The sequence below is a fragment of the Aquarana catesbeiana genome, linkage group LG01 (genome assembly GCF_042186555.1).
Source record: "Aquarana catesbeiana isolate 2022-GZ linkage group LG01, ASM4218655v1, whole genome shotgun sequence".
Lineage (NCBI taxonomy): Eukaryota > Metazoa > Chordata > Amphibia > Anura > Ranidae > Aquarana > Aquarana catesbeiana.
The window spans coordinates 69,735,053-69,879,231 of NC_133324.1; the positions used below are offsets into that span (position 1 = coordinate 69,735,053).

Below are 144,179 nucleotides of genomic sequence, written 5' to 3' on the forward strand. Positions count from 1 at the left end.
CATGCTCTAGTATATTGCAAACGCTGAAGCCCAGTCTTTTCAGTGGATCACTTGATGGAGAAATCTTTGGTTTTCTTTATCGTACATCATGGGACATAGAGCCTTAAGTAATTACTTAATGGTTTATAGGCCACCTTCAGGTGATGGACACTGGTATACCCAATCCAGGAAGTTCACTCCCTATATAACCCCTCCTCCTTCCAGGAGCACATCAGTTTTTTCGTCAGTGTCTAAGGTGTTGGTCACAAGTGAAGATGTGCTCTGAGAAGCTCCAGGAGGGATCCATGCTGGATTTAAATAGCCTCCATAGACCAGATCCATCCAAAGTGCCACTGAGGCCTAAGTGGATAGTACCTGGGGCCTCGTATCTGAAGCACGAGGTTTTGCCTGTAACGCCTCTCTTTTTAGGGCTGGACCCCGGGACCCATGGCTTAGGTCTTGCTACATTACCTAAAGCTTTCCTGGTGGGGTGCTTTTACAGGTCCAATGGAATTAAACCCCGATATCAGGTACCCGGTCCTTGAAGGTTTGCTAAACGCAGCCCGTTGTGATGGGTGAAGGTTGGATTGTCTGTTAATTCAGCAAATCCTGTGGCAGGGATAAGGTAAGGGAATAAACTGTATGCACATACCTTAGTCTGTTGTCTTCACTGTAATGCTCAGTCAGTCTCTGTGTGGCCGCTGCAGCGTGTATTACCCCCCCACCCCCCGCCGCAGGGGGTGCGGAGGTCCCGCTGTTTCTGATACTGCTACTATTGTACTGTTTTTACTGCTGTTTTGTTTGTCTGCTGCTAAACAGGTCTCTGCCTCCCTTCCCCCCTCCCCTCCTGTTGGGTCTGTAGACTCGAAAGCGCCCCGCACAAGCGTGGGAACGTTTAAAATGAAAAAAGGGACAGAATTTTTCAGAGGGGACGGGGCCTAAGCGCAGTGCCGTGAAAGTCCACAAGGACGCACGGCAGGCAAAAACAAATAAAAACACAGCTGAGACAGTCTCTCCTCAGCTGGCGAGGAGGAAACGAGCAGTCTGCACACAGGGACACAGGAGCTGTGGGACACGTGAGGGTTACAAACTGGCATTCCTGATACCAAATATGGCTTTATCCTAAACACTTTGACTATTGGCATCAGTGCCATATATTTTTGCCTGTTCAGCATTCCACACTTCATTTGCTGGTCACTCAATTAAACTCTTTCACTGGTTGAAGGTGTCTCATTTCCCTTCCCCCTTTGAGGTCCAAGTGCGCGACTCCTTGCAAGCCTCATTGGAGCCGGTGCCCGCCTGGAGGAGGTGGAGAGGACACACGGGGGTTTTAGGATCAATTATGGCAAGCCAGGGTGAGCCATTGGAACAAATTGATGGTGCAACTGCTTCTCACATCTCAGCCCCTGTATACGTCACTGAAGATGTCCTTTCCTCCATCCTGCAGAGTCTGGAAGGAAGATTAGCGGCTTTAATCGCATCCTCCATTCAAATGGATAGAAAGCGTGGTAGATCCCCCTCCCCCACTTCAGACCCCTTGCAAGGGGACCAATGGACACAGGATGAGGTGTTACCCTCAAGCGATCAAGAGGAAAAACAAACCGATGATGATTCCTCTGCGGAGGAAACAATGGTAGCCTTTTTCAGCCTTTCAATCTGAGAAATTGCTGATACAATCTCCTACAGAGATGGTTCATTCTACTTTCATGCTACCTCTAACGGAGTCTCCTGAAAGCTTGGTTTCTTCCGTGGGTTCCTTAAAACCTTCTCAGCCTTTGCATGCATTTCCTGCACATGCATTACTAGAACAGCTTGTTTTTGCTGAATGGGATCACCCAGATAAGCATTTTCTCCCTCCTAAAAGATTTTCAATTCTCTATCCCCTGGAGGAGAAATTCTCCAGAAAATGGAAAGTACCAGCAGTTGACGCTGCAATTTCCAGTGTGAATAAAGGCCTTACTTGTCCTGAAGACAATGCACAAATGCTTAAGGATCCAACAGATAAAAAAGTTATAATTCCTGTTAAAATCTACTTTTTCCTTGGCAGGTGCCGTTACTCAACCTACAGTCACTGCAATAGGCATCTGTCAATCCTTAAAGGACCAATTTAGACAGGCCCTTGAAGAGGTTCCTGCACAACAAGCCCGGGAATTGGCTGAACTACCAAAGGCATTATGCTTTGCCATAGGTGCCATTAAAGATTCTATTCACCAGGCGTCCCGCCTTACGCTTATGCTTGTGCAAATGCGTAGAATCTTGTGGTTAAAAAATTGGTCATGCAAAGCACCATGTAAAAACTTCCTTACTGGGTTCCCTTTTCATGGGGAGCGGCTATTTGGAGAGGACTTGGACAAATATAACCAGTGGGAAAAGTACTCTTTTGCCAGTCAAAAGAAAGTATAAACGCCCTTCATTTAAACAGGCTCTTTCCCCTGCGCCACATTAGAAGATTTTCCACTTATACTGGATTCCATATCATATTGCACTATGGGACTTTATCACTTATGTTGTTCATACTCATGTCATAGTGGATAATATTCATGAGTCATTGACTTTACTCACTTATATTTACTTTTGGCTTTGTTCTTTTTATGTCACAGTGGACACCACCCACTGGTCACGGAATTTTATTTATATGTACACATTTTGGTTTTGTTTTGTCTTAGCGCTACATTTTTTACCCTAGTTCATTTAGAATATTGGTCACATTTGTGTGTAGCAGCTTTGCGTTTTCTACACTGGGTTAGCGCAGTGTTACCACTGTTTCCATTTGGCATTCTAGATCTAAAAAATCTAAATCCTTTCCTGAAGATCAGCTCCTTTCGCATGGAGACGACCAGGTCAGTAGTTTCTATCCTTCGAGGAGGAGAACTTCTGGCATCTATCGACATCAGGGATGCATATCTGCATGTTCTATATTTCCCGCTCACCAAAAGTTTCTGCAGTTCGACTTAGAACAGCAGCATTTCCAGTTTGTAGCCCTGCCCTTCGGGCTAGCCACAGCACCCCGGGTGTTCACAAAAGTGCTGGCCCCACCTCTAGCCAGGTTAAGGGCACAGGGCATGACGGTCGTAGCGTACCTAGACTATCTATTGCTAATAGACCAGTAGGTTGCTCGTTTGGAGAAAAGCATACACACTACAACCAGTTATCTGGTTGTATTCTCAACCTAGAGAAATCTTCCTTAATACCGCTAAAAAGGCTGGAGTACTTGGGTCTGATCATAGATACAGCCCAGGAAAAGGTGTTCTTGCCTCAGCCAAAGATCAACTCCATAAAATAGCTGGTGCGGTGATCAGGTCAAAAGGCGATCCCTCCATTCGCCTCTGCATGAGGTTACTAGGAACCATGGTGGCTTCATTCAAAGCAGTTCCCTATGCCCAGTTCCATTCAAGACTGTTGCAAAACAGTATCTTGTCCACTTGGAACAAAACAATTCAAGCTTTAGACTTGTCAATGTGGCTGTCCTCAAGAGTGTTCCAAAGTCTCACTTAGTGGTTACTCACCCAGAATCTGCTGAAAGGAAAATCCTTCAGACCAGTCATCTGGAAAGTGGTAATGACAGATACCAGCCTCTCAGGCTGGGGAGCAGTACTAGAAAAGACAGCTGTCCAGGGACAGTGGTCAGGAACCAAAAGAACCTTGCCCATCAATATCCTAGAGATTCGGGCAGTGCGTCTGGCTCTAAAGGCCTGGACTTTCAGGTTACAGGATTGTCCTGTCAGGATCCAATCCGACAATGCCACAGCTGTGGCCTATATCAATCACCAAGGGGGCACCAAGAGTCTCTCAGCGCAGAGATAGGTGAACCATATTCTAACTTGGGCAGAAAGGAATGTTCCGTGCCTATCGGCAGTCTTCATTCCGGGAGTAGAGAATTGGCAGGCGGACTACTTAGGTCGCCAGGAGTTATTCCCAGGGGAATGGTCTCTTCACCCCGACATATTTCGGGCTGTTTGCCAAAGATGGGGGACTCTAGACGTAGATCTTCTAGCGTCCAGGTTCAACATGAAGTTAGTCAACTTTGTGGCCAGAACAATGGATCCACTCGCATACGGAACTGATGCGTTGGTGACCCCGTGGGATCAGTTCTCACTGATTTATGCATTCCCCCCTATTCAGTTGCTGCCTCGACTTCTTTGCAGGATCAAGCTAGAAAGAAAGCCGGTAATTCTGGTGGCACCAGCATGGCCCAGAAGGTCAAGGTATGCAGAAATTGTAAAGATGGCAGTGGAGGGCTCATGGTCCCTCCCACTATGGCCAGATATACTCTCACAGGGACCGAGATTCCATCCTTCCTTACGGAAAATTTAACGGCTTGGCTATTGAAACCCACATTCTGAAGAAACGTGGGCTTTCCGGGTCAGTTATCTCTACTTTAATTAATGCAAGGAAGCCAGCTTCCAGAACTACTGTATATATTATAGAGTCTGGAATGTTTCCTGGTGTGAATCCAAGGGTTGGCTCCCTCAGAGATATATCATAGGCAGAATTCTTGCCTTTCTACAATTAGGGGTAGAAATGAAATTGGCCTTGAGTACTATTAAAGGCCAAGTCTCAGCTTTATCGGTATTATTTCAGACCACTTGCTACACATTCTTTAGTCCAGGGTTTTATGCAAGGGGTGATGCGGCTTAATCCGCCCGTCAAACCTCCCTTGAACCCTTGGGACTTGAACTTAGTTTTGTCTGTGTTACAAAAACAGCCATTTGAACCGATACAACATATTCCCTTAGTCCTTCTGACAATAAAGTTGGTATTTTTGGTTGCAATATCCTCAGCAAGGAGGGTTTGGGAATTGGCTGCTCTTTCTTGTAAAGAGCCATATTTGATTTTTCATTAAGACAGAGTGGTGTTGCGCCCTCGTCCAGGTTTTTTACCAAAAGTGGTCTCAGGTTTCCACCTGAACCAAGATATTGTCCTGCCATCGAAGGTCCTAAGAAAGGACAGGCAGTGTCGAAATCCACTGTCGCTAAGTGAATTCGGCAAATTATAATTCAAACTTATAATTAAAGGGTAAGATTCCCCCTTTTCAAGTTAAGGCGCACTCTACCAGGGCGGTTAGTGCTTCTTGGGCAGTGCATCATCAGGCCTCCATGGCTCAGATCTGTAAGGCCGCAACTTGGTCTTCAGTGCATACAGTCACAATATTTTATCAGGTGGATGTAAGGAGGTATGAGGATATCGCATTCGGGCGCAGTGTGTTGCAGGCAGCAGTATAGGTCGTCAAGTCTGGGGGTACCCTCCGGGTTGTGTTTCCTCCCCTCAAGTAGCATTGCTATGGGACGTCCCATTAAGTAATTATATAAGGCTCTGTGTCCCATGATGTACGAAAATCCTTTTCTTGGAGTACATCATGGTACACAGAGGTCCCTCCCCTCTTTTTTGGGATTTAAGTATGTTGCTTTGCTACAAAAACTGATGTGCTCCTGGAAGGAGGAGGGGTTATATAGGGAGTGAACTTCCTGAATTGGGTATACCAGTGTCCATCACCTGAATGTGGCCTATAACCCATTAAGCAATTATTTAAGGCTCTGTGTCCCATGATGTACTTCAAGAAAAGCATTTTACAGGTAATCTGTTATAAAAATTGTATATTGCTGCTCCTACAAAAGAATGGACGTGAATTCAGGCCCACAAAGAAAGGATGATTCTGCATTCTTATTAGCGTCTCCAAATCTTTAATTTATTTGTCTGCTTGGTGTGCATTGGCAATGAGGTCTTCTATTATGAGGAATTGATCTCAACTTGCCCCCTCTAGACTCAATGGTGCTGATCAGGGAGCAATTCTGCACCAATTTGACTTGGAAGAGATGTTTACAGTCCTTGGCTTGAGTTGTAGGGCTCGTCTTACCATAGCCGAGTATAACATGGCTCTAGAGGAACAGCATATTGCATCTATAGTAGTCTCACCGACTGAGTCTCTGGTCACCTTAATTTTACGCAGCGACCAAAGAACTGCCAAGACTTTGTTACCAGCCAAAAGTCTGACTAGGTTTAATGTCTGATAATTCCCAAGATAGAGGAGGGGTAGATCACTCCATAGGCAGCAGGAAGTCTGAAGGTCTGAAGGGTGTCCCAAAATGTGGTGCCATGATGGAGTAAGCAATTGTGAAATCTTTAAAGACCATAATCCTGGAACCCCCAAGTCAGAGAGAAAATCTGTAAGCCGCACATCAGTAAGCAGACCCGTGTGAAAGAATGGAACCCCAAAGCTCCTGCTCCCCTCAAATAGGTGCCTTAGGCTAACTGTAGAGAGGGAGCTCTTTAAAAGGAAGGGCTGAATCTGTGCCGGTGGAGGATAAAAGAAACATTTTCTTAGAAACAGCATTACTGGCTGACCAGTGAGTTAAATGAGAATACTATAGAAGGACACATATATGAAAGTCAGCAAGGCTGCACACCCCAAAAAACAAAAAAACAAAAAATAGAGCAATTTCCCCACTGGGTTTTTTTAGCAGTAAATTAATTGTAGGATTGGATTTTTAATAAAGTATTTTATGTATCAAAAAATAAAATTCTAATTCACAATGAGTTTAAAATATGAGCTCTGGTTTATGACATGTATACAACATAATCCATCATTCCTAGCAATAAATTACACCGTGGAGGCAGTTGTTTACAATACATTACAACATTGCTGTCCACATGTATACCCCGATGTGTTTCGACAGCTATAGTCGTGGTCTTCTTCAGGGGGATTTTTGTTCATTCAGAAGATGGAGGAGAAGTTACATATCCCATAACCCGAGTAATTTTATTAATAACCAGGGGCTGAGATGTGAGAAGCAGTTGCACCATCAATTTGTTCCAATGGCTCACCCTGGCTTGCCATAATTGATCCCAAAACCCCCGTGTGTCCTCCCCGCCTCCTCCAGGCAGGCACCGGCTCCAATGAGGCTTGCAAGGAGTCACGCACTTGGACCTCAAAGGGGAGAAGGGAAACGAGGCACCTTTAGCCAGTGAAAGAGCTTCATTGAGTGACCAGCAAATGAAGTGTGGAATGCTGAACAAGCAAAAATATATGACACTGATGCCGATAGTCAAAGTGTTTAGGATAAAGCCATATTTGCTAAACTACTTGCTAATGTCCACCTTACCACCTGCCCTCTGGATCCCGTTCCATCACAAATGCTACGTTCACCCTCTGGCCCTATGCTACACTCTCTAACCCACATCTTCAATCTCTCCCTCTCTTCTGGCATCTTCCCCAACTCTCTAAAACATGCACTTGTCAGACCCATACTTAAAAAGCCCTCACTGGACCCATCCAACCTTAACAACCTACGCCCATCCCCTTGCTCCCCTTCTTATCCAAACTCCTCGAACGTCTGGTCTACAACCGACTGAGCATCCACCTCGCTAATAATACCCTTCTTGATCCTCTTCAGTGTGGATTTCGTCCTCAACACTCCACAGAAACTGCTCTCCTAAAACTAACAAACGATCTACTAACGGCCAAAACCAATCGACACTGTACTCTGTACACCTGTACCTGTACTCCTGGACCTCTCTGCTGCCTTTGATATGGTTGACCACTCCCTCCTCCTCAAAAAACTACACGCCTTTGGTCTCCGTGACTGTACACTTCGCTGGTTCTCTTCCTACTTATCAAACCACACCTTTAGTGTTTTTTACAACTCTACTTCCTCCTCTCCTCTTCCTTTCTCTGTTGGGGTCCCCCAGGGTTCTGTTCTTGGACCTCTCCTATTTTCAATCTACACCGCCTCCCTGGGTCAACTGATAGCCTCCCATGGCTTCCAATACCACCTCTACGCTGATGACACCCAAATCTATTTCTCTACCCCCTCAGCTCACTCCCTCTGTCTCCTCACGTATCACTAATTTACTATCAGATATATCAGTCTGGATGTCACACCACTTCCTCAAACTCAATCTATCCAAAACCGAACTTATAATTTTTCCTCCCCCATATGCCCCTTCCCCTGATCTCTCTGTCAAAATCGATGGCACAACTATAAGCCCATCCCCACATGCCAAGGTTCTAGGTGTAGTCCTAGACTCTGAACTCTCCTTCAAGCAACTCATCCAATCACCGTCCAAATCCTGCTGCCTCAACCTCCGCAACATCTCCAAAATACGCCCCTTTCTAACCAATGACACAACAAAGCTCTTAATTCACTCGCTGGTCATCTCTTGCCTCGACTACTGCAACTCCCTTCTCATTGGCTTACCTCTACATAGTCTATCACCTCTTCAATCCATCATGAATGCCGTTGCCAGACTCATCCACCTTACCAATAACTCTGTGTCTGCCACTCCTCTCTGTCAATCCCTCCACTGGCTTCCGCTCGGCCAAATAATTAAATTAAAAATTCTAACAACTACGTACAAAGCCATCCACAATTTCACCCCCAGCTACATCACTAGCTTAGTCTCTAAATACCAACCTACTCATTCTCTTCGTTCCTCTCAAGACCTCCTGCTCTCTAGCTCCCTCGTCACCTCCTCCCATGCTCGCCTCCAGGACTTTTCCAAAGCCTCTCCAATCCTATGGAATGCCCTACCCCAATCTATCCACTTATCTACTACTCTCTTAGCTTTTAGACGATCCCTGAAAACCCTTCTTTTCAGAGAAGCCCATCTTACCCACACTTAACAACTGTATTTTATTTTTTTCCATCAGCTCAAGCCCCCACAGTTATTACCTTTTGTTTCCACCTGACCCTCCCTTCTAGATTGTAAGCTCTAACGAGCAGGGCCCTCTGATCCCTCCTGTATTGATTTGTATTGTAAGTGTACTGTCTGCCCTCATGTTGTAAAGCGCTGCGCAAACTGTTGGTGCTATATAAATCCTGTATAATAATAATAATTTGATGCTCTGATTCTCTTTAGGTCTGCATATGAACAGCTCACCCAGGATCACCTCCAATGGCTTTATCCTAAACACTTCAGCATTCCACAATTGATTTGCTAGTCACTCAATCGAGTTCTTTCACTGGTTAAAGGTGCCCCGTTTCCCTTTTCCCTTCTCCCCTTCGAGGTCCAAGTGTGTGACTCCTTGCAAGCCTCATTGGAGCCATTGCCCACGAGGAGGACACACAGGGGTTTTGGGATCACTTAATTTAACCCTTTTAAAAAAAAAAAAATACTCTGGTTATGGGATGTTCCTTCTCTTCCATCTTCTGAATGAACAAAAATCACCCTGACGAAGACCACAGTTGAAACGCATTGGGGTATACATGTGGACAGCAATGTTGTAATGTATTATAAACAACTGCCTCCACTGTGTAATTTATTGCTAGGAATGATGGATTATGTTTTATACATGTCATAAACCAAAGCTCATATTTTAAACTCATTGTGAATTAGAATTTTATTTTTTTGATAAATAAACAACTTTAAAAATCTAATCCTCTACATCTAATTTGCTGCAAAAAAAAACCTGTGGGGAAATTGCTCCTTTTAATAAGAATACTGCCTTCAAATGGGTATTGCATTGCTAATATAGCCAGGCCTCTTTCACATGAGCCACGGTTTTACGTTCCCCTGACTGCCCACCTAAAAGCTACCATGCAACTGTAGAGGGCTGTACAAGTTTGTTGATTTGACAGGTGGTGAAGCCTATTAAACTTGTTAATTAAAGTCAATGGGGTTGTACTGTAACTATGAGCCAAATGCCTGTCATATGTACCAATAGAAACTGGTTTTCTGAAAAAAAAAAAGTAAAAAAAAAACGCATTCAGAAGGCAGCAGTGCCTCCTGAACACCTGATGGTAGCTGCTTAGCTGCCTTCTGAAAAGCTGATTCACCACGGAGCATTTAAAAAAAAAAGAAAAAGAAAACTACCCATGTGTTAACCTAGCCTTACGGTTTTATCCAATTTGCTGCTACAAGCGAAAAATTCCTTCCAGATCCCCTAAGGTAATTAGATACTATCTGGAGCAACAACCTTCAGTTTTATGAATTATAAATATCAATAACCAGTTACATTCTGTGCATTTTGAAACCTGTATGGACCTTTTATGTATTTAATCAAGGTGGACCATATTCCCCCCCAATTGCCTCTTCTCCCAAGACCGGTTTTTGCTGAACAATTACCAGTTTTACTATCAGAAGCAAAAATTTAAAATTTTGCTCACTATGTTGCTTAGTGTAAATTTGCTTTAAAACAAATTAAGTGTATTTAGGGTAGTTTGGCTTATTTAAAGTACACCTCCCAACATTTTGAGATGGGAATGAGGGACACCTACTAGCAAACGTAGGTAGGCATAGGCAGGGCTTTTTTTCAGGGGGAACTTGGTGGAACTCAGTTGCACCACCTCTGGCTCAGACCCTTTGGTGCCTGCTCACCACAATGACTTGTAAACCTAGAAGTCTGGTTTCTGTGTTTACAAGTGACAGCTCTGCACTCCGTATGTAATGCAATCCTGGTATTTATTGCCTCTTTAAGACCCTCCTACTGTTTTCGTGAAATTTGACTGAACACACCCACTATTTGATGTGATTTTGAGGGTGTGTATAGGAAGAAAGGGTTTTGTGGGGCCGTGGTTAAGTTCCGGCACCTATTGTTTGAGAAAAAAAAGCCCTGGGTATAGGACATGCCCCCTGTAATACCCCCTTAAAGGAGAATTAACCCCCCCCAAAAAAAAGGTTAATTAAATCCACAAGGGCTTTTTTTTACCACTACTTTTCCTTTATATTGCCTTTTAAAATTTACAAATGCAGCAATTTAGAATTTGGATGAAAGGTTTAGCACTGGAAAACACTTTTTGATAGATAAAAAGTGCATTTTATAGACAACTATATAGATCAGACCAAAATGAGGGACAAATGAGGAGGAATGAAGGACAGAGGGACATTGCCCCAAATCAGGGACATTCCCACGAAATCAGGGACAGTTGGGAGCTATGTTACTAAACCCACAACCAGTGGCGGCCGGTGCTCAATATTTTGGGTGGGGTGGCAAACAAACGCCAACTCCCCCCCCCCCCCCCACGGGAGACAGACCGGAATGCGGCAATCAGAGGCCTTACCTTAGGAGGCAAGGGGAAGGAAGAGGTGGGCCGTTGCTTCTCCTCCCGGCCAAACAGGAAATGTGTCCTGACTGAGACAAGATTGGCCAGGGAGTCTTAAGACTCCCTGGCCAATCGGGTCTCAGGAACCTCTTCCTGATTGGCTGGAAGGAGAATCAGAAAGAAATTAGAGAAAATTAATTCGCTATTGTCACACAACTGGGTGGGCTCAGGGAGCAGTGTTCTGAGCCCTGAGCCCACCCTTTTTTGAAGTTAATTAGAGCCTCAGGCTCTAATCAATCGTGAGCTTCTAAAAAAAGATTAAAAAACCCCATTGGAATCCATGCGTCCAGAGCCCTGCATGTAGATTAGGGGCCGGGCACATGGATTTAGGGGGGCGGTGCCCCTGTGTCCCATATGGATGGGCCGCCACTGCCCTCAACAGTGAAATCACTGTGTATATGCAGTAAAGCATGCTGGTTATACTCACTGTGAAACCTAAGGGGTTAATCCTCTGCATTGTGTAAAAAGGCTGTCTAATCCTGTCTTCTCTGATCCTCCCCTTCTTCCACTTTCCCCAATCCATCTCCTGTATCATAGTACAGAGCATTGGGGCAAGCTGCACATGCTCAGTTTGGTGTGTATTGCTAGAGAGTTTTTTTTTTTTTTTTTGGGAGGTTGTTAGGGCTGGGCAGGGCTGTAAGGGACATTCTTCCCACTGACCACCAATGTAAGAAACATTCTTCTCACTGATCACCAATGTAAGGGATATTCTTCTCACTGATCACCAATGTAAGGGACATTCTTCTCACTGATCACCAATGTAAGAAACATTCTTCCCACTGATCACCAATGTAAGGGACATTCTTCTCACTGATCACCAATGTAAGAAACATTCTTCTCACTGACCACCAATGTAAGAAACATTCTTCTCACTGATCACCAATGTAAGGAACATTCTTCTCACTGATCACCAATGTAAGGGACATTCTTCTCACTGATCACCAATGTAAGGGACATTCTTCCCACTGATCACCAATGTAAGGGACATTCTTCTCACTGATCACCAATGTAAGGGACATTCTTCCCACTGATCACCAATGTAAGGGACATTCTTCTCACTGATCACCAATGTAAGGGACATTCTTCCCACTGATCACCAATGTAAGGGACATTCTTCCCACTGATCACCAATGTAAGGGACATTCTTCCCACTGATCACCAATGTAAGGGACATTCTTCTCACTGATCACCAATGTAAGGGACATTCTTCCCACTGATCACCAATGTAAGGGACATTCTTCTCACTGATCACCAATGTAAGGGACATTCTTCCCACTGATCACCAATGTAAGGGACATTCTTCTCACTGATCACCTATGTAAGGGACATTCTTCCCACTGATCACCAATGTAAGGGACATTCTTCTCACTGATCACCAATGTAAGGGACATTCTTCTCACTGATCACCTATGTAAAAAACATTCTTCCCACTGATCACCAATGTAAGGGACATTCTTCTCACTGATCACCTATGTAAAAAACATTCTTCCCACTGATCACCAATGTAAGGGACATTCTTCTCACTGATCACCAATGTAAGAAACATTCTTCTCACTGATCACCAATGTAAGAAACATTCTTCCCACTGATCACCAACGTAAGGGACATTCTTTCTGCTGATCACCAATATAAGGAACATTCTTCCCACTGATCGTTCTTTCCGCTGAAGTGTACAGATATCAGTGTTGTATATAAAGAATAGCTCTCAGTATACAGATATCAGTGTTAGGAAAAGCACTCAGTATATAAATGTCAGCGTAACACTTAGGGAATATCACTAAGTGCTAATCCCTATATATAACTGACATCGATATACTGAGTGCTTTTCCGTAACACTGATATCTGTATACTGAGTGCTATTCCTTATATACAACACTGATATCTGTATACTGAGTGCTATTCCTTATATACAACACTGATATCTGTATACTGAGTGCTATTCCTTATATACACAACACTGATATCTGTATACTGGGTGCTATTCCTTATACACAACACTGATATCTGTATACTGAGTGCTATTCCTTATATACAACACTGATATCTGTATACTGAGTGCTATTCCTTATATACAACACTGATATCTGTACACTCAGTGGCACTCAGTGTACAGATATCAGTGTACTAGGGAATAGCACCTTGTAGATGGGCACTGGGCAAGAAGGAACACTCAGTCAGCCTGGCTGGTGATCATAGACATGCAGTGATTACACACTGACCTTCTGCTACACACAAGGCAGGTCAGGTGACTGTGTCCGACATGATGACTCCACTCTGTCTTCACTCTGCAGCCTCCAGCTCTCTCACTGGCTTTCCCCCGCGGCAGGGATGTATCCTGTGGCCCCGCCCCTCTGCTGAATTTCCCAGGAGGATAGGTAGCCGGAGCACCTGTCACTGCTATCATCCACATGGTCCATGATTGCTCTGTAATCCTGGCCAGCACCCAAGTCCTCTCATATAGCCTCATCAACTGCAAGCAGGAATGACATAGCTCACTGCCTCCACAGTGTATACATTTCCCCTATCCTGCATGATAAGCTGTGGGCACTTCCAGAGGCAGACTGAGCTGTTCTTGGGCCCCCCCCCCGACCCCGGGCCCTCAGTCAGGGCCCAAGTGGTCCGTCTAAGGACTAAGATGAGTTATTATGCCTGGGTGGGTATTTTATTCACAATGACAAACTCAAATACAAAAATAAATTAATAAATACAGTGGGGCAAAAAAGTATTTAGTCAGCCACCAATTGTGCAAGTTCTCCCACTAAAAACGATGAGAGGCGGGGGCGTGGCCTGCTGCAGCATGGAGTAGGACGTGTTGGACCAGAGCTCCGTCCAGTACTCTTTAATTCATGCCCATCCTGCTTCCCAGCATCATCATCCAGCAGACCGAGGTACCTCCTGAGCCCCCTATAAACATACTGACCGGTTCCTGCAGGGGTTTTTGATCGGACGGCGTCCGAACCGGCACGGAGCTCCTCCGCGGCGGCAGCCGCAACTACAGGCCGCGGCTTCGGGCCTACTGGAATCCGGAGGCCATCCTGCCCTCCTAGGCCTCCCGGGCATCTGGCTCTCATCCCGCTCACGGACCCTACCCTGAGGGCTTCCAGAGGAGTCTCAGGCGGAGCGGTACAGGACCGCACGGCGGTAGCCCCAAAATTTAGGCCGCGGCTTCGGCCTAGTCCGGAGCTCCGGCGGCCATCTTGCTCCTCCAGGCCTCTCCGAGGGTGCTGCGATCTGGCCCCTGGGACAACTAGCTTCCCTGCTACCAGCTGACCCCCCTGCATGGGACCCTGAGAGAAGACTGAATCACATAGTGCCCCCCCACACAGCGACAGTCTCAAATCCGAACCGGGGACCTGGCCTAGTCCCGGCGGCCATCTTGGTGCTCTCAGCCTTCCCACCAGTATAGTATCCTTACTTCCTGAGCTCTGCACCCTGCACTATCCGACCTGAAAGTGAACACAAACGATACCGGAGCTTCTCGGGACCGGTATGACCGGAGGGAGACACTCCCAGGCATCTCGCAAGCCCCGGAGTACTCCGAAGAAGCAGGCCTCCGTGGTGCGCTTGTCTCCCGCCGCGGCGGCTAGCATGGCGTCTCAGGCAGAGGAAGGAGAGGCAGCTCTACGGGAACATACTAACTTTGAAGCCCTCATGCAGGCTATTACTACCTGCCAAACTACCCTGACGGGGAAAATAGAGTGCATGCAGCTAGACATCAGCCTCATTCGTAGAGACATGGACTGTTTCCGCTCCAGGCTCACTGAAGTTGAAAGAAGAGTGGGGGAGGCAGAAGATATACTACAAGACCAGGGAGTCTCACTCCGCACGCTGCAGACCAAAATAAAAGTCCTGGAGGCCCGTGCGGAGGACGCAGAGAACAGAAATCGAAGGAACAACCTCCGGATAGTGGGACTGCCAGAGGGCGCAGAAGGTAAAGATCCTACGACGTTTACTGAGCGCTTGCTGTGCACCCTTCTTCCAGATGCCAAGTTCTCTGATGTCTTTGTGGTGGAGAGGGCACATAGAATGCCTGCTACCCGGGGGCCCCCGGGAGCTCCTCCACGCACATTTATTCTAAAACTCCTCAATTTTCGGGATCGGGATCTGGTTTTGCGGGAGGCGAGAAAGATCGAGGTGCTTCGCCATGAGGGAGCGAGGCTCATGATCTTCCCAGATTTCTCCATCGATACACAAAAGGCAAGAAGATCGTTTGATCAGATCAAATTGGATCTCCGCAATCGCAAGATCAAATATAGTATGCTATTTCCCGCCCGTCTGAGAGTGCAGGATGGAGAGTCAGCGCGGTTTTTTACATCTCCAGAAGAAGCATCCAGGTGGCTTGAAACAGTACCACGAGGCTGATCCGATCGTTCTTACTAAATCCCCTTATAACATGTGTTTTACTGCAACAAAGATCACCTTCATCTGCTGACTACACTACAAGCCCGAACCCTTTACCTCGACTTGTCCAACTAGATCAGAATAAGTCACTTCTATATTCTTCTTAAGATCCAGTTCTGTGAGTATATATGCCCACTAGTTATAGAACATTTACGCAAAAAGAGATGAAGAATTGTTTGTGATCGTGTTTAAATATATGGTAAGGGGATCGGAATCCTCAGTTTGCAACGTGTTTCAGTTTAAGAATAGTACCCCCGGACTTTTGGGAGACAGTTTAATATGCTGGGATCGTTTATCCGGGAATTCTGGGTCTTGTTGGCTGCTCTTTATGAACACAGACTAAGTCGCTCCGATGGCTCACTGTTCACGAGCCCCATGGGCAGTTGCCACAATTAGTTTTGGGGAACGAGCATCCCGAAGTTTGGGGGGTGGTGCGGGGAGGGGGGAGGGTGGGAAAGGTTGGTGCTGGGGTTCTCACCCCAGATCAGTTTTACGTTATGTTATTTTACTTTTACTTATTATACATTTGGCATTTATCTGCTCCAGATTGTACAATCAGTGCTCTACTCAAGGCAAGACATGCAGTATCAATCTGCTAATACTAGAGAGGGAGGGTTATTCGGGTTCACTGTATTATCAAAAATGTGCATCTCACTAAGAGTATTATATTATCATGTGAGCTCTGTATGGAGCGTATGCTGTACCAATCCTGTGGCACATGTATCAGGGCACCAGAATGAATCTCCTTAATGTTATATCCTGGAATGTACGGGGCCTAAATTCCAAGATAAAACGCTCCTTGGTTTTTACTTACGTAAAAAAATACAACCCCCATATCTGCATTTTGCAGGAGACCCACTTAACGGGGAGCAGGACGCTGGCTCTGAAAAAGCCCTGGGTGGGTTCATATTATCACTCTACATACTCTACCTATTCTAGAGGAGTCAGCGTTCTGGTCCATAAATCACTGCCCTTTACACTGCTTGATCTCCACCTAGATCCCGAGGGGAGGTATGTGGTCGTACATGCCATGTGCGACAGGATTGAGATGGTAATAGTGGGTTTATATATTCCACCCCCAGCCTCCATGGCGATTTTACATAAACTGACCCCTATATTGGCTCAATACCCGGCTGCAGCCATTCTTCTGGCTGGAGACTTTAATATGCCACAGGACCCCAGTATGGATAGGCTGGGTGACGATGGAGCTTCTGACTCCCCACTGAAGAGATGGGCGGAGGGATATGGCCTTAGTGATGTGTGGAGATGGCGTCACCCCAGGGATAGGCAATATACTTGTCACTCTGCCACGTATGCCTCCTTCTCAAGAATCGATCTGTTCTATGCCGGGGGACCCATTCTCTCCCGTGTCCAGGAGGTTAAGATTCTGCCGTGTGGCATTTCTGACCACGCTCCCCTCCTATTGCAACTAAACACGGACTCGCCAACGGGCTCCGGCCTATGGCGGGTCTCGGGTTTTTGGATAACGGATGAGGGTGTTGCCCCTGAGATAGAGGGAGAGATGAATACATTTTGGCTACAAAATAAAGCAACGGCCTCCCCTGCAATGGTGTGGGATGCCTTTAAGGCATATACACGAGGTCAGTACCGCATGGTTATAAATAAAGTTAGGAAACTTAATAGGCTCGCACTGGAGGAGGCTGAGGGACGGGCTCAGAGCTTGGAATCCAGCTATGTGACCACCAAAGACACGGGAACCTATACCACGCTTCAAGCTCTCCACCGTGAGATTGCGTTGTTGCGAGCAACTGCGACCCGCAAGCTACTGCTCTCACAGTCCCAGAGAATATTCGAACAAGGTGAGAGATCGGGGAGGCTGCTGGCGTGGCTGGCCAAGGAGCGCTCCACCATAGCACACATTGCCAACATTAAAGATGACATGGGGAACCTTTTGGCGGATCCCGCTAAGATCAATGCCAGATTCGCACAATTTTATGAAGACTTATATACATCCAAAACTGACTACACCCTAGATACCTTGCAACACTTCCTAGGTTAAATAGAGTTCCCAGTCCTCTCGGAGGAAAATAAAACTAAATTAGATGCACCCATTACCCTCAAAGAAGTACAGACGGCAATCTCTTCACTGCAATCTGCAAAGTCCCCAGGCCCAGACGGTTTACCGGCCGAGTTTTATAAAACGAATAGTGAGTCATTGGCCCCTCAGTTTCACGAACTTCTTCTGTCTATGCTGGAGGGTCAAAACCTTCCTCCATCAATGTCAGAGGCGGTGATTGTTGTAATACCTAAGCCCCGCAAGGACCCCGAGCTATGTGAGTCATACCGGCCCATTTCGCTATTAAACATCGACGCTAAGATCATCACAAAAATTCTAGCGAATCGGCTTAATACTGTTATCCTTTCTCTTGTTCATGGAGACCAGACGGGTTTCATGCCAGGTAAGGGAACCGACATCAATTTGCGACGATTGTATACAAATATATCCCATGCCCTTGCCAGAGGAACCCCCGGAGTAGTGGCCTCCCTAGACGCCGAAAAGGCGTTTGACTCGGTCGAATGGGAATATCTTTGGCATGTCTTGGAAAAATTTAATATTGGGCCTAGGTTTATCTCTTGGATAAAACGGATGTATGCTAACCCCACTGCCAGAGTCAGAACCAATGGGTCCCTCTCACCCCCCCTTCAAATTACAAAGGGGTACTAGACAGGGATGTCCGTTATCCCCGGGTTTGTTTGCCCTAGCTATTGAACCTCTTGCTATCCTTATTAGGTCCTCCGTGGCTGCAGGTGGGATGGAGGTGGGCCCTCTACGGGAACAGATCTCCCTCTACGCGGATGACGCTCTTCTTCATCTCCCAGATGCTTCCCACTCCCTCGAGGAGACCCTAAGGATCATAGACTTATTTGGTTCCTTCTCAGGTATACGCATAAACTGGAACAAATCCATGCTTTTCCCGATCTCCCAACCGCCCCTACTCCCTCCCCACCATATACCCCTGCAAACGGTCACTAAGTTTCGGTATCTGGGCATTGAAATACAAAGGGATCTCTCTTGTTACCTGACTGATAATGTATACCCCATTCTACAGCAACTAATAAAATGCTGCTTAACATGGAAGTCTCTTCCCCTGACACCGGTGGGTAGGATAAACCTCCTCAAAATGATATTCCTCCCCAAATTCCTGTATGTATTTAGAAACACTCCAGTACCTATCCCTGAATCATTTTTTAAGCAACTAGATCGGGTGATTACTAACTTTATTTGGGCGGGACGGACCCCCAGGGTTGCCAAAACGAGCCTGCAGCTTCCCCTATCGGCGGGTGGGCTGGCATTGCCGTGCTTCAGGAAATATTATTGGGCGGCGGTGCTGGTGACGGTGCGCTGGTGGTTTGTTCAGTCTCGACATAACCCAGCGGTCAATTTAGAAGCAGCCATACTGGGGTCATATTCAGCATTAAGCAACCTGGTATTCAGGGGTCCAAAAGCACAAGGTAGTATGACCATCCCCATGCGCACGACCGCCAAAATTTGGGAACAGCTGACAGCTAAGCTCAACCCACCACAAACTTATTCACCCTATACACCACTCTGGGGTAACCCTAAACTACCACATCTGTTAATGATCCCAGACCCAGTAGTCTGGGCTAAATATGAAATTAAAATCTTACAGCATATAATGCCAGAGGGTAAACTTCTTACATTTGACGAACTACGTAATACCTTCCAACTCCCTATTAAAATGTTTTTCCGCTATTTGCAACTGAGACACGCAATTCAGGCTCAATTTCCTTCAGAAATTCAACTACAATCACATATGGTGGAGCGCTTCCTTATTTCCAAGCATGTGGACCGTGTCCTCCCCTCTTTGTATCTCCGGGTGTCCCTGGGAACTGATAACCAGGGGACTAGGCTATTTAACAAATGGAAGCTGGTTGTGCCCTCCCTGACGGATGACGATTGGGAAGAGGGAGTCCAACAATATATTCCTTTGATGATATCCGCCAGGGACAGGTACATCCAGCTAAAATTCCTTCACCAGGCATACTACACACCTCAACGGCTTGCTAAAATATATCCCTTTCACTCTGATAGGTGCCCAAAATGCAATACGGACATAGGTACTTTCTTACATGTGGTGTGGTCGTGCCCCCTTCTTCAACAGTACTGGAGGGAGGTGGTGCAGTACATCAACTTAATTGGGAACCTGACACTTACACTGGATCCCCGGGTCCTTCTCCTGGGGATCTGTGATACCCTCATCGCAAACACCCATAAGAGGCTATTCGTTTTCTATGCTCTATTCTATGCAAGGAAAACCATCCTATTTAAATGGAAACAGACAGACCCCCCAACAGTGGGACAGTGGAAAACACTCATTGATAAGACCCTCCCCCTATATAAGCTCACATTTATGAGCCGGAAGTGTCCCAAAAAGTTTGAAAAAATTTGGGGTCCATGGGTTTCTAAGTAAATGGCCACTGATGCAGATCCCCCCAGGAGAACTCGCTGAACTTATATACCACTAGACCGATTAAGAAATATTTAGAATACACTTAAAATTACCACTAAAATATACCTCCCCCCCCCCCCCTTTTTTTTTTTTTTTTTTTTTTTGTTGTTTTGAGGAGGAGGTATTGCTCCTAAAAAACAACCTTGCAGTGATATGAATACTTACAACTAAGATCTGAACTGATGTGCCTTGCTTTTTGATATAATACTTGAGATTATTTAACCTAGATTGTCACCTTCCTTCTGGAAATGTTTTTTCTTTGCCTCTCTTATGTAATCCTCTCTTATTGTGCCCTTTTATATTTCTATGTATAGGTATATGTACATTTATATATATATATATTTGTGAATGTACGTCTTTTTTATCTTTGTATTGAAACTTTTCTCCTTTGGAGATGAATAAAAACGTAACTTAAAAAAAAAAAAAAACGATGAGAGGCCTGTAATAGTCATCATAGGTATACCTCAACTATGAGAGACAAAATGTGGAAACAAATCCAGACAATCACATTGTCTGGTTTTTGAAAGAATTTATTCGCAAATTATGGTGGAAAATAAGTATTTGGTCAATATCAAAAGTTCATCTCAATACATTGTTATATATCCTTTGTTGGCAATGACAGACGTCAAACATTTTCTGTAAGTCTTCACAAGGTTGTCACACACTGTTGCTGGTATATTGGCCCATTCCTCCATGCAGATCTCCTCTAGAGCAGTGATGTTTTGGGGCTGTCGCTGGGCAACATGGACTTTCAACTCCCTCCGAAAGGTTTTCTATGGGATCGAGATCTGGAGACTGGCTAGGCCACTCCAGGACCTTGAAATGCTTCTTACGAAGCCACTCCTTCGTAGCCCGGGCGGTGTCTTTGGGATCATTGTCATGCTGAAAGACCCAGCCACGTTTCATCTTCAATGCCCTTGCTGATGGGAGGAGGTTTGCACTCAAAATCTCACGATACATGGCCCCATTCATTCTTTCATGTACATGGATCAGTCGTCCTGTTCCCTTTGCAGAGAAACAGCCCCAAAGCATGATGTTGCCACCCCATGCTTCACAGTAGATATGGTTTTCTTTGGTTGCAACTCAGCATTCTCTCTCCTCCAAACACGACGAGTTGTGTTTCTACCAAACAGTTCTACTTTGGTTTCATCTGACCATATGACATTCTCCCAATCCTCTTCTGGATCATCCAAATGCTCTCTAGCAAACCTCAGACGGGCCCGGACATGTACTGGCTTAAGCAGGGGGACACGTCTGGCACTGCAGGATCTGAGTCCCTGGCGGCGTAGTGTGTTACTGATGGTAGTCTTTGTTACGTTGGTCCCAGCTCTCTGCAGGTCATTCACTAGGTCCTCCCGGGTGGTTCTGGGATTTTTGCTCACCGTTCTTGTGATCATTTTGACCCCACGGGGTGAGATCTTGCGTGGAGCCCCAGATCGAGGGAGATTATCAGTGGTCTTGTATGTCTTCCATTTTCTAATTATTGCTCCCACAGTTGATTTCTTCACACCAAGCTGCTTGCCTATTGCAGATTCAGTCTTCCCAGCCTGGTGCAGGTCTACAATTTTGTTTCTGGTGTCCTTCGACAGCTCTTTGGTCTTCACCATAGTGGAGTTTGGAGTGTGACTGTTTGAGGTTGTGGACAGGTGTCTTTTATACTGATAACAAGTTCAAACAGGTGCCATTAATACAGGTAATGAGGGGAGGACAGAGGGGCCTCTTAAAGAAGAAGATACAGGTCTGTGAGAGCCAGAAATCTTGCATGTTTGTAAGTGATCAAATACTTATTTTCCACCATAATTTGCAAATAAATTCTTTCAAAAATCAGACAATGTGATTGTCTGGATTTGTTTCCACATTTTGTCTCTCATAGTTGAGGTATACCTATGATGACAATTACAGGCCTCTCTCATCTTTTTAAGTGGGAGAACTTGCACAATTGGTGGCTGACTAAATACTTTTTTGCCCCACTGTAAATAAAAAAGACAATACATAAAAAAAATCTAAAATAATAAAATAAATAAAATAATAAAAAATAAAAGACAAAGGGAACAAATAGCACATTTCATTTTACGCTGAAGTGTTGAGGAAATGAAAACTCTCAATTTCGCTCATCCTTACTCACAATATATATATAAAATAAATTACATTAACAGCAAGTACAGACGAGCTGACGGTATCCAAGTTCATTGCGGATTTCACCCCTGACTGTAATTCCCGTAAAGAGAGGAAGAAAGTTTGACACACAATTACAAAATTTCTGAAAAGAACACGGAGCAAGCGCAACGCCTGAAAGACGTCCTTAATAGATGCCATTCACTGACCTTCTTTCCCGCAGGTGCTAATTAAATGGATACTTAATATGTTCGGTTTTCTCAGAGTTTCACATCTTGTTCAGTCTGTCAAACTAATTTCTCCCCGTGAGCTTCCAGTTCTGCAAACATCAGCCCCGAGTAGGACAAAAAAATTAAATCTATTCCTAATCGCTGTTTTTATTTTATTAGCTAAGATGCAAGGGATCGGTGGCAGCTGGTGGTAATTTTTTTTTGGGGGGGGGGTGTTGCAAACCGTGCACCCACAGCTACCCCCCCTCAGTTGGTCGGGTAACCCGCACAACCCCCAATCCCCCCCCCCCCCGGTTCGGTTGGTTCATCAGGAGCACCAGCACCTACCCCATCTATGGCGGCCAGTGCTTCACCTGGGCGAAGGCTTCCACTGCTCTCCTCCTTGGCATCACGGGCAACAGGCGGCAGCTTCCCCTGCTCTCCTCCACAGGCATCACTGTGTCTCCTCCCTCCTCCTCCTAGGCCAATTGGAACACTTCTCCTTTCGGCCAATCAGGAAACGGGTCTCAGAACCACTTCCTGATTGGCCGGCTGGAGAATTAGTGTAACAATAGCGAATGTTTATTGTCACACAACTGGGTGGGATCAGGGGGCAGTGTTCTGCACCCCAAGCCCACCCTTTTTTTGAAGCCTATTAGAGCCTTTGGCTCTAATCAAAAACCCTGATTGGAATGGGGAGGTGGTGCCCCTAATGGAAGGGCCGCCACTGCAAGGGATTATGGTAAGTAGTCACTGGGTTGCCCATAACAGCCAATCAGCTTCCAGCTGTCATGCAAGGGCAATTTATCATAAATTATAAGATATGGTTGTTCGCCACAGGCAGTTGTTATTGTGCAAGGGCATCGTAAATATCGTAAATACTGTAGATGTTAGGACCCATTCACATCTGGCGATCTGGGATCCCGGGCAGAATCATTCCGATTCCAAATCGCACTGCAATAGTGGCAAAACGCTCTCCGGAGTTATTTTTGGGTTTGCGGGCTCCGGCGCTGTAATTGACGGAAGCCCCGATGACATCACTCCCGTGCATGTTCGCGGGAGCCACCGATCACGGCAGAGTAGCTGAAGAAGCGACACGAGCGAGCCGTTTCTTCAGTGCGCATGTGCCAATGTCATTGGCACATGGGGATACAGTGAATATCTCCTAAATGATGCAAGTTTAGGAGATATTCATGGTACCTACAGATAAGCCTTTTTATAGGATCACCTGTAGTGAAAAGTGGTGTATAAGGGTTTACAACCACTTTAATGGCCTCCCAGTCTTAGTCTGTAGGGTTCAATATTGAGTTGGCGCACCCTTTGCAGCTATAACAGCTTCAACTATTCTAGGAAGGCTGTCCACAAGGTTTAGGAGTGTGTCTATGGGAATGTTTGACCATTCTTCCAAAAGCGCATTCTTGAGGTCAGGCACTGATGTGGACGAGAGAGCCTGGCTCACAGTCTCTGCTCTAATTCATCCCAAAGGTGTTCTATCAGGGTTGAAGTCAGGACTGGTGGAGGCCAGTCAAGTTCCTCCACCCCAAACTCGCTCATCCACACTATATTGCCAAAAGTATTGGGCCACTCCTCCAAATCATTTGGTGGAGGGGGGACCAGGCCTTCTCGGCCAACATCAGTGCCTCACCTCACAAGTGCGCTTCTGGAAGAATGGTCAAACATTCCCATAGACACACTCCTAAACCTTGTGGACAGCCTTCCCAAAAGGTGTTTTAGCTGCAAAGGGTGGGCCAACTCAATATTGAACCCTACAGACTAAGACTGGGATATATACAGTATCTCACAAAAGTGAGTACACCCCTCACATTTTTGTAAATATTTTATTATATCTTTTCATGTGACAACACTGAAGAAATGACACTTTGCTACAATGTAAAGTAGTCAGTGTAAAGCTTGTATAACAGTGTACATTTGCTGTCCCCTCAAAATAACATAACACACAGCCATTAGTGTCTAAACCGATGGCAAAAAAGGTGAGTACTCCCCTAAGTGAAAATGTCCAAATTGGGCCCGCCCAAAGTGTCAATATTTTGTGTGGCCACCATCATTTTCCAGCACTGCCTTTACCCTCTTGAGCATGGAGTTCACCAGAGCTTCACAGGTTGCCACTGGAGTCCTCTTCCACTCCTCCATGACGACATCACAGAGCTGGTGGATGTTAGAGACCTTGCGCTCCTCCACCTTCCGTTTGAGGATGCCCCACAGATGCTCAATAGGTTTTAGGTCTGGAGACATGCTTGGCCAGTCCATCACCTTTACTCTCAGCTTCTTTAGCAAGGCAGTGGTCGTCTTGGAGGTGTGTTTGGGGTTATGTTGGAATACTGCCCTGCGGCCCAGTCTCCGAAGGGAGGGGATCATGCTCTGCTTCAGTATGTCACAGTACATGTTGGCATTCATGATTCCCTCAATGAACTGTAGCTCCCCAGTGCCAGCAGCACTCATTCAGCCCCAGACCATGACACTCCCACCACCATACTTGACTGTAGGCAAGACACACTTGTCTTTGTACTCCTCACCTGGTTTCCGCCACACATGCTTGACACCATCTGAACCAAATAGGTTTTTCTTGGTGTCATCAGACCACAGGACATAGTTCCAGTAATCCATGTCCTTAGTCTGCTTGTCTTCAGCGAACTGTTTGCGGGCTTTCTTGTGCATCATCTTTAGAAGAGGCTTCCTTCTGGGACAACAGCTATGCAGCCTAATTTGATGCAGTTTGCGGTGTATGGTCTGAGCACTGACAGGCTAACCCCCCCACCCCTTCAACCTATTCAGCAATGCTGACAGCAATCATACATCTATTTCCCAAAGACAACATCTGGATATAACGCTAAGCACGTGCACTCAACTTCTTTGGACGACCATGGCGAGGCCTGTTCTGAGTGAAACGTGACCTGTTAAACTGCTGTATGATCTTGGCCACCGTGCTGCAGCTCAGTTTCAGGGTCTTAGCAATCGTCTTATAGCCTAGGCCATCTTTATGTAGAGCAACAATTCTTTTTTTGAAATCCTCAGAGAGTTCTTTGTCATGAGGTGCCATGTTGAACTTCCAGTGACCAGTATGAGAGAGTGAGAGTGATAACACCAAATTTAACACACCTGCTCCTCATTCACACCTGAGACCTTGTAACACTAACGAGTCAAATGACACCAGGGAGGGAAAATGCCTAATTGCCCCAATTTGGACATTTTCACTTAGGGGTGTACTCACTTTTGTTGCCAGCAGTTTAGACATTAATGGCTGTGTGTTGAGTTATTTTGAGGGGACAGTAAATTTACACTGTTATACAAGCTGTACACTCACTACTTTACATTGTAGCAAAGTATAATTTCTTCAGTGTTGTCACATGAAAAGATATAAAAAAATATTTACAAAAATTGAGGGGTGTACTCACTTTTGTGAGATATTGTGTATATTTCTCATATATTTTATTTACAATATACAATATCAATCCCTAAAAAAAACTTAGAAATTAGACTTAAAAAGTTTTACATTTTTCAGTAGATTACATAATCCATATTCTTAGTTTTCCTCAACACATTTCATGAGCAATGCTCGCTTCTTCAGGAGGTTTCTGTTGAAGAATATCAATGATTAACCAGGTTCAGTCAATTTAAAACAGCAGATGCCACATTGTGCGCAAGGATTCAACTGGTCCCAATAGCCAAAGCAAAAGGGGGGAAAAAAAAAAGGATAGAACAAGAGAAGGACAGGCACAGGGGAAAACTCACAAAGATTATATGCTGAGCATGCAATACATTTGTAGCATTTACCGACAGAGTTGGGATTGTTTATCAAACTTGCCACCTTTTAAAGTGGACCTTTCCCACCCAAGACACAAAACGTATGGTGCCTGCAGCTTTTCATGTACATGCATAAACATTTAAAAAAAAAAGTCACTTTTTTGAATCAAAATTTTGCTTTGTGGCCCCAAGATCTGTACTTATGCCGCCAGGTAAAGCTGTTAGATCTCTCTGATGCATTGTTTTAATCCCATAAGTGCACTTTAAATTTTAACAGTGGCTAAACTTTATGCTGGTAAAATGTGCAGGCCGAATGTATGGTTATAAAGAATGGATTCATTAAGTTCTTCGGATTTAAATTCCTTACATGTCCTTTTTAATCAAAGCCTAAAAACTTTTGGTTGCTAAAAGCCTGTAGTAATCCAATCAAATTAGTCGGTGAAAGACTGTTTTAATGAATATATTATGGCAGACTAATTACACATTAATAAAAGACAATCTGGCGGAGAGTCACAGTGGTAGTTTTCATCTGATTCGCTGGCGTGCATCCTATCTCATTTTCAAAATGTTTACATGGAATTTCAGTTCAATTATGCTCAGCGAGTAATGAATCAAAGCTGTTAGCGATATACAACTTGTGCTAGTGACTTTTATCAAAGGGCTTTTCACGTGCATACATAACAGTGTCTGAGACCCCTTTCACACTGAAGGCACTTTTCAGGCGTTTTAGCGCAAAAAATAGAGCCTGTAAACTGTCTCACCTGTCTTCCCAGTGTGAAAGCAGTGCGCTTGTGGGACAGAAAAAAAAGTCCTGCAAGCAACGCCTTCGGGGCAGTGGGGGAGCGGTGTATACACCGCTCCTCCACCACCCTTGCCATTGGAATCAATGGGCAGCGCTGCTGAAGCGCCTGCAAAGCGCCCCGCAAAGCGCTTCCGCAGCGGTGCTTTTCACCCCTTGTGTTCACGCCTTTGTTATGCCCTGCTCCTTGATCTTGGACCCTGACCCCACCCAGTGTGCAGCTGTGGGCAGTCACATGATTTATTGACCTATAAATCATCACTTCCTCTTCCTGTATTTGCCCTAGTCTAGATGCTTGTTCCTGACTCTGCTTGTTCCTGACTCTGCTTCTTGGATTACCCCTTGGATTTACACTGATCTTGTTGCCAACCCTGCCTGTTTCCGACGCCGCCTTCTGGTTGACCCCTGCCTTGGATCGTTTAGGGTTGTCCTTTCTCCCACCTGGTTCTTGTCTTTGGCCTTCACTATTATTACTAGTTATTTGCTGGTGGTTCCTAGTTAGGCTGTTTGCACCATCTATTGTGGTCCCCTATAGGGATGGGTGCATGGTTCAGCCCGAGCATAAGTTCAGGCCGAACTTTAGTTGTTCGGACTTTCGACGAACGATTATTATGCGGTGTTGACGGCAAATTCGAAAGCCGCGGAACCCCGTTAAAGTCTATGGAACACGAACATGAAAAAACAAAAATGCTAATTTTAAAGGCTTATATGCAAGTTAGTGTTTGGGGTCCTGCCCCAGGGGACATGTATCAATGCAAAAAAAAGTTTTAAAAACTGTTGTTTTTTTCGGGAGCAGTGATTTTTAATAATGCTTAAAGTGAAACAATAAAAATTAAATTTTCCTTTAAATATCTTGCCTGGGGGTGTCTATAGTATGCCTGTAAAGTGGCACAGTTTTTCCATGTTTAGAACAGTACCACAGCAAAATTACATTTCTACAGGAAAAAAAGTCATTTAAAACTGATTGCATCTTAAAGTACCGTCCAAGGGTCGGGAACATGGATGCTCATGTCCTATCGAGGAGACCCTATGACACAGGTGCTTCCTCTGAAGAGTGAACTCAACTTACACCAGAAGGGATACAAGCCTTGTGTCAAGGAGTGGAACATCAGACCAGTGGAACAACTGGGGCTGAAGTCATCGGAGTCTCAGTGGCAGGTGTTCCCAAATACTACTGTGATCTGTCCCAGGTCAGGGAAGAAGGCCTACCTAAGCCATGAGACAGAAACTTAAAGGACCAGATGGAGGATTCACTCTGTAGTGTAGCACTGAAGGCCCTGGAAGGTCAATGTTCAGAACTACTGCTGACAGACTCTCCATAAGAAGCACGTCTGGTACACAAAGAATGGGGTCGGTTGCAGCTACGCAACAGGTTTGTCTACCGAAGGGGTCCCTCAGATGATCCTGAAGCTAAGTGGCATCTATTCTCACAGAGGAAGCATAGAGAGACTGTGCTGGCTGCCTTGCATGACAATCATGGCCACTTAGGGCCTGAGAGGACATTCAAACTGGTGCGAGACCGGTTCTATTGGCCCTCTATGTGGGCTGAAGTTGAGGGATATTGTCACTCCTGCATACGGTGTATACAGAGAACGACTTTACTAAACAGAGCTGCCCCAATGGGCCATTTTCAAAGTCAAGGACCACTGGAATTGGTGAGATGACAGAAGCGGGTCCTAGGAAGACAGACTGTGTCGCTCCTCCCTCCGTTCAAGCTGTCAGTGGCGGGAACAATGGCTCTCTGTGTTCTTTCCACCCCATCCTTCTCACTGTCAGCAGCGGGGAGTTGAACAGCGGGGACAGGAGTGGCTGTGCCAGAGACAGGGCAGCTGTTGGCTTTCTCTCTCTTCTCCACTGGAAGCACGGGGGGAAGAGAGAGAGGGAGAGTGGCACTGTGAAGAGAGGAGGAGAGCTAATGGCTGTCACTGTCACCTTCCCTCCCCCCACCGCCTTCTGTCACAGCATGTAATGAGACAGAGCAGTGCTTGCAGGGATTGCCACCCGCTCTGATTTCTCCTGCCTCTCCATTGGCTGCAACGAGGGACCAATCAGCAGCCAAAAGGGGAGCATCATGGGACATTAAGTCCCAGAGACAATGCAGCCCATAGGATTTAATGGGGCATAAACTACAGTCCCCAGCATGCCCGTAAATAGGGCGAAGGATATCTTGGAGCCCAGGATAAAGGCTGAGGTGGAGTGAGGAGAGTGTGACAGGGGACGGAGGAGAAGAGGTGGCTGAGAAAAAGAAGAAGATACCAAGTCTCAAAAAGTCCTTTGCTGGGCCACAGTGTACACCCAACAGTCCCCAGCATGCCCGTAAATAGGGGGAGGGATAGCCTGGAGCCTGGGGAAAAAGGCTGAGGTGGAGTGAGAAGAGTGTGACAAGAGAGATTGAGGGGACAGGGGATAGAGGAGAATCGTTGGCTGAGAAAAAGTGAAATACCAAGCCTCAAAGTCCTTCGCTGGGCCACAGTGTACACCCAACAGAGGGGACAGAGGACAGGAGTGGTGAGGTGACAGGATCGTGTGGTGGAACTCCACCTAAGAGAGTGAGCCACCCTTTTGTCCAAGACTACTGGGCGAGTGCTTCCAGGAGAATGAGGGGAGCCAGAAAAAAAGTGTCACCCATCTGGTCCGCCACGTTCAGCCCAGGGACCCTGCTCGGTAATGCAGCGCCACCCAGCCTGGCCCAGCGGAGACGTCTCACACCACCTCAGGGATTGCAATACCCATCCAGGTGTCCAATCAGCCTCTGTCTGGTCACCTTGTCAGTTTAGCTACCAGCCATCCTGATCAGCCAACAGGAGGTGATCCGGTGCCTTACTACATTGCTAGGAGCCTGAACCAGCATTTGCAATGTCTGTGTCATCGCACAGAGGATTGGTGAGCAGGTGAAAACCCAAACATCCTTCTTAACACAGTACAGACACTGCATGCAGACACCTATTCCCCTTTCTAGTGTCCGTGGATGCTTGTTTGGAGCTGCCACCTTCAGCCAGTCTGTTCTTACAAACCACTACCTAACGGAATATCCTAGACGATTACGGTCTCAATTTTGCTTGATTAAACCTACTCTCTTTACAAAGGGCCCCAACGTTTTCTAGCAGAAGACACTAGTACTCTTCAACCCAGAACCTGTAACGTTATGGAACTGTGCTCACTGTACCTGTTCAACCGATTTCTTTTTTGTATTGTTCACCTCTCACTGGTGATTGTGGCCCAGAAGGAGCTGAAAAGTTGACAAATCTCTCCTCCCTCTCAGCACCCCTGTTGTGAGCACATAGATTACGGTTTCTTTTTATACTTACAGTTGCCAAATATAGAATTTTGTCATTACTATTGTATTGATATTCTGCAGTAAGGTCTAACAGTGCTGCAAGTTTCCCCGTGTTCGAAACCATGATAATATATTTAACCACTTGCCACCCAGGCCAATTCTGACATTTCTCTCCTACATGTAAAAATCATAATTTTTTTGCTAGAAAATTACATAGAACCCCCAAACATTTTATATGTTTTTTTTTTTTTTTTTTTTTAGCAAAACCCTAGAGAATAGAATGGCGTTGTTGCAACTTCTTATCTCGCACAGTATTTGTGCAGCAATTTTTCGAACCTTTTTTTTGGGAAAAGAAAAACAGTTTTGTGCTTTTTTAAAAAAAAAACAAAACGGTAAAGTTAGCACCAATTTTTTTGCATAATGTGAAAGATGAAGTTACGCCGAGTAAATAGATACCTAACATGTCACGCTTCAAAATTGCACACGCTCGTGGAATGGCGCCAAACTTTGGTACTTAAAAATTCCCATAGGCAGCGCTTTAATTTTTTTTACTGGTTACATGTTTAGAGTTACAGAGGAGGTCTAGGGCTAGAATTATTGCTCTCGTTCGAACGTTTGCGACGATACCTCACGTGTGGTTTGAACACCGTTTTTATATGTGGGCGGGACCTACGTATGCGTTCGCTTCTACATGCGAGCACACGGTGACAGGGGCGCTTTAAATATAATTTTTTTTTTTAGTTTGACACGTTTAAAAAGAAAAAAATAATATTTTTTTGATCACTTTTATTCCTATTACAAGGAATGTAAACATCCTTTGTAATAGGAATATGGCATGATCGGTCCTCTTTACAGTGACATATGGGGTCAATGAGACCCCACATCTCACCTCCTAGGCTGGGAAGCCTGAAATAAAAAAAAAAACAAACCAAAAAAAAAAAAACCCAAAACAATCTCGGCTTCCCAGCCGAGGCGGTGCCATTTGAATGCAGAGGCCGGGCGTGACATCATAAAAACGTACCCGGCCTCCGAGCGATCATAGAGACTCTGGTGACCATCTGGTCCACCAGAAATCTCTATGGTAAACATCCGGGGCCGGCGGATCCTGTCTCCGACTCACCGATGGAAGCGGTGAGTCGGTAGTAGCACTGGAGGGTGACGGGGGGGGGGGGGGGGGGGGGGAGTCCCCTCTCCATGCCCGTAAGAACAATCAAGCGGTGGAACAGATGCTATGATCATTCTTATGGTGTAGGGAATCGCTGGCTGAAAAGCCAATATCTGAATGATGCCTGTAGCTGCACCCATCACTCAGATATACCTGCACAAAGTCAAGGACGTCATATGACGTACGGCGGGCGGGAAGTGGTTAACTTGTTTATTACTACCAGGTGTATCTGTTTTTTTGGTAACAATCCACAGCCAAGATAACGGCTCCTTAAACATGTTTGTAGTCATTTTATTTAACCAGGTGTGCCGGGGGGGCTGAGGTCATTCTTGAAGTTGAGGAGAAGATCAGAGAACCCAAAACAACCAAGCGGCTCCTTGGGGGGTGGCGCTACACCTGTATTATGCAACTTCTTGTTAGATGCTGGCTATGTTTGTTCTCCATAGTCCCACTATAGTAGGAATATAGACATCCTCTCTTGCTCGCTCCTGAGATGGACTATGACCTATAAGATTTTTACTGTGCAGTGCACATGACCACAACTGATAGAAGTCAGGTGGAAAAGGAGAGGCTCAGGAGCTCATGGAGGCTATAAGGAGGCAGAAAAACACAATAATAAACAATTTCACGAAAAACAGAGTATAGGGCCCTTAACCGCTTCAATACCGGGCACGTTTATCCTATTCCTGCCCAGGCTAATTTTCAGCTTTCAGTGCTGTCACACTTTAAATGACAATTGCGCCAGCATGCAACGTTGTGCCCAAATTACATTTTTATATTTTTTTTTTTTCTCACAACTAGAGCTTTCTTTTGGTGGTATTTATTCACCGCTGGGTTTTTAAATTTTTTGCTAACAAAAAAAGACTGAAATTTTGAAAAAATAAAAGTTTCTTAGTTTCTGTCAGTAAATTTTGTAAATAAGTAATTTTTCTCCCTCACTGATGAGGCGGCACTAATATGCCACACTGATGGGCACTGAAAGGTGGCACTGATGGGCAATGATAGGCGGCGCGGATGGGCACTGCTGGGTGGCACTGATGATCAGTGCCCTGATTATCTGTACAGCCTCCCCTGCGAGGAGATCCTCGCCTCACACTGTCAGTGTGAGATGAGTAGAGCTGATAAACAGCACTTTCATATTTACATGTGATCGGCTGTGATTGGACACAGCCGATCACATGGATAAAGAGCCACGTCATCGGCTCTTTACCGAGATCGGGGTCCCTAGGACACAGCGCAACCACGATCGCCGCGCTGCGCACCCCCCCTCCCCCCGCAGGCGCGCAAGAGCGTTGACACAGGGTAGACATCATATGATGTCACCCCGGGACGAGAGAGAAACCCGCCCTCCATAGTTTTACTATACGGCTGTGGGAGGTAGTTGAGTAGTGGATGTGAATGGATGTTTGGAGAATAAGGATATTGTTTAGTGTCATTTGATATCCTTTGCATCCCAGGTTCAAACATTTATATTAAGTTACACCCTTTCCTGGCACTAAGCCCTTCCCCTGCCATTTAATTGTCAGAGTCTCTACTGCCCAGTGAGGTACAGATACTTGACAGGCATGTAGGCAGGTGCAGTTTATTTTCTCCACTGCAGGTGGTGCTCAATCGCAGTGGCTCTGCAGCTGGAGAGGAAATCAGTAGAAACCTGGTTGCTCTATGGTTTCCTAGGTCAATGGGGAAGCGATGCTATTGGATGCTGTTGCCCCAGGTGACTCTGGCAGCCATCTTGAGTCAGGCAGAGCCTTTTTAAGGACTTGCCTCCCGGGTTTGACGTGCTTTATGCGAGTGGGTAGTGCAGGGAAAGGTACCCAGTTTGTTAGGGACAGTACTAGCACTAGGGAAAGGTTCCTGACCAGGAGGCAAAGCAGAGGGTCACATGTCTTCTGGAAATCTTCCTGATTGCGCATCAGAAGGCCAAGCCGCATTCTGCTCCTCTTTAAAGACGCAATCATTCCGGCTGTAACCCGTTCTGTTCATAACCATAAGTGCACCTGGTTGGGCAGTCTTCCCACTGGGATTGTTGTGAACGGTTGCTGCATTGTTACAATACAAGTTTATTATTGCACCTGACTGTGATTTTTTGCAGCTGCACCCCACCTACAGGTGAATGGAAAGAGACAAGGTTCTGTGTCCAGATGCGTGGGGGTTAAGAATATGAAGTAAATGTAAAGCCAAATAGAGTATGGAAACCTCTGTCAGTATTTTTTTAATTTATTGTGCCATCTGTTCCCAGTTCCTGGCCTGTAGACACAAATAGAAGCAAAAGGCAAAATGAAATTTCTCCAAATACGGTAAATCTTTACTTACAATTGTCACCAGAACAAATATCCACTGGAACATTTCCACTCCAGCTCTTCAGTCTCCACCCAAAAAATAAAAGGTCCCTTACCTGTCCAGGGATCCCGCGCTTTCCTCACCTGGGTCCCCGATAAATAGTGTAAATAGTCCCACAGCCTTCTGGGACCTGTGATGGGTCCCAAGAGGCTGTGGGCGGGAAGGGGCGAAATTCCAAACGGAACACCTAAGTGAAAGCAGAACTTCTCCTTTTGGGTGAAGCTCCGCTTTAAGTCCGGGCGATAATGGTCACCACGGACATATGTAGAGGATGGATCAGGCAGCAGTATACATCTCAGAGGGTATTAATCCCCCACCTACCAAATAAAATGCAAGGTCCGCCTAAATTGCCCAGGGCCCCCTCCCCCTTTAGAAATTACCTACTGATATTAGGTTTAAATTGTTACTTGTGGAAAAAAGTTTTATACATAACACCCCCTCCCGCATCTTCTGCATCACTGGACATGACATCCTTGTCCTTCCAAGAAGATTCTTGGAAATGCAAATTTAGGCAATGCAAGAGCATCTCCTTGTGAGATTTAAGTTGCCCTCTATTTCCCAGGATCTAGCTAGAGGGACTCTGCCATCATCTTTGCCTAGATGCTGCAGGAGGAAAAAGAGGGTTAGGCAAGCATAAACCCTTTTTTCTTTACAGGTACATTTTACACTTAACCAGTGATTTGTAAGGGGGAGGGGGGCTTGACAGTGACGTTTTACTGCAAGGTCCACTTTAATGGCCAATTCACACATATGCACTGTGGTAACGCACGTGCGGGCAGGAGCAGTCTGCATTCCCCACCATAGGTGGCGCTCAACCGTAACGGCAATGTTAAAGAAGAAAGAAGTTATGCACTGTGGTAACGCATGTGCGGGCAGGAGAAGTGAGTTAAAAGGAACTTGATTCCTCTATGATTTTCTTGTTTACAGGGAGACAGTTGTCCGATTGGGCGCTGGCACTCCACGTGATTTTGGCAGCCATCTTGGTTCAGGCAGAGTCTATTTAAGACTCTGGCTCCAGGGTTTTGTGCACTTTATGCAAGTGGCTAGTGTAGGGACAAGTTCCCCATCTGGCAGGGACAATGCTTAGAGATAGGAAAACATTCTGGAGGAGTAGGGACAGTGCAGGAACTAAGTCTACCTCACTTCAGGAAGCCTACCCTTTTGGATGTGGACTGGCCAGGCCCCTCCTCGTTGTAGACTCTGTTGCCATTTTTCAAGTCTACAGACCACTGTTACAGTTCATAAGTTGCCCCAGACGGTTATACCTACCCACTGGGCCTAGTTGTACTGTGTTGAACCCTTCTACAATATATTGCTTTTGCCCACCTTGGACTCTGTGTGTTCACTGCCCACCACACCACGCTGCACCTTGCTCACACAGTAAAAGTTAACTCAGCGGCCATTCATTCATTATGGTCAGTGTTTACAGCTTGTATGGAGATGACACCTGTTCTGTGGCACAGCTCTGAGCTATAGAGTCCGCTCTGTCTTTTTTTTATCACTATGGCTCTAAGCTGTACTCTACAGAAGAGGCATCTTGCTCCTCAAAAGGTCAGGACAGTAGAAAGCAGGTTCTCGCTGCATTGGAGGTCTGTAGTGGCTTTTTTTTTTTTTGGGGTGGAAGGCAGTGCCACTTCATCTTCAGAACCTCTTTGCTTCTCTCTATGGAGCAATTCAATTGCCCAAACCACAATTTGTTGGGGAAGGTTACAGACAACTGAGCATATCTGGTGTTCTACACTAATATCCAAAGAGAAGGACAAGACCTTTTATTCCAGACCAAAGGCAGTTGAGTTAACGGCATCACAGTTCTCTCCATGCTCTTTGAAAACTACACATCACCCAAAGTATCCATGCAGTCTTTTATTTCACAAATTAAATAAGTATATACAAGCTTATTGAAAATACTTTCATCTGAAGTGAATCAGAATTCCCTGACCTGCGTAGTGCAACTTTCTAGTGTAGCTAGCCCGCAACTTCTTTCCTCCATCCAAGCCAAGAGTCAAACCCTGTGTAAGTTCTTTGTTGGACGGTGTCAGAGCTTACACGGGGTTGAGGACTTCCACCTCTTCCATATGTGAGAGTGTTAGGCCTTGTTAATACGTGTGGAGTGCCCGGGGGCAGCAATAACAGCCAGTTGAATCACAATTTTACTGCTTCCCTGACCACCCACGTAAAGCGAAGTTCCACTCAAAAGTGGAACTTCCGCTTATTCATCTCCCCCCTCCGGTGCCATATCTGGCACCTTTCAGGGGGGAAGGGAGGAAACGAGTAACGGTTTTTGACAGGTACTGGGAGACAGGGCTGTGGACTGGTGGAGGTGGCAGCTGGTTTTGATGGGTCTCCACTTTGGAGATGCAAACAAGCGGAACTTCCCCTTTTGGGTGAAGTTCTCCTATAAGTAATGAAATATCTGAATTTGTCCATATGCTCAACTTCTCAATGTCCACAACTAAGAATACACATGATTGAGCTTGTCCCTGTTTTCAGCTACTGCACTCTGAAATCTTGCCTGCACATACTGGAAACAAGACGGTAAACTCTTCTCAAATACCATCAGCAATTCAGAGGTTGAATTTATGAGTTGCCTGGAGCTCCTCCTTTAACAACATAAAGAAATGAGATTGCACTCCAGTATTATTGATTGCTCAGATAACATCAAATCCTTAGCGAGCACTTCTCACTCTTCCTCTCCTCGGTCCCGCAAACAATAAAGCAGATGTTCCGCTGCAAGATGCCATCCTGTGTATGGGCAGTGAACCACCAAGCTGAAAAGAGGCGATGGTGACTCAGATGTTGAAGAGAAACTCTAGCAAGTAGTACAGTAAGTCCGGCAGATGAGGGTTGATTGGTATTAAGGCACTATTAGCTGCTCCCCATAGATTTCTTGTGTTTCAGCAGCATGAAGTAAGGGGAGTGGTTGCCAAGCATTGATTCACTGGAAAAGAAAAGAAATTAATTAATGAAATGTTCTTTCAGCAACATATCCAAACCTTTAAAACAGCAATTATGTCATCCTAGGTGTAGCATGTAGAGCTAAGTGCACTTAAGGCTACCTCCATTAAGTGGCAAGGTTGTGCCCTCTGTAGGCAGCGGGTCATTTTCATAGTTGTTCAGCTGCTTCCTGCTGCTATGGACACAGTTGAAACACTACAGGGTCTGCGTTGTTGCAGTGGAAACCATACAGGGTCTACTTTACTGCAGTGGAAACAGTGCTGGGTCTACTTTACTGCCGTGTCTGTACAGGCACAACTTTACCTGGCTTTGGCACTGTTGTAGAGCAAGGCACCAGCAGGGGCAGCATTTCAAATGTAAGGAATGCATTAGGGAAAAAAAAAAATGCTTATGCTTTAGAACCACTTTAACTTCAGGGAGAATGTACAATTAAATCCGGTTGCCTCTTGGGTGATCAGGAAGGAATTTTTTGCCCTGCTGGAGCAAATTGGATCATGCTTTGCTGGGTTTGTTGCCTTCCTCTGGAACAAGGATTTGTGAATCATACTTACCTAGCTGGATGCTGCATCTGTCCCCCGCCAGCTTTAAACACTGATAAAAGAATGTTCAAACACCGCTGATTGCGCAATTCTCAGAGCTCCGCCCCCTGCGTGCTCACTGGAGTACTGGGCTGTGGAGTGGGTGGGAGCAGACGGCTGCGAGCCAAGTGCCAGCGCATTCACGTGGGGCGATCCCAACCATATGGTCGCAATCCTTTGAGCCTGGAACGGCTCTGTGATGTCAGCCGACAGCGGGCTTCAGCCCGCTGTCTGCTGAAAACCGGTCACAGCAGTGCAGAATGAAGGAGCTTTGGCTGTACATCTCCTGTAAGCTTATGCAATCTACTTTTTAGTTACCAAAACTCTGTAATAGGAGGACAAATCTAAACAACCAGTTCAATCAGTGTCACAACAGACAGGCCTGTGCACTAGATAGTTGATGGTAGAACTAAAAGGCGATTGTACAATCAGATTCTATAGTGTATGATGAGCCTTTTAAATCTAAAAGCCTTGGTTACATAAAGCATATTGATCAACCCAGGGCTCTTCACCATTACAGTAATATTACAATTTCACACAGCTTAAGTTATTATGAAACTGTAGGTATCATGTACTGTATGTGCAACGAATAAGTCCATTCATTGCAACATTTAGGTCCAGAAGCCTAGTCTCTTATTTAACAGCATCACTTTAAAACCACACCTATGTTCTGGTGGCGCAACTTATTTTGCTTCCATTGATGCCCCTAGGTGTTCCAGGTCTTCCACCAATCTGCAGAATGGAAATCTAAAGCCCATTGGTTGCTCTTGCACCTCCCAAGTATAAAGTGATGAGATTTCTTTATTCTGAAGTCAAACTGTCCAGTCAGAGCTTAATAATTGAAAAATAAAACACAAATCTTACTTTACAGATGTTCCTTTAGAGATTTTGAACTTGCTGGGACTGGACCAGTGATCTACTTTATACTTCAGCTCTTTGTTCTGGTGGAAAATCAATCACAGAAATAAATCAATCATTAGTAAAAGAAAACAGCATTACATTACATTATAATATCACTCTGCTTATGTGAGAGCTTTCAATGACACATGCAAATTCAAATTCTCATCCCAAAGAAAGCCTATGAATAAATTGTCAAACCTAAACATAAATTGTCGAAATAGACTTTGTTGTTTTCCTATTTGCCAAAAATAGGAAGAATGGGCAAAACTAATGGAAAATATATGTTCTATAAAAGAAATGGAGACAGCTAGCAAAAGTAATCCTTATAATATACACAGTGCTGCGAAAAAGTAGTTGCCCCCTTCCTAATTTCTTTTTTTTTTTTTTGCATATTTGTCACACTTAAATGATTCAAATGATCAAACTAATTTTAGTATTACACAAAGATAGCCCGAGTAAATACAAAATAAAATGGACATCATCTAAGTTTTTAAATGATGTCCAAACTGTCCAAACCTGTCTGGCCCTATGTGAAAAATTAATTGCGCCCCCCCCCCCCCCCCACCTTGCTAAATCATGAATGAACTGTGGTTAACCACATTTTTTGTAAAGCGGCGTTAAATTTCACTTGCCACACCCAGCCCTGATTACTGCCAGACCTGTTGAATTAAGAAATTGGTTAAATAGAAGCTGTCTGACAAAGTGAAGCACGCCAATAGATCTCAAAAAGCAATACATCATGCCGCGATCTAAAGAAATTCAAGAACGGAGAAGAAACAAAGTAATTGACATGTATCAGCCTGAAAAAGGGTTCCAAAGCCATTTCAAAGGCTTTGGGACTCCAGCGAACCACGGAGATAGCCATTATCCATAAATGAAGAAAACTTGGAACAGTAGTGAACCTTCCCAGGAGTGGCCAGCCTACCAAAATTACTCCAAGAGCATGACGACAACTTATCCAGGAGGTCATAAAAAAACCCTAGAACAACATCTAAAGAACTGCAGGCCTCACTTGCCTCAGGTAAGGTCAGTATTCATGACTCAACAATAAGTAAGAGACTGGGCAAAAAATGGCATCCATGGGAGAGTTCCAAGGTGAAAGCCACCATTGATGATAATCTGTAGACTGATGAAACAAAAGTTGAACTTTTTGGAAGGTGTGCAGCCTGTAAAACCAACACAGCATTTCATAAAAAGATCATCATACCAACAGTCAGACATTTTGGTGGTAGTGTGATGGTCTGGGGCTGCTTTTCAGCTTTAGGACCTGGATGACTTGCCATAATTGATGGAACCATGAATTCTGTGTTCTACCAGAAAATCCTGAAGGAGAATGTCTGGCCAGTTTGTGATTTCAAGCTCATGGATAATGCAGCAGGACAATGATCAAAAACACAGCAGCAGGTCCACCTCTAAATGGCTAAAAAACAAAAAAAACAAAAGGTTTTGGAATGTCCTAGTCAAACTCTGGACTTAAATCTGATTGAGATGCTGTGGCATGACCTTAAACAGGCCATTCATGCTGGAAAACCCTCCAATTTGGCTGAATTAAAGCAATTCCGCTAAGAAAACTGGGCCGAAATTCCTTCACAGCGATTAAAAAGAGTTAGGGCCAGGCAGGTTTGGACAGCTTTTTTCCCTTAGTAAATGAAATCATCATTTAAGAACTGCATTTTGCATTTACGCGGGTTATCTTTGTGTAGTATTAAAATTTGTTTGATGAACTGAACCATTTAAGTGTGACAAATATCCAAAAAAAATAAAAATAAATCAGGAAGGGGGCAAATACTTTTTCACAGCACTATATATACCATACCTGTGGGATCCTCTAGAAGCTAGTAGTAATCATTGCTATTCCTGTGCTCTTTACTTGCTTCCAGGTCCCATGCTGAGCAGTTATCCTGCTGCCTACTAAACATAGGAGGTTGGCTGCCTAGCACAGGCACCATTCAGAGAAAACTTTGTATTTTCTCAAAGCAAAGAGTTCTCTGATTAAAGGGGTTGTAAACCCTCATGTTTTTTTTTTTTTTAAACATACATATCATACTTACCTCCACTGTGCAGCTCGTTTTGCACAGAGTGGCCCTGATCCTCATTTTCAGGGGTCCCTGGGCGGCGCTCGCGGCTCCTCCCTGCATCAGTAAACCGCCTTAGGAGAAGTGCTCTCCCAGGGGGGTTACCAGGAAGGCGCGCTCCCGAGTCCAACATTTGCGTCCATAGACGTAGAATGCTGGACTTGGCCCCTCCCCCTGGCGCCCACGTCATTGGATTTGATTGACAGCAGCGGGAGCCAATGGCTGCACTGCTATCAATCTATCCAATCAAGAGCCGAGAACTCCCGGGCAGAAAGGGAACAGCCCATCTCTGCCGTGGGAACGAACGGGCTCTGGTGAGTTTGCATAGGATGCATTAAGGTGTAAAAAAACATGAGGGTTTACAACCCCTTTTAAGCAAGGTGGAGAGGTGGAGTAGTGACTGGCATCTGTGCTGAGTGGCCATCTCCGCCTACAGGGGAATCAGGAAGTGAAAATTCGAACAAAACGTGTACATTCTAAACAGTGTATTAAGATGAAGACAGAAGATATACATGTAAAACCTATACAGGGAGATTTGTTTCATCCCTGTGTATCATCTGAGGCTGTTCATGTCACTGTGTATATGGAGGGTTTACATCCACTTTAAGCTCTGGAAGCTTCTGCCAGAGGCATGGGGAAGCATTCAACTCTATACTTGCAAGACCCTGAGTACACCAGAACAAACAACTACTTCTCCCTTGGTTAAAGAAGGTGCCAAAGGTAAATTTGCCTAGCAACCTACGCTAGGATGGTGCTACATTGTAGACATGTGCAGAACAGAAAAATTAATTTCATTTTGGAAAGATTTGTTATGTTACCAATTTTGTTTTGTTGAGGAATTTTTTTCCTTTATTAATTTTCTAACGAAGTCCAAATTTTTGGAAAGATTTGAATTCGGATCAGTTGAAAAATGATTGACAGATTTGAACTCTACATGAAGAATAGCTGGTTATTAAGGAGCGGGCCGGGAAGCCAGCCGCCACAATCTCAACAACTGATGACTCATCAGCTGTCAGCCGGCTTCCCCGCTGACAGCTGAATGTAAACAAAATAGCGGCAAATAAAAATTCAGAAAAAAAACAGCGTGCCCCCCCCCCCCAATCCATACCAGGCCCTTCGGGTCTGGTGTGGTCTTTAAGAGGAACTTGACCTCCAAAAACAATACCAGACCCCTATCCGAGCATGCAGCCCGGCAGGCCAGCAAAGGGGGGGAGGGGAACAAGCGACTGCCGCCCCCCCTCTCCTGAACTATACATGTCCTCAACATGGGGGGGCGGGGCTTTGGGGCAGGGGGGGCATCTCTTTCCCACAACCCTGGCCCAGTGGTTGTGACTTATTGGAATCTGGAAGCTCCCTTTAACAAGGGGTGCCCCAGATCCTAACACCCCCCCCCCCCCATGGGAATAAGTATGGGGTAACCAAAAATTTGTCTGAATCTATATTCAGACTGAAACCAATTGCACATGTCTGCCACATATAGATTGATAATATCTGTCATAAAAGATCAGTTGCAAAGCATGATCTTCTGTCTTGCTCCGATAGCTGCCCCGCTTTGAGATTGTTTTGCAGGCAAAACTAAAAATGTATCATGAAAGTTTGTAGAACAGATGGGGAATAGCCTAGGTGTGGCTACACTTTTGGTCTTTTTTTTTTTTAAATGTATTGCTAATATATATATATATATATATATATATATATATATATATATATATATATATAAAAAATAATAGGATGTTATATATAAAATAGGATACAAACAAAATAACATATAACATATGATAGATGATGATGATGATGATGATGATAGATGATAATGATAATAATGATAATGATAGAATGTAATGACATAATATAAAAATAAATGCAACAGCTCTGAACTAATTGCTAATACCTTTACAATAATGATCACATGGCTTTACCTGACATTCCAGAAAATTAACTTTTTCCTTTAATTCCCCAATGGTGGTGTCCTGCTCCTTCAGACGGTTCTTTAAATCCTCACGCTGTCATTACAATAATAAGCCGTCAATAACCTTTATCACATAATGGTACAGTAACAAGAGATCAAAGCTGCGTCATCTTGTAAAATAGATCTTAGTTTTCTATCAGCTCTGACAGGTGATGTATTTACTAGATTGTAAACTTGTGCACAAGACCATGCTCAGATTATGCTTTGATCACTAATATACAGAGTATACCTGAGTCTGCTGCCATTAAGCAATTACCATAGAAGTCATTACTAAATGTGGACTTCTTCCACTGAGTGGATCAATATTGTTCAAAACCGAATTTTGGCAAATTTTTTCAACATGTGATACTTTGGTACAACTGTCCATGTAATGTCAGCATTGTATGGGTAGGATAGTATTATGGATAGTGGTAATTGTTCTTGAATAGGGAGACATCCTTCCATGCCCATTTTTCTTTCCCTCCATGCCCACTCTCATAGAATTGAGGTTGTTTCAAAAGAAAAGAGAGGCCCCTCCTAAGGGCCTGTTTACACTTGCGGTTGGATGGTGGTAAAAAATGGCGTTTTTACTGCTTCTCCCCCCTTAAGCTGTAAAGTAGCTGGAGGGGGGTAAACACCTGCTGAAGCTGCAATGCTTTGCTTCACAATTGCAGCAAAAATGTTACCCCCTGTTGTGTTCAGTGGGTAGTGCCATTGCATGAATGAATGGGTGTTAAGGTCAGGCTCGCAGGCCAGTAGCTATAGCAGTATAGAGGCTCCCACTGACTAGTAGTGCAAGTTCAAAAGTAGGTCACACTGATGGATGACCTGGACTCACCCGAAGTGCAGGGACCAAGCACTAATCGGTATTCACCAGAGCTCCTCATGGTGGAGATGGCTTTTGCTGCATGTTAGTACCAGGCCGCACTCCTCATGATCGCCCCCTCCAGGAAGTGAGCAAGCCGGGGTCCAGTAGCAAATATAGCAGGTAGGGATCAAGCAGAAGCATGGGTCAGTAACAAGCCAAAAGTTTGGGAACAAATAATTGCAGGTTGGGATCAAGCAAAAGCGTAGTTGAGGAACAATCCAAAGGTCAGTAATGAGTGGTGGTGAAGATATGGATGGCAGTAGGAGAGACAAGCGAGCGAGATATTGGCTGGAGAGAACACAATCACAATAATCTAGCAAACAGGAGGTGCAAAAGGCATGGCTAAAATAGGAAAGTTCATGGGAGGAGCAAGGTTCAAGAGAAAGAAGAGACAAGGCAAGATCTTTCAAGGAATTGTTCAGGCTGCTGTCTAGCATCCCAGGTGGCTTAGCATGAGGAGACACCGCCAGACACGGTTCAGACCTGGGTCCTGCACCACAACATGTGAAATGCATGAAGTTGAAGTGTGGTGGTGGTGCATCGTTAGAGTTAAAACAGGTGGTGAAGAGGCAACAAATCAAATGCCTCTAAAAAAGCAAACCACTAATTGCTTTTCAGAGGGGTGACAAAGTCTGCCCCACATCTAGAATATACAGTTAAGTTGAAATACAATTTTTATTGAATGCAATTTTTTACCAGAAACTTCTATTTTAAATAAAAGGTGACCCATTAACACAGACACCCATTGTGGAGTGGTCATCAACCCTGTCTTCAGGGCCCACTAATGCCGCGTACACACAACAGGCATACTTTGTCCTGCGGACTTTGACGGACTTTCCGAATGAACGGACTTGCCTACACACGATCAACCAAAGTCCGACGGATTCGTACGTGATGACATACGACCGGACTAAAACAAGGAAGTACATAGCCAATAGCTGCCCTAGCGTCGTTTTTTGTCCGTCGGACTAGCATACAGAGGAGCAGACTTTTCGACCAGACTCGAGTCCGTCAAAAAAGATTTGAAACATGTTTCTGTTCTAGGTCCGTCAAACTTTAGGGGAAAATAAGTCCGCTGGAGCCCACACACGATCGAATTGTCCGACGGACTCCGGTTAGCCGGACCAAGTATGCCGTAAAGTCCGGTCGTGTGTACGCGGCATAACAGGCCACTTTTGCAAGATAACTGAAATACATCATACATCGGCCCTGAGGACAGGGTTAATGACCACTGTGTTAGAGGACGCAGGATATTTTTAACCTCCCTGGCGGTATTCCCGAGTCTGGCTCGGGGTGGATTTTCAGTACCAAAAGCGGTATCCCCGAGCCAGACTCGGGATCGCATTGCAGGATCCATGTAGAGGTTACTTGCCTTGTCCCCTGGATCCTGCGATGTCTCCCCGATGTGTCTCGCTTTATTCACAGTGCCGAGCTCCATTCCCTGCGAGCGTTGCGACGCACAGGGACGGAGTTCGGCGCTAAATTCAAAAAGTATAGATACAGTATACTGTATCAAATAATTGCACATCCACTTTGTCCCTAGTGGTCTGTCCAGTGCCCTTCATGCAGTTTTATATTATAAATACTATTCCTTCTGCCAGGAAACTGGAAATTGTCCATATCAACCAAAAAATGTCAGTTTACGTCAAAAGTGCTTTTAGACCAGCTAGAAAACAGCGATAATAAATTAGAATCACTTGCAGAATTGAGCGATAGTAATTAGTGGGGAAATTCGTCATCTAACACTAAAAGTAATGACAGCGACAATTCTGCAACTGAGCAAATTTCAGTGTTTTTGATTTGATTACATTATTGAATAATTTTTATTATTATATTATTTGTTATAATTTATAGTTATTTATTATTTTATAATTTTTGATTTCATTCTTCAAAAACTTTAATCAAACCCGGAATGTCTACTAGACTCTGGTTTGGACAGATTTAAGTGAGTTATTCCTAAGAATTACAGGCCTACAATATAAAATGACAAATTTCCATGCAAAAAAATTGTACCGCTTTCAGCATCAAAAATCTGAAATAATCATACCGCCAGGGAGGTTAATACATAAAACTCAAATTGTAATTACCCACATCACCACAAGATGGCGCAGAAAGAAAGTGTCAGGATACAGGCTTGTATTAAACTAACCAGGATTGGAATTTATAATTAATCAAATGTAACAGATGAACTCTTGACGAAAAACTGTAACCTTTCTGGTAATTGTATTTCATAAATTTTTTTTTATTACACATTGATCTTTTATATAATTTGTGATTACTGAAAAATAAACATATATTAAAGGGTGCATCTCTAAAATTAATTTGGTTAGGCATCCCGAGCTTTCAAATAAGAAAACCCAGCATTGCATTTTGGGTTTGCCACTTTCCCTTTACAGAGGTTTCCCACTTTTTCTAAGGAAGTAATTCTCTTTAGGGCAGGAATCTTGTTTTGAAGGGGGGATTGGATAATTGGGGGATCTTTGATGGGGGAGATTGTGTGAATGGGGGGGCTCTGAGATGGAGAGACTCTGTGATTGGGGGTACTCTGATGAGATGGGGGGGTTCTCATTTATCAGAGACGTCTGATGTGATGGGGGCACTAGGATGTAAAGAGGGACCTCGATATGTAGGGTACTCCCCGCTTTTGAATCAGCACTTGTCTCCGCCCCCTACCCACCTCTGAGTGCCGTCCCTTGGTTCCACCCACTACCTACCCCCCAGTACCATCTTCTTTAGAGAATACAGAATCAAGTATATTTTTATCGTAATAAGTAATTTGCATGGAAGCTGTTAATGTGAACAAGAAAAGCAGTAAAATACTTCCCCAGCAGCCAGTAAGAAAAGACCTTCCCCAGCAACAATAGACTTACGGCAGCAACAATAGATCTCCCAGCAGCCAGGCACAAAAAAAATCCCTTCCTCAACTGTAGATCCCTCCCAACAACAATTGACCCTCCTGCTACATAAGACCGCCCCTTAAGCATCAGTAAATCCCCCACCAGCAACAATAGACCTTCTAGCACGCCTTGCCATTACATACATTCAGTGCTGATGGTGCCAGAACTGCATTTCCCCCTGGAAAAAAAAAAACACCGGTAATATGATACAAGGACCTCTGATGTGATGGGAGGGCCTTTGATGTGAAGTAGGGGCTGTGATAGGATAGGGGGACCTCTGATGTGATGGGAGGGCCTTTGATGTGAAGTAGGGGCTGTGATAGGATAGGGGGACCTCCTGATGTTATGGGAGGGCCTTTGATGTGAAGTAGGGGCTGTGATAGGATAGGGGGACCTCTGATGTGATGGAAGGGCCTTTGATGTGATGTAGGGGGACCTCTGATGTGATGGGAGGGCCTTTGATGTGAAGTAGGGGCTGTGATAGGATAGGGGGACCTCTGATGTGATGGGAGGGCCTTTGATTTGATGTAGGGGCTGTGATATGATAGGGGGACCTCTGATGTGATGGAAGGGCCTTTGATGTGATGTCGGGGGACCTCTGATGTGATGGGAGGGCCTTTGATGTGAAGTAGGGGCTGTGATAGGATAGGAGGACCTCTGATGTGATGGGAGGGCCTTTGATGTGATGTAGGGGCTGTGATATGATAGGGGGACCTCTGATGTGATGGAAGGGCCTTTGATGTGATGTAGGGGGACCTCTGATGTGATGGAAGGGCCTTTGATGTGATGTAGGGGGACCTCTGATGTGATGGAAGGGCCTTTGATGTGATGTAGGGGGACCTCTGATGTGATGGGAGGGCCTTTGATGTGAAGTAGGGGCTGTGATATGATAGGGGGACCTCTGATGTGATGGAAGGGCCTTTGATGTGATGTAGGGGGACCTCTGATGTGATGGAAGGGCCTTTGATGTGATGTAGGGGGACCTCTGATGTGATGGGAGGGCCTTTGATGTGAAGTAGGGGCTTTGATAGGATAGGGGGACCTCTGATGTGAGGGAGGGGCTTTTGATATGAAGTTAATTTCATCAAGGCAGTTGTGTGCATCGTCCCGGGCTCATGTCTACCATTGATTTTTGACTGGGGTGCCCTGAAATGTTGCATACTTTTAAGGGGTGCTGTAAAGCACTGCCCTAGACATTAGTCATGCCCGTTCATGGTGAATACAGCCCAGGATACAGGACAGGGTAAGAACGTCTCACCTCTTGGATCAGCCCCCGAAGATGTTGGTGCTGTGACATCATGAGTTGCTGCAGGTGGTCAATCTGCTCTTGCACTGTAGAGACTTTCATCTGCATTGCCACGCAACTGAAACAAAGGAAATGACAGCATTTTCTTTATATTTGTGAATTATACAGCGGCATTGGGATCTGCAGGCTTACAATTTATATTCCCCTAAACCCCAGTGAGCTTATTCTCTGATTCAAACCCCTTTACATGCACTTTCTACCCCCTGATACAGGAGCTCTGAGCTCAGCATTTGAGAGCTCACTTCTGTGATGGTGGGAGGTGAGCAACGTCCTGGTCAGCATGAGATGATATTTCTTGGAGTTGATCATTTAGTCTTCAGAAGGTACCCTATATTGTCAAATGTATTGGGACGCTTGCCTTTACACGCACATGAACTTTAATGGCATCCCAGTCTTATGCCCTGTACACACGGTCGGATTTTCCGACGGAAAATGTGTGATAGGACCTTGTCGGAAATTCCGACCGTGTGTGGGCTCCATCACACATTTTCCATCGGATTTTCTGACACACAAAGTTTGAGAGCAGGATATAAAATTTTCCGACAACAAAATCCGTTGTAGGAAATTCCGTTCGTGTGTACACAAATCCGACGGACAAAGTGCCACGCATGCTCAGAATAAATAAAGAGATGAAAGCTATTGGCCACTGCCCCGTTTATAGTCCCGACGTACGTGTTTTACGTCACCGCGTTCAGAACGATCGGATTTTCCGACAACTTTGTGTGACCGTGTGTGTGCAAGACAAGTTTGAGCCAACATCCATCGGAAAAAATCCTAGGATTTTGTTGTCGGAATGTCCGAACAAAGTCCGACCGTGTGTACGGGGCATTAGTCTGTAAGGTTCAATAGTCAGTTGGCCCGCCCTTTGCAGCTACCACAGCTTCAACTCTTCTGGGAAGGCTGTCTACAAGGTTCAGGAGTGTGCCTATGGGAATATTTTACCATTCATATAGAAGCACATTTGTGAGGTCAGGTACTGATGTTGACGAGAAGGCCTGGCTCGCAGTCTCCGCTCTAATTCATCCCAAAGGTGTTCTATCAGGTTGAGGTCAGGACTCTGTGCAGGCCAGTCAAGTTCCTCCACTCCAAACTCACTCATCCATGTCTTTATGGACCTTTCTTTGTTCACTGGTCCAAATCATGTGGTGGAGGGGGGATAATGGTGTGGGGTTGTTTTTTAGGGGTTGGGCTTGGCCCCTTAGTTCCAGTGAAGGGAACTCTTAAGGCGTCAGCATACCAAGACATTTTGGACAATTTCATGCTCCCAACTTTGTGGGAACAGTTTGGGGATGGCCCCTTCCTGTTCAAGCACTAGTGCACAAAGTAAGGTCCATAAAGACATAGTTTGGGGTGGAGGAACTGGACTGGCCTGCATAGAGTCCTGAACTCAACCCGATAGAACACCTTTGGGGTGAATTAGAATGGGGACCTCGAGCCTCCTCCGACATCAGTGCCTGACCTCACAAATGCGCTTCTGGAAGAATGGTCAAACATTCCCATAGACACACTCCTAAACCTTGAGGACAGCCTTCCCAGAAGAGTTGAAGCTGTTATAGCGGCAAAGGGTGGGCCAACTCAATATTGAACCCTACGGACTAAGACTGGGATGCCATTAAAGTTCATGTGCGTGTAAAGGCAGGTGTCCCAATACTTTTGACAATACAGTTTATGTACATGGTTTACCCACGCCTAGAAGGACATTATTCATCTTTGGTCAAAGCTGCACAGTTTGCGGTTATGTACAGATGGCCCTTTTCTGCATAGGCAGTTTTTTGGTAAAGGTGATTTATGCCTTAGTGACCTAATAAAAAAAAAAAAAAAAAGTAAAACCCAACTTCAGCAAACACTTTTCAAACCGTTACAACCACATCTTTTAGAAAAAAAAGAGTTTAAATACACATAAAAGCTAAACCATAAGGCTTCATTTACATGGGCAGAAAAATTTTACCGATTATTATTACACACGTGTGTCTAGGAGAAATGTTTCTGCATAATGATACTTGTGTATAGTATGGAAGAGCCCTGGGGCCATCATAAAAAAAAAAAAACTGAATTCTGACTTTGAAACTCAGAATTCTGAGATTGAAATTCAGAATTATAAGTTTAAAAAAAAAAAAAATACAGAATTCTGAGATTCAAAGTCAGAATTCTGAGATTCAAAGTCAGAATTCTGGGTTTCAAAGTCAGAATTCTGGGTTTCAAAGTCAGAATTCTGGGTTTCAAAGTCAGAATTCTGGGTTTCAAAGTCAGAATTCTGAGTTTCAAAGTCAGAATTCTGAGTTTCAAAGTCAGAATTCTGAGATTAAAAGTCAGAATTCTGGGTTTCAAAGTCAGAATTCTGGGTTTCAAAGTCAGATGAATCTCAGAATTCTGTATTTGTTTTTTTAAACTTACAATTCTGAATTTCAATCTCAGAATTCTGAGTTTCAAAGTCAGAATTCAGTTTTTTTTTTTTTTTTATGATGGCCCCAGGGCTCTTCCATAGTATAGAGATGCATTTAAACACCTAAAGATGCTTATGTGTACATAATGATAATTTATTTCCCCCATTGTTTAGCCTTCATTTATGTGCTTACAAGCCTGTATACATGCATTTTATATGCATAAGCACGTAAAGACACAGGATTTTTGAATTCTGTGTTATGGATTTGAATGCAGGGCATGTTTACGCACCAGTTTGAATGGCTCCATTGAAAACAATGCAGCTGTGTTCAGATCCGTAATTAAAAACACTTGTATGTGTGTGGTGTTTTTTTTTTTTTTAAGTTTTCATGAATGAAGCCTTATAAACAGTGTTATTTGGTTTATCCCAACCCCTGTAACTGTCATTTATTTTTTCCAGACAGCTTGGCCTGCTAAGAAAGATTTAGAGTCCATTCACGCTCGTGCGACTTTAAAATCATGCAATTTCCATTGCGACTTTACTTTGGATGAGCCCAAATTTATTGCCACTTTGGCTTTGACCAAAATGATTGTTTGTGCTCTACAAAGTCGCACACAAGTCGTATGTATATCATGCAGGTACGACTTTCATGCGACTTTTCAGGGTTTACATTGAAGTCTATGGCCCTCAAGTGGCATGAAAGTCGGACCAAAGTAGTGCATGAACAGATATGAACAGTACTCATTGAGAAACATGGGGTGCGACTTGTCATGCGACTTTGGGGTCCAAAGTTGCATGAAAAGTCTCACAAGTGTGAATGGATCCAGGATTACCCCATAATAAAACAATGTCATAGGGGAATTTCATTGGCTCTCACCTGAAACTAAAGCTGACCATAGATAGATCGATATTCAGCCGGTTCAGCAAGAACTCAACAAATTTTGATTCGTTTATAGGGAGGCTGATTGTACAACCAGCCTGTCTGTTTTTTTTACCCTGCCCGATCACTACAGGCAGCGATAACCGCCAGTGGTGAGCATTGTATTCTGCTGGTGGGGAAGGTTCCCTGCGCTCCTCATGAGCAGAACATCATAGCGCTGTAGGGGGAATTCCCCATCAACACTGTGTTGGTGGGGGAGCTGAGCATAATGCATGGGCTGCCTAACTGTCATTTTCTGAAATTGAGGATCCTTATTATGGTGTGTTAGCTGTGTGATTTGAACCTTTTGTCCACATTGTATAAAATATCAGATTACTGACCCGTTCTTGTTGGATGGATCTCCTGTTCGTTTGAACAGTTCACTCTCCAATAATTTCTTCTTTTCCATCAATGCTGACTTTTCCTATTGAAAACAGAGGAATTCATTCATTTTGAACATGATTGGATAAGTACTGTGCTGGAGGAAAACCTGCATGCCAATGTTCATCAATCTCCTTATTGGAATGTCTGTTTGGCAACAAATCTCCCAACCAAAAACTGTGTATGTTGCCCCCTCACAGTGAATCCGATTTGTCCTTTTGCTTTCTAGCTTGCTTTCATTTTTGGTTTTGGGTAGAGTAGAGGAATTAAGTGTTATTTTCTGTCATCTATATCCCCAAGATTTCCTTTTCTCTTATTGTCCCATATAAACAACTGGAAGCAATAAGAGATCTTTCCTAAACGAGGGAAATCCCACCTTGGACTGTTGTCAATGAAACAAATGTTCCTATTGAAAGCTTTCCTGTGTGTTCCTAGTGACCAGAGATGGGCGAACAGTTTGGCACGAGTAAAGTTCGGGCCAAACAAACGGGTCGTTTGACCGTTTGTTCGGCACCCTGAACGGATCACAGGGCATTGCAAGCCCTGATTGGCTGAAGCAGTGAAAGGAGGAGCCAAGGGGAGACTTCCCATGTTTTGAGAGGGAAAATAAGAGCTGCTGGTGGAGGGAGCTGTACTTAGCCAGGAGCCATGTTGTGGTGCCCCGTGGTTTGTGTGGACAAAGTGAACTGTGCTATGAATGGGGCTGTTACTGGAAAAGACTGCTTGCCACTTTGAAAACCCCAAAGCTATGTGGAGGTGAGCAGGGAACTGTACTGTGCTGCCTAGAGACTGGTGTGACCACGGGGTCCTGTATTTTTTCTGCCTGTGAGCAGACCTGGCTACTGAGAGCCAGTGCTGGGGAGAGGTGTTCTACATGCTGCAGTGCTGTGCTGGTGAGACCAGAACCCCAGAGCCATGCTTGAAAGACTGTCTGCCATCCCGGCTTGCTACACAGTGTCCCAGAGTGCTACAGATCTTGGCTACACGAGAGACTGTAGCTGTTCCTAACTCATTGAGGAGTTGGCTACCTAGTCCTGCTGGATGTTGGATGGAGAGTTGCAGGACTTTTTATCCGGCCACCAAGGGACTGAGCTCTTCTATTTTTTGAGAGGCCTTCTGGCTATCATTATCCTCTAGTTTCTCCACACTGTTCTACTCTCTAGGAATTACCCCTTAACCTTTCACTTTGGGAGTACTCGATTTGGAATTACAAAATACTCTATAAAAACAAAAAAGCACTCCATCCAAAGACTAAGGATCCCAACGCCAGCAGGACCAAGTTAATGTTCCACTGGCCAGTGGGTTATTTAGGGCCTCTTTCATCTTTATTCAGGCCTCATAATACATTGGCGTGCCTCGTAACTTTTACATACATTTACAGTGCTATTGTGTTTCTTCATCACATCCATTGTACTATTGTGTCAAATTATTGTTGTTGCTATTAATTTGTTTTTTTTCTACAGGGCTTTGAACTTTTTTTTGGGCAGGGGGGGGGGGGGGATTTTTTATTACCAATCAGCCGAGGTTACAAACAGTAACAGTAATAGTAAAAAATGAACAGTTTCCCCGGTGGGGCTTTAGACAGCAAAATCTTGATATTCAGAAATAATAAAAAAAAAAAAATGTATAACCAGTAAGTGCTTTTATTGAACCATGAACAATTGTAATGCTATAATTCAATTGGCATTACAACATAGAGCACTGGCCAAGTAGTACAATACATATTCCACAATATAAAGTCGACACATCTTTACACAAAATTATATACAGTCATACATTTCCGGGCTGTTGACGGTATAAATCCCCGACGCGTTTCGACCTGTGTACGGTCATCATCAGGGGGATAGTTGGTTCTATAAAATACATTGAATATCTTCAAAATTTAAGAACATGTCATCATAAATCTCATTGTAAGGTTAAAAGTGGTAGTATATTTACCGCTGAAAAGTAGAGGGAATAATCCTTTGGCCAGTAAAAGCCGTAAATGGATCCGGGGGGCCCCCATATTCGCCCCTGTCTCCCCAGAGCGCATGAGTCCAGCCCAAGGGGCTTACAAGGAGCCACATAGATGCCCTCCAGGGGAAGGAGAAGTCAGCACCTGCGACAAATACCCAATCAGTCAAAATGATTCTCAGCACATTGGCAAAAGTATGAAGTGTATGGGCTAACTGCAATCCTAGTGATCAATATATATTGATCTGGTGTCCTAAGGTTTCATGATTGTAATTAATTATATAGAAAGTGGCACAACCATAAAAGAAATGGTTGTATAGTTATAGGGTTGTTTGAGTGGTGTGGTGTGTAAACACAGGTGAGTGGGAAGTGATATGTGGTACTAGGAATATGAAAAACCCTTTGAGTGATAAAGTAAAATTAAATGGATGGCCAGCACAATGCTGACTACAGTGCCATGTCCAAGTGAATGAAATGAGTGTGTAGTGTCAGCCAACACATGGTGGAATAAAAGTGAAAAACAAATCAAAAGAAGAGTGTGTGAATGAATAAAACCAAAGAAACAATCAAAAACATGTGTGGAAGATCTAAACTGATTATAGGAATAGGAGTATGAGTGTAGTGTTGTAATATTAGAGTAGTAAGGGTATATGTATAGTATAATAATTTACCTTGTGCCACAGTGTGGCTGATGTAGTAGAGTTTGACTTGTATGAACCAAATTGCAATGGAGCAAAAAAGGTAAAAGGCTGGAGCCAAAAAAAGGATTTGTGCAGTGCCATCCATTACGGTCTGCGTGGAGTCATAGTAAGACTCACAGGCAGCCGATCATGGATATATGCCTAAAGTAGGCAATTAATTGAGTAGGCACAGGTGCTGATCTCCTCCCCCCCAGAGTAAGCAGCCCACATGTGGCTCCCCCGGCATCCCTGTAGGCAAAAAAAAAAAAAAAAAACCCCGGCAGCTGCCGTCAACTCCGCCGCAAACCGCGACGTGAGCTTCACTCTGCCGGCGGCATCCCTTGATCACCTCCGGATGAGCCGCGGCGAGGTGCGCATGTGCGAGTTACTTTGGCGTGTGCACGGCGCCGCGACATCTCGCGGTTTGCGAGATGACTCCACGCAGACCGTAATGGATGGCACTGCACAAATCCTTTTTTTGGCTCCAGCCTTTTACCTTTTTTGCTCCATTGCAATTTGGTTCATACAAGTCAAACTCTACTACATCAGCCACACTGTGGCACAAGGTAAATTATTATACTATACATATACCCTTACTACTCTAATATTACAACACTACACTCATACTCCTATTCCTATAATCAGTTTAGATCTTCCACACATGTTTTTGATTGTTTCTTTGGTTTTATTCATTCACACACTCTTCTTTTGATTTGTTTTTCACTTTTATTCCACCATGTGTTGGCTGACACTACACACTCATTTCATTCACTTGGACATGGCACTGTAGTCAGCATTGTGCTGGCCATCCATTTAATTTTACTTTATCACTCAAAGGGTTTTTCATATTCCTAGTACCACATATCACTTCCCACTCACCTGTGTTTACACACCACACCACTCAAACAACCCTATAACTATACAACCATTTCTTTTATGGTTGTGCCACTTTCTATATAATTAATTACAATCATGAAACCTTAGGACACCAGATCAATATATATTGATCACTAGGATTGCAGTTAGCCCATACACTTCATACTTTTGCCAATGTGCTGAGAATCATTTTGACTGATTGGGTATTTGTCGCAGGTGCTGACTTCTCCTTCCCCTGGAGGGCGTCTATGTGGCTCCTTGTAAGCCCCTTGGGCTGGACTCATGCGCTCTGGGGAGACAGGGGCGAATATGGGGGCCCCCCGGATCCATTTACGGCTTTTACTGGCCAAAGGATTATTCCCTCTACTTTTCAGCGGTAAATATACTACCACTTTTAACCTTACAATGAGATTTATGATGACATGTTCTTAAATTTTGAAGATATTCAATGTATTTTATAGAACCAACTATCCCCCTGATGATGACCGTATACAGGTCGAAACGCGTCGGGGATTTATACCGTCAACAGCCCGGAAATGTATGACTGTATATAATTTTGTGTAAAGATGTGTCGACTTTATATTGTGGAATATGTATTGTACTACTTGGCCAGTGCTCTATGTTGTAATGCCAATTGAATTATAGCATTACAATTGTTCATGGTTCAATAAAAGCACTTACTGGTTATACATTTTTTTTTTATTATTTCTGAATATCAAGATTTTGCTGTCTAAAGCCCCACCGGGGAAACTGTTCATTTTTTACTATTATTGTTTCGGGGTGTGCAGCGCATGCGTCTCTCCCACATGTGTTTTTCTCTTTATTACAAACAGTAACAGTATAATTTCAATAACAAGAAAAGATATACAGAGACATACAAACGCAATAGGATTGACCTTTCCAAAACACTAATACCATTTTTACACTTGCCATAGGCATTGTACCTCAGAGGCTGATGAGTACCTTTTTCCCCCTTTTTTGTCCCCCAACAAGGTTAACATTAAACCTCACACTCAGATTTTCAAAACATAAACATTAGCATCAGCAAAAAAACAAAAAAACAAAAAAAAAAAAAACAAACACAAAAAAAAAAAAAAAACAGATACCCTGGTCCCATTAAGGTGTGTGAAACTACTCCTTCAATCCATCATCCAAGGGAGTATTACCTCCCATCCCATAGTCTTTCAAGTATCGACATACCCTTCTAAGGTGTTATGCCGCGTACACACGGTCGGACTTTTCGTCTACAAAAGTCCAACGGACGCCGACGGACTAAAGCTGGCTGGTAATCCGTTCGTGTGTGGGCTTCTCCGGACTTTCAGCAGACTTTTTCAGCCTCAAATCCGACGGACTTTAGATTTGAAACATGCTTCAAATCTTTACGTCGTAACTACGACGGACCCGAAATCCGCTCGTCTGTGTGCTAGTCCGACGGACAAAAACCCATGCTAGGGCAGCTATTGGCTACTGGCTATGAACTTCCTTATTTTAGTCCGGTGTACGTCATCACGTACGAATCCGTCGGACTTTTGTGTGGTCGTGTGTAGGCAAGTCCGTTCGTTAGAAAGTCTGCTGCAAGTCCGCCGAAAGTCCGCCGGAAGTCTGTCGGACAGGCTGTCGGACTTTTGTAGACGAAAAGTCCGACCGTGTGTACGCGGCATTAGAGTCAAGGGTTTTAACTTTTTAACAAAACCCGTTGTAAGCAAGATGTGTCACTAAGTCCTGGGTCAGTTCTGGGCAAGTCATCACTGAAGTAAGATAGGAGGACCCAAACAATCCAGCAGCTACTTCGGGGGGGTAGCTCTACATGAACAAAGCCCAATTTGGTGGATGACCTCTTAAACAGTGACTAGTAAACAATAACAGTTCAATTTCAGGGTGAACTGGGAGCTCAAGTGTGAAAATCTTCTTTTTAGAAACCCACATAAAGCACCAGTACTCACGGCTTCCATTCTTTCCATCAGTTTCTCCAGTTCAAGGATTCGTCCATGTTTTTCTTGTATCTTCTCAGCCACCTCATTCAGTTTCTGAACACTTTTCATAAATTGATCTTGATGTTCAACTGCAGCAATCTGTAAAAAATGTGCAACTGAAAACCCATCACAATAAATTTTTCAAGTTACTGTAACATGTCTTCAGTTCCCACACCTGCCTAGACCTTGTGGGTTCACAGCAATTTGTACATTTCCAATGAGTTAATTGAAGGGGTCAGGTAGGGTGTACTTAAGCTAAGAACATGTCCAGATTAGTTGTAAGGAGATTCCGTAACAGTTAGAAGCCATTGAAAATCCTTACCTGGAGTTCAGCTTTAAGGCCTGATTCACACTTATGTAACACATTTATGTAAGGCCTGATTCACACCTATGCATTTTTAGTACTTTTTGCATTTTGCAGATTTGCACTACAGAACGTGTTCCATAGAAAACCATGTTAAATGGACTGTAGTGCAAATCTGCAAAAAGCACTAAAAATGCATAGGTGTGAATCAGGCCTTACATAAATATTCAAAGTGGACTGACCTTTTGATATTAAATGAAATAATCACAGTAGTTTGGCTGAAATCATCGTTTACCTGCAATTTCTGCTTCTCTTCTTCGTGACTGTTCCGTATCTGCTCAGACTGTTTGCTGTAGTTTTCATACAGCTTACGTGCTGCGTCTCTTATTGCTCCAGCCCCAGCTTCACGTGACGCTTCCAACTACAGCAGAAACAAGGCACCATAAAATTACCTTAGAGATCTTAATGAACATTCTATTGCTGTTGATGGTTGTGCTCCACTATACTGTGGTCAGTCCTTTTTTTTTGAAAAATCTAAAATATGCAGGATTTATAAATGAACCTCAATGTTCCTTTTATTAAAAGTAGTCAACACACAATTGGACTTTGCAGGTAAAATATACTGTATGGCCAAAAGTATGCAGATACCCTCCAAATGATTGAGCTCAGGTGTTTCCAGTGAAGAGTACTGTTAATACTACAGAATACAAACACATTTTAGAGCAAACATCCTCACTTAGGGTTCCATAGAACCCTTCAGAGGTTGAGCTGTGTCCAATTGACCTCCCATCTGATGGTATCTTCACAGTTTCACGACCTATGCCACGTGACAGAGCCAGCGGTGTGTCACAATTATCTTTTAAGCCAGGGGTCGGGAACCTATGGCTCGCGAGTCAGATGTGGCTCTTTTGATGGCCACATCTGGCTCTCGCCTCTCAATCCGCGGATCGTGTGGTGTGCCGATCCGCGGATTGAGCCCATAGGAAAGGCCGCGGCTTCGGCCTAGCGCCGGAGCGGTGGCCACCTTGGTACACCCGTCGGCGGCCTAGGTGAGCGGCGCGCTGACGTCATCATCACCTGCCTCAACTGCTCGTGGATCTGCCTGCTTGTGTGGTAAGCAAGCAGACAATCATAGGGGAGATGTGGATATTACAGTGGGGGGAGATGTGGATATTACCGTGGGGGGAGATGTGGATATTACCGTGGGGGGAGATGTGGATATTACCGTGGGGGGAGATGTGGATATTACAGTGGGGGGAGATGTGGATATTACAGTGGGGGGAGATGTGGGGAGATGTAGGGAGATGTGGATATTATAGTGGAGGAGATGTGGATATTACAGTGGGGGAGATGTGGGAAGTTGTGGATATTACAGAGGGGAGATGTCCTCACCACGTATCAACCAGACTACAAAGTCATCAGCAAAACCATGCAGCACCAGAAGTCGCATTAATGGTAAGAAGTACTTTATTCATCATTGGTTAGCAACAGCATAACAACATTATTAAAAAGAATTCAGAGACTTATTGTACTTTACAAGTGTAATGCCCCGTACACACGGTCGGACTTTGTTCGGACATTCCGACAACAAAATCCTAGAATTTTTTCCGACAGATGTTGGCTCAAACTTGTCTTGCATACACACGGTCACACAAAGTTGTCGGAAAATCCGATCGTTCTGAACGCGGTGACGTAAAACACGTACATCGGGACTATAAACGGGGCAGTGGCCAATAGCTTTCATCTCTTTATTTATTCTGAGCATGCGTGGCACTTTGTCCGTCGGATTTGTGTACACACGATCAGAATTTCCGACAACGGATTTTGTTGTCGGAAAATTTTATCTCCTGCTCTCCAACTTTGTGTGTCGGAAAATCCGATGGAAAATGTCCGATGGAGCCCACACACGGTCGGAATTTCCGACAACACGCTCCGATCGGACATTTTCCATCGGAAAATCCGACCGTGTGTACGGGGCATTAGTCTTACATAAAATGCACACATTTACTTGTATTTAGTTTTAAACATAATGTATGGCTCACGGAATTACATTTTAAAATATGTGGCGTTCATGGCTCTCTCGGCCAAAAAGGTTCCTGACCCCTGTTTTAAGCTGTCTGTAAGGGTGGCACTTTGTCTACCACTGTATGGGTTGCATTCTTCCTACTGACCACCAACGTAAGGGACATTTTCCCAATCGACCCCTTATGAATTCATTTTACTAAGGTTTCTCCAAGACCTAAAAATTATTTTAGGGGTTCCTCTGGGGCACAAAGTCCCAGAGACACACTAAAATCTTAACGCAAGTCTTTCCTGAAGAGTGGAGGCTAGTCACAGGGGGAGAAACACCATAATAATGACCATGGTTTTGCAAAGGGATGTCCAACAAGCTCCAATAGGTCTCATGGTCTGGTGCCCATTAATGTTTTGCCATTTAGTACATGTATTTTTCCAGTCATATTTTATGCAAAGCCAAATGTTAAACTCAATGACATATGTTTCTATTCATTTTAATATATGCAAATATTCTGTTTATTGTACCTTACAATAAAAGCTGCATACATCTGCAAATACACAACAATTACACAAATCAGTATCAGGGTGCCTCTGCTAGTGTGAACTCAATATTTTGCCAACTTTTTAAATTTGACAGTAAACTTATTTGTTGCTAGTCCCATTGTTTTGTTATAAGCACATTGGGTCCGATTCATAAAGTGGGATCAACAGTGTTTAAAAAAAAAAAATCCCTGTCTTACTACTGCCTCTGGTTTTTTGGGTTGAATAAGGCTAGTCTTCCTCTGAGTCCAGGGCATGAAGCACCTACCACCCGCGTGCACATCACCATGGAGGAATGAAGAAGACCCAAAGGATCATGAGATCGAAAACAAGACAGTTTGAGAACAGGATGTAATACTGCTCACCCATAGGAATGGAGGAGGCCTTGTGCACTCAGAAGAGCAGCTGGAGACATTTTTGTGAGGGCAAGGCCGCAAAGTATAGATCGCTAGAAAACCGATTACCAACACACTCTGTATTTAGGGAAGTGGGGGGTTAATATAGGACAAGCTCACCAAAAGTGCTTTGAAGGAACACTAAAAGCTAAACTTTTTTTCCCCATTTCGAATAGAGTAAGGGACCCGTCAGTTTTTTGTTTCCCATCTGGGTTCCATTGGGGAGATTTCCCTTTACTTCCTGTCCCATAGCCACAACAGTAAATGAGAGAAAATCCCTGGCTGTCACCAGGGTCATCAGAACTAGTGTCCTCATTGGAATATTTCCCTTCTATTTCTGTTCTAACAACAATTCAAAATTTGGCATTTTTTTCTTTTCACAGGTCAAATAGGGAAGGTGAATCTCCCTAACAGGGACACGGACAACAGTACAAACCTGACAGATGTTCTAATCCCTCTCCCTTCTATTCAAAACTAAAACATGTTTTGCTTTTAGTTGGACTTGGACTTTCACACTGGGGTTGCATGGGAGGAGTTTTCAGGCGCTTTACAGGTGCTATTTTTAGCGCTAAAATGCCTAAAAAATGCCTTCAGTGTGAAATGGGTCTAACACCAGAATAAGACCAAGTTGTCCATTGAGTCCGCCCTCATTTTTTGTTTACTTATTTTTTTTAGCATTTTTAGTCTGGTTATAGACTAATGTTTATCACAAGCTAGTTTAGATTTAGGCTCCATTCACACTTATGCGACTTGTTCAACTTTGGACATCAAAGTCGCATGACAAGTCATTCCCCATGTTTTCCAATGATAACCATTCATACTTGCACAGCTTAAAGTTGCAGCGTCTTCAAAGTAGTTCACGCACTACTGTACTTTGGTCTGACTTTCATGCAACTTGAGGAGCATAGACTTGATGTTAACCCTCAAAAGTTGCACCTGAATGTTATACAATTCAACAGTTGTGATACAGTTGTCCATTATCACTGGTCAAAGCCAAAGTCATATCCAAGTTGCACCCATCCAAAGTTGCGTCAGAGTTGCACTCCAAAGTCGATGCACCTTTGGAGTCTAACACGTGTGAATGGAGTCTCATTTACTGTTGATTGACTCCTTACCAGTGCGGAAAATCTATTCCCAGCATCAACTTTTTTTAATAAAAAAGCGTAATGCTGCGTACACACGATTGGAAATTCAGCCATCAAAAGACTGATGAGAGCTTTTGGTCGGAAAATTCGACCGTGTGTATGCTCCATCGGACTTTTGCTGGCCGAATTCCAGCCAGCAAAAGATTGGGTGTATGTTCTCAATTTTTCGGTCGGAAAAAGTTCCGATCGGAAATTCCGATCGTCTGTAGCAATTCCGACGCGCAAAATTCCTACGTATGCTTGGAAACAATTCAACGCATGCTCGGAAGCACTGAACTTAATTTTCTCGGCTCGTTGTAGTGTTGTACGTCACCACGTTCTTGACGGTCGAAAGTGCAGCGAACTTTTGTGTGACCGTGTGTATGCAAGCCAAGCTTGAGCGGAATTCCGTCGGAAAAACCATCCAAGATTTTTCTAACGGAAAATCCGCTCGTGTGTACGCGACATAAGCCCTAAAAATGTTTGCGTTGTACAGCTAACAGAACATTCTACCCTGCTGCTTATCTCAGTTATCGGTCACATTACTCAGCCTGTCTCAAAACAATAAAGTTGGATATAGACATGAGATGATCAATCCATTCTAGATCAACACCAGTGCAAACATCAACCTCAGTGAGAAATACGTTCGAAAAAAACATTCCCAATTCCTATCTTTCTTCTGAGATAATCCAGTGTTGGGAATTATCGTCCACTTCCCTTCCATTTTCCGCTTTCATTCAGTTAAACATGCATGCTCAGGTGCTCTATATCAGCTAAGGCTGCCAGTTAGTGTATGTTGGTACCTTTATCTGCAGATCCTCATTTTCCCTGTGTACATCTTCAAGCTGCAGGTCCTGGTCCTTTAACTTTTCGAGGATTCTCTTGTACCGTGAGCTAAAAGAATTGTCCTCTTGATATGTGAAGCCATTTTCCTGTACATGGGAGGCATTCTAAAAAAGGAAAACAGAACTAGTGTGAATTTTAACAAACCGTTCACTGGGGAATTTTTATTTTATTGTGCTCAATGTTTTATAATGAAAAAACAAAGCGTTTAATACTACTTTATCATAAAGTTTTAGGAATTAAAGCATTCCTCGGCAGTATACCAAACCCTATTGATTCATTTAGGGATTGGGGACTGAAAGCCGGAGTGTTTTTCGACAAAGTTGTGGTCTCATTTTTCCTAGTGCAGCATCCCAGGGCCCTTAGAAAACATTTAGTTCCAGATTTTTCTGGGAAACCGAAAACCTGAGGTGCTCTGAATTAGAAATAGCAACCAAAGCTAGCATGGTCATGATTGGATACACTACATGCCACCTACACACTTTGCCCAGTGATAGATGGAGGGAGGTTAGAGTGTGACCATGCTTCCTCCAGACACCACTGGAGATAAAAGAACCCCTATATTTCTCTAAAAGTAATCTGGAGATGCCCGAATGCAGATAATGAAAAAGTATTCACACCCCTTGAAATGTTTCACATTGTTCATGTTACAACCAAAAATGTAAATGTATTTTATTGGGATATTAGGTGATAGACCAACACAAAGTGTTCAAAATAATTGTGAAGTGGAAGGAAAATGATAGATGGTTTTTCATTTTTTTTACAAATATGTGAAAAGTGTGGCGTGTATTTGTTCAGCCCCCCCCCCCCCTTTGTAGAACCTCCTTTCACTGCAATTACAGCTGCAAGTCTTTTTGGGGATGTCTCTACCAGCTTTGCACATCTAGAGAGTGACATTTTTGCCCATTCTTCTTTGCAAAATAGCTCAAGGACTGTCAGATTGGATGGAGAGTGTCTGAACAATTTTCAAGTCTTGTTGCCAAAGATTCTCAACGGGATTTAGGTCTGGACTTTGTTTAAGCCATTCTAACACATGGATATGCTTTAATCTAAACCACTTCATTGTAGCTCTGGCTGTATGTTTAGAGTCGTTGTCCTGCTGGAAGGTGAACCTCCGCCCCAGTCTCAAGTCTTTTGCTGACCAACAAGTTTTCTTCTAAGATTGCCCTGTATTTGGCTCTATTATCTTGCCATCAACTCTGATCAGCTTCCTGCCTCTGCTGAAGAAAAGCATCCCCACAACATGATGCTGCCACCACCATGTTTCACAGGGGGATGGTGTGTTCAGGGTGATGTGCAGTGTTTCTTCTTGCCAAGCATTTCTTCTTACCACTCTTCCATAAAGGCCACATGTGTGGAGTGTACGACTAATAGTTGTCCTGTGGACAGATTCTCCCACCAGAGCTGTGGATCTCTGCAGATCCTCCAGAGTTACCATGGACCTCTTGGCTGCTTCTCTGATTAATACTCTCCTTGCCCGGCCTGTCAGTTTAGGTGGATGGCCATGTCTTGGTAGGTTTGCAGTTGTGCCATACTCTTTCCATTTTCTGATGATGAATTGAACAGTGCTCTGTGAGATGTTCAAAGCTTGGGATATTTTTTTTTTTTTATAACCTAACCCTGCTTTAAACTTCTCCACAACTTTATCCCTGACCTGTCTGGTGTGTTCCTTGGCCTTCATGATGCTGTTTGTTTACTAAGGTTCTCTAGCAAACCTCTGAGGGCTTCACAGAACAGCTGTATTTATACTGAGATTAAATTACACACAGGTGGACTCTATTTACTAATTTGGTGACTGCTGAAGACAATTTGTTCCACTAGATTTTAGTTAGGGGTATAAGAGTAAAGGGTACTGAACACAAATGCACGCCACACTTTTCAGATATTGATTTGTAAAAAAAAAATAATAAATAATTAAAAACCATCCTTTTCCTTCCACTTCACAATTATGTGCCACTTTGTGTTGGTCTATCACATAAAATCCCAATAAAATACATTTATGTTTTTGGTTGTAACATGACAAAATGTGGAAAAATTCAAGGGGTATGAATACTTTTTCAAGACACTGTATGATTTGTGATTATATAATGACAATACATTCCTTGAATCCTTAAATTCTTGCAGGACTTCAAGCACCAACCTCTTGCAGGAGGGAGCGGTGAAGCACAATAATGTCACCAACAACTCCCAAAAGTGTTTGTAACCTGACCAAAATACGAATTTTCTTGTACAAAATGTGTTTTTCAAAGGCTTTGAAAAAAATAGCTTTCATGTGAATTGGGGGGGGTCTGAGTAAAGTGAACTTTCCAGTTCCATAGACTGTCCGCTTCAAGAACACCCATAATGCTTTGTGAATCTTGTGTTAAGTATGCATGCTTTAATAAATGTTTTTGTCAAGTAAAGATTTTATATACATAGATACAAGCCTGGCTTTATAAACTCTTAACTGTTAGTCCTCATGCACACAGACGTTTTTACAGCTGCTTTTTTGAGCTTTTTTTGCAGCTTAAAAAGGCCTGTCTATGTTAGTCTATGGCTTCATGCCCACCTAGGCGTTTTTGAGCTGCAAGTGGCATAGGCGTTTTTAAGCTGTAAAAAAACCCCAGGACCAGTGGGTTCTGAAAGACGTTTTTCAGTTGTAAAAACGCTCTAACGCTGAAAAACGCTCAAAAACGGCATTCACCAACGTTTTTCAGCGTTTTTGATCCATTGAAAAAAAAAAAAATTAAAAAATTTGAAAAAAAAAAAAAACGCTCAAAAACGCTAACGTGGAAAAACGCTCAAAAACGCTATTGCAAAAACGCTGAAAAAAGTTAAAAAAAATCACTGCAAAGATACTGGCGTTTTCATAACGTTTTTTTAACAGCCTGTGTGCATGAGGGCTTATGTTCACCTTAAACTCACCTGAAACCCATATAGTTTGCTTTTTAAAACAACACCCAAAACAAAGTCGTAAAATACTATCAAAGTTGTTACTTATCAGCAGGACAAAGCTGGTGCAGGGCAGGATAGACATATACACCCACTTAGTACACACCAGTGTGTCAATAATGCAAAACACATCTGGTTTCACCAACCCAATGACAGTTTAAAGCAAACCACCACAGAAAATAAAATGTATGCAAAAAAAGAAAATAAAATAAAAATAAAATAAAAACCTAAAAAGGATTTTGAATTTCCAAACCTTTCTATGAACACATAGGAAAAAAAATATCAAAATCGACACTGCAGCCAATTATACATTGCAAAAATAAAGCTGTGCTTACACACACACACACACACACACACACACACACACACATATTGGGACGCCTGTCTTTACACACACATGAACTTTAATGGCATCCCAGTCTTATGCCCTGTACACACGGTCGGACTTTGTTCGGACATTCCGACAACAAAATCCTAGGATTTTTTCCGACGGATGTTGGCTCAAACTTGTCTTGCATACACACGGTCACACAAAGTTGTCGGAAAATCCGATCATTCTGAACGCGGTGACGTAAAACACGTACGTCGGGACTATGAACGGGGCAGTGGCCAATAGCTTTCATCTCTTTATTTATTCTGAGCATGCGTGGCACTTTGTCCGTCAGATTTGTGTACACACAAATCGGAAATTCCAACAACGGATTTTGTTGTCAGAAAATTTTATATCCTGTTATTAAACTTTGTGTGTCGGAAAATCCGATGGAAAATGTGTGATGGAGCCTACACACGGTCGGAATTTCCGACAACAAGGTCCTATCACACATTTTCCGTCGGAAAATCCGACCGTGTGTACAGGGCATTAGTCCGTAGGGTTCAATATTGAGTTTGCCCACCCTTTGCAGCTATAGCAGCTTCAACTCTTCTGGGAAGGCTGTCCACAAGGTTTAGGAGTGTGTCTATGGGAATGTTTGACCATTCTTCCAGAAGCTCCCTTGTGAGGTCAGGCACTGAGGTGGATGAGAAGGCCTGGCTAGCAGTCGCCACTCTAATTCATCCCAAAGGTGTTCTATCGGGCTAAGGTTAGGACTCTGTGCAGGCCAGTCAAGTTTTTCCACCCCAAACATGCTCATCCATGTCTTTATGGACCTTGCTTTGTGAACTGGTCCAAATCATTTGGGCTTGGCCTGTTCAATCCAGTAAAGGGAACTATTAAGACATCAGCATACCAAGACATTTTGGACAATTTCATGCTCCCAACTTTGTGGGAACAGTTTGGGGATGGCCCCTTCCTATTCCAATACGACTTCACACCCTTAATACACACATGCATACAGACACACACACACACACACACTCTTTTAAATAAATGTAAACACATTTTTAAATGTATACATTTTACATCTTATAGCAGAGCCGGTCAGATGGAGAGGGGGGGGAGGGTAAGAGAAAAAGAGGGGTGGGGTAAAGGAGGAAAGTGGGGGACGTTCAGTATGCCTGCTACTCTCAATCATGGCATCAGACTGGTCACCCTGAGGCTCACACTTCTGTACAGAGGCACAACCGGCACACCCCCTGCGCAAGCCAAAGACTGCGCACCAGTGCACAAACAAGATCCATAAAGACATAGATGAGCAAGTTTGGGATGGAGGAACTTGACTGGCCTGCATAGAGTTCTGACCTCAACCCGATAGAACACCTTTGGGATGAATTAGAGCGGAGACTGCTAGCCAGGCCTTCTCATCCACATTAGTGGCTGACCTCACAAATACGTTTCTGGAAGGATGGTCAAACATCTCTATAGACACACTCCTAAACCTTGTGGACAGCCTTCCCAGAAGAGTTGAAGATGCAAATGGTGGGCCAACTCCATATTGAATCGGACTAAGACTGGGATGCCATTAAAGTTCATGTGCGTGTAATACAGTGTATGTATGTATATACATACATACATACATACATACAAGCGCCTTACTTGGGCTAAGGAGAAAAAGGACTGGACTGTTGCTCAGTGGTCCAAAGTCCACTTTTGGGATGAAAGTAAATTTTCATTTGGAAATGAAGGTCCCAGAGTCTGGAGGAAGAGTGGAGAGGTACAGAATCCAAGTTGCATGAGGTCCAGTATGACGTTTCCACAGTCAGTGATGATTTGGGGAGCCATGTCATCTGCTGGTGTTGGTCCGCTGTGTTTTATCAAATCCAACATCACCGCAGCCCTCTACCAGGGAATTCTAGAGCATGTCATGCTTCCCTCTGCTGACCGGATTTATGGAGATACTGATTTCATTTTCCAGCAGGACTTGGCACCTGCCCACACTGCCAAAAGTACCAGTGCCTGGTTTATTTATCATGGTATCATAGTGCTTGATTGGCCAGCAAAGTCGCCTGACCTAAACCCCATAGAGAATCTGGGGGGTATGGTCAAGAGGAAGATGAGACACCAGATCCAACAATGCAGATGAGCTGAAAGCGGCCATCAAAACAACCTAGGGTTCCATAACACCTCAGCAGTGCCACAGGCTAATCGCCTCCATGCCACGCCGCATTGATGCAGTAATTCATGCAAAATGAGTCCCGACCAAGTATTGAGTGCGTACTATACTGTACATGGACACACGTTTCAGTAAGCCAACATTTCTGTATTAAAAATCCTTTGTTTTTATTGGTCTTATGTAATATTCTAATTTTCTAAGATATTGAATTTTGGGTTTTTACTAGATGTGAGCCATAATCATCCAAATTAAAAGAAAGAAACGCTTGAAGTATATCACTCTGTGTGTAATGAATCTATAGAATATATGTTTCACTTTTTTAATTGAATTACTGAAATAAATTAACTTGTTGATGATATTTTTTTTTTTTTTTTTAGATGCACCTGTGTCACAGGGACACAATTTTGATATAAGCAGAGATCTACTCACACAAGCAGTCTTACGGCAAGTCAGTTTTTTAAGTTAATTCCAAAATAACTTGAGAAGCAATTTTATATATTAAATCAATTTTAACAAAAGTGGTGTTTTCCTTTAACGTTTAATTCTAAGGGGGACAATTACTGACCCTAAGATCCATATGTTTATATATACGTACCCCTTCCAGTGCGGTTTTCCCATTATTTTCATCTTTAAAGAGCTGACTTTGAATCTTCTCTAATGTTGCTCTGATCTGTTGAAAAAACAGAAACCAGTTACAAAAGACAGACTGTGTGTTGTGTTACACGAGTGTTTAGATGAAACATCTACTAGATGTGTATTTTAAATTGTTGTAGCTTTCAGGCATGTGGCTCCTAGTTGTCTGTTAAAAGCTAACCTGTGGCCAGGGTATGCACATTCAAATATTTACATGTATCTAAAAAAAAAAAAAAAAAAAAAAGGTAAATGGGATTTAAAACAAGCCCCCCCCATTGACATCTGTAGCTGTAGACATTCATCTTCAAAGTCCATAGCAGAAGCACTTGCGTAACCCAAGCCATTGTCTCAGCAGCTCAGTTCAACCTCCTCAGAGCTCCCCCATCCCACTCTTTATCCAGCAGCTATGCTCATCCCTGCCAGTAGTGATTCAACATTTCGGTTCCCCCCCTCCCAGCAGTGGATTAGCAGCTCAGTTCACCATGCTTCCCTCTTCCAGCAGCGACACATCAGCTCAGTTTCCCATTATCTTCTCCCAGCAGTGACTCAGCAGCCACCTAGTCCAGCCAGGGTGCCTTCAGGGGTGCCTTGGCAAAATACCTAGAAATTGCCCAAAAACTGTGTACAAGTCAGTGGGTGGATCAAGCCTGCCTATTAGTTACACAAAGCCACAGGTTAGGTGTCCTAACAACCAATTATGTCATCGGTTGTTAAGGAGGAGGATGTTGGGCCTCTGCACAGCGTCCTTGTTTGCCCCTCTCCTGCCCCTCTTGGTCAGCCCTGGGGTCACATTAGCTGAGTGAGGGAGAGAGACCGAGGTAGAAGAGAAACATTGGAATTCTAATCAGTACCAGTGTACAAAAGGTGCATTTGCTATGGAAGAATAAATCACCGCTAATGTTTGGTGCCCTACGCATGTGGATGTTGCTACAAAACTATTCGTTTGTTTTTATTTAGAAAGAGGTGCCTCCAGATTGCAATTTTAAAGGGTGCCTTGACTGAAAAAAGGTTGAAAAAAAAAACCCCACTAATCTAGTGTATTATATAAATTGGGAGAGCAGAGAGATCTGATCTGCTGGGTCACCGCTGTGCTGAGGTAAAGCAGGTTAAGCTGAACTGCTAAATTTACTACATGAATCATTTCAGTTCTGTTACTGTAAAATTTGAGGATGAGTTGCTCTATAGTGACTGCAGTCACAGCAGTCAGTGAGGGCCTTTTTAAAATCTCATTTAGTACTTGTCAATAATATGTAAACACCTGTACATCAGTCTATTGTAGGAGGTTGCATTCAGTGCTTTTCGATCCAAAGATGATTGTAATGTAGTATTGATCGATCAATGTCACAGACATCTGCACATATTAGTTGCTGTGCACATCACGGTTGTTGAATACAGTGCCTGTTTTACACCCCCCCCCAATACACTGAAACCAATGGTACAGCAGTACAATTGAGACAAACGAAGGAGCTGGTGTTCCTACTAAAACTATTCGAACTAGGAGATTCTACAATCTGATTGTAAAGTATGCTGACAGCTTTCTGGCATGTGAACAGAGCTGTATCCTGGCCTAGGACGACAAGGCCCAGGCCTAGTGCAGCACTTTGCAGGGGGGCAGCACAGAAAGAGTCCCCGACGACACTGTTAGTGTAGCGCCAGTTTTTTGGGGCGGACTGGGTTAAAAGGCAAATTAGTCTAGCCCCCCCCTATAAAGCGGCCACACTGATTCCGGTATGCGGGCTGCTGGCTTTCTGCAACTGGGGGGGGGGGGGTCCGCTTCTAATTTCGACTGTCCTCTCATCCTGGACTAGACTACAAACCTTCCTCACTGTGCTATATGTTTTCTGCTGCACCACTGGCGTGGTTATATCGTCTTAATCCTCTCCATAAAATTATCAGAAACTTGTGCTTAAAGTAGAACTATAGGCAACACTTTGCCTAGGGAGGGTTATTATAACCCATCAGTTTTTTTTTTACCATCCCTGTCCCATTGCAGAGATTTATAGCCCCATAGCCAAACAGGAGGTGAGAGGAAATCTATGAAAATTAAGGGAATCCATTAGCCCCCCAGGCCCTCAGAACTAGTGTCCCCACTCAAAAATTCGAGGGCGGGTCTTAAACAGCAAGGGGTGTGGCCTTGACAGGAAGGGGTGGGTCATATTTAAATTAGGGGGGGGGCACGAGTTTAGTCAGGCCTAGGGCAGCACAAAACCTAAATACACTACTGCATGTGAACTCACCTTGCATACATATTCGGTTTCCTCTGTGATATGGGTAGCTGTGGAGCCATACATGTAGAATATGTCATCTTCTGCCGGCCTCTCATCAATTCTTTTCAGATAAGTCCTTCCAGTAGATGGAATCAAAGTCATTGTAATGGTGAGTCCTGAAGATATCTACAATAATATAATTAATTATTAATCTAAAAAAAAAAAAAAAAAAACACTTGTACAGAACTCCGATAATCAAGAATAATTTGTATCTTAAAATGTATTTAAGAAGAAACGGAACTCTGGAAGCTGTGCCCCAAAAAAAAAAAAAAAAAAAAAGGCAGATAGCAAAGTCTAGTCACGAGTAGGGATGAGCTTGGTTTGGGTCAAACCCTTGGGAAGCATCACTGCATCCCTGTTGGCCCAGTCAGCCCTGGCCAGGGCATAACCCCCTTCTTTTCCTGCAGCTGCACATACCCAGAGTGGCAGGGATAATGGTGACATTGACCTAATATGGCCCCAAAAAAAAACAGCATCTCCAGCTGCGGAGAAGGGAACACAGCAGCCTCCCTATCCAGCAGCTGCACTTTTTGGGTGTTTAACCACTTCAACTCTAGTACCATTTGACCCCTAATGGACTAAAGCAATTTTTACATTTTATTATTATTATTATTATTATTATACGGGATTTATATAGCGCCAACAGTTTACGCAGAGCTTTACAACATTAGGGCAGAAAGTACAATTACAATACAATTCAATACGGGGGGGGGGGGGGGGATCAGAGGGCCCTGCTCTTTAGAGCTTACAATCTAGGAGGGAGGGTCAAGTTATACAAACAGGTAACAGCTGTGGGGGGGGGATGATCGAATGGAGAAATTAGTGCAGTTGTTAGATGGAGGCAGGATAGGCTTCTCTGAAGGAGGAAAGTTTTGAGGTATCGCCTAAAAGTGGAAAAGTGACATTTATGCTATAGACTTTGTTTATTGTGATCATTTTGTCACTACTGAAAAGTACAACTAAAAGCAAAACATTTTTTTTTAGTTTTGGGCACAGAGGTATTAGAACACCTGTCAGTTTTTATTGCTGTCTGTGTCCCTGGGAGATTCACTCTCTCCATCTGTCCTGTTTACCATTATCATTGAAAGTTAAAATAAAAGAAAACCCCAAATTTTGGGTTGTCCCCAAAAAAATAATAGGAGGGGATATATTCCAATGGGGACACTAGTTCTGGTGACCTGCGGGTCCCCAACGAACTCTCTTAATTTGCAGGGATTTTCTCTGACTTCCAATGGTACGCAGATGGCAAAAAAAAAAAAAAAAATCTGACACTGGTTATAACCCTCCCTTGCTCTATCCAAAATGAACAAAAATATTTTGTCTATAGTTCTACCTTAAGATAAAAGCAATACATATATTTTTGGTGACAACCTACACTCTTTTGCCAATACGGTCTTCTAAAAAATATTGTGGTCAATCATTTAAATCCTTGCCGACCAGCGCACACAATGTACATCGGCACAATGGCACAGCTGGGCAAATTGGCATACAGGTACGTCACCTTTAAATCACGGCACAGTGGGCGCGCGCCTGCCGCGTATTCCGCGAGCGTGCCCCGCGGGCTCGATGTCCGCCGGGGGGCCCGAGATCGTGACACGGAGCGGCAGAACGGGGAGATGCCTATGTAAACAAGGCATTTCCCTGTTCTGTCTAGCAACATGACACTGCTCCCTGTCATCGGGAGCAGTGATCTCTGTCATGTTCTAGTGAGACAATTCCCCCACAGTTGGAATCACTCCCTAGGACACACTTAACCCCTTGATCGCCCCCTAGTGTTTAACCCCTTCCCTGCCAGTGTCATTTACACAGTAATCAGTGCATTTTTATAGCACTGATCGCTGTATAAATGACAATGGTCCCAAAATAGTGTCAAATGTGTCCGATGTGTCCACCATAATGTTGCAGTCATGATAAAAAAAATAAATAAACATGCCATAAATCTATCCCCTATTTTGTAGACGCTATAACTTTTGCACAAACCAATCAATATAAGCTTATTGCGATTTTTTTACCAAAAATTTGAAGAAGAATACACATCGGCCTAAACTGAGAAAGAAATTAGTTTTTTTATATGTTTTTTGGGGATATTTATTATAGCTAAAAGTAAAAAATATTGCTTTTTTTTTTTTTCAAAATTGTCGCTCTTTTTTGTTTATAGCGCAAAAACTAAAAACCACAGAGGCAATCAAATACCACCATAAGAAAGCTCTATTTGTGGGAAAAAAAGGACGTCAATTTTGTTTGGGTGCAATGTCGCACAACCACACAATTGTCAGTTAAAGCGACGCAGTGCTGTATCGCAAAAAGTGCTCTGGTCAGGAAGAGGGTAAATCCTTCCGGGGCTGAAGTGGTTAAAGAATTTTTTGTAATCTAGAGAGAAAGCACCAAGTTTTCTTTAGGTCACAAGATAGGACACAAAGTGTGTTAAAAAAAAAAGAAGAAGAAGTAAAAAGAAGACCTAAGGCCTAAAATTTTGTTTACTTAACCAACACCAGCTTCAGTAAAGCTTTAGGGTTCACTTCCACAAATGGGTTGGGGAGTTAAATCAGCATTATTAACATCCAGAAACTATGTTCAGCAGAGACTTTGATTAGCTGGTTTGATAGAGCCAGCCAATCAGGGGCATTACCTGAACACAGTTACTGAATAAAGACAGCTCAAACATGACTGCCAAGCCAGTGTAGGAAGTGAAACCTATAGCCATAACCAGGTAAAAACTGGAGCAGGTGTAAGGTTAGAATAAACAACTTGCTTGTTACAGCAGGAAATGAGAAGGTGGAGGGCAAAGGGTTAAAAAAAAAGCAGACAGACATTCAGTGACTTTAGCTCTGCTTTTATTTTTTTTTTAGAATTAATATATTTTTATTAAGGCTTTTATCATAAAAAGTTGCAGAAAAAAAAAAAGAAAAAAAAGGAGAAAGGAAAATAACAGACCCTAATTGAACAATAGAGCCCAAAGTATATTTTGTGATACTTTTTTGGATTTTGGTATACATTGCCATAGGAGATATTAAGACAAAATTGCAAATATACAGTGGGGACGGAAAGTATTCAGACCCTCTTAAATTTTTCACTCTTTGTTATATTGCAGCCATTTGCTAAAATCATTTAAGTTCATTTTTTTTTCCTCATTAATGTACACACAACACCCCATATTGACAGAAAAACGCAGAATTGTTGACATTTTTGCAGATTTATTAAAAAAGAAAAACTGAAAGATCACATGGTCCTAAGTATTCAGACCCTTTGCTCTGACACTCATATATTTAACTCAGGTGCTGTCCATTTCTTCTGATCATCCTTGAGATGGTTCTACACCTTCATTTGAGTCCAGCTGTGTTTGATTATACTGATTGGACTTGGTTAGGAAAGCCACACACCTGTCTATATAAGACCTTACAGCTCATAGTGCATGTCAGAGCAAATGAGAATCATGAGGTCAAAAGGAACTGCCTGAAGAGCTCAGAGACAGAATTGTGGCAAGGCACAGATCTGGCCAAGGTTACAAAAAAATTTCTGCTGCACTTAAGGTTCCTAAGAGCACAGTGGCCTCCATAATCCTTAAATGGAAGACGTTTGGGATGACCAGAACCCTTCCTAGAGCTGGCCGTCCGGCCAAACTGAGCTATCGGGGGAGAAGAGCCTTGGTGAGAGAGGTAAAGAAGAACCCAAAGATCACTGTGGCTGAGCTCCAGAGATGCAGTCGGGAGATAGGAGAAAGTTGTAGAAAGTCAACCATCGCTGCAGCCCTTCACCAGTCGGGGCTTTATGGCAGAGTGGCCCGATGGAAGCCTCTCCTCAGTACAAGACACATGAAAGCCCGCACAGAGTTTGCTAAAAAACACCTGAAGGACTCCAAGATGGTGATAAATAAGATTCTCTGGTCTGATGAGACCAAGATAGAACTTTTTGGCCTTAATTCTAGTGGTATGTATGGAGAAAACCAGGCACTGCTCATCACCTGTCCAATACAGTCCCAACAGTGAAGCATGGTGGTGGCAGCATCATGCTGTGGGGGCGTTTTTCAGCTGCAGGGACAGGACGAATGGTCGCAATCGAGGGAAAGATAAATTCGGCCAAGTACAGTGATATCCTGGACGAAAACCTTCTCCAGAGTGCTCAGGACCTCAGACTGGGCCGAAGGTTTACCTTCCAACAAGACAATGACCGTAAGCACACAGCTAAAATAACGAAAAAGTGGCTTCACAACAACTCTGTGACTGTTCTTGAATGGCCCAGCCAGAGCCCTGACTTAAACCCAATTGAGCATCTCTGAAGAGACCTAAAAATGGCTGTCCACCAACGTTTACCATCCAACCTGACAGAACTGGAGAGGATCTGCAAGGAGGAATGGCAGAGGATCCCCAAATCCAGGTGTGAAAAACTTGTTGCATCTTTCCCAAAAAGACTCATGGCTGTATTAGATCAAAAGGGCGCTTCTACTAAATACTGAGCAAAGGGTCTGAATACTTAGGACCATGTGATATATTTCAGTTTTTCTTTTTTAATAAGTCTGCAAAAAATGTCAACAATTCTGTGTTTTTCTGTCAATATGGGGTGCTGTGTGTACGTTTAATGAGGAAAAAAATGAACTTAAAATGATTTTAGCAAATGGCTGCAATATAACAAAGAGTGAAAAATTTAAGGGGGTCTGAATATTTTTCGTCCCCACTGTACATTACATGAAAACCATTGTTAGATGTAGAGAGAATTTTTTTTTTTTTTAAAAAGGCAAAGAACCAAAGACTCAAAAAAAAGGAAATGGGCCTGTCGACAAGGTGTCCAATACTATATAAAAAGATAAGGGTTTTGAAGTCAGGTAGGGGAATTCTATGATAATAGGTATGCAAAATTAGTTTTTCATAGAAAATATCCTGGGAAGCCATATGCCCTGGAAATTAGAATATCGATTGTGTAACTGCACCGATAGTTCTTCCATTCTTAGAAGGTCGTTTAATGCAATTATCTATTCTGTTATTGAGAGTAAGCGCTGAGATTTCCAATATCTCGGAATTTTTGCCCTAGCAGCCACTAAAAAGAAACAAAAAATCCCCTTCTTAACTTCTGAGACAGGTTCTGGGAACATAGATAATGCTATTCGGGGCGTTTTGGGCACAGTCTCTGAGGGAAAAGCATTATATATTTTAGAGACATTGTCCCAAGATGGACGCAAAATAGGGCAACTCCACTATATATGTTGCATGGTGCCCACATGGGGTAATTATTGATGTGTTTAGAAATATTTTATGTAGTATCCAGGGGAATGCAGTACCATCTCATAATGACTTTATAGTTTAGTTCCTGTATTTTATTGCAACAGAAAATTTATGAGTCAATATAAAAGATTTACAAAACTTCTTCTTCCGCAAAAGTAACTCCTAGTTCCCTTTCCCATTCCACAACATAAGAAGGTTTAAATTTTCAGAAAAAAATCTCAGTTAGGAAAAGGTTATAAAGAGAGAAAACGATGCGTAGAAGGGTCAAGTTGTGTGCATAAAGACTCAAAAACAGTAAGAGGTCGATGAAGGTTGCCTCTTGCTTTCAGTGAATTAAAGAAGTTACGAAGTTGGAAATATAATAGCCACCTACTTGAGTGGCGCGGTAAAAACTCATTTAACTGTATCAAGGGTTTCAAGCTAGTTGAGTCAGTAACATCAAGAAATAAATTTTGGAGGTAACAAAAGAAGGAGCCTTTAATGGCAGTCCAGGGGGGAAATTCCAGATTACTTGTGAGTGTCGTTAATGGACTTATGTAGGAAGATAATAAGGGAATTGTGATGGACCCCGTACTCTTGCGGAATATGTCAGCCGTATAAGCTTTCCTCGCCTGGTACCAGCACGATCCAAGATCCCTCAGCCCACCCAGTCACTTGTCGAGACACCAGTGTAGGGTGAATAAAAGACGCAAATGTATATCTCTGGAGACAATCCCCCCCCTCCCTCCTTGTTGGCATAGAGAGACACAGGGTGGGTTAAACTTTACATACAACATCAGGCACCAGAACATTCAAACTTTTCAACGCATCTATAAACAAAATCTGGGCATGCAACCAACTAGTAGTACTGAAACACGTAACCCTTCGACAACTATTTAAAACAGTAACTGGGCACGCAGACCACTTCTTTCATGGAGAGACCTGTTAAAAGGAGCTTCTCCTCTCCTATGACTTGGGCTTGTGTGCCTACACACACACAGTTCAAATGTCCAACTTTGTCAGTGGGAAGGACACTTGAGGAAACTTTTATGTCCAATGTCAGTATTCTAAACATAGTGTAGACAGCCTTGCTGGTTCAGGAGTAAAACGAAATGCTGAGTCCAGGGTTGTTGTACTGAGTCTGGTTAGATCAGACCAGACTGGGCTTCTCAGGTCACCCTGTGCCCCTAATAGACACACAGTGACTTACACATAAGAGGGGCCTGTGGACCTGACAAAGGAGATTCCTGACCCCTCTAAGGTAAGCTGGGTTCCACAGGTCCCCTGCCCAAAGTGACTCCCCTCACAGAAATAGGAGATTTTAGGAGTCGATAATATGCAAATAGGTATAGAATTTGCTTGAGAGCGTAGGGAGGGCAAAATCCACAGGAAAGACATGATGGGGTAAGGAGATAGCGATTCCTCAATTTGTACCCATAGTCTCCTTGAAGGGTTATGTATCCATTCCATTACCCAAGCTATATGAACCGATTCATGATAGTGACCCATGAGGAGCAGGCTCACTATTCCCAAATGTTTGGGCCTGGTTAGGGTGTCATAACCAATTCTAGCAATCGGCCCAAATATAGCGCATGAATAAAGATTTCAAAGAACTGAAGAAGGAACGCGGAGTGTCTGTTGGTACGGTTTGAAAGGTGTAAAGAATACGGGCAAAATGTCCATTTTCAGGAGAGCAATCCTTCCGAACCACAAGTGATTAAAAACCCGCCAATCTTTCAACCTGCTATTTACAATAAATGGTTTAGAATTTAGATCATAAAGAGATCCTAAATTAGGTGGAATTTGAATACCTAAATATCTAATAGCATTGGCTTTCCTGGTAAAAGTTAAAGAATCCTACAACATGGAAACAATCGAGTCTGGTATGGTGACATTTAATGCAGCTTTGCTTTAAAATTACTATATTGACCAAAAATTTTAAGTTCATGCATTAGGGTCAGAAAAGCCATAGTGGGGTTAGAAATATACAATAGTAAGTTGTCAGTGTAGAGACTTAATTTTATCTCTCTTTGGCCTATGACAAGACCTTGCAGAAATAAGGGCTAGATCTACAGTAATAGCATTCACAAGGTATTCCATTGCCAGTATGTAAAGATAAGGCGAAAGAGGGCACCCTTGACGTGTTCCATTATGGATGTAAATGGGATAGAATACCATTGACTCAAACCTTTGCCAGGGGTGAGTCATAAATGGCCATGATTTTAATTACTAAAACTAGGAGGTACACCAATTTGTGTGAGAGAAGCATGAATAAAGTCACTTTTGCATATAATTTTGAATCTACATTATTAAGAGAGATAGATCTAACTACTACATGATGCTTGGTCTTTATTGGGTTTCGGTATGACAGTTCTGAAAGCTTCTTGAGAATGTCTCAGGAAAGGGCAAGTTGGTAAGATGGATTTAAAGGCCTCTCTCATAAATGGACATATATAATCTAGAAATTGAGAGCAAAAACAAAGGGTAAAGTCACCAGGGCCAGGACTTTTCCCAGCCGGAGAGGACTTAATTGCTAAAATAAAAGGTTCTTCAGTCGTAAATGCCACCAAAAGTTCTTCAATACCAGCAGATGGAAAAGTCGGGAGAGCGTTAGTTTGTATATATTGCATTAAAAGACGTGTACAATCCTTCGTTTATGCCTGTTAAAGAAGCTGGGATATTATACAATGATGAATAATATAGTTAAAATGCCTTAGCTATAGCTTCTGAAGTGTGTGCAAGACCCTAAGTGGGGCATAATATCTTAGGGACCTATGTCTTAGGTCTTCTTTTATTATGCCGTTTCGACCCTGTCCTGCAAAGGCAACAGGAAATGAGAGCAAATATCTCCAAAGTAAAAGGGGAAACATTAGAAGATTTATCCTCATCCCCCTGTTCTGGTGCCAACTGTAAAATTTTGGATTTCTCAGTGACAGCGGTCACCAGAACAAATAGAGCGAGTGAATCTCCCAAGTTGGGACATAGAGAGCAATACAAAAAAAAAAAAGGGGTTCTAACCCTTCTGCATCCCAAGCTAAGGCCCCAGTGGTTACCTGTGGATGATTGCCCCTGGACACAAACAAGGCCACTAGCTGTTCGCATAAACCATGCTGAATATACTGCAGGAATACTAGAAACTAGTAGAGCACTAAGGTAGTCCTGAAACCTGAAGAACTCTAATAAGCCATTAGCGAATTCAAGTAGACCATTGGTCTGACAATGACTTTAGGTCAGCCTGGCTCCCACACTGCCTGGGAAACCTAAACGTAGCAGACAAATAACTTTTGACCAGGTGTGCTCTCCCTGCAGGTGCACCAAGCCAATATTTCCCAGGTACTTCCTTTCAAAGCCTTCCAAGACAAGAGACTAAAAGGTTGAGATACAAAAAGGCAGCCTTTTACTGCCTTGGCCTCTGTCCGGATCACATAAATTTGGCCAGTGGCAGGTCAAAGCATCAAAGAACTAATGTGCACACTTATTGTGTTTTGGATAAATGGTTCTATATGATTAGGCCATCTGTGCTATACAGCAGCAGTTTTTGATCCATAGTAGGCCATGGGGTGCAAAGGAATGATTTGCATGGCTCCACCCACTATCTCAAAATGAGGAATAATCCTCTCAATTTTGGAAGAAGTGGTGGAATGATACCTTCTGTGTTAAGAAAGCTCTATTATGCTACACATTGGTTCAGTTGAGGAGCTTTAGATTCTTAGTCTACTCTCACAATAATCCCTAGGGGTTATAGTTTTTTAACATGTAGAAAGATAAACAGGTATATACAAATGCAGATTAATCTTTGCAATACCCTGAGCTCTCTCAGGGTCCATAAAAGCAATTTGGGTCAGACACCAAACACCCCCTTCACTTCCAGTTCAAATAGTATCAAATGGGAGAAGCACTTTGTATTTCTCATTAGTGCCCAGGCAGGATGTGAAGTATGTGCTCGTTGCCCAGTACCATGTGGATATTTTAATCTAGTAGAACAGTTAGGTCAACATGAAGATTGCCTCCCAGTTCTCACTTGATGAGTAGTGTCCAGGTCTATGCAACAGAAGGAGGGTCCCCAGTACCTGCCAATCCCACATCAAGTATAAATGGACCCTTGCTCAAAGGGCCCTTGTGCAGCTAAACAGTCTGCACAAATCTTTTGTCTGTCCATAACCCCAGTGGCATTTGTATGGAAGTACCAGGAAATCACCAGAATGTCGGAGAAGAAGGCTCCAGGTGAGAGTTGAGCAATTTTTAGTGGGTTTTTCAGACAGCATTGGGGGACAGGCATGTAAGCAGACTGAAGCAATCATTGGGTGCTGTTCCAGCTTGGAGGGTTAGGGTTAAAGTTTTGGTGGGTTTTCCTGTCTGGATCTGGCCCACTTGCCCTGTGTGATATAAATTGGGACAGTGGTCCGATTCAGAGGAGAGGAAAGGGAGAGGGGGCCCAGGGAGTCATCCTTGGCCCCGCAGGACTAAGTGAGCATGGTTCAGCCTTGAGTTTTAGATCTGTAGTGGAAGGAGAAGGAAGAAGAGACCTGTAGGAGTAGGAGAATGTTGTCTGTCATGGTCTGCAACAGAGACTTTTAACTTGGAGTTCACCCTGAAGATGGCAACAATGGATTATGCCTCCGAAGGACCTACACTTGCGAGAGAGGGAGCCTGTAAAGGACTATGCACTTTTTAGGTATGCTGGGGCAGGACATCAGCCTGTAGTTATAGTTAAAGCATCATGTCTTGCCTGTTGGACTGTAAAATGTGTACTTTTGCACCTTTATTAAGTAAAACATTTGAAACTCTGTCTTTGCCTGGTCTAGAGTCATTAAACAGGGGTATCGTAAGTAACCAGCACACACACAGTCAACCAGTGAGTCTTAACACATTGGGGTATGAAGACATTAGCATCGAATGTGAAGTCTTAAGTAGTTGCCTAGAGTAATGAAAGTGTAACAAGCAGCTTGTTGGTAGCATGTACAGTACCGGTTATAGGTGGCACAGCCTCTAGCAGCGAGGGAGATGTTGTCCCCACTTCTTGTGCGAAGCGGTCTGACTTCCATAGCAACAGGATCAGAGATATGGAAGATTCAAGAGTTTAATTGAGTGTACGTGCGGACCCTGTACAGAGTGCACAGCAGGGCTCACTCCGCTACTGAGGAGTTGTAGTGGAAAACGCTGGACAGGTGGTTGTGGACATTGGCTCAGCGTGTCCCTCCAAAATGCAAGTTATTATGGAACTGGTACATTGACAGGACAGTAATGGGAGAACAGTTGCAGTGCAGAGTACAGTACATGGTGTACGTGCATCACTAAGTAGAGGCCCACCTTAAGGTTGAGTATTCCCCCACAGCAGTCTCAGCCTTGTCGCAAGTTATTGGGAAAATGACACAAAGTAAAAAAAAGGTACCCAAGAGTGTGTGTGTGTGTGTGTGTGTGTGTGTGTGTGTGTGTGTGTGAAGTAACCCTTTAATAAAGTGCCGAACGTAGCCCAGAAGAACCCACCCGGGGTAGGCCTCTCAGGTGTCCCTTGCTTGGCGCCCAACAAGGAGGGAAACATGGAGGACATGACTGACATCCGCACGCCTGCCCCTTACAGGCAGACCGAAAGTAGTTTTCTGTATTAGGTCTAACTTGTGAAGTCTTGCTTGGGATCTCCCTTTTCCATTCTTTAAAAATGGACCATCCCTGTGATGGGGTGCCTTATCAACCAATATTGTAACATGGAAACCTGACCCAATTACATAATTAGGAACACTGTGGGCATATTAAAGTGCCCCAGGCTTTACACGAGATGTTCAAGCATTGCAAATTATCACAACTTAAAATGAGACCCAGTGCATTTAGCAAACATCAACCATGTTCCAGTGGTGTTAGAAACAATAAGACAAGCCAATACAGCTCCTGTCAGATTTTTAGCTAATGATGATTTCATCAAGAACATGAAAAATTTGGGCACAACACCTGCAAGATATTCTGGAAATATGCCAAAATCCTACATCATATCAGTTGACACTACGTTTACTTGGGACCCTAGGCTGAGACATGTTAGTGAGAAGATTCCCTTGTCTACTGGAGGGGAAGGATGGATGAATGTGAAAAGATCAGCCACGCCAGGTTTATGATGTTTACGAGCCTTTAACCTTCTACTTGACATGTGCTGGCTCGAGAATTAAACACACACATAAAAACAGGCTGATGAAACTCAAAAACAAGGACCAGCCCCATCCTGTCTAGAGAGATAACATATGTCTTATTAAGGGCTTCCCACACTTGTCATCATACCTCCCAACTTTCTGAGATAGAGAAATGGGACAAATTATAGTACAAACAATGTAGGAAAAGGATTCATCTCTGATACACACCCAGTTACATGGACCATAAAGAACTAATAATAAAAAAAAAAAATGACTGGATAAATCCAGTAGAGCCTTTTTCATCATGAAGTTTTCTTTACACTGGTTCTTCAAAATAACATGTAATATAGAACACTACTTTTTCACTATAACACTTTTGGTAATTAAGAATCCTTTTTTGTAGACGTTGTATGGGTTCAGCTCAAACGTTGAACTTTTCATGAACTCCAGTCCAAAAAGTAAAGTACGTTCCAGGTCTTTTTGCCTGTTTTTTCAACAGTAAAGTTTTTGAACAGGAAAAAAGGTTGCCCACACAGGAGACTTTCCATCACCTCTAATAACAAACTCAATGCTTTCAGTCTCCTGGCTAGTAATGCTGTGTACACACGAGTGGACTTCTCGTCTGCCTGAACTCCGAAGGACTTTTTGACGGATTTCCAACGAATCAGACTTGCCTACACACGATCACACCAAAGTCCGATCGTTTCGAACGTGATGACGTATGACTGGACTAGAATAAGGAAGTTCATAGCCAGTAGCCAATAGCTGCCCTAGCGTCAGTTTTCATCCGTCGGACTAGCATACAGACGAACTGATTTTTTGACTGGACTCAAGTCCGTCGGAAAGATTTGAAACATGTTCTAAATCTAAAGTCCGTCTGATTTTTCGACAGCAAAGGTCGGATGAAGCCCACACGATCGAATTGTCCGACGGATTCGTTCCGTTGGACCAGTTCGGTTGAAAAGTCTGGTCGTGTGTACACAGCATTAGTCTTTTCAGACCTTCGGTCTGTCTTCATAAGGGCCCAAGCTCACAGGCCTAGGCCCAGGCGATTTAGATGCTGTTCATACATCAATGCTGCTCAATCAGCCTTTTGTCTCCCGGAGGAGCCCTCTTGTGTCTCCTGGGTAGATCCCGAAGAATAGTCAGTGTCCTCAAAGCAGACCTTCCCCTTTTTCACTAGAAATTACATCAAGATGCAGCTCTGCATGTTGATGTGAAATCATATATTGATTAGTTAAACATTTTTGCTTTTGCTTACCATTAAGTTTTTTTTACTTTCTAGTTGGGTGAGGCACTGGTGATGTAACTAGGGACTCACACATCCATTCTGGGCAGTGGCGGTGAGTCCATTAAGGGCGCATGGGTGCCGCTCCCTCTCTCCAGCCATCCCCCTCTGTGTAATATGGATAGATTCATGCATTATTCAGGCGTCCGGCCCTTTTTCGGACGCCGGGTGCCTGAATTACAGCGGCGGGGGGGTTTTGAAGCACACGATTAGAGCCAATCCATTGCGCTCGGAGTCCACCCAGGTGTGTTAGCAAAGCAAAGGAATATTTGCTTTGCTAACACAGAACCGCATCTCAGCCAATCGGGGGATGTGGATGTAATACCCGTCACCTGATTGGCTGAAGGCAGAGGCGACCCTATTGGCCGCCTAGCAGAACAGAAAAAAGACGCGCACGGAGAATACAGGAGCAATCGTCGCACTACCAGTCCCACAGCTTGCTGCCTGCCCCGCTGCCTGACCCCCCACCACGATGGGGTAAGTGCCGGGCAGACAGCGGGCGGGGGGTGCAGTAGGTGCATATTATTGGCACAGAGGCTGCAATTGATAGGGCACAGTTGGCTGCATTTGCTGGGCATAGTGGCTGCAATTAATGAGGCACAGTTGGCTGCATATTATGAGCACAGAAGCTGCAATTGATGGGGCACAGTTGGCTACATTTGCTGGGCACAGAGGCTGCATATGATGGGCACAGTTGGCTGCAATTGATGTTTTTGTTTCAGTATTTTTCTGAATTTTTCAGTTCATTTGCGCCCCCCCAAAAAATTTTGAGCTCCAGCCACCACTGGTTCTGGGAAGTCTACACCACCAGTGCTTTCTCATCACATGATGTTCCATGTAGTAAAGAGAAATGGATTTATCTGCCCTAAGTGAAAATAACCACTGCGAGAAGAATAGGGAGGGGAAAAAAAAAAAAAAAAAAGTTATGCAAAGAATACTGTTACCAAACATATCTAAAATGTGCCTTTGTTGTAACTGTTAGGATAAAGGTGAAGTTGCTCTTTATTATGGTGCATGTGCACACCTGCACTATCAGGATGCTGGTTGTTGGTAAAATGTAGCTATAAGGCTGGACTGGAGGCATCATCCCAGCCAATACTCTAAAAAGCCACCAGGTTTCAGAACCCTGACCAGGACTTGTCAACCCTAGAGAAAACTGAAAATCCAGCTTCCTTTGCATTAACCCCTTCATGCCGACTGTACGAAAATATGCTGTCCCACTGGATCACCCTTTGTGCTGGGCAGCACGCTCCCAGCACAGAGACTGGGGTCTTAGTGGGAGCCCTGGGCCCTGTACTAACGATCGGGACCCGGATCTCCCAGTTCTGGGTCACCTTATCGCTGTGATAACCTCCAAATGGCCATCACAGTGATCAGTCACTGTGAAGCCGACCCCGTGTTTTCTTTCTCTGTGAAAGGAAGAGAGAGATACTTAGTATCGCTCTCTCTCCTTGCAGAGAAGAAAATGTGTAAAATAAATAATAATTAAAAAAAAAAAAAAAAAAAAATTAAAAAAAAAAACCTAGATCAAGCTTTGAGCTGGGCCAGTTCTAGGGTTCGTGTTTGGGTCAAGGTCAAAGGTCAGGGTGCACATTTGTTTTTTTACAGGATTTTTTTTATTATTGTCAGTGCGTTTTTGGTAGGATAAAAAGCAAAAAAAAAAAAAAAAAGCAAAAATGTGCACTATTGAGAAACGACTTGTAAACTCAATCAGGTGTAGCTAATCAACTTCTCAATTGCACACAAAGCCATTTGACTCTCAACTGTGATTATCTGTGGTCATTTTGATTAGCTCAGCATGAAAAGAGCTTTCCTGGAGCATTCCCTGGTAGTGCAACTGAAGCAATCAACTATGGGTGGCAAGACGCAGTCAAAGATCTCCGGGATCAAGTTCTGGACAGGCAAGTCAGGAAATGGATACAAAAAAAATTCAAAGGCTTTATCAATGCCTAGAAGCACAGTGAAGTCTATTATTAAGAAGTGTAAGGTATTTTATACAACACAGACCCTCCCTGGATCAGGACGTCACTCCAAACTGAATGAAAGAGCCAGGAGAGGCTACCAAGAGGCCTACAGCAACTCTGAAGCAGTTGCAGGAATTTATGACAAAGAGTGGTTATTGTGTGCATGAGACAACAATATCACAAATTCTCCACAAATGTGACTTGTATGGAAGGGTTGCAAGAAAATAGCCACTCCTCAAGGAAGGCCACATGCAGTCACGACTGAGCTTTGCCAAAACGCACCTTGAAGATTCTGAGACCACATGGAAAAAGGTGTTCTGGTTAGATGAGAATAAAATTGAATTATTTGGCCTCAAAACCAAACAATATGTCTGGCAGAAATCCAATACAGCTCACCATCCAAATAACACCATTCCTACAGAAAAGCACGGAGGTGGTAATATCCTATTATGGGGGTGTTTCTCTGCAGCAGGGAGTGGAGTACTTGTCAGGATAGAAGGAAAAATAGAAGGGGCAAAATACCGTCAAGTTCCTGAGGAAAATCTGTTTCCCTCTGCCAGAAAGTGGTCAATGGGAAGAAGGTTTACCTTCCAACATAACAATGGCCCAAAGCACACAGCACAGTGGTTGAAGGAGAAAAGGGTAAATGTCTAGTCAGAGCCCAGACTTAAACCCCATTAAAAATATGTGGAATGACTTGAAGACTGCAGTCCGCAAAACGGACTCCATCAAATTTAACTGAACTTGAGCAGTTCTACAAAGAAGAGCGGGCAAATATTGCAAAGTCTAGTTGTGCAAAGTTAGTAGACACATATCCAGTGGCTGCCCCCCTAATCCATGCATCCGACCTCTAATCTACATGCAGGGTGTCGGACGCATGGATTCCAATAGGGATTTTTTTTTAAAAGCACGCAATTAGAGCCTGAGGCTCTCAGGCTCTAATTGGTTTAAAAAAAGGGTGGACTCGGGGCGCAGAGCACTGCGCCCTGAGCCCACCCAATTGTGCATCGCATTGGCCGCTGCGCCAAGGGAAGGAGGAGGGAAGCCGCCAAGAAGGCCACCATGAAGCCCGAGACGCAGGGTGAAGCCGCCAAAAAGGAGGAGATGCAGGAAGGAGCCGAAGCTGCTCGTGACCTAGATGGCTGACCAACGGGGGGGGGGGGGATAGGATGTGGGCGGGATGTCTTGTTTGTCGCCCCCCAAAATATACAGCACCAGCCGCCACTGAACATATCCCAACAGACTAAAGGCTGTAATTAAAGAGGTTCAACAAAACACTGAATCAAGGGGGTGAGCCTTTTTACAACTCAGTGTTTGTTTTTGAATTTTATTTTTCCATGACATGTTGGAGTTATATCTTTCACTTGGATGTTATAAGTTGCACTGAGTAAATACAGCGGGATAAAACAAAAACTGTATCTGTCTTCATTTCAGGCTGCAAAGCAACAAATTTGATTATTTTTAGGGGGGGGGGGGGCGATTCTTTTCTATACCTACTGTAGATCCAGACCTCCGTAGATTAAACTTTACTACTGCACTTGAGGTGGCCTTGCTACTCTTTATGCTGATCAGGGCGCCAAATGTCATCTCATGGCTAGACCTTACGGTTAATCACTTTGTATGCTAAAAATTGTGTTATTACCATTTGTAATCCATTTTATGCTTGCCTAGTTATCAACCATATTAGGTTTGCCTTTACTACCTGGTTTGGTGCCTGTTTTCTTTGACATAGCACTACTGTTGATACTGTATGTTTGTACAATGAACCTGGTGCGTCAGAGGGGCTGAGGTTCTTGAGAAGGTCGAGGCATAGAACAGAGGACCCATCCTATCCTCCTATGGGGGTATCGCTACATCTGCAATTTAAGTTGTATGCCAAAAAGCACCCAGGTGCATGAGCCCAGATTTAGAACCTTGGAAAACTTGGATATTCTTTTTGCCAAGTATCTGAAGGGTTCTCATATCTAGTGCTTGCCTTACCAATCACCAAGGGTGGCCAGAGCCATCCCAGGCGCAAAAATACACCCACTATATTAGCATGAGCCCTACTACCTTTTGTTTTGAGGAAGAGGCTGCACAACACAGAATCAGGTAACAAGAGGCGGCAGCCCTACTCAGAAGCAGCATGTAAAGCCTCCTGGCTCTGGCTGTAAAGGTTTTAAAAAGATTTTGAGTAGACTAGAATTTAGCTTTTTTTCTAATTTATTCCCCGGTCATCTCTCCCTTGACTACTGCAACTCCCTCCTCATTAGATTACCTTTAAATAGACTATTCCCCCCTTCAGTTGGTCATGAATGCTGCTACAAGGCTCCTCTCTACCAATCCCTCCACTGGCTCTCCCAACAAATCAAATTCAAGATACTAACAATAACTTACAAAGCCATCCACAACTCCCCCCCCCCCCCCCCAACTACACCACTAACCTAGTCTTAAAATACCAACCAAAATCATCCTCTGAGTTCCTTCCAACACCTCCTGCTCTCTAGCTCCCTTGTCACCTCCTTCTGTGCTTTTCCTGAGCCTCTCCCATCCTCTGGAACTCCCTACCCCAATCTGTCTGACTATCTCCTACTCTGTCCACTTTCAGACAATCCCTGAAAACTCATCTCTTCAGAGAAGTCTATCCTGCCCCCACCTAATAACTGTACATTTATTTTCTCCATCAGCCCATCCTACACAGTTGTTACTTTTTGAATCTCTTGACCCTCCCTTGTAGATTGTAAGCTTTTAAACGAGCAGGGTCCTCCGATTCCTCCTGTATTAAGCTGTATTGTAATTGTACTGTCTGTCCTCATGTTGTAAAGTGATGCGTAAACTGCCAGCGCTATATAAATCCTGTATAATGATAATAAATAATAATGATGATAATAATAAACTCAAATCACAGCTATTTCCTGCATAACATTAGCAATAAAATGATTAGACTTTATGCCTGAGGCCAATCTGTAAGATACAATCGGCACAGAAATTAGGTTATGCCCAAAGAGAAGCACTTAGTGAAATGACCTCACATATCTGAGTCTGATACATGGAAAATCTTAGAAATCTTTCATTTACCTCCACTCTAGCGGAACATTCTTCAAAGCTCTCTATAAGATACAATAACAATGAATGCAGCTTATTGTACCGGCTTGCAGAGCTGGCTCATCAACAGTGCCGTATGACCTCATACACAGGATTGTTCATTGTTTGGGGAGAAACAAATGTTGACCTGAGGCACAAGACTCATAACTGGCAGATAAACAGGGAGGCATTAAAAAGGACAAGGACATTCTCTGTACACGTGTTTTCATTTGTCTTCCCGACAAATCACTGTATAGCTTCCACAGACACCAAGATAAGACTTCATTGTCACACAACCATTTGGCTCAAGCAAATCTTCAAGTCAACAGAAAGGCCTTGTTTACACAGGGAGCAGTAAAAATAGGTGGTTGAGTTGTGGTTTTACTACCCTTTGACTATGCCACAAGTTTACTTGGCCAGCGTCCATGTTAGTACATACTGCCACATTGGTGGTCCGCCAACATTTATACAACAGGTCACACTTGGCAGTCAACACTGCCACCAAATGCAACCCATTCAAGTGCTTGGATTGTGGTGATGAAAGAAGAAGAAAGAAGAAAGATGAAAGATAGTCACCACCATAACTCACTTCTCAGAGGGGTGGTACCACTAGAGTTGCCACTTTTTCTTCAAGCCAAACCCAAGCACTTTAGCGGCACACAGCATTTTTTTCTTAATGTACACTATAGGATTGTAACAGACCTGGGACGCCTTTGGGCACTACAAAGAATAGTAATGCGGCACACATAGTGCCGCTCACCCTCCTGTCAGGCCCTGTTCCGAGCCACATTCCTGTCTGTATAAAATGTGTCCAGGTTTCAGGTGGACTGAAACCTGGACAGGTGATTCAAAACCTGGACTGTCCGGGTGAATCACAGACAGGTGGCAACCCTAGGTACCACTGATCGGGAGACTGGGTGGGGAGGTTGCGTCCCATGGGCAGCAGATTGCCTGATTTAATGTGGCTGGTGGGGAGTGGTGTGAGGAGCCCAGAGGCAAACCAAAAATCAACCACAGGTAACAAGTCACCTATATACTATATATCTAGGACTAGCCTAAAACCCAATGCTAGCAGAACTTTTTCAAACCTTTTTTTTTTTTTAGTTTTGGACACAATGGGGAAGATATAGATCCAAGGACAAAACATACACAGCTCAACCATGCATTAGGCCTAACATTTACAGCCACTCAAGTATCTCCATGGATTGTTCTTCTATTAGTAATGCACCTTGTACACACAGAACAACTGCTGACACGTTCCTGCCTTATCAGCCTTAGTCACAGCTGGTTTTAAGTAGGCAGAAACATGTCAGAGGTTCTGCAGGTACAAGGTGCATCTTCAATAAAGGAACCATTGATGGAGATGCTTGAGTGTCGGTAAACGTTTTGGTTCATTCATTCTGTGTCTTGGAAGAGGAAGAGATAGGACTCCAACTGGGGAGATTTCTCCTTATTCCGTCGGGAAATCTCTACCTGTGTATGCACACTGGGGAATTCATAAAGTGTGTCCTAGACACTCGCTTAGAATTTCCCCGTTCCTCCTCATGACAAATGTCAATGAGGGCAATGGGTTCACATACCCGTCAGGAACAGGTACATGAATCTCTCACATAAAGGGGGTCAGCATTGAGGCTGGAGTGTCCATACCGTGAACACTGAATCGTCAGCCTGTTCAGCTGACAGCGTCATAGCAACGGATAACTCGTCTCCAGCTTGTGGTGGCTAGGACACTGGTGGAACCTGGCTTCCTAGCAACCAATGACTCATTCCTAGTCCCATTCATCTGCTCGCCAGGAGATTGCCAAGGGGACAAGGATGCTGTTGACATAATTGTACAAATATGGCAGTGGCTAAAAATATGCATGCATCATATATACTAGGGGGAGTACAAGTGGGGAAATTACTGGTGGAGAAGGATCGGGGTGTTCTGGTAGATTAAAAGCTTAATAATAGCATGCGATGCCAAGGAGGGAGGGGGAGAGAAAGCGAGCGAGAGATGTTTTCCCCTGCTGGAGCAAATTGGGTCATGCTTTGCCTTCCTCTGGATCAACTGTGGGTATAGGATTGTGTATATGTGATTATATGATGAGAGAGAGGGAGAGAGGGAGAGAGGGAGAGAGGGAGAGAGGGAGAGAGGGAGAGAGGGAGAGAGGGAGAGAGATGTTTTCCCCTGCTGGAGCAAATTGGGTCATGCTTTGCTGTTTTTTTTTGCCTTCCTCTGGATCAACTGTGGGTATAGGATTGTGTATATGGGATTATATGATTTTTTTTTTCCCCCTTTTATTGGTTGAACTAGATTGACCTGTGTCTTTTTAAACCAGACTGAAAAAAGGGTTTTCCCAACATTTCCAAGGGATTCTGAGTTCCACGGGCCCTCCCGTAACATATAGTATCTCACAAAAGTGAGTACACCCCTCATATTTTTGTAAATATTTTATTCTATCTTTTCATGTGACAACAAATGACACTTTGCTACAATGTACAGTAGTGAGTGTACAGCTCGTATAACAATGTAAATTTGCTGTCCCCCCAAAATAACTCAACAGCCATTATTGTCTGGACGGTGCCATTGCTGGCAATTGCTGCCGATTTGGCATGCGATTTGACATGTCAAATCGCATGCCAAATCGCATCAATGTACACCAGAGCAAAGTGTCAATATTGTGTGGCCACCATTATTTTCCAGTACTGCCTTAACCCTCTGGGGTCCTCTTCCACTCCTCCATGACGACAGCTGGTGGATGTTAGAGACCTTGCGCTCCTTCACCTTCCATTTGAGGATGCCCCACAGATGCTCAATAAGGTTTAGGTCTGGAGACATGCTTTGTCAGTCCATCACCTTTACCCTCAACTTCTTTAGCAAGGCAGTGGTTGTCTTGGAAGTGTGTTTGGGGTCGTTATATTGGAATACTGCCCTGCGGCTCAGTCTCCGAAGGGAGGGAATCATGCTCTGCTTCAGTATGTCACCGTACATGTTGACATTCATGGTTCCCCTCAATGAACAGTAGCTCCCCAGTGCCGGCAGCACTCATGCAGCCCCAGACCATGACACTCCCACCACCATGCTTGACTGTAGGCAAGACACACTTGTCTTTGTACTCCTCACCTGGTTGCCGCCACACACGCTTGACACCATCTGAACCAATTAGGTTTATCTTGGTCTCATCAGACCACAGGACATGGTTCCAGTAACCCACATTCTTAGTCTGCTTATCTTCAGCAAACTGTTTGCAGGCTTTCTTGTGCATCATATTTAGAAGAGGCTTCCTTCTGAGACGACAGGCATGCAGACCAATTTGATGCAGTGTGCGGTGTATGGTCTGAGCACTGACAGGCTGACCCACTCTGTAAATGTTGGCAGCACTCATACGTCTATTTCCCAAAGACAAACTCTGGATATGACGCTGAGCACGTGCACTCAACTTCTTTGGTCGACCACGAGTGGAACCTGTCCCGTTAAACTGCTGTATGGTCTTAGCCACTGTGCTGCAGCTCAGTTTCAGGGACTTGGCAATCTTCTTATAGTTTAGGCCATCTTTATGTAGAGCAACAAATATTTTTTTCAGATGCTCAGAGAGTTCTTTGCCACGAGGTGCCATGTTGAACTTCCAGTGACCAGTATGAGAGAGTGAGAGCGATAACACCAAATTTAACACACCTGCTCCCCATTCACACCTGAGACCTTGTAACACTAACGAGTCACATGACACGGGGAGGGAAAATGGCTAATTGGGCCCAATTTGGACATTTTCATTTAGGGGTGTACTCACTTTTGTTGCCAGTGGTTTATACATTAATGGCTGTGTGTTGAGTTATTTTGAGGGGACAGCAAATTTGCACTGTTATACAAGCTGTACACTCACTACTTTACATTGTAGCAAAGTGTCATTTCTTCAGTGTTGTCACATGAAAAGATATAATAAAATATTTTCAAAAATGTGAGGGGTGTACTCACTTTTGTGATATACTGTGCAATTTTTATTTATTAAACCAACTTTATATGCATTAATGCGCTATGAGCGTCTCCCATTATCTATTATAGCCACATGATGTGATTAACGAGATTAAGGAGCACAATAAGCCTGGATACATTCCCTGGAGCTGGCTGACCACTTTTCTCTTTTCCACTCGCGCATATGATCTCTTGGTGGGATCATTTGATTCTGTAAGTGGCCAATTTTCACATATAGAGTACAGCGGTGACACACTTTCCATTGTGGATTATTTCAGCTGCACTACAAACAATTTGTTGTATTTGCATGTGGGAAATTTGGAGCATCATCTTTTCATTAAACACATTGAATTGTGGAGCACTGGACTATTTATGAACTTTTTGCACCATTTATTATTTGCCATTTTTTGTGAACAGGTCGCGGCTACTTATCTAAAAAAAAAATTTTCTGATGTAATTCACTCGATACACCGCTCTAGGCAACAAGAGTTTTCACTAATCTAGTCACACTTTGCCATTTAAACATTCACCATTGTTAGATTTTTGCTGATTGCACATTGTTTATTGCATCTGTTACCTAATCATCTTTAAAATAATATATCAGTCAAAAACCACGCATCTTATTTATTTTAGTGAATTAATATTCTCTATTATGACACTGTTTCTCCTCCCAGCCAATCAGGAAGCAGGTTGTAAGACCCGTTTCCTGATTGGCCAAAAGGAGAAGCCTTCCTATTGGAGGAGAAGACATACAGCTGAAGAAGGAAGGAGGAGCCCAGGACAAGGAGGAGACTGAGGGAGGGAGAAAGCTGCCGCTGCCTGTCAGCACAGGGTGAGTAAGCTGGCGAAGAGGGGGGGCTGGGGTGAGGGGTTAGGTCTTTCCCCCCCGACCGTTGGAGCGCCACTGCAATGAAGGGTATCTGCTGCATGGTTTTGTGACAGATTTGTTTAAATTGTTTCTAAATAAATATGTAACTAAATTTATCAGTGTTCTTTATACATCCTAAATCAAAAGTTAATCAAAAAATACAGCACTTATGTTGTGTTCTAGGGGTCCATAGATGAGTGCAGATATTATTTGTGTAGCACCTTCTAGCTAGGTGCTAGTGTATATAGTTAGCTGATAGTATAGGTAAATTGGCTTGGCTGAGAGCCAGGCCTGGGTTGAATCTGGGTCAGGGTTGAGTGACTCGAGGGGGCTGGATGACTCATCAGGCAGCTTTTCTGGTGCCTCCCCGTTTTCTGGAACCTTGGAGAAGCTTCCAGATGTAATGGGTGGAGGCCAGGAGGGGCTGTGTGGAGTATTTATGAGGGCCCCAGCCAGGGCCGCTGATAAGCCAGTACAACTGTTGTACCGGGCCCAGCCAGCAGGGGGGCCCGGGCAATCTGAATGAATGAATGATAGTGCAAAAAAAAAAAAAAAGTATTTCTCCAAGAAGCTGGCTTCCCACTGTCGTTTAGAAGTCTCTCATGTCCCAACTGCTGCTGCCGCCTCCCACCTGTGTGCTGTGTGTGAAAGCCACTGCATGGAGGCTCCAACAGAACAGAACAGGCTGCTGTCTGGACCGACAGTCTAATCCCCTGTCATTACCCTTTGGTGATAAGAGAACAGACATAACAGTCACTACATTCCCAGGATGAAGCACAGGAAGACTTCTTTCAGGTGTTGAGCTGCTTGCGCGGGGGAGGAGGGGGGTAATTTACAACATGAAGTCGGATAGCCGACCAGCCTGTCATCCTTAAAGTATATCACGTGCTGAGTGTATAGAAGCCGAACATCCCCCACCTCGGCTGCACCTTCCTATCCAGTCTGTGTCTATCACACAGGGGGGCTGCACTTGTGTTCTGTCTAGTTTCTTCTTGAGATCCTTATGTAGGAATCTTGTCCCTCATGGGACGTTCACTTATCGGTATACTCCTTTCTGATTGCTGTTTGGAATGCTATCCTCTTTTTTTTCCCAATGTTTTGGCAATGAGCCAAGTGATACTAAAGGGGTTTTATTTTATTTTTTAATTAACAACATATTATTTCCTGCTGACCGTCTCCTGCACCATGTCTGCAGTCTCTGACCGTCTCCTGCACCATGTCTGCAGTCTCTGACCGTCTCCTGCACCATGTCTGCAGTCTCTGACCGTCTCCTGCACCATGTCTGCAGTCTCTGACCGTCTCCTGCACCATGTCTGCAGTCTCTGACCGTCTCCTGCACCATGTCTGCAGTCTCTGACCGTCTCCTGCACCATGTCTGCAGTCTCTGACCGTCTCCTGCACCATGTCTGCAGTCTCTGACCGTCTCCTGCACCATGTCTGCAGTCTCTGACCGTCTCCTGCACCAAGTCTGCAGTCTCTGACCGTCTCCTGCAGTATGTCTGCAGTCTCTGACCGTCTCCTGCACCAAGTCTGCAGTCTCTGACCGTCTCCTGCAGTAAGTCTGCAGTCTCTGACCGTCTCCTGCAGTAAGTCTGCAGTCTCTGACCGTCTCCTGCAGTAAGTCTGCAGTCTCTGACCGTCTCCTGCAGTAAGTCTGCAGTCTCTGACCGTCTCCTGCAGTATGTCTGCAGTCTCTGACCGTCTCCTGCAGTATGTCTGCAGTCTCTGACCGTCTCCTGCAGTATGTCTGCAGTCTCTGACCGTCTCCTGCAGTATGTCTGCAGTCTCTGACCGTCTCCTGCAGTATGTCTGCAGTCTCTGACCGTCTCCTGCAGTATGTCTGCAGTCTCTGACCGTCTCCTGCAGTATGTCTGCAGTCTCTGACCGTCTCCTGCAGTATGTCTGCAGTCTCTGACCGTCTCCTGCAGTATGTCTGCAGTCTCTGACCGTCTCCTGCAGTATGTCTGCAGTCTCTGACCGTCTCCTGCAGTATGTCTGCAGTCTCTGACCGTCTCCTGCAGTATGTCTGCAGTCTCTGACCGTCTCCTGCAGTATGTCTGCAGTCTCTGACCGTCTCCTGCAGTATGTCTGCAGTCTCTGACCGTCTCCTGCAGTATGTCTGCAGTCTCTGACCGTCTCCTGCAGTATGTCTGCAGTCTCTGACCGTCTCCTGCAGTATGTCTGCAGTCTCTGACCGTCTCCTGCAGTATGTCTGCAGTCTCTGACCGTCTCCTGCAGTATGTCTGCAGTCTCTGACCGTCTCCTGCAGTATGTCTGCAGTCTTGGACCATCTCCTGTAGGATGTCTGCAGTCTCTCTGCAGGAATTGCATGCGTTATGGCATTGGCAGGGGGTCTGTTCTCATCTGAAAACAGTATTTCTTTTGGATAATGAAACTTATAACTGGATGGAGAAAGATAAATAGCACTTGAAGACAAACCTGCACTTTTTTCAAGGTGGGTCTGGGTAGGGGCCAGGGGGTGGGGCTGAAGGAGGGACCAGGGGTGGAACCAGGGGTGGGGCTGAAGGGGGCCCCGTCAGGTAGGCTGTATGGAGCCCCATGATTTCTATCAGCAGCCCTGGCCCCAGCCAATCCCCAGCTATTGGGCTGGCAGGGGGCAGGCCACCTCATAAATACCCATGAGTCCTCCCGGCAGGGGCAGTTAAGTGGGAGATGGAGTGCTGAGGAGGCCCTCCCAGGGCGCCCCCTAGTCTGGAGGGGTTGACCTTGAGCCTGGGGCTCGGGTGCTGGAAAGATCCCCCACAACACACGGGGGGAGGCATGGGAGCAAGGAGAGAGGACAGCAGGAGCAGGTCAACACATCTGGGAGATCTCCTGAGGAGTCAGCTGGGTGAGCTGGTGAGAGTTCAGTCTGGGAGGACTGTGGAGTAGTTAGCCAGGAGGGCTAGTAAAAGTGGCAGCTGCAGCCAGGCGGGCTGGCAGTGCCTGAAGAGGTGGTACTGGGATCAGTAGCCACAGAGATGTAAGCTGGAAATTTGCTACACACCTAAAAGGGGCCTCAGGTTCCTGCCTGAGTGCTGTGTCAGATTTATTACCAATGTGCCAGTTCTGCAAGCAAGTGTGTCGGAGGAAGTAGAGAACTGTATATAGAAGTTGTCCCTGGAAATTGTTCTAAAGTCAAGTGGGCATCCAATATTCCCAATCCATATCCAAGTTCTAATCCCTCAATAAAACAAAAACAAAAACAAGCAGTGGACTGACTTTTGAGTAAAATTTGGTGTGCCTGGCTGTGCAGGGCGGGAGATCCAATTCTACTTGCGGCTCCTTAGGGGGTGCAGTACATTTACTTTGAGTTGTGTGCCATACAAAGACAAGACAGCCATGTGACAAAATGACATCTCAAACCATCACATGAAAACATTCTCAATGTCAAAGATTTCACTTTACCCCTCTGTGGAGGCTGGCGCCTCATTTATACACTCTCTGTTTTAACGTACTGGCCCAATGAAACCTACCTGCAGGTAAGCTCAGATACAAATGACATGTCCACACCTGCGGCAGGGATGCGGCACTGACTGATACCATGCTGAACACAGAATGGACTTTATTGCTCAATTTCAGGAAGTGGCAGAGAGATGATTACTGCTCTCTTATCACTCATAATGCATTTTTTTGTTTTTATAAAATGTAATAAAAGAAGGCATAATAAGGTGCAGAAAAAAAAAATCTACCACCACTATACTGATATAAAAGATGACAAAAAAAAGTATATAAGAAAAAGAAACTTACAAATTTGGCATCAGACTAAAGAGGGTGACGTGCTTATCTGTCATGTGCCAAATTCTTTCTGCTCCAAGTATTAGGATGTAACAATACATGTAAGCATTCAGGGAAACCAATCACTGCCAGAATATTAATATATTAAAAAAACAAAACAAAAAAAACAAACAAACCACACACATCAAAAGACACGTTGCAGCACGTTATTCAAGCTTCCTATCGAAACAGCTAAGACTAGCTAAAGTTTTATCTGTTTATATTTTGCCTTCCCTGGTTCATCCCTCATCCTCTTTAATGTGCCAATGAAACTTTTACATAAAACCTGTATTATTGAAATCATTTTGTTTTTCTTTGAACCTTGCAGAGTATTAAAACTGCTGTCTGTATAAGAGGTATCAACCTTCTTTTATGGGACCGGAGGAAGAAAACTGTTCTGTCCTACCTACAAGTATTTTTTTCCTGTTGTATTGGATTGTACCAGGCAGGGCCGGGACAAGGGGTGGGCAGGAGGGACGGCTGCCCTGGGCACTGTGGTATCCTGTGAGGTGGGGGGGTGCTGCAAGGAGATTGGTGGGGGGATTTGTGTTAGGAGGGGAAATTTGGTGGGTGGCAGGGGGTAAGAATTGTTATAGGAGGGGAAATTTGAAGGGTGCTAGAGGTGGTGATTTTGGGGGGGGGGGGCAACGATTTGTGCTGGGAGGAGGGATTCCAGCAGGGGTTCAATTTATACTGGGAGGAGGGGGAATTTATATGTAGCGCTGGTAGATTTTCAATCTACTGCTCGTAGGTAAATTTAGTGGGTTATCTGTTTATACATAGTCAGATTTGCCTCTGTTCCAGCTTGGCTGAGTTGCATGTAGTTTCACACTGTGCCTGTGGGTGTCGTCGCCGTGGGTCGGTGTTGGAAAGGCAACACGTTGAAGCGTATGAGTGCTCCTCTGTCCCGGAGATAACTCGGTGGAGGTGGTCCTCCGAGTTGCATTCTGGGGGAGGGTATTTATGGGACAGACGCCATGTTTTAGGATTCGTTTTCGTTCCACCGGCTGGCCCTCCTGGCCGACAGGTATGTGCTAGGAGTACTACCTCGTGGTCCTCCGACCGGAAGGCCGACGCTGCAGCGTGTGGATGGGCCCAGAAGCCTGTCTGGGGCCTACCACAGCGGCAAGGGAATGGTCCTGGGCTGTCTGTCCTACGGGAAGAAGCTGGACAACTGAGAAGATCCCAGGGGAGGACCCGTCATGGAAGCATCATGCAGAGTGCTGGTCTGGAGAGGGGCCTGGTGACTCAGTTGGAGGACGTATCCTAAAGTAATCCTACCGCATAGTACTGCCGGGTCGGCTTAAAGGTTCTAGTGCTGTGTTTGCTATTCATGGTAAACCATTACATCCTGTGGCAGAGGATCGTACGGTTTCTATTCCATTCAAGTCTGTGGCAGAGACTTTTGTTCATGCTGTGTACTGGCTGCTAGGTTAGTGAGAGAAACCTATCCAGGCGGGCAAAGATTCAGCTCCAAAAAGAGAGAGTACATTCATCTACAAGATTCTAATTCCTAATACTACACTAAGGAAAGGTATTTGAACTTCCCTGCAACTCTTCTTCTACCTTTTTCCTGCTACTTCTTTCAATTACGTTTATTAAAGCATTGGAAAAGATACTCAAGTGTCCGGTGCCTACATTGTCTGGTATTAAACTCAACGGGACCCTAGACCCAGTTCTGGTGAAATTGAGGTAACGAAGGTGACGGTAACAGCCCGCTTTAAACCAGCAGCTCCACCGAGAGTTATTGCTACATGTGGGGGCGTTGTCCGGGATTGTTAGCCGTCAACCTCCCGCAACCCTGAGAAGTATTTCACCGGGAGTTTACGTTGGAATAAGATTATGGACTTTGTCATTTTTTTTTTTAGGAGAAGAAGGGGTTAAAGTGCAGGACTTTATTTCTGACTGCGTAGGCTGCGGGTGAGAAGTAAAAACCCAGGAGAGACGTGATCAGAGGAACAAGTGGGAGGAGCCTAAACCTACTTGTTACCGCGTGGGACGCATGTGTGTGTTTGGCGCCAGAAGAGAGGCCTCGTGATCGTGCTGAGAAGATCAGAGTGCAGCCATGTCTTCTTTTCCGTTTGTACCGCCAACTATGGGACCTAAGATGTTCCCTACGAGTACCGCTGCGGGTGCTATGCTGACCGGAACCCTGCTGACAGATACCAGCATTCGTTTGAAACCGCAGGGGAGGTTTGTGCTATACACAGTTGGAGATATTGAAGGGCTGGGCATGCTTTGCCACAAGTGTGAAGGACTGGCCGTACATCGCCGTCCATTTGTCCGTTGTTTGCAGTGCGGAGAATATTTGTTCACAGTGGAGCAACCTACCATGTCGCCCCGTGCTTATCGTGTGGATTGGGCTACAGGAATTGCCACAGTGGAAACTACTGCCATTGCTGCTGGAGAGCAACAGGCCGTGATCTCGTCTGCTGCCGTGAGTGCTTCCGAGGAAGATGCCGCTGTTACTGCTTCCTCAGCGGATATCACCGTTATGTCTACGTCTACTACACCTATCCCCGTTGCACCTGTCCAGAGGAAGGTGGGATATGTGAAGGCTTCCCGCGGCCGTGGTCGAGGCCTACCCCAGAGACTACCCAAACCGGAGCAATATATGGATCCGGAGAAGTCCACGTCAGGAACGGGTGAGAGATCAAAGGGGAATGTATCTGGGACTCTTCGTAAATATTTGCCAGCAGAGGAGTTGAGAGACTCGGAGATAGATTCTATGTCAGATCTCTCCGGTGATGATTTGTTTGAAACAATGTCACAGGAACTATTGTGGGCCCAGGGTGAAGATGTTGCTTCTGCCTTAACTTTCTTAGAGTGGACAGCCCTGGATTCTGGGAAGACATCACCTTGTGTGGAGCCGCACAGTACTACCAAAGAGACATTGTCTAAAGTTGCTAGTTTGCTTCCGACACCTGTCAGGTCTATGGTGAGTAAATCACCAAACTCTTGTGTGCCCCCTGGTTTGGGGAAAAATAGATCTTTGCCTAAACTTGCACGTTTACAGAGAGTGCTCACCAAACGTGTTGCCACAGAATATGGTCTGGAATTTCCATATGTTACTCAGGAAATTATGCAGCAAATTGAGGCCAACCGGGAACTGTGGTACAGTGAAGCTTTTTTTGACTATTTGTCTGTGCCAAAACCTTTCCGGAAAACTGGATATTCTGTTGTCATGGATGAATGCTTCAATGGATGTTTCCTACACTGGAACTATGGTCGGCACATCTATGCTGACAAAGTGGTCATTTGCAGACCTGGAAAAGATGATGTTGTGTACTTTATCACTACAATGGATAAACTGGGAAAGAAACTGACATTGCCAGATCCCCGGTTTTACTGGTGATTATGAACAAGAACTTTGGGGTATATAGTTAGAGAGTGTCAGTATATAGAGATCTCCGTGGTCAAGAAGTGATATTCATCCCAACGTTTTCAAATCCAAAGACTCTTTGCTATCTGGATTTTCTTTATTGAATGTATGTGATTCACTCAAAGATAGGGATGTACTTTTCAAGTTACTTTAGTTCGTTTCCATTAAAAGGAAAAGTATACGGAAAGAGAGTGTCCTTCTTTTGGAATGAGGCTTTGCTCCTAAACTGTTTAGCGAGGATACTGTACATATTTAGTGTGTGTCTAACTTTGTTTTTTTGTCAGGAACAATTGGATCTCCTATCAAGCTGTTAGGCTTTTCAGCTAGATAGTGGGACTTGTAACAATTCTAAATGTGATTCCTTTTACGGATGTGAATATGTTTTTCTATAAATGTTAAAACTGTAATATCTCTATACTGTCTTTTCTTTTTCCTTCATCCAAGTTTTTTTTTAAGTTCAAATACCTACTCTCAGGCTTGGGAGTTATTTTGACAGACGTTGAGGACAATGTCTATTGTAGTGGGGGGAGTATGTAGCGCTGGTAGATTTTCAATCGACTGCTTGTAGGTACATTTAGTGGGTTATCTGTTTATACATAGTCAGATTTGCCTCTGTTCCAGCTTGGCTGAGTTGCATGTAGTTTCACACTGTGCCTGTGGGTGTCGTTTTCGCCGTGGGTCGGTGTTGGAAAGGCAACACGTTGAAGCGAATGAGTGCTCCTCTTTCCCGGAGATAACTCGGTGGAGGTGGTCCTCCGAGCTGCATTCTGGGAGAGGGTATTTATGGGACAGACGCCATGTTTTAGGGTTCTTTTCGTTCCACCTGCTGGCCCTCCTGGCCAACAGGTATGTGCTAGGAGTACTACGTCGTGGTCCTCCGACCGGGAGGCCCACGTTGCTGCAGCGTGTGGGTGGGCCCAGAAGCCTGTCTGGGGCCTACCACAGCAGCAAGGGAATGGTCCTGGGCTGTCTGTCCTACGGGAAGAAGCTGGACAACTGAGAAGATCCCAGGGGGAGACCCGTCATGGAAGGATCATGCAGAGTGCTGGTCTGGAGAGGGGCCTGGTGACTCAGTTGGAGAACGTATCCTAAAGTAATCCTACCGCATAGTACTGCCGGGTAGGCCTAAAGGTTCTAGTGCTGTGTTTGTAATTCATTGTAAACCATTACATCCTGTGGCAGAGGATCGTACGGTTTCTATTCCATTCAAGTCTGTGGCAGAGACTTTTGTTCGTGCTGCGTACTGGCTGCTAGGTTAGTGAAAGAAACCTATCCAGGCGGGCAAAGACTCAGTTCCAAAAAGAGAGAGTACATTCATCTACCATCATCAAGATTCCAATTCCTAATACTACACTAAACAACCCCCACACCTCTATTAGTGAGATACTACTGCAATAGAGAGAAACATAGTGCCCAAAGCATACTCTCCACCGTGCCCCAGAGTCTCCCTCCATGCTGAACTGCTAATGGAACATCATCCTAGCAGACAGCTGCAGGCTCTAATCATCACACCAAACAAAACAACCACCTAGTGAAGAAAAGGAAAACTGCCCCTGCACCTCTCCTACTTGGGCCTGGCCGGGAACCTGGGCGCCTGCATCCGCCATTGCTGCCAACCACTCTGTCTCCTCCATCACGAGCGCCGCTGCAGCCGCCTGTGTGCTCCTTAAATGAAGCTCCTCTGGCGTCCATCGCTCAGGAGCGGAAGGAAATCCCGGCCAGATGACCCACTCCTTCCTCCTGCGTTCCAGCAGCCGGAACCACGTGCTGCTATGCCCCACCGGAAGTCTTGGCCCCCCCCCTGGAAATGACGTCACCCGCCATCCAGGACTCTGCACTGACATGCCAAGACCTGGCATGGACGCTCCAACTGAGCACACCTGACGTCCCCCGAGCACCCGGGGCAGACGACCACCAGCACCGGAGCAACCGCCCTCTTGTGCGAGAGGGAGCTGGGCTGGTCTGATAGGAAAAAACAAAAAAGTACTGCCAAAACCCCCTCCTTGGAAATAGCACAGCCCCTCTGGTTCCCCAGCAGTGCTTCCACCAAGGCAGAGGAAACACTAAAACTAATGGCATGGTGAAAGCAGCTGATTTTAAAGGGGCGATGTCACGTGGTGTTTCCTGTTAAGAGGTGAAGCTACGCTCTCTCCAAGGTGCTGTCCTGAAAGGCAAAGGGGGAAAAATGTACCGTTTATTTATAATAATATGTCGATAACTAGATTGCATTATCGCATGAGTGTTCAAAAGATCTTTAGAAATCCGTCCATTTTTTTTTTTCCAACAGTTTTTAAACTGTGTATGGCCAGCTTTACCTGCATCCTTCATAATTTGGCGAAGTTTGATAAATATTGAATCCATGGGTTCCACATTCTATATGCCCCCTAGCGAATCCTTGGTTGACCCTCTTCTATATCTACTTTTCCTTACCGTAATTTTTCCTCCTCTATTTTCTTGCTTCTTTTATTAATTGATCTCATTCTTATTTCTCGGTGTACTTGGTCTACTTTACTATTTTTTTGTTTGTTTTTAGAGGTTTGTATTCCTTGCAGGGGCGGACTGACCACTGAGCCACTCGGACACTGCCCGAGGGCCCTGGGCCACTAGGGGGCCCCATCAGGGTTGCCAGCCTCAGTAAAACCAGGGACAGTATGTATAAATCTGTTTTTTTTACATCTGTGTGTGTATACTGTGTGTACATGTATGTGTATACTGTGTGATTGTATACTGTGTGTGTGTGTGTGTGTATACTGTGTGGCCCCATAATCTCTGATTGCCCGGGGGGCCCATAATTTCCTATTGCCCGGGGGCCCCCATGAGTTATCAGTCCGCTCCCGATTCCTTGGATTAGTCATAGCACAAGCCGATCAGGGAATACCAGCCAATAACGGCTGACGGCACCCGCTGATCGGCGAGGAGGAAGACAGGATAGAGCTCTGCCCATATAAACAATGCAGAGCTCTCTCCCGTCAGCGGGGGATGTGCTGGTTTTTGTTTCCCTGCCAAGGGAATAAAAACCATTGCTTCCCTTAGCAACAGCAGCTCACAGCACACACATAAACACTAGGTAGGCACATATTTAACCCTTTGATCGCCCTAGATGCTAACCCCTTCCCAGCCAGTGACATTAGTACAGTGACAGTGCATATTTTTTTAGCACTGATCACTGTATTTGTGTCACTGGTTCCCACAAAGTGTTCACCACTATAAAGTTGCTGATTGCTGCCATTACTAGTATTAAAAAAAATAAAATAAAAAAATGCCAGTATATACTGTATCCCATAGTTTGTAGACGCTATAATGTTCACGTAAACCAACCTATATACGCTTATTGGGATTTTTTTTTTTACACCAAAGACGTAGCAGAATACATATAGGCCCACATTTGAGAAATTTGAAGAAATTCATTTTTTTCTCTATTGCATAGGTTTTATAGCAGAAATGAAAAAAAATTGTTTTTTTTTTTTCTAAAATTTTCAATTTTTTTTTTCTGTTTTTAGCGGAAAAAATAAAAAACCCAGAGGTGTTCAAATACCACCAAAAGAAAGCTCTATTTGTGGGAAAAAAAATAGACATAAATTTAGTTTGAGTATAGTGTTGCATGAACACGCAATTGTCAGTTAAATTAACAGTGCCCTTTCACAAAAAAATGACCTGGTCATGAAGGGGGTAAATCTTCTGGAGGTCAAGTGGTTAAAAAGACTTAAGCTGTGTGTGGATGGTGCCAAGTCAGCAGGCGAACATACTGTCCAGACAGAATGGGGTTGATTTACTAAAACTGGAGAGTGCAAAATTTGGTGCAGCTGTGCATGGTAGCCAATCAGCTTCTAGCTTCAACTTGTTCAACAAACCTGGAAGCTGATTGGTTTCTGTGCACAGCTGCACCAGATTTTGCACTCTCCAGTTTTAGTAAATCAACCTCACTGGATCTAATGTAGGATGCAGCTCACCCTTTCACCCTTTCTTGCACTTGTTAATCCCCACAGTATCAAATTATAACAAGAAATATTCTGATTAGTCAAATCCCAAGAAAAGAAAAAGGAAAAACACGGCGCCAGACTAATCTTATACATATAGCCTGTCAATCCCAACAAGTAGTCTGCGCTGCACCAAACATTCCCACAGTCCCTAGGTTAGCTGGGTGATTAAAGTCACCCGTCACTGTCCAAGGTTTTTGACAAATGACTCCGCCCCCCCGGTGACTCACATCTATCGGTGACAACATCAATATCCTCATTTTGTTACTCTTCTGTTAACTCTTATGCCGCGTACACACGGACGGACTTTGACAGGAAATGTTGGATATGAGCTTGTTGTCTGAAAGTCCGACCGTGTGTAGGCTCCATCGAAAATTTGCTGTCAGAATTTCCGCCAACAAAACGTTTGAAAGCAGGTTCTCAAATTTTCTGCCAACAAAACTTGTTGTCGGAAAGTCTGATTGTCTGTACACAAGTCCATCGCACAAAAGTTCACGCATGCTCGGAATCAAGCAGAAGGAGCAGCACTGGCTATTGAACTTCCTTTTTCTCGGCTCGTCGTATGTCTTGTACGTCACTGTGTTCCCACATTCGGAATTTTGGGCCAACCTTTGTGTGACCGTGTGTATGCAAGACAAGTTTGAGCCAACATCCTTCGGAAAAAAAATCCACGGTTTTGTTGTCGGAAAATCCGAACGTGTGTACGGGGAATTACACACCATCTCTTCCAAGACTGACTGTCATTTACCACCTTCCTCTCCATCCCTGAAACGTAAAATCCTCTGTGATGGTAATGTTGTAGGCCCCATGCACACTGGGCATTTAGCCTGGTTATGGTTGCCACCTGTTTCACCTGGACAGTCTCCGTGTTTTGAATAATGTATCCAGTTTTCCGTCCGCCTGAAAACCAGACACATTATTCAGACCAGACCATGGCTCCCTAAGATAGCTGGAGGGAGGATTGGGCATTCTCCTCCCTCCAGGCTGCAGGGGGGCGATAGAGAGCTGGCACTGATACTGAGAGCTCACCTAAGACCCCCTTCACACTGGGATGGGCAGACATTGACGGTAAAACACTTCTAGTTTTAGCGGCGCTATAGCGGCTGAATAAAGGGTTAAATGTGCCCGTGCAGCACCGCTGCTGAAGCACTTTGCAGGTGCTTCGGCAGCAGTGCCCATTCATTTCAGTGGGCAGGGGCAGTTTAGGAGCAGATTACCGCTCCTCCACCGCCCCAAAGATGCTGCTTGCAGGATTTTTTTAACTTCCTGCCAGCGCCTTTTCCCAGTGTGAAAGCACTCAGGCTCTCACACTGGGACTGCAGGGGAGGCATTTTTTGGGCACTTTACAGGTGCTATTTTTAGCCAAAAAGCACCTGAAAAATACCCCAGTGTGAAAGAGGTCTAAGTCTCAGCGATGCACCGCAGGGGAGTGAAGACATAGTGCCTGGAGAAAGGAAGAGAGGAAGGAGAGGCTGTTTTCTTTGCAGTTTGTGATCTGTGAGTACAGAGGGAAGGGGGGGGGGCAACCCTGATGTTTGGAGGGACACCTGATGTAAGGGGGGGGGGGATTGTGATGTGTTGAGGGACTCTCATGGGAACACCAGATGTATGGGGGGGGGGGCACCAGATGTAAGGGAGGGGGGATGCTAATGGGCACACCAGATATAAGGGGGACTGCTGATGGGGACACCAGATGTAGGAGGGGACACCAGATGCAAGGGGGGGGGGGGAACACTGATCACTGATGGGGACTCCAGATGTAAGGAAGGGGGGTGCTGATGGTCTCACCAGATGTAAGAGGGGACTGCTGATGGGGGATACCAGATGTAAGAAGGGGGGACACCAGATGTAAGGGGGGGATGCTGATGGGCACACCAGATGTAAGGGGGGGACACCAAATGTAAGGGGGGGGACACTGATGGGGACACCAGATATAAGGAAGGGGGATGCTGATGGGCACACCAGATGTAGGGGGGAATGTTTATGGGGACACCAGACGTTAAGGGGGGACGCTGATGGGCACACCAGATGTAAGGGGGGGGGGGACTGCTGATGGTGACACCAGATGTAAGGGGGGGGACACTAATAGGGACACCAGATGTAAGGTGGGGGGCGCTGATGGGGACCCCAGATGTAAGGGGGGGCGCTGATGGGGACCCCAGATGTAAGGGGGGGCTGCTGATGGGGACACCAGATGTAAGGGGAGGGGACACTGATGGGGACACCAGATGTAAGGGGAGGGGACACTGATGGGGACACCAGATGTAAGGTGTTTTTATTTTCTTTTACATGAAATATGGATGTAATTGGGCTACTTTTATGTTAAGTTAGAGAGCAATTCGGAACTTGGACTGGAAGAAATTTTTAGCAAACAATCTTCTTGAATTTTAAATCATTACGCCTGCCCTAGGTGGACATTTTTGCGTTGCAGGAATGTGCGCAAAATTGTGTGCATTTCTGCAATGCAGAATCACACAGCCCTTTTGCAGATGTGCAGCAGTGCCAACAGCCCTTTTGCAGATGTGCAGCAGTGCCATTAAGCCTTAATGGCACAACCACACACCTTGCTTTTGCACTTATTCACCTACGGCAAAACATATGGTAACAAAATACCATGCATTTTGCAGCACAATTTTTAAAAAGGTTATACGTCCATTTGTACTACATTTTGTTTTTTATTTGTTTTGTATACTACAAGAAAAGAAAAAAAACGCTGCTAAAGTGTTGGGGTTTGGCTTGAAGAAAAGGTGGCAACCTGGCATTTAGCTGGGGCCAAGGGCTCAGGTGGCCCGTCCAGCCCTTCTGCCAGCAGTCTGTCAAACACTAGAAGAGGCTGACCACTGCTGTGGCTGTACGGGGCGGGATGGTGCACCTAGCACTACAAAATGTTAGGGCAGTACGTACTGTACCCAGGGACAAATCCCCGGATCATAGTGTGCATAGTCTAAACACAGGTTCACTTTACACTGAACGCAGGGATAAGTCAATCATCTACTCCTTTAGTAAACATCTAGGAGTCATTAAAATGCATTGAAGTAACAATATTCCAAGGATGAGAAGGAGTTTGCTGACCCAAAAGTAAATATCCTCCCCCATTGTAGCAATCCTAGTGGAACCCCACACCCGCACAAAACTGGGAAAACCTGCTGGGTGTTAAAAATATAAGTGCCACCCAGACAAGGAATCTGCTTTAAGACTCCATTCACCCCACTCATTCATACCAATGCGTTTTTTTTTTCAGAAAGGCAGGACATTATTTTTAACATGGGTTCCTATGGAATCACATACACATCAATGAATTATTTGTGCCCCTGCCTTTTTGGAAAGGGTCAGGGACTTTTTTTTAAGGCTTTGTTCACACTTTTGCGTGCTGTGCGGGCTGCGTTTGCGTGGGCATGGCAGCCTATTCATTTGAATGGGCTGCCATGCCTTGCAAAACATGTCTCTGCACCTTTCCAGAAATCGCAGCCTGCACAGGAACCACACTACAGTGCGATTTCCAGTGTGGGCGGCGTGCTATTAAGATTAATGTCAGTCTTACTCTGACATTTATGGTAATACCTCACATGTTTAGCACAATTTGTTTAAACATGCGCACCCTACCCTGCACACCCTATTGGGGTGTGTACAGGGGTTCCTTTCATTTTTCAAAGTTATATTTACTTATCATTATGTAGCACCCTGGTGTTTAGGCAGGGTTGCTAACCAATTTAATTTGCCAGGTAGTAATTGTCCTGGCTAATTGTTTTGAGATCCACCGATTTCCCCCTAATTCTGGAATTGGTGCACTTGTCTCTTCTGTCACTAGGTGGCACTGTAGCTACTGACATTAGATAGACAAGGGCAAAGCAAGGACAGATTATGGATGGATGGGGTGTCTCAGCCAATTTATTTAAGCCCCTTGGCCTTTTGGGGGAGTCTATTTATTTGGGTGGAGTCAGATGATAGGGGTTCTGTGCCACCTGGAAGGATGTCTGGGTGGACGTGTGTTATGTCGCCCCGGGCTGCTAGGCCGGAAGCCTGAGGCCTATCCCGGGGACATCTGGCTGCTAGGCTGCCTGAGGCCTATCCAGGAGCAGGAGAAGCAGTGTAGGGTTGGGACTGCAGGATTGGAGTCCAACCGAGTTGAGAAGGTTCAGCCGAACAGGGAACCAGTTGTGGTCGGAGGTAGAGGGGAAGCTGTAACCTCTAAGGGACCAAGCACATTGTTACAGGAGACTACTGTGAGTAAGCTGAAGCAAGTACCTGAGCAGTTTTCTCACCAGCCGGGGACAGTGAAGAAGTGGGAAAGCATCAGCAAGTGCCAAGCCAGGGACCCAGCAAGATAGTGGGAGGGACTAGAGGGCACTATTCGACAGAACACTGGCACTGGTGGAGGAGGGGGTGATACAACTACTGGGGCTTTTTTTTACCTTAATGCAGGGAATGAAAAAAAAAGGTGAAAATGTCTTCCGTTTAGAGCCAAATGAATGTGCTGGCCATGCATCAAGATGTTCAAATAAAGGACATCAATTTCGGCAAAGCACAGAAGTGGGTTACCATACATTGTAGTGGGCTCACTGTGCACTCACAGCGCAGTAAGCAAGCTGTCAAAGACTGCTCCTACTCTCTAGTAATGATCGGGAGCCGGTAGGTCTGGCTTTTGATCATGTGACCACTGTGACAGCCTATTACAGTGGTAATGTGATTGGGCAGACTCCCCGTGTAATAGCCCAGTTAAAAAAGGGACACCAGGGTGGGGAAAGAGGCTAGCTAGCAAATGTCACTTTCAGGTTGTTGAGGAACAAGAAGTCCCATCATGCTTAAATGCTGCAACTTGTAGTTTCCAAATAGATGGAGACCTCAAATTGTCTACACATGAGTAGTTTTCCCATGTAGCTCCCAATTGTCCCCCATTTGGATGGACTATTTTAAAACCAAATGCCTCTGACGTATCGGTCTAAAATCTATGTCAAGACAACATTTTTTTCAAGTTTTGGATGAAGTGGGGAAGGATTTTTTGTGCCATGGGGCTCCCTAAATGTAGAACTTAAGGCAAAAGTTTTCTGGGTTTTTTTTGCCATTTTGGATAGAGTAAGGGAGTGTTATAATCCATGTCAATGTCTTTTTTGCGACCTGTATCCCATTGGGCAGATTTACCTGCATGAGCACAGTCATGGCGCCGGGGGAGCCGAGTGAGCACAGTCATGGCGCCGGGGGAGCCGAGTGAGCACAGTCATGGCGCCGGGGGAGCCGAGTGAGCACAGTCATGGCGCCGGGGGAGCCGAGTGAGCACAGTCATGGCGCCGGGGGAGCCGAGTGAGCACAGTCATGGCGCCGGGGGAGCCGAGTGAGCACAGTCAGGGCGCCGGGGGAGCCGAGTGAGCACAGTCAGGGCGCCGGGGGAGCCGAGTGAGCACAGTCAGGGCGCCGGGGGAGCCGAGTGAGCACAGTCATGGCGCCGGGGGAGCCGAGTGAGCACAGTCATGGTGCGGTTGGCGCCAAGGGAGCACAGTCATGGCGCCGGGGGAGCCGAGTGAGCACAGTCATGGCGCCGGGGGAGCCGAGTGAGCACAGTCATGGCGCCGGGGGAGCCGAGTGAGCACAGTCAGGGCGCCGGGGGAGCCGAGTGAGCACAGTCAGGGCGCCGGGGGAGCCGAGTGAGCACAGTCAGGGCGCCGGGGGAGCCGAGTGAGCACAGTCAGGGCGCCGGGGGAGCCGAGTGAGCACAGTCAGGGCCCCGGGGGAGCCGAGTGAGCACAGTCAGGGCGCCGGGGGAGCCGAGTGAGCACAGTCAGGGCGCCGGGGGAGCCGAGTGAGCACAGTCAGGGCGCCGGGGGAGCCGAGTGAGCACAGTCAGGGCGCCGGGGGAGCCGAGTGAGCACAGTCAGGGCGCCGGGGGAGCCGAGTGAGCACAGTCAGGGCGCCGGGGGAGCCGAGTGAGCACAGTCAGGGCGCCGGGGGAGCCGAGTGAGCACAGTCAGGGCGCCGGGGGAGCCGAGTGAGCACAGTCATGGCGCCGGGGGAGCCGAGTGAGCACAGTCATGGCGCCGGGGGAGCCGAGTGAGCACAGTCAGGGCGCCGGGGGAGCCGAGTGAGCACAGTCAGGGCGCCGGGGGAGCCGAGTGAGCACAGTCAGGGCGCCGGGGGAGCCGAGTGAGCACAGTCAGGGCGCCGGGGGAGCCGAGTGAGCACAGTCAGGGCGCCGGGGGAGCCGAGTGAGCACAGTCAGGGCGCCGGGGGAGCCGAGTGAGCACAGTCAGGGCGCCGGGGGAGCCGAGTGAGCACAGTCAGGGCGCCGGGGGAGCCGAGTGAGCACAGTCAGGGCGCCGGGGGAGCCGAGTGAGCACAGTCAGGGCGCCGGGGGAGCCGAGTGAGCACAGTCAGGGCGCCGGGGGAGCCGAGTGAGCACAGTCAGGGCGCCGGGGGAGCCGAGTGAGCACAGTCAGGGCGCCGGGGGAGCCGAGTGAGCACAGTCAGGGCGCCGGGGGAGCCGAGTGAGCACAGTCAGGGCGCCGGGGGAGCCGAGTGAGCACAGTCAGGGCGCCGGGGGAGCCGAGTGAGCACAGTCAGGGCGCCGGGGGAGCCGAGTGAGCACAGTCAGGGCGCCGGGGGAGCCGAGTGAGCACAGTCAGGGCGCCGGGGGAGCCGAGTGAGCACAGTCAGGGCGCCGGGGGAGCCGAGTGAGCACAGTCAGGGCGCCGGGGGAGCCGAGTGAGCACAGTCAGGGCGCCGGGGGAGCCGAGTGAGCACAGTCAGGGCGCCGGGGGAGCCGAGTGAGCACAGTCAGGGCGCCGGGGGGGGGAGCCGAGTGAGCACAGTCAGGGCGCCGGGGGAGCCGAGTGAGCACAGTCAAGGCGCCGGGGGAGCCGAGTGAGCACAGTCAGGGCGCCGGGGGAGCCGAGTGAGCACAGTCAGGGCGCCGGGGGAGCCGAGTGAGCACAGTCAGGGCGCCGGGGGAGCCGAGTGAGCACAGTCAGGGCGCCGGGGGAGCCGAGTGAACACAGTCAGGGCGCCGGGGGAGCCGAGTGAGCACAGTCAGGGCGCCGGGGGAGCCGAGTGAGCACAGTCATGGCGCCGGGGGAGCCGAGTGAGCACAGTCAGGGCGCCGGGGGAGCCGAGTGAGCACAGTCATGGTGCGGTTGGCGCCAAGGGAGCACAGTCATGGCGCCGGGGGAGCCGAGTGAGCACAGTCATGGCGCCGGGGGAGCCGAGTGAGCACAGTCATGGCGCCGGGGGAGCCGAGTGAGCACAGTCAGGGCGCCGGGGGAGCCGAGTGAGCACAGTCAGGGCGCCGGGGGAGCCGAGTGAGCACAGTCAGGGCGCCGGGGGAGCCGAGTGAGCACAGTCAGGGCGCCGGGGGAGCCGAGTGAGCACAGTCAGGGCGCCGGGGGAGCCGAGTGAGCACAGTCAGGGCGCCGGGGGAGCCGAGTGAGCACAGTCATGGTGCGGTTGGCGCCAAGGGAGCACAGTCATGGCGCCGGGGGAGCCGAGTGAGCACAGTCATGGCGCCGGGGGAGCCGAGTGAGCACAGTCATGGCTCCGGGGGAGCCGAGTGAGCACAGTCATGGCGCCGGGGGAGCCGAGTGAGCACAGTCATGGCGCCGGGGGAGCCGAGTGAGCACAGTCATGGCGCCGGGGGAGCCGAGTGAGCACAGTCATGGCGCCGGGGGAGCCGAGTGAGCACAGTCATGGCGCCGGGGGAGCCGAGTGAGCACAGTCAGGGCGCCGGGGGAGCCGAGTGAGCACAGTCATGGTGCGTTTGGCGCCAAGGGAGCACAGTCATGGTGCGGTTGGCGCCAAGTGAGCACAGTCATGGTGCGGTTGGCGCCAAGTGAGCACAGTCATGGTGCGGTTGGCGCCAAGTGAGCACAGTCAAGGTGCTAGGGATGCTAAATGATCATAGTCATGGTGCTGGGGATGCTAAATGATTATGGTCATGGTGCTGGAGAGCCAAAGGGTCACAGCCATGGTGCTGCGGACAGAAAATGATCATAGTCATAGTTTTGAAGTGCCTAAAAAAAATGCCTTGAAAGGATTATATTAATAATAATAATAAAAAAAATTTACAGCACAATGCTAAATACTAAAAAATAATAATAATAATAATAATAATCTTTTATTATTTCGTGTTGTGCTGTAAATATTATTAATATCATCCTTTATTTTTTAGTCTTGTCTTTTAAATATCATTATTATTAATAAAAAATAATAGTGCTTTAAATAATAAAAGGGTACAAACTCAAAACAACATAGTCTGAAAACCTAGGTTGTTGTTGAGTGATCATTCCCTTTTTCTCTCAATGAGAATAATACCTACACTGCACGTGCACTATACTGTACGTTGGATGAGTAAAGACAAAAACTAACCTCAGGTTCTGGGGATGTGGCTGCCCAATAGGGCATGAACAAATCTCTATTGTTTGTTGTTCCCAGTGACAGATCAGCTTGTGTGTGGCTAACCTATGACACATAAAAAACAAACAGGAGATCCCATTGGGCTCGGCTCCACGTGCAATTTTCAAATGCTAAATGATAAGAAGTTACCCTTTTTGCTGACAAAATTGGGAACAAAAATTAAATCAGTGTAAGGCCCCATTTACACTTGCAAATGGGGCAGTTTGTGATTAGGGGCTACATTGTAAGCAGTGGGAGGCTGACAGTTTCTGCAGCTTTTCGTGGCCACTTGCACATAAATCGCTCAAGGACAGTCTGCGTCCAGGGCCGATCATTCGCCATTTTTTTCTATGCGCATGCATAGAGGTGCATTAGGCAGGTGCATTGTCATGCATCAACGTGCATTTCCTTTCTGCAGTGATGTGTCTTGACGCATGTTTTTCAAAGTGTTTTTGAGTGTAGAATTTGGAGTGAATAGAGCAGCCTTTCACAAAGTCTTGATAATACTGTTACCAACGCATCAAAGTCTTATATTCGTTTTGGTGCGCTGCCATTTACTTCTATGGGCCTCCTAATGCACTGAAACACAGAAAACAGGTCATATTTTTCAAAACACTCTGTACTGCAGGGCTGAGATGGGAAGGAATGCTATTTTTATTATGGGGAAGTTGGACAGTTGATTTGCCTGGGTGTTCTGACCCCCTGGCTTCAGTAATGTCTACAGTAAGTCACTGACCAAAATCAGGGATACAGACCGATAAAGTCAAGAGTCTTTACCTGCATGCTTGTTGTGGGTCAGTGACTCAAAGTATTGAAGTATTTTTGGAAGGAGAAGCCAGCAATGGCTTCTCGCAGGAAGTGTCAGTTCTTAGACTACTGATAGAAGTCATGCAATAACCTGTACAGTTCCATGCCGTATCCCTCATGTTGGAACACAGACAGACACTTACTCTACAGAAGGCCAATGTTACAGGACAACAAATGACACCATGAAACTACATCAGGGTTCTCCAAGCTGCTTTCTAAACAAAGGGCCAGTTTACTGTCTTCAGACTTTGGGGGGTGGACTGTAGTTAATAGTAGAAAATGCCCTGGCATAAGTGGGAGCAAACAAAGCCCCATTATTGGTTGAATACATGTTTATTGAGTTTCAACGTAAAAACAGTTCAATTTAATAAAAGGAATCAAGGAGTAGTAACCAATGACTATCAGTGGGAGGAATAGTGCCCCCCATCGTCGGTGTCAGTGGGAGGAATAGTGCCCCCCATCGTCGGTGTCAGTGGGAGGAATAGTGCCCCCCCATCGTCGGTGTCAGTGGGCGGAATAGTGCCCCCCATCGTCGGTGTCAGTGGGCGGAATAGTGCCCCCCCATCGTCGGTGTCAGTGGGCGGAATAGTGCCCCCCCATCGTCGGTGTCAGTGGGCGGAATAGTGCCCCCCCATCGTCGGTGTCAGTGGGCGGAATAGTGCCCCCCCATCGTCGGTGTCAGTGGGCGGAATAGTGCCCCCCCATCGTCGGTGTCAGTGGGCGGAATAGTGCCCCCCCATCGTCGGTGTCAGTGGGCGGAATAGTGCCCCCCCCATCGTCGGTGTCAGTGGGCGGAATAGTGCCCCCCCCATCGTCGGTGTCAGTGGGCGGAATAGTGCCCCCCCATCGTCGGTGTCAGTGGGCGGAATAGTGCCCCCCCATCGTCGGTGTCAGTGGGCGGAATAGTGCCCCCCATCGTCGGTGTCAGTGGGAGGAATTATGCCCCATCATTGGTGTCAGTGGACGGAATAGTGCCCCAAGGGGCAGATAAAAGAAAGCAAAAATCCCCCAGGCCACAGTTTGGAGACCATTGAACTACATGATCAATGCACATCTTTACATAGTAAGATAGCTAAATCTGGTTAAAAAACAAAAACACACACACACACGTCCATACAGTTTAACACACACACACACACACACACACGGTGCAGGTAGGAAGGATTAGAATGCATTTCATAGGTGTGCACAGCCAAGTGCATTAGGGTTTGCACCCCAAATGTATTAAAACATGGATGGTGTTATTAGGGCATTGGATGGTGTCAGTAAAGCAGTGTCAGTCGTTTTTTTTTTTTATTTGTTGTTTTTTATTTTTTTTTTTAGGAGCCCCGTTGGGGGGCTTTGGTGAAATAGCAGGGGGAATCTGCGCCGTATGGGTTGATTAGGGTGTGCCCAGGCACACCCCCTGCCCACGCCTATGATGCATTGAAACCTTTTTTCTAACCATATCTGGGTTTATCTGGATCCAGTTAAAGAATTTGTGTCAGTCTGTAAGAAAAGCGTATATAATAGCTCACATGTATATCTGTAGTTTGAGGCAGTGAAAGAAATTGGCGTTCCCTTAACTGGTTCATTGACGGCAATGGGAATGCAGAAAGTTCACGAATTGTAACACCTATCTGAAAAGCCTCTGATGGAAGCAATTTGTAACCCTCACCTGGATGCAAGAGAACGGCTGCTTCCACCTCATAGGCTTTGTGACAGGTCCCATTAAAATTTCTGACGTTAGCTACTTAAAATAACAAGCTGCTCTTGGATAACCTCTCCTTTCAGCAAGCTTTTGGCATTCTGAGACTTGTAGTTCCCCTACAGCTGTAGAGCCACCGGTTGCCTGCTTTCGCACATACAAATAACATATTAGCTGCCTACCTGTTGGGCTCCGCAGTAGAACAATGCGTCATCTTCTCTCCAGGTCTCTTCACATCTTTCATCCAGGTAAAGCAGAACTCAGGTGAGACAACCACTCCCAGCACAGCCAGGCAGCCCTGGGCAAAGTTCAGCAGTCCTTCCTCCTCTCTCTCCCCAGTATCGGTCAGGTTTACTTACACCTGTTAGTTGTGCATAGAGGACCTTCCCTGCAGTGTGGGTGACATCAGCCTGTTGTCACTGATAAAATATATTAAACTGATTTCCATAGGCAGCTCCTTCCCTTCCCCTGCAGGTGTGGCCACTGAGCAGGTGAGCCTATGGTGTAACACAATAACCTCATACATAACTCCCCAACCTTCCAGGACTAGGAGGAGGAAACAGATCACCGTTTGTAGAATTCAATCCTTGCCTGCCACACACAGATTCAAAACACAACCGCTGTTTCAAAATGCAGCAATCGCATTCTGCACACTAAAACATAGATATACACTGGCCCAAAATAATTTGAATGAATTACAATATTATAGTATCAATGAATGTGATGATATGTATTGTATACTGGTACTGGTGGCAAATAAAAAAAAAAACAAAACAAATGCTGGAGTAATATGTAAATCTACAATCTACAAACACCATCTTACTAGTGACCAGGGGCGTTGCTAGGTCTACAAAAGATCTGGGGCTAGAGCTCATAGCAGCGTAGTAAAGAAAGTCATACGCTTGGGCGGGCATACACATGTATATACAGTAATATACATGTGTGTATATATATATCCCCAGAGAGCCCCCCATTTATATCAGTGTCCCTAGAGAGCCCCCCTTACATCAAGGTCCCCAGAGAGCCCCTCCTTACACCAGGGTCCCCAGAGAGCCTCCCTTACATCAGGGTCCCCAGAGAGCCCCTCCTTACATCAGAGTCCCCAGAGAGCCTCCCCCTTGCATCAGTGTCCCCAGAGAGCCCCCCTTACATCAGGGTCCCCAGAGAGCCCCTCCTTACATCAGAGTCCCCAGAGAGCCTCCCCCTTGCATCAGGGTCCCCAGAGAGCCCCCCACTTACATTAAGGTCCCCAGAGAGCCTCCCCTTTGCATCAGGGTCCCCAGAGAGCCTCCCCCTTGCATCAGGATCCCCAGAGAGCCCCTCCTTACATCAGAGTCCCCAGAGAGCCTCCCCCTCGCATCAGGGTCCCCAGAGAGCCCCCACTTACATTAGGGTCCCCAGAGAGCCCCCCACTGACATTAGGGTCCTCAGAGAGCCTTCCCCTTGCATCAGGATCCCCAGAGAGCCTCCCTTCCCCTTGGGAACCCCTGCAGAGACTTGGGGCTATGGGCCCCAGATTCGGGGCTGTAGCCCCAAAAGCCACCCCCTAGCGACACCACTGCTAGTGGCCTTCCTTATTTGGGCACAGATACAGGTGGGAATAAGGGATCCAACACTCCACCCCCCCAAGAGCATCTCCAGGAACTAGGCAGTAGCTATTGGGGTCCCTAGAGATTGGTACCCAGGGCACGTGTCACATATCCATAGGCGTGCGCAGAGGTGGGGGGTGCCTGGGCACACCCTAATCACTTAGTGCTGATTCCCTCTACTGCCTGGACTTTCCCCCATGTTGCTTGCTTACCCCCCCCCACTGCAGTGCTGCTGGCTTCCCTTCTCTCCCCCCGGCTGCTGCAGGGGATGTTTCAGCATGGAGAGTGGGGAGGGGCTAGGAAATATATCATTTACCGGCCCCTTCCTTTTTCAAATAAACACAGTGAATACACTCACTCACTCACTGTGTTCAATCATAACTGAAGCTTAGTAAACTGTTTCCTATGCTTCAGTTTGTGAACTTTGGTCGCGCATAGTGTCAGAGGCGTAGCAGTGGCAGAGGACTGTGTCTGTGTCCAGACTCTCGAATGAATGGAAGCAAGCAAACATTTATTGATGGGCGCTGGTATGCTGCATTAATGGGCGCTGGTAGGCTGCATTTTATGGGCGCTGGTGAGGCTTCATTTGATGGGCGCTGGAGAGGCTGCATTTGATGGGCGCTGGTAGGCTGCATTTGATGGGCACTGGAGAGGCTGCATCTGATGGGCGCTGGTAGGCTGTATCTGATGGGCGCTGGTAGGCTGCATTTGATGGGCGCTGGTGAGGCTTCATTTGATGGGCGCTGGGGAGGCTGCATTTGATGGGCACTGAAGAGGCTGCATTTGCTGGAGAGGCTGCATTTGATGGGCGCTAAAGAGGCTGCATTTGATGGGCGCTGAAGAGGCTGCATTTGATGGGAGCTGGAGAGGTTGCATTTGATGGGCACTGAAGAGGCTGCATTTGATGGGCACTGGAGAGGCTGCATTTGATGGGCGCTCGAGAGGCTGCATTGGTGGGCGCTGGTGAGCTGCATTTGATGTGCGCTTCATTAAAAAGGTGGGTTATACATGAACAGGGCAAAAGGGGTGGAGTCTGGGGTGGAGCCAAATGAGGTTACGCCTAGGGTGTCAAAACTCTTTGCACCAGCCCTGCATGAAGTATACCGTGTTAGAACACATTTTTGACAATCATTTCTATGGGGCCCACCTCTTATGGTGATGAGTTAAGCCCCGTACGCTCGGGCAGACATTTGCCAGTTCCATAAAATGTCTGACATTCTGCACATGTGTATGTCAGACGTGCATTCTGGAAAACCAGCATCCAACTGACTCCCGGTCAGCGCTCTCAGCCAATGGCAGAGATTGCTGATTGGAGTGTTCTGATGGGGGATTCGTCCCCCTGTCAGAACACAATAGCTCAGCAGGGGAGATCGCTGAACTAAATTTGCATGGTTAGTACAGCGGTGCCAACTGAAGCTGACAGTTTTTTTTTTCTCCTTCAACCTAATAGTGTGTGCCTGGCTTTTAGTTCAGGAAGGCTGTGATTTTCCACAATACACAGTGCTGCTTCTCAGACATATGAATAGGTCTAATCTGTATAACAATCCTAGGATTGCTGCGGGTTCACTGCAGTAGGTGACTGCAATGCACTGCTACAGGCTGCTTACTGTAGATGTTAAAGCAGTCTCAGATTTCGGGCAGGGTTTATGTTGATTATATAGATAAACAAAAGGAATCCAATTAGTGCCAAACAATGATTGTAGTGTGTTGAGTCTATGTCCCCATATTTCTTCCTGGTTGTGCAACATTTCTAATCCTCTCCTGAACCTGTGAAGTTTCTTCTTAGGCCAAATCTTAGGACTAGGAACTGTAATAGGATTCCGTGATGTTGTTGTTGCTTTCAAGATGGTCAGTAGAAGTGCAACTGCCACTTATCTTCACTTCTCAGCTGTAGAGGCAAAGGCTAGTGCCAAGGGCATTGCTAGGGGTTTTCATTTTGGGGGTAGATCGGGCATACCTACCAACTATCCCTGATTTTGAGGGACTGTCCCTGATTTGGAGCAATGTCCCTCATTTTGGTCTGATCGATATAGTTGTATATAAAATGCACTTTTTATCTTTCAAAAAGTGTTTCCCAGTGCTAAACCTTTCATCCAATTTATAAATTGCTGCATTTGTACATTTTAAAAGCCAATATAAAGGAATAGTAGTGGTAAAAAAAGCACTCGTAGTTTTAATTAACCTTTTTTTTTTAGGATAATTCTCATTTAAGGGGGTGTGGCAGGGGGCGTGTCCTATGCCTACATACATTTGCTAGTAGGTGTCCCTCATTCCCATCTCAAAATGTTGGGAGGTATGGATCGAGTGGAGTTTGAAAGAGGCTCAATATCATTGAGACATTTAAAAATCATTTTTGGAGATGAAAGAAGAAATGTGTAAGTTGCAGGATGATATTTTTCTTGTTCTTCACCTAAAGGTTGGTGGAGTTCCTGCTCCCATTGAGAGCTGTAAGTTGGTTTTTCAGAAAACTTATATTGCAGTTGTGAGATGCTATATGAAGTAGGTTGTAGAAGGGATAGCAGTTCTTCTATGGGATTGAGATTTAGTAGAGTGTAGTGGTTTTGGGTGGAATTGAATGAAGTGTGGCAAATGAAGATGCCTCCAGTCGTCCAGGGCTTGTTGAATTTCACTTCTCACAGGGTCTTGGAAGGATTTGGTTTCGGAGCTGGTGTAAAAATGGTGTAGGAGAAGTTGATGAGCTAGTGACTACTGTTGAAAGTCTTGATCATGCAGTCCCAGGGAAAGTATAATAGGTTCAATAAGTACTCCTCTGTGTAGCGGGTTTGGTTGAGTTCCTGCTCCCACTGAGAGATATAAAGAAAACTCATATTGCATTAGCGTTTTGTAGAAATATAAGATACTATATGAAGGAGGTTGTAGACCTCAGTCCTCAGTTCTTTTATGGGACTTAGATCTGGTAAAGTGTGCAGTGGTTTGCATTGGAGTTGAATGAAGTGTTGCAATTCAAGATGTCTCCAGAAACCAGGTCTTGTGGAATTTCACTTCTGAGAAGCTCTTGGAAGGGTTTGGTTTTGAAGCTGGTGTGAAAATGATGAAGATGGGTGTAGTCCCATCTCACCAGTGTGGATTTAGTTAATAGGGAGGATTTTGGGGAACTTTTTTTCAGCCATTTAGGGATGTATATGGTGGTTGAAAGTTCTGTGTTGCTCAGTTTTTTTCCTTTCTCAACCTTTTTACAACAATAAACCCTTAAAATAATTTTCTTGGGCCTTATGGTACATTAGTATGATTCGTAAGTTTGGATATAATAATAAAAAAGAATGTGGTGTACCGCAAGTATTTGATACAATCTGCCACTCCTAACTTCTCAAGGAAACCCCTATCAACCTCTGGAGAAGCCCTAACCTTTCAAAAAGAACATGTCCAGGTTGACCTCTAAGCTACAATCTTGTTCATCTAGGATAGTGAAGAATGGTTTCCAATTTGGACAGTAGGTCAACATCAACAGCTGCTACAGCCCATGTGACCTGGCACTGCCAATGGCAACTTTCAGTACAGTATACTCTCATAGCTCAATACATTATTCTTAGAAAAAAATTAATGCAAGTCATTGGGTAAAATGTAATGCCAGTAGACAACCAAATCAATCAAATCAATAATAATGACAAGCTCTGTGTGTTTTTTGCAACAGTTGTAAACTGTCAGTATTTTTATTTTCAGATATTTCCCAGTTCCCGTTATTTCCTACACAGTATTTTTAATCTCATGAAAATCCATACTTCAGTGTCACAGCAAGTTCTGACACTATAAAATGAGCAGTGATGACAGCTAGTTGTACATAAAATTAATTGATTATGTGCAGTTCGAATTTATTCACTATAAATATTTTACAGCCAAAAGTAATCATAATTTTATGAGCCGTGGGGTGACTCAAGAATGAAAACATGGGAGGTCCTCTCATTAAACATGTCTAAAGTCTGAAATGCCTGTGGAATTTTTATTTAAATTCACTGAATAGGCATGAGCATGCATTGGTCATTATTGGAAACATAGAACCCTAGTCTAGTTCAAAGATTGTGATTTTTAAATAAAAAAAAATAGTGAAGTGGCTAACATATTTATATTGCAAAATTATAAATTAACATACTTTCCTTTGCTTGTCGATGGAGAGTGGTCTACACTGAAATTCGCTACTTTGCATCACTGCATCATAATAACTGATAGAGCAGTGGTCATCAACCCTGTCCTCAGGGGCCACTAACAGGCCAGGTTTGCAAGATAACTGAAATGCATCACAGGTGAAATCATTTGCTGCTCGGTGATTGCAGTATTCTAGTCTGCATCTCCCCAAGGTAATACATAAAACCTGGCCTGTTAGTGGGCCCTGAGGACAGGGTTGATGACCACTGTGATAGAGCGTGGAAAGCTCCCTCTGTATTGTTTTATCTCAGGATTTTTTTGCCTGGTTCTAGCATTCTCAGTTATATTGAGGAGCACTGGCCACACACTCGAACAAAGATTTGAATTTCTGCACCTGATCTTTAGAGGTGTAGCACTTATTCTTGAAGGAGCTGCTGGTTTATAATGGGTACTCTAATGCCGTTCTATGTACTACTCAGCAATGCAGAGGCACACCAGTGACAATCATTTTTGTTTTTTTGTCTGACTTTTGTCTTTGTGTAGTTTATTTGCTCAACCAACTAGAGGAAAGACAGGATACTCAAAAACAGCAAAAATATCCCAGGCCTTCTTATGCCAGCAAGAAAAATGGATGGTGGCCCAAGGTTCTTCAGAAGCAGATTTCAAATAACATTAGATCATTTAGGAGCAACTGCTGGTGGTCCTAGAATTTTCAGTAGTATCCTCCCAATCCGAAATAATCCTCTGACCCTATTAAAGTGGTCATAGATACCTTAAAGAGCTAATTCTCCATTCAATATCCATCTGGCAGCAGCTTTCCCAAGATCTCTTGGACATTTTTCTGCATAGCAGACCCCTCTGAAGATACTCCAGACCAGCAGCCATCTCCCTGATCCTCATAGCCCTTGGTTCAGGCACCTGCCTGGGACAATGCCCCAGAAAAAGCTCTCCCCATTGTGGCATCCACTCCAGGCAAAGCCTTATATAGACCAGCTTAGATACTGTGAGCCTTGGCTCAGGCACCTGGCTTGGACCATGCCCCAGAAAAAGAGCTCTCCATTGTGGCATCCACTCCAGGCAAAGCCTGGTAGGCAAGGACAAAGACTTCCAATGGCTTCCGTTGCAGGCAAAGCCTGGGAAGCACGGATCCTTCTAGAAGTTTTTCCTAATATTTATCCTTTACTCCCAGCTCACATCCCAGGATTATAGCCCTCAGTCATTGGGCAAAGCAGATCATTATTTATAATTATGCTTTGTGCACATTGCTTTGTACACTGGTCCAAATCATTTGGTGGATGGGGGATTATAGTGTGGGGTTGTTTTTCAGGGGTTGGGCTTGGCCCCTTAGTTCCAGTGAAGGGAACATTTAAGGCGTCAGCATACCAAGACATTTTGGACAATTTCATGCTCCCAACTTTGTGGGAACAGTTTAGGGATGGTCCCTTCCTGTTCCAACATGACTGTGCACCAGTGCACAAAGCAAGGTCCATAAAGACATGGACGAGCGAGTTTGAGGTGGAGGAACTTGACTGACCTGCACAAACTGACCTCAACCGATAGAACATCTTTGGGATAAATTAGAACGGAGACTGCGAGCCAGGCCTTCTCATTCAACATCAGTGCCTGACCTCACAATTGCGCTTCTGGAAGAATGGTCAAACATTCCCATAGACACACTCCTAAACCTGGTGGACAGCCTTCCCAGAAGAGTTAAAGCTGTTATAGCTCCAAAGGGTGGGCCAACTCAATATTGCAGACATCCCAAACTGCAAAAACTCATCACAGGGAGGTGGCAAACTCAATTCAGGGAGGTGGCGCTTCGCGCCCGCAAACGACACCCCCACCCGCGGCAAAATATTATTTAAATCACTTTCTCAATATTTTTTCGCAGTGCTTCTGGGGAAGTGGGTGGAGATGGGTGTCAGTAGACGGTGTCAGTAGTTTTTTACTTTTAATAATTGATTTTTTTACATTTTAATTTGTTTTTAATTTTTTTCACAATGCTTTTTTTTAATTTTTTTACACTTTTTCATTTTTTAGAATTTTTTTACAATATCTTATTTTTTTTTTTTTTTTTTTTTTGGGGGGGCGGCTTTGGTGAGATGTCAGGGGTCTAAACAGACCCCTGACATCTCCCCTTTGAAACAAACAAAGGGACTGAGGACACACATTCTCCAGTCCCTTTTCTCAGCACTAAAGATGAATGAACAGGAGACAGAGGCTCCTGTCCATTCATAAACTGAGCAGAGTAAACACAGTTTACTCTGCTCAGTAATCACAGGACACAGGAGCGATCTCGCTCACTGTGTCCTATTACTAGTCCCCCCCCCACAGCCAGCAAAGAGGAGAAGAGGGGAGCCGGTTGTGGGGGACAGAAAAGGACATGAGGGGACGGGGGAGGAGTACACAGAGAAGCTGGGGATGATCGGTGCGCAGCATGAGGGACAGCCGCTGCACCGATCATTCCCGGGAGATGGGGAGGCACTTGCGGGTGTGCGGGAGCCACCGCAGAGTCTCCCGCACCTTCCGGGAGACTTGAGATGTCTGATATTGAAACCTAAGGACTAAGACTAGGATGACATCAAAGTTCATGTGCGTGTAAAGGCAGGCGTCACAATACTTTTGACAATATAGTGTGTGTGTGTGTATATATATATATATATATATATATATATATATATATATATATATATATTACAGAGACTGCAGCAAGAGGAATAATAAGTCTCCCTGAAGGGAAGCTGGTCAAATTCTAGATAAGTTAGGCTGGCCATAGATGAATCAGTCATTTTGTTCAGCCTGTGATATGACTGAAAAAAAAAAGAGGGAATTCCCCCATCCACACAAGTGAGGTGGATGAAGGAATCCTCCCTGCTGTGTTATTGTATTCTGACAGCGTAGACCCCTCCACTGTCAGAATACACCGATCAGCACAGCAGCCGATTAGCTGCAGCCACTGATCAATTTAAATTTGAAAAACATTTAGTTTGACAAAAGTCAATTGTTATATTGATTTCTGTTGAGCGAGAGTGACCACAGATGGATCAAAGTTCGTCCAGCTGAAGCTCAATCCATCTACAGTATGGCCAGCTTCAGTAAACATGCAACTCATGCTTTGGTTAACAGTAAAAGTTTTTATGGCCCGGAGGCGAGCATGTTGCTGTTGTTGTTTATGGTGAGTTTAACTTTGTGACCAGAAGGTCTCCATGGTAACGCAGGAAAGACATACGCCTCTTAATGTGCTGCAATTAGCAACCACCCGAGGCACTTAGTGACTGTTGTCAACCTTTTGTGACTAATTAAATGTCACAGATTGCACTAATCTTTTTATCAGCCCAATTTACGTATTACAAACCCACCTGACGACTATTGACAGGAACACATAAATCTATTAATTTGATGCGTTATAGTCGGGGTGTGCGAGTGGTGACCGCACGTTCGTGTGACTTTTCATCCAAATAACTTTCTCAGCGACTTGTTACTTCCTGATGGATGGCTCAGGCTTTTCAGGAACTTGTCAGTTTTAATACAATCATTCGTACAGTCATTCTTCATTGTCATGTAGACATGTGCAGAAGGAAAAAAATGTGTTTAGTTTAGTTTCGATTCGTTTAGTTATTTCCATAAATTCGGTTAGTTAAATTAGTTTCATTTGTTTTAGGAACTTGTTTCTTTTATTCGTTTTCAAATCGAAAAGTTTTCGAATAGTTTTCGAATTCGAATAGTTTTCCAATTTCCAAAAAGAATAAAATAGAATAGAAAAAAAAGGAATAGAATAGAAAAAAAAAAAACATTTTTTTTTCTATTCCTTTATTTTCTATTCTATTTTATTCTCTTTGGAAATTGGAAAACTATTAAAATTCAAAAAGTTTTCTAATTCGAAATTGAAAACTTTCTGAATTCGAAAACTATTCGAATTCAAATTTTTCGTCTGAATTTTTTTTTCATTATTTCGGATTTGTTTAAATTCGGGACTATTCTAATTCGGATAAACCTGAACTTCCGAATAATGAAAATTAGTCGGAATTTTAATTTGCATCAAATCTAAACGCACATGTCTATTGTCATGTGTCATCTGAGCATGTATGTCAGGGATTGTGGATTGGCATTGGCTTCGGTATCTTCCTGCGCAGGAAGAATATATTATGTATTAAAATACTGCAAACTAATTGCAATAGCAGCTAAGCCTCTCCAATGTGCATATTGAGTGTCAAAACCATGACATATAGGACATGTATGACTTAAATGGGCGTTCACTATAAGCTCATAGACTCTGCATGTATCGCGAAAACTCGCTTTTTCAGGAGCTTGATAAGGAGAGAAAGAGGCAGTCAATGATTGTAGCTATTTGTGATAGTATATAGTGTGTGTATATATATATATATATATATATATATATATATATATATATATATATATATATATATATTTTATACGTGGCGAAAAAAAGCCAAGCTCCCCTGACCTTGTGCCATACTCACACAGGTACTCATTGATGGCCCTCTGCTGTGTGTGCAGCCGCTACAGCATTGCCAACGTTGAGTTCAACCTGGTGGGCATGTCACAAAGGAGGTGGTTGGTGGGCAGGTTGCATTCCCTTTGAATGTCAGCCAGCCGAGCATTGGCATTGTATGACCGGCGGAAATGACCACAGACTTTTCTGGCCTGCCTCAGGAGATCCTGTAAGCCTGGGTTCCTAACCACTGTACCACCAAATTCAGGACGTGTGCCAAACATGGAGCAAGGGTCAAGTCAGAGGGCGGAGAGAAGGTTGGTGCCATTGTCGCATACAACCATTCCTGGCTGAAGCTGGGGTGGCGTCAACCAACTCAAAGCCTGCCCCTGCAGAGCTGACAGAATCTCTGCACCAGTGTGGCTCCTGTCCCCTAGGCAGACCAACTCAAGCACCGCATGGCATCTTTTATCCTGACTGCTTGCGTAGCCTTTTGAACGCTTACGGAGCACCACTGGTTTAAAGGACAAATCTGCAGAAGAGGCCATAGAGGAAGAAGACGAGGAGGGGTGGAGGAGAGAGCTGTGGCAGAATCACCACTAGCATTTTGGAGGCATGGTGGTGGAACAAGCTCGAACAACACCGAACCCTGTCCTGCATCCTTCCCAGCTGCCAGCAGAGTTACCCAGTGTGCCGTGAAGGAAAGGTAACGTCCCTCCCCATGCCTGCTGGACCATGAGTTAGCATTAATATGCACCTTACTGCTGACCGCCCTGTCCAACTAGGCCAAAACATTGCCTTCCACATGCCAGTAGAAAGCCTGAATGGCCTTCCGTGAAAAGAAATTGCGTTTTAGAACCTGCCACTGAGGTACAACACATTCCACAAATTCATGAAAGGGGCAGAGTTTACCAGCTGAAAAGGCAGCAGTTGCAGTGCAGTGCAAACAATTTGTCCAAGCTAGCATTTAGATGCTGAGCATGTGGATGGCTGGGATCGAATTTCTTTTTATGGTTCAGCAACTGGGGTAGGGAAATTTGCCTGCTCAAATCAGATGGTGGTGTACTGCTAGCAGATTGGCTGCAAGAACTTGGGATACCTATTGCTATACCTTCATTCCTCTCAGTGCAGGTTTTTGAGAGGACTGGAGGTATAGTAGGGCTGGAGATCCCAGATGAGGAGAAAGGAGAAGTCTGCCTTTTTCTTTGATGTGGGTCTTTCAAGTGCTGTTGCCAACGGACTGCATGGCCATATGTCTGGTCAAGCATGTGGTGCCCAAGCGGCTGCTGTTCTGGCCACGCTTGATCCGCTTCAGACATAGATTTCAAACAGCAACGATGCGATCTGCTGTACACGTGTCGAAAAAGGCTCACACCAAGGAAGCGGGGGGTCAGCAGCGCCCTGCCCCTGCAGAGCTCTGCAGTGTGATGCAATAGGGTGGCTGCCCTTAAGCTGCCCCCTAGAGGACATCCTGCCTCGTTGGAGTTGTGCCTGCTCCTCCTCCCTTCTCTCAGGTTCCCAAGTACAGTCAGTGACCTCATTATCCCCTCCCTCCTCGTCACTGGAGGAAACTTGGCAGTATGCTACAGCTGGGGGAACATGACTGCCAGTTTCTTGTCCTTCTTGGGCACGCCCTTTCTCTAGGCTCACGTTACTCCCTTCTTCAACCTGGGAACCAACATCAGAGCCTTCAAATCACTGTGCATCCTCCAGCAGCATGTACCCAACACTGTGGTTGAATAATTTTGGGGACTCCTCCATGCATGATGGTGGGGCTACGGAAGGAGTGACTGTGGACAAGGAGCTAGTGGAATAGGCCGTTTTGGCAGCTGCGTTGGAAGGCAAACTACTCTGACCCTGGGTGACAGAGGATGGGGAGGATGAGGAAGGCTTTGTTATCCACTCCACCAACTCTTCTGCATGTTCTGGCTCAATAACATGGCCAGCAGCAGAAAAAAAAGACAAGCGTGCCCCACGGCCACCTGTAGAGGATGCACCATGTCCACGACCAGCACTGTTGACTGTACACGCAGAGGCTGTTTGCCCTCTTTTAGGGGCCTGTGAGCATCTACCTCTCCTTGGTGGCCTTCCGAACATGATGTATATTTTGTTTTGCAACACCACACTACACTGTATTAGATACTGTGTACACCGCCTGCACTGTATTAGAAATTGTACAACGGCTGCACTGTATTTTATACTGTGTACACCACCAGAAGTGTAGTAGACACTGTATACTGTATTAGATACTGTGTACACCACCAGAAGTGTAGTAGAAACTGTACACACTGTATTAGATACTGTGTACACCGCCTGCACTGTATTAGCAACTGTACTACAGCTGCACTGTATTGTGTACTGTGTACACCACCAGAAGTGTAGTAGAAACTGTACACACTGTATTAGATACTGTGTACACCACCTGCACTGTATTAGCAACTGTACTATGGCTGCACTGTATTGTGTACTGTGTACACCACCAAAAGTGTAGTAGAAACTGTACACACTGTATTAGATACTGTGTACACCACCTGAAGTGTATTAGAAACAGTACACCATGGAAAGCACTGTAGATATAGGTTACACTGGATGCAGAGTGTATGTATATATATATATATATATATATATATATATATATATATATATATATATATATATAAATATACTGCCTGCACTGACTGAATATAGAGTAAACACTGAATATATAGTCTATGCTAAGTGCAGAGTGTATATATATATATATATATATATATATATATTAGACTGACTCTGTGTGTATGTATGTGTGTGTATATATATATATATATATATATATATATATATATATATATATATATATACTTATTAGTACACTGCCACTAACTGAATAACCTGCCTGCCTAATCTAAATCAAGCTATCTCTCTGTCCACACCAACAACCGCCGTGTAAGCAGCCTTATATAGTGTGGGGCGTGGACTTAGTCCCCCTGAGCCATGATTGGCCAAAGGCACCCTGCTTTTGGCCAATTATGGCTCTCTTAGCAGAGGGCACTGTGATTGGCCAAAACATTCAGGTCAGGTGCATGCTTTGGGCAATCATCATATAGCAATGCACTGCGATTTTGCAGTGCATTATGGGGCGTTCCGCGGCACTCGAATTTGCCGCAAACGCTCCATAATGTTCGCTCTTTGGCGAACGGACGAACACCCGATGTTCGAGTCGAACTTATGTTCGACCCGAACATCAAGCTCATCCCTAGTCTATTATTTGGCACTTCAGTCTTGGCATATCCAGCAGGCTAACAGGATGGAGGTGGTAACAGTAACAGCAGCATCCTTAGACTTTCAGTAGATTTTTAGCCCCCCTTCTGGTCCAGACCCCTTTCCCTTCTATATCACACAGAACCAGGGGGTCAGACCCAGGAAAGCCTACCAATAAACACTAACTCTCCTGACTGAAAACTCTACCCGTCTACATACCTCCCCCCTAAAACTCAAGCCATCCCGGGTGTTTAACACACCCCAACAATAAACATACTTTTGCAAAATATAAAGGACAAAGTGAAACCAAGTTTAAAGCAGTGCAAACAGTTAAAAGTGAACTGGCAACCAGTGGAGCCTGTTGCTTAACCTTTTTTTTTTGGGGGGGGGGGGGCGCGGCTTCCCCGGCTACTCCTCCCGGCCAACTCGGTCTTCTTTAGATCCGCCTCCTGTCCTGATGGGCAAGGTGTATTAGACAGAAACCAATAGCAAAGTCCCCTGCACTCCTTGTGGACCGGCCACTACTGCTGGCAACAAATGCAACACAACTGTGCAGTTCTTAACACAGCAACCATCCGGCTTGACTATTTCTATTCGGTCCATAAAGATATGTCTTTCCGTGTTGTAAAACCTGTACAGGTGGTGCAACTCCGTATAAACATACTGTATTCGTTTTGCTGACGGGAGCTTCAGGGATGTAGACCTAGTCCTATACAGCTTTGCTATAAAGCTTGGGCCTCTCCTCTTTAAGTTCAAGAAACAGTTGCTCAGATACTGTACATAGGGGAACACTTGCCCGTATGTCCGCAGGACATAGTGTTCCATGTACCACTGAAGCTGGGCCAAATGGGTGATCTGGGCTTTTTAGCTCAGGGGGAAATAAAGTTCAGGAGGGCATTTTTTTTCAATATGAAACCAAAATCAAGAACACGTGGACAAAGTATTATTTTACTGAAAGGGTGGTTCATGCTTGGAGTAAACTTCCAGCAGAGGTAGTGAGCCAGTCAACAGTAAATGGATTCAAACATAAATTAAAAAGAAAAAGAAACAAAAAACATACAGACTCGACTATTCCGTCTTTTTTCTGCCGGCACTTTTCTATGTTTCTATGTAGTGTACTCAACCCTGTGGCAGGTAGGCGTCATGCGGGTGAAGATACAGTATTTATGCCCTGTTCTCTCTAGAAAAGCTGGATCAGGTGAAGGGGGATGAGGACAGAACACATACGGCTCCGGAGGCAGTGGCAGAACCTTGCTCCAAATAAAAATGAGGCTTTCCCAAGAGATCCCCTTAGGCCGGTCACAGGAATGAAAGGCTCTTAGGGTCAGTGGGGTTTTCTTGACCGTGGCATACTCCAACAATGGGGTTATCATAATGTCTGGCAGCTCTGAATCCAGGAAAAGGGAGCTGGTACTATCCAGACAGTCTTTCGTTGAGGAATCCAGCATTGGTGTAGGCAGCCCGAGTGGGCGTAGGCAACATGCTGGCGATGCGGAACAGCAGCTCGACCCCTGGAGCAGCGGAGGAGGCAATGCTGGAGAGGTGGCTTTGGCAAGGCTTCAGAGCGTTGCCAAAGAGAGGTGGGCTCTTCCTCAAACACACAGTGGAATAGCGGTGTGTCATAGATGTGACAGCGAGCTAGAGGGCAAGTGTGGCCAGGCGCCTCTTACAGGTGGGGCAGAGGACTCGGAACTCATCCTGGGTGCCTGAACAGCAGAGGGCAAACCCATACACTGGTATTGGAGCATGGAGGAATCAATTTCCATGGGAGCAGGTGGCTGGCCATAGTGGCTGGTACGGTAGCAATGCATGTGGAGCATCTAAGCGTCTTTTCCAGGTCCGGTTGCTATATGCACCCTTTATCAGGATATCTGCCAATCTGGTGTAGCACATCCCACATAGCATCTGCTGTCTAAAGCGATTCCCCATTCCTGCACAGCCAGATACACCAAATCTTTACAAGCACTCAAGAGACAGAGAACAGTCCACAGCTTTGTTTTTATGTTTTATTAGGGGGTTTCAGGGATGGGAGGTTATGGGATGCCCACTTGAGGTCAACAACTTCAGGGACAACTTCCTATTTACAGTCTCTATATAAAGTCTCTATATACAGCCTTCTCTTCTTCAGCCACCTGCAATCACTTGGTCTCTGCTGGCCCACTTGACGTCAACAACTTCAGGGACAACTTCCTATTTACAGTCTCTATATAAAGTCTCTATATACAGCCTTCTCTTCTTCAGCCACCTGCAATCACTTGGTCTCTGCTGGCTCACTCCTTTGGGGGTTCTGACAAAGTTTGGTTGTCAGCTCAGCAATAGCCCATTACAAGCAGGAACTCGCAGTTCCTTAACAGCAGCACACTGGAGTAACATAGCTTACACTTTCTCCCTCACTTCCTCTCCATGGTCACTGAGCCCAGCACCACACCTTCAGGCAATGCCAACCCACTTGGCTGCATCTGTCCTTTTACTCCAGTCCACCCGACTGACTCTTCACCAGCCCACCCCACTGACTCTTAGGAGATCTCTAGGTAAAGTCTGAAGACTTAAGCACACGGCTGTTTTAAAGGGAGACCAACTACATATGTCAGTTTCCCCTCCTTTGTAGACCCCACAGTGCTACTCACTCTGTCCTCTCTTGCTCCCGTGCCTCCAGAAAGACTTCCTCCTCTGTGCTTTAGCAGGAATCCTTTAGCACCCCTGAGACCTACAGTTTTCTTAGCACTGCATCTCCCTCTTCCTCCCAACTGCCCCTGCATGTCTATTTATGAGGTCATCTCCGTCCCCTGCCAGCTTACTACTGGGGATTGGCTGAGGCATCATAAATATGCTTGGCATCCCCTCCTTACTCCCACCCTCCAGTTCTGGAAGTTTCTACAAACTTCCAGACCAGGGGAAAGTGTCAGAGAGAGCTGCCAGATGAGTCATCCAGCCCCTGACTCACTGAACCCTGACCCAGATGCACAGCTCAGGCTTAGCCCTGAACATACTAAATTTACCTACACTTTCAAACCTATACTACATCTAGCAAACACTAAAGGGTGTTACACTGGTAATGGAACCTCATGCAGTAGCCAATCAGGAAGCAGACATGATTAGTCAGGTTCACTTATGCTGAGCAAACCTGGACAAGTTCTAACTAGGTGACTAATGCCACTGTCCCTTTAAAGGTGGTCTTCTGGTGTGTGCAATAGTCATAGCCCCACGTTGGGCGCCAAAATGTAAGGGGGGTAGGTGGGTAGGTTGGTTGTCTTGTCCTCCATGTCTGCCAAGTAACGGTCACACGAGAGGCCTACCCCAGGGTGGGTTCTCCTGGGATACACTAGGCACCTAGAACGGGTTACTGCCTTACACATGGGGTACATTTACTTGCACAAACGACGGAACTTTAGGCTTTTTAGCCCACCCCCCTCCCCGGGGTTCCTTCTATATCACACAGAACCAGGAGGTCGGGCCCAGGAAAGCCCACCAAGTAAAAAACTGGAAACACAATTAACACTAACCTTCCAGACCGGGGCTGCATAAACTCTACCTGCCTACAACCCTTGATCCATTTTCAGTAACCTAGTTGCTAAGTTACCAGTATTACATTAAAAAAAAAGTTATTTATGGAATGTTCTGGCTTCCATTTTGCAATTTGTGGCTTATCTTTGTATTTAAGCAGGTAATAGTGTTATCACAAGTATTGCAAGATTAGCTACAGTGCTTTATGAATGAACAATGGGAGAGCCAAATGGCTTAGACATAATGAAAATGACTTTTAATTTACAGTATGGATGTGGAATGTGTGGAATGTAGCACAGGTCTGGTATAGGTAACACAACCACACAAATAATAACTTCTATTGTCTAACCAGAGTAAAAAGTTCATGAGAAAGAGACTCAAAAAGCAGCTTCAGGCAGTTTGCAAAGTCAATCAATGAACTACCAATGCACTTTGACCTTTAATCTGTATTATATACAGTATATTTAACTGTGTTCTGTCATCCTAAAACCTGGGGGCAGTGCTATGAGTAGGGATGAGCCGAACACCCCCCCGGTTCGGTTCGCACCAGAACCTGCGAACGGACCGAAAATTTGCACGAACGTTAGAACCCCATTGACCAAGTCAGCATTCAACCGCTGGGCATGTGGATGGCTGGGAGCAAACTTCTTTCGGCGGTGCAGCAGCTGGGGCAGGGAAATTTGCCTGGTACAATCTGACGTCGGTGTACCAAAAGCAGATTGCCCACAAGTACTTGGCTGTGACACACCTAATTCTACACCTTCATTCCTCTCAGTGCAGGTCTCAGAGAGGACTGAAGGTATAGTGGGGTTGGAGATCTCAGCTGATGAGGAGCAAGAAGAGGTCCTCTTTGTTCTTTGGTGTGGGTCTTTTAGATATGCTTGCCAACGAACTGCATGGCACGTCAACATATGTGTTAGGTACCTGGTAGTTGAGCCCGACTGGTAGAAGAAGACCTCTCTTAAGCACTGGTTCAGAAGCCACTGGAGTGGGGACAGTGGTCTACTGAGCACAGTGGGTAGGAGTGCCTGATGCGGTTTCTTGCGACGGCCAGCGCAGGAGCTGATGAGACTTCCTTCAGGGAGGCTGTATTGCGGATGCAGGTAAGCAGAAGCGCATCCGTTAGCAGGCAGGAGAAGGATATTGCAGCAGCAGAACCTGGAGCTGGAAGAGCAGGTGGTGAGCAGCGTCACAGGACACAAGCAAAGCAGAGTCAAACAGTCCGTATCGGCAGGAGATCAGGCAGGTATATGGCAGAAGGGATGATCACAGAATAGTCAGGCAGGCAGGTATTCGGCAACAGGTAACAGGATAACAGCAAGGTCAGGCAGGCCGGGTCGGGTAGGAGATAGTAGAATAGTCAGACGGAGCCGGGTCAATAATAATAGTAACAACAGGCAGGATACAGAAACTCAGGTGCAGAGCTGCAGACGAACAGCACCTGATGGGAGTAACTGACACCTATTTAAAGGGACTTTGGCGCCAAACAGCGCTAGCGCGCACGGGCGCTCGCACGCACGGGCGCGCGCACGCACGAACGGGCGCGCGCGGAAGCGCGCCAGTGCCCCCCAGTGGGGAATTCGGCTGAATTGCTCTGGAAAAGCCTCTCGTGCACCTGCGTGCACGTATGTTAGCCCGATGACCACCAACACGTCCCTGACATTGCCCCCTCCCAACGGGCAGCCTCCGGATGCCCAGATAACTCCTCTTCTCAGGATGAGCAGAGAAATAGGCCTGGATCAAACGTTCAGCGTGAATATTGTTATTGGGTTCCCATGAATTATTCTCCGGACCATACCCTTTCCATTTGATCAAGAACTGTACCTGCCCCAATCTCTTTCTGCAATCGAGGATAGCCTCCACCTCATTCCTCGTTTCCGTCCACCAAGACAGGTTCGGGGACCCTGGTGCCCCTATTAGGGAAGGGATCGGTTACAGCAGGCTTCAATAATGACACATGGAACACAGGATGGATTTTAAGTGAGTCAGGTAAACACAGTTCATAAGACACTTCGTTAACCTTCTTTTTCACCGGAAAAGGCCCAATAAACTTAGGAGCAAGCTTCTTGGAAGGACAAGCTAGTTTAATATTATTGGTAGACAGCCATACCTTATCACCAATCTGCAGATTTAGATCTCCTCCTCTCTTTTGATCGAAGATCCTCTTACTGTCTGCTTGTGCCTTGGATATCGCTTCCTGTAGCATCCGGTTGTTGTGACTGAGGAACTGTACTGTGTCCTGGACCACTGGAACTGGGGATTCTGGAAGAAAATCTGGTAAGAAAGACACATGAAAACCATAATTGGCAAAAAACGGGGACTGACCCGTGGCAGAGTGGCTAGCATTATTGTAAGCGAATTCCGCTAGAGGTAGTAGGGACACCCAGTCGTCTTGTACAAATGAGGTAAAGCATCTAATGAATTGCTCTAGCGTTTGATTTGTTCGTTCGGTTTGCCCATTTGTTTGGGGGTGATACGCTGAAGACAGGGCTAACTCAATTTTCAGTATTTCACATAGGGCTTTCCAGAAACATGACGTAAACTGCACCCCCCTATCGGATACTATATTTGCAGGAACTCCGTGCAGCCTGACGATCTCCTTGATGAATACACGGGCAGTCTCTACAGCAGAAGGTGTCCCCTTTAAGGGCAGAAAGTGGGCCATTTTAGACAGACGATCGACGACTATGAAGATCGCCGAACATCCTTCTGAGCATGGTAATTCAACAATAAAGTCCATTGCTATCATCCTCCAGGGCCTATCTGGTATGGGCAACGGCCTCAACAGTCCCCAAGCTCGGTTCCTGGAGGTTTTATTTTGAATGCAAACAGGACAGGAGCTAACGTACTTTCTGCAAAATTCTTTCATGTTAGGCCACCAGAACGTGCGTTGCACGAGTTCAAGGGTCTTACGGACCCCAAAATGTCCTGCAAGTGGATGATCATGCAACAAGCTCAGCACTTTGACTCGGATGTCTTCTGGCACAAATATTTGACTTCCTTTCCATAATAACCCATCTCGAGATACTACAGCAAGTCCCTGAAGACTTGAAGGTTCTGGTGATGCTTCTCTGATCAAAGACAGGATGTCCGTCTGAAGGAGTAAGAAATTATTTGCTGGCAGGATGGTGTCAGGTACAGAAGGTTCCTTGGGATGATCAAACATGCGCGACAGCGCGTCTGGTTTTACGTTCTTGGTTCCTGGCCGGTAAGTAATATGAAAACAGAAACGTGTGAAAAATAGGGCCCACCGGGCTTGTCGAGGTTTCAGTCTCTTATCACACAGAACCAGGAGGTCGGGCCCAGGAAAGCCCACCAAGTAAAAAACTGGAAACACAATTAACACTAACCTTCCAGACCGGGGCTGCATAAACTCTACCTGCCTACAACCCTTGATCCATTTTCAGTAACCTAGTTGCTAAGTTACCAGTATTACATTAAAAAAAAAGTTATTTATGGAATGTTCTGGCTTCCATTTTGCAATTTGTGGCTTATCTTTGTATTTAAGCAGGTAATAGTGTTATCACAAGTATTGCAAGATTAGCTACAGTGCTTTATGAATGAACAATGGGAGAGCCAAATGGCTTAGACATAATGAAAATGACTTTTAATTTACAGTATGGATGTGGAATGTGTGGAATGTAGCACAGGTCTGGTATAGGTAACACAACCACACAAATAATAACTTCTATTGTCTAACCAGAGTAAAAAGTTCATGAGAAAGAGACTCAAAAAGCAGCTTCAGGCAGTTTGCAAAGTCAATCAATGAACTACCAATGCACTTTGACCTTTAATCTGTATTATATACAGTATATTTAACTGTGTTCTGTCATCCTAAAACCTGGGGGCAGTGCTATGAGTAGGGATGAGCCGAACACCCCCCCGGTTCGGTTCGCACCAGAACCTGCGAACGGACCGAAAATTTGCACGAACGTTAGAACCCCATTGACCAAGTCAGCATTCAACCGCTGGGCATGTGGATGGCTGGGAGCAAACTTCTTTCGGCGGTGCAGCAGCTGGGGCAGGGAAATTTGCCTGGTACAATCTGACGTCGGTGTACCAAAAGCAGATTGCCCACAAGTACTTGGCTGTGACACACCTAATTCTACACCTTCATTCCTCTCAGTGCAGGTCTCAGAGAGGACTGAAGGTATAGTGGGGTTGGAGATCTCAGCTGATGAGGAGCAAGAAGAGGTCCTCTTTGTTCTTTGGTGTGGGTCTTTTAGATATGCTTGCCAACGAACTGCATGGCACGTCAACATATGTGTTAGGTACCTGGTAGTTGAGCCCGACTGGTAGAAGAAGACCTCTCTTAAGCACTGGTTCAGAAGCCACTGGAGTGGGGACAGTGGTCTACTGAGCACAGTGGGTAGGAGTGCCTGATGCGGTTTCTTGCGACGGCCAGCGCAGGAGCTGATGAGACTTCCTTCAGGGAGGCTGTATTGCGGATGCAGGTAAGCAGAAGCGCATCCGTTAGCAGGCAGGAGAAGGATATTGCAGCAGCAGAACCTGGAGCTGGAAGAGCAGGTGGTGAGCAGCGTCACAGGACACAAGCAAAGCAGAGTCAAACAGTCCGTATCGGCAGGAGATCAGGCAGGTATATGGCAGAAGGGATGATCACAGAATAGTCAGGCAGGCAGGTATTCGGCAACAGGTAACAGGATAACAGCAAGGTCAGGCAGGCCGGGTCGGGTAGGAGATAGTAGAATAGTCAGACGGAGCCGGGTCAATAATAATAGTAACAACAGGCAGGATACAGAAACTCAGGTGCAGAGCTGCAGACGAACAGCACCTGATGGGAGTAACTGACACCTATTTAAAGGGACTTTGGCGCCAAACAGCGCTAGCGCGCACGGGCGCTCGCACGCACGGGCGCGCGCACGCACGAACGGGCGCGCGCGGAAGCGCGCCAGCGCCCCCCAGTGGGGAATTCGGCTGAATTGCTCTGGAAAAGCCTCTCGTGCACCTGCGTGCACGTATGTTAGCCCGATGACCACCAACACGTCCCTGACATTGCCCCCTCCCAACGGGCAGCCTCCGGATGCCCAGATAACTCCTCTTCTCAGGATGAGCAGAGAAATAGGCCTGGATCAAACGTTCAGCGTGAATATTGTTATTGGGTTCCCATGAATTATTCTCCGGACCATACCCTTTCCATTTGATCAAGAACTGTACCTGCCCCAATCTCTTTCTGCAATCGAGGATAGCCTCCACCTCATTCCTCGTTTCCGTCCACCAAGACAGGTTCGGGGACCCTGGTGCCCCTATTAGGGAAGGGATCGGTTACAGCAGGCTTCAATAATGACACATGGAACACAGGATGGATTTTAAGTGAGTCAGGTAAACACAGTTCATAAGACACTTCGTTAACCTTCTTTTTCACCGGAAAAGGCCCAATAAACTTAGGAGCAAGCTTCTTGGAAGGACAAGCTAGTTTAATATTATTGGTAGACAGCCATACCTTATCACCAATCTGCAGATTTAGATCTCCTCCTCTCTTTTGATCGAAGATCCTCTTACTGTCTGCTTGTGCCTTGGATATCGCTTCCTGTAGCATCCGGTTGTTGTGACTGAGGAACTGTACTGTGTCCTGGACCACTGGAACTGGGGATTCTGGAAGAAAATCTGGTAAGAAAGACACATGAAAACCATAATTGGCAAAAAACGGGGACTGACCCGTGGCAGAGTGGCTAGCATTATTGTAAGCGAATTCCGCTAGAGGTAGTAGGGACACCCAGTCGTCTTGTACAAATGAGGTAAAGCATCTAATGAATTGCTCTAGCGTTTGATTTGTTCGTTCGGTTTGCCCATTTGTTTGGGGGTGATACGCTGAAGACAGGGCTAACTCAATTTTCAGTATTTCACATAGGGCTTTCCAGAAACATGACGTAAACTGCACCCCCCTATCGGATACTATATTTGCAGGAACTCCGTGCAGCCTGACGATCTCCTTGATGAATACACGGGCAGTCTCTACAGCAGAAGGTGTCCCCTTTAAGGGCAGAAAGTGGGCCATTTTAGACAGACGATCGACGACTATGAAGATCGCCGAACATCCTTCTGAGCATGGTAATTCAACAATAAAGTCCATTGCTATCATCCTCCAGGGCCTATCTGGTATGGGCAACGGCCTCAACAGTCCCCAAGCTCGGTTCCTGGAGGTTTTATTTTGAATGCAAACAGGACAGGAGCTAACGTACTTTCTGCAAAATTCTTTCATGTTAGGCCACCAGAACGTGCGTTGCACGAGTTCAAGGGTCTTACGGACCCCAAAATGTCCTGCAAGTGGATGATCATGCAACAAGCTCAGCACTTTGACTCAGATGTCTTCTGGCACAAATATTTGACTTCCTTTCCATAATAACCCATCTCGAGATACTACAGCAAGTCCCTGAAGACTTGAAGGTTCTGGTGATGCTTCTCTGATCAAAGACAGGATGTCCGTCTGAAGGAGTAAGAAATTATTTGCTGGCAGGATGGTGTCAGGTACAGAAGGTTCCTTGGGATGATCAAACATGCGCGACAGCGCGTCTGGTTTTACGTTCTTGGTTCCTGGCCGGTAAGTAATATGAAAACAGAAACGTGTGAAAAATAGGGCCCACCGGGCTTGTCGAGGTTTCAGTCTCTTAGCAGATCTTAAATATTCGAGGTTCTTGTGATCCGTATATATTAGAACCGGATGGACTGCACCCTCCAACAAATACCTCCACTCTTCTAGTGCTGCTTTGATGGCCAGTAACTCTCGATCACCCACATCGTAATTTCGCTCAGCCGGCGAGAGTTTCCTGGAGAAAAAACCCACAGGGTGCATCAGATCCTTGTTACCCTGTCGCTGAGAGATGACTGCATCCACGGCCACTTCAGAAGCATCCACCTCCAGAATAAAAGGTAGGGATGGGTCTGGATGGCTGAGAATTGGAGCTGAGGTGAACCGTCTCTTTAATTCTTCAAAGGCCTCCTGAGCTTCAGAGCTCCAGTGAAAGCGACAGTTCTGTTGGTTAGCTGCGTGATAGGTGAAATAATGACAGAGAATCCTTTAATAAATTTTCTATAGAAATTTGCGAATCCGATAAAGCGCTGCACGCACTTCTTGTCCAGAGGAGCTGGCCAATCTAGCACAGCGGACACTTTTTGAGGATCCATTTTAATGCTGGTAGGGGAGATCACTAGCCCCAAAAACTGAATGTCCCTTTGTTCGAATTCGCATTTTTCTGCTTTGGCATACAGTCCGTGTAAACGAAGACGGCTCAAGACTTTGCGAACATGTTCCCGATGTTGGTTAAGGGAATTAGAGAAGATCAAAATATCATCCAAGTAAACTATCACAAAGATGTCCAGGAAATCTCTGAATATATCATTGACCAGATGCTGAAATGTGGCAGGGGCATTGCATAGGCCGAAGGGCATGACCAAGTACTCATAGTGCCCGAAACGGGTCCGGAAGGCCGTCTTCCATTCATCCCCGGCCCGAATGCGGACCAGGTTGTAGGCCCCTCTTAGATCCAACTTAGTGAAGATAACGGCAGACCTCAACTTCTGAAATAGTTCAGGTATCAGGGGCAACGGGTAGCGGTTTTTGACTGTGATCTTATTTAAGTCTGATCTTTTTTGGCAACAAAGAATATACCGGCCCCAGCTGGGGAGGTAGAAGGTCGAATAAAGCCCTTTTCAAGGTTTTCATTAATGTATAGTTTAAGTGCCTCTTGTTCCTTTTCAGATAGTGGAAAGATGCGCCCGAAGGGAATCTCAGCCCCAGGAAGCAACTCAATTGGGCAATCATAGGGGCGATGGGGTGGCAGGGAGTCCGCTCCCTTCTTGCTGAAAACATCTGCAAATTCATGATAAACCTCTGGTATGGTTTGGAGGTGATCTGGATCTACATCCATGCAGAGTAAGGTGGCAGCTGGTTTGGAGGGTTCAGGTAAACAATGTCTCTGACAATAGGGAGATAGAAACTTGATTTCACCGGTAGACCAATTAACGTGGGGATTATGGGCCTGAAGCCAGGGCTTGCCCAAAATGATCGGAAACAGAGGAGAGGAGATGACGTCCAGAATCAGGATCTCTTTATGCTGAGATGAACAGGTGACAAACAGTGGAAGGGTTTCTTGAGAGACTTGTCCTGATTTTATGTGGGACCCATCGGCCAGAAAAACGGAAAGTCTGTGTGTTTTGTCTTTCAGAGGAAGATTTTGTTGAGCAGCAAAGGCAGAGTCATTAAAGCAGCTGCAAGCCCCAGAATCAATGATGGCGTTGATCCGGATTGTTCTTCCCTGGAGCTGTAACGAGAGAGGGAGAGCAAGTTGAGTGGCATTGGCGGTTAATGCTGAAAGACTGGCCGGAGTAGAGGAAACACACTTACGGGTCTTGACCGGGCAGTTGTTCACATAGTGGCCTGTCCCACGACAGTAGAGGCAGAGGTTTAGCTGGCGTCTGCGTGCCCGCTCTTCTGGAGATAGAGTAGAACGCAGTAGTCCCAACTGCATCGGTTCAGGAACATCAGGTGTTGGAGTGGCTGGGTTGGAGCAGGTAGAAGGTAGGTATCGGGAGGTAGGCATTGGAACTTTTGCAGTCATCCACATGGGGCGCGTTTGCTGGGAGGAGCGTTCAGACCGGCGTTCACGAAGGCGCCGGTCGATCTGGATTGTTAAAGCAATAAGTTCTTCAAGGGTATCCGGCATTCCTACCCGTGCGAGCTCATCCTTGAGGCTCTCTGATAACCCCATGCGGAATTGATGGCGTAATGCTGCATTATTCCATTGTGTGTCCGCGCTCCAGCGTCGAAAGTCCATGACATAGTCCTCGGCCGGTCTGCGGCCTTGCTGGAGCGCGAACAAAGCTGACTCAGTGGTGGCAGTCCACTGAGGATCATCATACAATTGAGCCATGGCTTCAAAGAAAGAGGACAAGGACTGGATCTGCACTGAGTTATTTTCAAGCAGGCGATGAGCCCAGGTTTGCGGCTCTCCTTGCAGAAGGGATATCACAAATCCTACTTTAGTAGCCTCCAAAGAAAAAGTCCGTGGCTGTAAGGCAAAATATAACTGACAGGCACTGCGGAAGGCCAGGAACTTTGTGCGGTCCCCAGAGAACCTCTCAGGGATGGGAACCCTCGGTTCGGGTGGAAGCATAACCACAGAGGGAGGTACAGTGGCTTGTACTGGAGCTGCTGCTGGAGCAGGAGATGCGCCTCCTGGGCCACTGAGGTTCAGGACTTGACCTTCCAGTCTGGTATAACTGTCTTGCAAAGTCTTTACGGCTTGCGTGAGTGCTGCTAAGTGCGTACAGATCTCCTTGATAGGAGAGGCCTCTCCTGCGGGCTCAGACATGGCTGTTCGTACTGTTAGGTACCTGGTAGTTGAGCCCGACTGGTAGAAGAAGACCTCTCTTAAGCACTGGTTCAGAAGCCACTGGAGTGGGGACAGTGGTCTACTGAGCACAGTGGGTAGGAGTGCCTGATGCGGTTTCTTGCGACGGCCAGCGCAGGAGCTGATGAGACTTCCTTCAGGGAGGCTGTATTGCGGATGCAGGTAAGCAGAAGCGGATCCGTTAGCAGGCAGGAGAAGGATATTGCAGCAGCAGAACCTGGAGCTGGAAGAGCAGGTGGTGAGCAGCGTCACAGGACACAAGCAAAGCAGAGTCAAACAGTCCGTATCGACAGGAGATCAGGCAGGTATATGGCAGAAGGGATGATCACAGAATAGTCAGGCAGGCAGGTATTCGGCAACAGGTAACAGGATAACAGCAAGGTCAGGCAGGCCGGGTCGGGTAGGAGATAGTAGAATAGTCAGACGGAGCCGGGTCAATAATAATAGTAACAACAGGCAGGATACAGAAACTCAGGTGCAGAGCTGCAGACGAACAGCACCTGATGGGAGTAACTGACACCTATTTAAAGGGACTTTGGCACCAAACAGCGCCAGCGCGAACGGGCGCACGCACGGGCGCGCGCGCTCGCGCGAATGGGCGCGCGCGGAAGCGCGCCAGCGCCCCCCAGTGGGGAATTCGGCCGAATTGCTCTGGAAAAGCCTCTCGTGCACCTGCGTGCACGTATGTTAGCCCGATGACCACCAACACGTCCCTGACAATATGTCTGGTCAAGCATGTGGTACCCAAGCGGGAGATGTTTTGGCCACGCGAGATACGCTTGAGACATATGTTGCAAATAGCAGCGGTGCGATCTGATGCACTCGTCTCAAAAAAGGCCCACACCAAAGAACTTTTTGAATAACGCACAGAGACTGCAGCGCCCTGCACATGTGGAGCTTTGGGGGGTGATGCAGTCAAGGTGCTGCCCTTAGGCTGGCCCCTGGAGGGCATCCTGCCTCGTTGGTGATGTGCCGCCTCCTCCTCCTCCTCTCTCCTATCAGGCACCCACGTTGAGTCAGTGACCTCATCATCCCCTCCCTCCTCATCACTGGAGCAAACCTGGCAGTATGCTACAGCAGGGGGAGCATGACTGTCAGATTGCTGTCCTTCTTGGGCACCCCCTCTGTCCTTGCTCACATTACTGCCTTCATCAAGCTCAGTATCATCATCAGAGCCTTCCAAACGCTGGGCATCCTCCTGGAGCATGTACCCAACACTGTGGTCAAACAGTTCGAGGGACTCCTCAGGAGGACATGGTGGGGCTAGGGAAGGAGTCACTGATGACATTGAGCCAAGGGAAGAGGCCACTGCTTTGCCAGACAAAGTACCCTGGGCATGGGTGAGAGAGGATGAGGAGGATGAGGACGGCTTGGTCATCCACTCGACCAAGTCTTCCGCATGTTGCGGCTCAACACGGCCAGCTGCCGAAAAAAAGGCCAAGCATGTCCCACGGCCACGTGCTGATGAGGATGCACCGTCTCCACGACCAGCACTAGACACAGAGCCTGCTTGCCCTCTCTTATTGGCTTGTGACTGTCTGCCTCTCCTTCTTGGCCTTCCAGACATACTAATGGCCTGTAGCTGCACTAAGCTGGGATATATATATATATATATATATATATATATATATATATATGTACTGATACTGCAGCTAGCAAAATCAACTGCCTGCCTGTAGTATGAGAACACCACCAACCTTCTACAGGTAGCTTTAGCTGAACACTGTGCAGAGCTCGCAAAAAAATAACTTGTAGCTTTTTTAGCTGCCTGCGGTAGTGATAGGATCAGGAAAACACCACCAACCTTCTACAGGTAGCTTTAGCTGAACACTGTGCAGTGCTCGCAAAAAAATAACTTGTAGGTTTAGCTGGACACTGTGAGGAGGACGCACCACACTAACTTGTAGTTTTAGCTGAACACTGTGAGCAGGACGCACCGCACTAACTTGTAGGTTTAGCTGAACACTGTGAGGTGGACGCACCGCACTAACTTGTAGTTTTAGCTGAACACTGTGAGCAGGACGCACAGCACTAACTTGTAGTTTTAGCTGTACACTGTGAGCAGGACGCACCACACTAACTTGTAGGTTTAGCTGAACACTGTGAGGTAGACGCACCGCACTAACTTGTAGTTTTAGCTGAACACTGTGAGGTGGACGCACCACACTAACTTGTAGTTTTAGCTGAACACTGTGAGCAGGACGCACAGCACTAACTTGTAGTTTTAGCTGTACACTGTGAGCAGGACGCACCGCACTAACTTGTAGGTTTAGTTGAACACTATGAGGTGGACGCACCCCACTAACTTGTAGGTTTAGCTGAACACTGTGAGCAGGACGCACCCCACTAACTTGTAGTTTTAGCTGAACACTGTGAGCAGGACGCACTGCACTAACTGTAAATAGTCTAGCTGCCTGACTGTGGTACTAATAGGATCAAAAGAACACCAGCAATTTTCTTCAGGTAGCTGTAAATACTGTAACAAGACAAGCCTGCCTGTCAGTAAGAAGATAACAGGAACGGATCTAGCTGAACACTGTGAGCAGGACGCACTGCACTAACTTGTAGCTTTAGATGAACACTGTGCAGAGGTCTCACTACGCTAGCTGAACACTGTGAGGAGGACACACAGCACTAACTTGTAGTTTTAGCTGAACACTGTGAGCAGGACGCACCGCACTAACTTCTAGGTTTAGCTGAACACTGTGAGGTGGACGCACCACACTAACTTGTAGGTTTAGGTGAACACTGTGAGCAGGACGCACCGCACTAACTGTAAATAGTCTAGCTGCCTGACTGTGGTACTAATAGGATCAAAAGAACACCAGCAATTTTCTTCAGGTAGCTGTAAATACTGTAACAAGACAAGCCTACCTGTCAGTAAGAAGATAACAGGAACAGATCTAGCTAAACTGAATACAGTGTATATATATATATATATATATATATATATATGCAACACCTGGGATGCATATATATACACAATACACTGTAAGTGCAGCTAACTGACTGACTGTTCTGCCTAATCTATCTAACTCAAATCAAATGACACTGTCTGTCTCTCTCTCTCTCTCTCTATCTATGAACGCCGGAACACACACTACACAGGGCCGCCGTGCAGGCGGCCTTATATAGTGTGGGGCGTGTGCTAAATCCCCTGAGCCATAATTGGCCAAAGCCTCCTTGGCTTTGGCCAATTAGGGCTCTCTGTTCAGACGGCGCTGTGATTGGCCAAGCATGCGGGTCATAGTGCATGCTTGGCCAATCATCAGCCAGCAATGCACTGCGATGCCGCAGAGAATTATGGGCCGTGACGCGCCACACGAATTTGGCGCGAACGGCCCATATCGTTCGCAATTCGGCGAACGGGTGAACAGACGATGTTCGAGTCAAACATGGGTTTGACTCGAACACAAAGCTCATCCCTAGCTATGAGTAAGGGATGAGTGAATCTGCCTGGGTTCGAATTGCGGCCAATTTCATGAAACTTTCTCAAAATGTTCCCTAAACCCTACTGAAGTCTATGGAGGGCTTAATATCTTATTTGTCCCTTTTGTGGGGCTAATATGCAAACTATTGTCAAAAAGAAGGATAGAAAGTCGGGGAATGTCATGGGGGCATGTACCAATGGCAAATGTTTTTAAAATACGCCTTAC

General features: G+C 45.4%; 1 protein-coding gene across 2 annotated transcripts; it reads right to left on the bottom strand.

The window, feature by feature from the left end:
• Window positions 1-35,427: 35,427 nt before the first annotated feature.
• CCDC68 (coiled-coil domain containing 68) lies at window positions 35,428-114,753 on the bottom strand. Of its 2 annotated transcripts, XM_073619991.1 has the most exons (11): window positions 114,451-114,753; window positions 69,784-69,939; window positions 67,509-67,583; window positions 61,454-61,600; window positions 56,871-56,996; window positions 56,242-56,370; window positions 50,750-50,832; window positions 47,059-47,164; window positions 42,007-42,090; window positions 37,977-38,053; window positions 35,428-36,517 (listed from the first exon to the last, which is right to left on the bottom strand). In XM_073619991.1, the coding sequence occupies exons 2-11, from the start codon at window positions 69,913-69,915 to the stop codon at window positions 36,445-36,447; spliced, it is 1,032 nt and encodes a 343-aa protein (XP_073476092.1). In that variant the 5' UTR covers window positions 69,916-69,939; window positions 114,451-114,753; the 3' UTR covers window positions 35,428-36,444. The 2 variants fall into 2 exon arrangements, 1 of the variants encoding a protein (XP_073476092.1); XR_012242854.1 differs by lacking the exons at window positions 35,428-36,517; window positions 37,977-38,053; window positions 47,059-47,164; ... (5 more) ...; window positions 69,784-69,939; window positions 114,451-114,753 and adding an exon at window positions 42,874-47,052.
• Between the last annotated feature and the right edge of the window lie 29,426 nt (window positions 114,754-144,179).

Coding starts and splice junctions, on each gene's coding strand:
- CCDC68 (XM_073619991.1), bottom strand. CDS start 69,915: ATGACTTTGATTCCATCTACTGGAAGGACTTATCTGAAAAGAATTGAT. Junction 61,601..67,508: donor GGAAAACCGCACTGGAAGGG/GTACGTATATAT, acceptor TTCCTTTTTTAG/AATGCCTCCCATGTACAGGA. Junction 50,833..56,241: donor TGATGGAAAGAATGGAAGCC/GTGAGTACTGGT, acceptor TGTTTTCAATAG/GAAAAGTCAGCATTGATGGA.